This window comes from Ovis aries, chromosome 24 (assembly GCF_016772045.2).
Source record: "Ovis aries strain OAR_USU_Benz2616 breed Rambouillet chromosome 24, ARS-UI_Ramb_v3.0, whole genome shotgun sequence".
Lineage (NCBI taxonomy): Eukaryota > Metazoa > Chordata > Mammalia > Artiodactyla > Bovidae > Ovis > Ovis aries.
The window spans coordinates 42,472,726-42,616,904 of NC_056077.1; the positions used below are offsets into that span (position 1 = coordinate 42,472,726).

At 36.2% G+C, this 144,179-nt stretch overlaps 1 long non-coding RNA gene and 1 pseudogene across 3 annotated transcripts; one reads left to right on the forward strand and one right to left on the reverse strand.

Moving 5' to 3' along the window:
* Positions 1 to 10,427: 10,427 nt before the first annotated feature.
* On the reverse strand, positions 10,428 to 120,171 carry LOC105604038 (uncharacterized). Of its 3 annotated transcripts, XR_009598450.1 has the most exons (5): positions 88,189 to 88,278; positions 84,710 to 84,801; positions 35,311 to 35,452; positions 16,117 to 16,215; positions 10,428 to 15,399 (listed from the first exon to the last, which is right to left on the reverse strand). It is a non-coding gene; the product is annotated as an uncharacterized LOC105604038 (long non-coding RNA). The 3 variants fall into 3 exon arrangements; XR_009598451.1 differs by lacking the exons at positions 35,311 to 35,452; positions 88,189 to 88,278 and adding an exon at positions 120,102 to 120,171; XR_006057873.2 differs by lacking the exon at positions 35,311 to 35,452.
* An 8,599-nt stretch (positions 120,172 to 128,770) lies between these two features.
* LOC114110047 (heterogeneous nuclear ribonucleoprotein K-like) lies at positions 128,771 to 130,750 on the forward strand (annotated as a pseudogene).
* The last annotated feature ends 13,429 nt before the right edge of the window (positions 130,751 to 144,179 follow it).

Sequence of the window (144,179 nt, forward strand, 5' to 3'; positions counted from 1 at the left end):
GATACTTTGGCAAGTTGCCTAGACTGTCTGGCCCTCAGTTTCCTCATTTATAACACATGAATCATGACAGTTATCTCAAAAGTTCTAGTGGAAGTTACACAAATTAATATATGGTGGAAGAACCAAAGTGTTTGAATTACCTATAATTAACACAAGCTCCTATTAACAAATAAAAATAACACACCCATATATGTATAAATAAATCAATTTGCTGTACATCTGAAACTATCACAAAAGTTAATCGTTAAACTCCAATATAAAATAAAAAGTTAAAAACTGAAATATATATTTAAGTTAGAAGAAAATAACACACCCAGGCAATTGCTACTACCATGACTTTATCACTTATTTGACCAAATTCTTGTATTCTACTCCCCAATAAGAATTTTCCAATAGGGATGAAAATTAAATTATTGACTTTTAAGGTGTTTGAGCTAGACAACAATATATTGGTAAGGAAAAGTTACGGCAAACCTAGACAGTGTATTATAAAGCAAAGACATTACTTTGCCAACAAAGGTATGTACAGTCAAAGTTATCGTTTTTCTTGTAGTCATGTATAGATGTGAGAGTTGGACCATAAAGAAAGTTGAGCTGTGGTGTTGGAGAAGACTCTTGAGAGTCCCTTGGACTGCAAGGAGATCCAACCAGTCCATCCTAAAGGAAACCAATCCTGAATATTCATTGGAAGGACTGATGCTGAAGCTGAAGCTCCAAATCTTTGGCCACCTGATGCGAAGAATTGACTCACTGGAAAAGACCCTGATGCTGGGAAAGGTTGAAGGCAGGGGATGGCAAAAGGATGAGATGGTTGGATGGCATCACCGACTCGATGGACATGAGTTTGAGCAAGCTCCAAGAGCTGGTGATGGACAGGGAAGGCTGGTGTGCTGCAGTCCATGGGGTTGCAAAAAGTCAGACACAACAGCAACTGAACTGAACTGATTTCTCTTCTAGTCTTCCACAATGAAGGTTAAGCATACTCCTGATCATCATGGTTAAGGTCGGGAAGTAATGTACCATCTAGTGTGTTGAATGTTACCTCAGCCATCTACAGAGCAAATAAACGGTAGAATTGGAGACTTAGCCCTCATACAATATTGTTTTGCTTTTGTTTAGGAATTGTACATTTGTTTATCTAATCCATTTGTTTGTTACAGATTGCCATGGGGTTTAAGCCTTTAGAAAGTAATCCTATGTGAATACTTCTTCAGCATTTAAGTCTCCCTCAATCCATTATTTTCTTATTTCTATAGTGCGATAAGTCCTCCTTTCCAATCTAGACAATGTAGCTCCTTAAAAGAAATTGAAATATAAGTCTCTGTCATTTCTTGGATATCACAAGTTTCTGCTTCAGTTTCAAGTGGTTGCAAATGGAATCTTCACCTATGCCAGCTTCTTATCCCCTTAACAAGGGAGAGGGAATGACTTCTATTCTTCTTGGACATAGGGACACTGATATCCTTGTTCATACACCACTGCTCTGGCCATATTATTTCTTAAAGTACCTGATGACTATTATAACCATACAATAAATGGCATTTTTTTTTCCAGAGGCTACCTAGATCAGTCTATATGAGGCTGATGGGGAAAATACTTTTCCACCTCTTAACATCACTTTTACACTATTTATGAAATAATAGTTCTGTTCTGAAATGTACCCATATTTTAGCCAGACTCCCACCCAGTTAAACCTAGAGATAATACCTCTGCTTGAACCTTCCCAATAGGAGAACCCAAATCACGTTGTTTCTTGTTGTGAGCCTCTCATTTCCATTCTAATAGCATGCACATGTGCTTCACTTCAGTGGGCCTCACATCCTGTATCTCCAACAGCAACCATACCTTTACAGGTCAACCCTTGATCTTCAACCTTTACTTCTCTACTGGCTCTTTCCCATGAATATTTAACATGTTTAAGCCTCTCTCATCTTAAAAAAAAATCTAACATGTTGCTGATGGATATTAAACACCTGCTCTTTCCTCCTTTTCTGTAGCACAGCTTTTTGAAAGTTTTCTTTGTAGTCTTCTGTCACTCCACACACACTCATCACCTTACTCCTCTCTGGGTGTTGTCCCAGGTTTAACTGTTCACACTGGTCTCCTTGAGTCATCCTGTAAGCTCTGCAGTTTCCCAAGCATGCACTATGTCTGCTGGTTCCAAGTCTTTTTATTCACTATTCCCTTTCTAGAACTCTGTCACTTCTTCATAATAGAAACTGTTTTTCCAAAGATTATCATAGGTCATTCCCATGTTCCTTTTCAGTCTTTTCGGTAGCATTTGATGCTGTTAAAATTCTCTCTTCCTCTAGGCCTGTGAGACTGTCCTCTTGATCCTCATCCTCTCTCTGGCTGAAACTGTTTCTTTCACAGGCCCCTTTATTGCCTCTAATTAAACTTTGGTGTTCTTTCATCTTTGATCCTAATCCAGTTCCATGAACAATGTTATTTTCTTTCACCTTCCACTGTCATCACCACTGTGCTTTCAAATCTCTTCCCTATTTTAGAAGACTCTCCAAAGCTTCAGATTCACATATCCCAATGCTGCTGGATATTTACACTTATAAGTTTCTAGCCACATCATTCTTACCAAATCAAAATCTAAACTCCTTGTTAATCTGAGTGCCTACAACTTCTCTTTGCCACCTAAGTCAATGTCACAATTATTTTCCCAGTTCCCTAAATCAGAGTATAATTCATGACTCATTTTTATCCTTTGCAATAGATAATCAATGACTAAAATCAGCCAATTCTTCATCCATTGTAATATTCTGTTCATTTTTCTCCATTTCCATCATTATACCTTAATCAAGGTTTCTGTCACCTCTTAACTAGATAATACTAGTGTAATTACCAATTGTTCTTTCTGTTTCATTTGGCCCTTGCAATAAGTAATGCTGCCTCAAAGGGATTTCATAAGTACAAACTTAAATCAGCCATTCCCTAAGCCTAATAACTTTCTACACTCCTCCCTGTGATAAGGAAAAGCTCAAACTCCATATCACACTAACATGTTATGGATATGGCCTCAGTTCAGTTCAGTCACTCAGTCATGTCCATCTCTTTGCGACCCCATGAATCGCAGCACGCCAGGCCTCCCTGTCCATCACCAACTCCCAGAGTTCACTCAGACTCATGTCCATCGAGTCAATGATGCCATCCAGCCATCTCATCCTTGGTCGTCCCCTTCTCCTCCTGCCCCCAATCCCTCCCAGCATCAGAGTCTTTTCCAATGAGTCAACCCTTCGCATGAGGTGGCCAAAGTATTGGAGCTTCAGCTTTAGCATCATTCCTTCCAAAGAAATCCCAGGGCTGATCTCCTTCAGAATGGACTGGTTGGATCTCCTTGCAGTCCAAGGGACTCTCAAGAGTCTTCTCCAACACCACACTTCAAAAGCATCAATTCTTCGGTGCTCAGCCTTCTTCACAGTCCAACTCTCACATCCATACATGACCACAGGAAAAACCATAGCCTTGACTAGACGGACCTTAGTCAGCAAAGTAATGTCTCTGCTTTTGAATATACTATCTAGGTTGGTCATAACTTTTCTTCCAAGGAGTAAGCATCTTTTAATTTCATGGCTGCAGTCACCATCTGCAGTCCCTGCTTATTGTTCCTGGCTTACTTCTCACATTGGTCTCCTCCACTCATCTCCTAAGTATCAGCCATACAGAATTTATTTCAGTTCCCTGAGCATGTACTATGCCTGCTTGTCTCCAAGGCTTCTTATGTGCTGTTCCTTCTTTCTAGAAAATTCTTCCCACTGTTTATTCCCATTCATTGGACTAATCCTCATGCAGATTTCAGATCTCTCCTTGTATGTTAATTTTCTGTGGAAATTTTCCATAATCCCCTGAGTGATCTGGGATGTTCAGCCCATGTATTCATAGTACACCTTGAAATTTCCTGCAAAGGTATGTATATTATCTGCCTTTCGTAAAGATGTTTTTTCAGTCACTCTGTCATATCTGACTCTTTGTGACCCTTTGGACTATAGCCCACCAGACTCTTCTGTCCATGAGACTTTTCAGGCAAGAATAATGACGTGGGTTGCCATTTCCTACTTTAGGGATCTTCCCAACACTGGGAAGGATCAAACCCTCTTAATGATAATAAGCAACTTGAATATGGTACCCATATCTTTGTTTGCCATTGTGTCTCCAGTGCCAGACACAATGTATGAAATATTTGTTGAAATATGAATGAATATATGCATTGAAATTCCTTAGCAAAACATTTTTAAGTAGCTTCATATTCTTCATCTTGCCTCTTTCTGACCTTACCTGCATAAAGTCCACTGAGTATACTACCCAAGAATTTACAGTTTTCCAAGTGGATTATATTCTTTGCTATCTCTATGCTTTTGCAGATCCCAATTCCTCTCTCCAGAATGTTCCCACATACTCTCTACTCCTAGATCACTCATCTGAGCCTACACTCTTCCACAAGCCAATTATTCCATAATTCACTGGCACATCATGCTCTACGTTCCCAACACTTGTGGGAGCATTTATGTAATATAGTACTTTTCACTGGTCCACCAATGGGATTTTTCTCCTCAGGGCTAAAGGAAATATTTTTGTATATCTTTTTATCAAACATCTAGCAGAAAAGCTAGCAAATTACTAGTAAAAGAGCCAAGTACTGGTTATTAAATGAAAGAGGGAAAGAAAAGTCAGAGTCCCTCATATGCTATTCTAATAGCCTGATGAGAGCAGATTAATTTGACCATTAACCTAAAGTGCCTGAAAGTCAATTGTCAGGGGCCATACAATCAAATAAAAATTATATATTAGTGTCTCTTACATTCCATGTTCATTAAGGGCAAATTTTGCTGAGCCATTTCTTCATAGTCAATTAAAAAAATATTTATATTTTAGAAATGAGTGGTAAATCATAAACTCTGAGAAATCTTACCTGATTTGAATAAACCAAATGGCTTTGCTAACTTCATTCTCTAAATAGAAATTCTACTGCCAACTATATTCACATTAGATAAAATGGAGGACCAAAGGCTTTGTTTATTCAGCTACTCACCTGTTCTTCAGCATGAACTTGATGTTAGCCAAATTTCTTGGGAAGAAAAAAAGTATCTTATTTTGGTTTTAATTTTTAAGTATTTTAACATTTCTGTTTTTTCATAAAAAATATCTTAACAACAATATTTTAATACCCTAAAAAGAGAAGCAAAATGTACACAACAGTAGATGCAGGAAATAAGATATTTGTGCTCTTAATATAAAAACAAAGGGTTAACAATTCTGATAATTATTACATGAGTTCTTAAAGGAATAGAGAACTAGGGTTGTGATAACATTTAGATTTTCTTTCATGTAAAAGTCATTGATTTGCTGTTTTGTTGAAACTGTTGATGCATCTCTGTTGTGATTAATTTTTCTGAAGAGCTAGATCATGTTTTAAAATGACTACACAATCCAGTTTTAAACTTATAAGGTTACAAAAGTAAAGCAAGAAAAATAATATATGAAGTGCTTATGATATCTTTATGCATAAGTTTAAGAATCGTTAAGTAGCTGTCACTCTTTCCCAGCATCAATTACTCTTCTCTGGGATTTACTTACTCCACTCTGTATAATGAGCCCCTAGAGCACGTTTCATTGCAAGGAAAGCACACATTCTTCACTTGCGGTCAGTGGGATGTGGTTAATTTGAAATCACTTAAACTATTATATCTGTCAAGTGCAGTTATTTTATTTTCAATTCACATCAGTGTTTTAGCATGCATGTCGGTTACCGGGTCAAACTGGCAGATTAATTTAGGGGCATTCTGTTGCCATGTTCTTTCTCACTGCCATTAAATGCAGGCCACTGGTGAAAGTTAATACCTGCCCATTAAAATTGCCAGAGATACCACGCTTAATGTAAACAATAATGTATAGATAAGAAAATGGTACTAAATTAGAGATCATGGTTCACAGTTCTTATGCATGGGGACATTCAGTGATAGAAAATATTTCAGGAAAATCAGACTTTGAAAGCAATAAGATGCTGAAAGAAACCTTCAGAATGCTCTAAGAAACCTGGAAATAGCCTGGAGGGGCTTTTTGTATTATTTTAGCCAGTTATTTTAGCTATAGGTAGGATTTTAAATAGAATGTATGTGTGGTATAAATTTATGTGTGCATGTATATAAATATGGAGAGAGGGAATATGAAGCTATTTCAAGGCATAATGAATCAAAGATGAATATTGCTTTGATATAAACAATCTAGGTTGGACTTGGAAAAAGCAGCAGTAAGAATGTTACAACATTAGCTTAGTCTGTCCCATTAATGAATAGCCAGACGTTAATAAAAAGTAATAGTTTCAAAATGAACAGTTGGGAAATATACTACCACAATACCATACAAACTGAATTAGTAAACAGTATTTTTACCAGATGTAGCCATGCTTTCATCATTTTATAATACTGCTAACAATACTAAGCATTTGAAGGTCTATTTCTTGGAGGTTTTGTAAATAAGCCCTGTTTAATAGTATCTGGGTTGCAAAGATACAAAATTCAAAAAACCATAATAGCAACTGATCAGACACCGGAAAGTTTCATTTCCTCAAAAAGGAAGAACTATATACTCTGGGAAGAGTGCTTTGAAGTTATACTTCTTTTATGGAAGTTGTAGGACAGCAGGAAATAGAGCGTCGCCTTGATTCACAGGCACCCAGAAAACTGTAAGCTTCAAACATCTGTGTGAAAGTAGAAGTCACATACAAAAAAACAAGCACAGCCCAAGAAGACCCAGAGATGTACGTATAGAAGCAACCCACATGAAACCTTCTGACCATGGCAGAAACTTCAAAAGCTCTTGCTTTGAAACTCTACGTAAGACTGCATCAAGGATGAGAGAGGAAGGAGGTACCGCTGGTAGAAAGTAGTGAGATCTTTGCCATCTGGGGAGTGTTAGAATCTAACCCATTTTTATATCATCTTCTTGACACTTTAGAACCACGCGTTATGATCCTTCACAATACATGTCCCTTCAAAAGTCAGGTATTTCTAATCTAGTAAGTAAATCACAATCTCTAGTACAACAGAAATGGTAGTTGTAAATTAAAACTAGCAACAATAACAAAAAAACTTACCCTTCTCATTCATTTCTGAAACCCATGAGTTCTACCTATATGTTCTTTAGGGAAAATGTTTTTTCATCCCCTGAATTCAGTTAGCTAAAAGTTGGGAAAAGCAACTGTAATCTTTCAATCTTTCAATGTCTCGCTAGCCATTTTGACACTGAAGATCACATTTTAGTGCCCAGTGCAAAAGTATATGCTTATGGAAAACAAAAGCACTTAAAATATATTGCAAATTCCTTGACCCTAGAGTTAATGATCAAGTTGCTAGGTGAAAAGTGGTTAATGGAAAATACCTTAATTTGGAAATTATATTTGAGAGCCCCTAACTTGAGTTTATGTTCATCTGTGTTTCTGTGGAAACTAGTTATTAATCAGTAGGATAATAATGGGTATATCACATTACTAAAGGGTTTCATAGTCAGGTTTGAAATGCATAGGATTAAGCTATTAAGCTGCTTTTTATGTTTGATTTGGTTATACTGCGCTAGTATGTATGTCAGAGAAGGCAATGGCAACTCATTCCAGTACCCTTGCCTGACAAATCCCATGGACAGAGGAGCCTGGTAGGCTGCAGTCCCTGGGGTCGCTGAGTCAGACACGACTGAGCAACTTCACTGTCATTTTTCACTTTCTTGCGTTGGAGAAGGAAATGGCAACCCACTCCAGTGTTCTTGCCTGGAGAATCCCAGGGAATGGGGAGCCTAGTGGGCTGCCACCTATGGGTCGCACAGAGTCAGACACGACTGAAGCAACTTAGCAGCAGCAGCAGCAGCAGAATGCATGTATATGACCATAGGATACTCTTTTGCATATACTATATAAAGGATACTTTGGGGCATTATACATACACATTTAGTATTTGTGCTGGATAAAAAGGGTTAACCTAAGTTAATCTGTTATCTCTAGTCCATCTATTCTCAAACAATGTTTTTCATTAGAATCATTGATGAGGCTTTACATAAAGAAGCCTGGAACACATTCCAGATTGATTGAAGAGGAGTTGGGGGTAGCATCTTGAATTGTATGTTTATAAAAAGCTTTTTGCATGGTTCTAAAGTGAATCCCTATTTAAGAAACAGTGCTGTAAACGTTTTTTACTTTTTTGTCCAATTTTTATTTCCATGCATATGTCTGTATCTCATATTTAACCAAGCTGTCTTATATTTTGAAGCTCAATAGTCTTCCCTGTAAAGCCAAATTAACATAGCAATATTCTAGAAAGGCTTTTTTTTTTAAGGGCAGCTGATTATAACAGGACTTCCCAGGTGGCGCTAGTGGTAAAGAAACTGCCTGCCAATACAGGAGACATAAGAGACACGGATTCAATTCCTGTTTGAAAGATGCCATGGAGAAGGAAATGGCAACCCACTCCCATATTCTTGAGGGGAGAATGCCTTGGATCAAGGAGCCAGTTGAGCTAGGGTCACAAAGTAAGACACGACTAAAGCAACCTAGTACACACACATAGTTGATTATAATGAGTTAATTTATATATTGTGTAGCTAAGGGATTTAATGATGCCTATATGGGCTTCTCAGGTGGCGCTAGTGGTAAAGAACCCACTTGCCAATGCAGGAGACATGAGACACAGGTTCAATCCCTGGATCAGGAAGATCCTTGCCTGGAGAATTCCCTAGACAAGAGCCTGGTGGGCTACAGTTCACAGGGACACAAAGAGTCAGACAGGACTAAAGTTACTTATCATGTGCACACACACACACATATATATACACACATTCTTTTTAAATATTCTTTTCCATTGTGGTCTATCATAGGATATTCTATGTAGTTCCCTGTGCTATACAGTATGACCTTGGGCAAAAAGTGCATTTTGTATGTGTGTAACATGGAAAATCCAAACAAACTTTTTGGTGAATTCAACATATATATAATAGCTTACATCTGCTGTTAAAAGAGGTAGAAAAGTCTTTAGAAAGTCTTAAATGGAAGTATATAACAATTATTTAACAATAATATTTGTGATACTAGATATTAAGGTAATATTAATCCATGAAAGTTGATGCTATAATAATTATATATAAAATAAAATAGTATGGAAGAAAAATACAATTTTCTAAAAAGTCAACACCCTCCTTCCAAGTCTAAATGGATGCTTATCATATTTTATACTTGTTTCTGTTTCACAAAGCTCTAATCACTTATCTCATTTAATTTACTTATATATTTTAACATCGTTGCTTTTGTCTACCATTTAGAATAAAAATCACAGACCTTCATATTTAAGAATGGTCACTGTGATCATTTTCTATAGCTTCTAAGCTCCGGTAGAAGTATTCTAAAATACATCTTAGTCTTGACTGTGTGAATCTCCTTGTATACATTTTTTGTTTGTATCTAATCAGCATTATAAAAACTGCTGTTATTTCCTTTCTAGCTTTATCAGATGCAATTAGTGAATGTTGTTAACTGAAAAGCAAATGAATTAATCTCCTATAGCATTCACTGCTTTGCTATTCAGAAAGGGTTTTTTTTCCCATTATCAAAATGTATTCAGGAACTTTAATTTTTGAGTACTTAATTTTAAAATATATAATAAGATGACCAGGAAATAAGTCATGATTTTCTCATCTATCAATACTTCTTAACAGCCAGGATTTTGTTTGCCAGTGACAGCAGCCCACGTCAAAGTATGTAAGTCAGAAAAGGAAGGCACTACTTACTCATTTATTTGTTTAGCTGCCCTGGGGTCTTAGGGGTGGATGTGAAATCTTTTTTAGCCGCAGCATATGGGCTTTTAGTTGTGGAATGCAGGATCTACTCCCCTGTCCAAGGATTGAACCGAGACCCTCTGTGCCTACCTTTGGAGCATGGAGTCTTGACTACTGGACCACCAGGGAAGTCCCTGGCATTGCTTCTTCAATGAAAAAGCAGGGCTAAGGCACCCATTGGTAGGACTGCATCCAAGTGTACAAGAAAGGCATCAGTAATTCTTCTCTCCTTCTCTCAGCCTGCTTTTTCTGGTGGTGTCATTTTTCTCATACTGGCTCTCCCAGTTAGTAACAAAGAAGGCCAACCAGCAGCTCTATGATTTTATTTCTTGGCCGCTACAGATGCAGAAGACCTCACGACTAAAATGTCCAGCAGAAATTTTCTTACTGGCTCAGCTTCCATTACAGACCCATCCCTGAACCAATTATTATAGATGGGATTCATAGAGTATTCTGATTGGACAGATAATTATGGCCAGATCTGACCCCAAATCCCACTGACTGAAGTGATTGACACATCTTTTCTCAGAAGAAATAAGGAGTACTGTTACCAAGAAAAGGAAGGGTGTGAGTAGAAGAAAGTAAGGAAGAGCTTTTCAAACTTCTGGCAGTTTTGACTTTTATTCTGTATGAAATACCTTATCTAATTAATTACATTAGACTTCACTGGTAGCAGTTACTATTTTGAAAAACACAATTATTTTCCCTGCTTTGGAAAATATAAATCAACAATTCTTTGTCAAATAGTTCATTATATTTGAACAATAATTTTAATTCCAAAAGACACTGATACTAACCATTTGATTAATAACATAGCTAAAATTTCATTATAAAGTTAAATGTTTGAACTCACTGATCATAAGTATTTGCTACAAAAAAATGAATTACAATCATTCAAGTATTATAAAACATCATCTTTCTGTCCTCCCCTTTATTTCCCTTTGAGATTTAGTATGTGAACTTCTTGTTTTTCCAAAAATAATCAATTAAGGCAAAAAAATTTAATTCAGTCATGTCAATACTTTTTAAAAGTACTGAAATATTGTATCTATGTGTAATGAATCAAAAACAAAACTGAACAAAATATATTTTCAGAAAGTTAATATCAAGATAAATAATGCCTTTTATCATATGCACCATGACAGGTTTTACTTATTTCATTAACTTTTGCATTATCTTAAAATATTTTGAAATTCCCTTTTGGAAAGAGCCTTCAAGACTAGTTTATAATCCACTTGAGAAAAGCAGTTATATTTTTTTTCAAGTCACATGTTATATCCACAGTTAATTAAAACAATGTAAATCTATACCTTACTCAACAGATTTGACTAGAAATGATTCCCAGTTAATTCCTATAATCATAGATATCTAAAAAGGTTACTTGTCCTAATGGAAGACATTCAATGACTGGACCATATGAAGCCAGAGAGTTTCAAACTAGAAAACATTTTTCTTATTCACAATTATTCAAAAAATGTAATCTTCAGAATAAGTGAATCATTTACAAGAGGATAAAATTGAAGAGAAAGACTTCCAACTGAGGCATGTCTTTATAGTCTCTCTTAATATTTACTGTATATTATGAAAATTGGCAATAAATATAGCTGTATTGGTAAAACATACTTTATTTTTTTAAATTAGAATATCATATTAAAGGTGAAGACTAAAGAGAAGATATGTTATAAGCTCAGGATAGATGTCCTTACTTGTGTGAGATTTTTCAAAATATGTAAATATAATTTTAATTATTTTTCATCAATCTTACATTTTACATTTTTTACATCAAAAGGATATTCATCTTTAGGCATCTCTAACACAGTGTTTCTTTAGCTGAGATGCAGAACAATTTCATCATAACTTTCAGTGAAATCAATCAGCTGATAAAGTGGCAGGTTCGTGCCTCTGCTAAGATTACTGTGCTGATGAAGCCAAGTTCACAGGTTTGATCCCTAAGTGGGCCAATTTACTTTGCTACAGGCAGTCGCTCAAACCCTGGCCTGACATCCTGCAAATGGGAGCCATCAGTCATGAGGGGAAGCTGCAGGGGAAATGCAGGTGAACTCGAGCCAACTTACCCCCACTGTAGGAAAAGAGCTCCAGGTCCAAGTAAGCTGACAGCTATGCTGTGGCATTTCTCTTGTAAATAAGAGAGGGAACGATCTCCCAAATGATAGTGAATTGGCACAGGTCACAGTGTAAACTGATTTCCAAAAATGTACTTTAATATCAAGTTTGTCAATAATGACTAAACTAGCAATGAATTGTTGGTTTGATTAGTGTTGTATCAAGAATGGTAGGAGGTGTTGGAGACCCCAAAATACCATATGAATTTATAATGTGTTCATTAGCAACTTCCAAAAAAAGGTTGGCTCTTGCTCAAACAAAAGAGAAAATGTAGCTACTGGCTGAGAAATTAGGATAATAGATTGGATCAAATAGAGGAAAACCATTGAAGCATTGTGTGTCAAAGTTTTACTTAACTCACTAATGAGAGAGCTAGCAAGATGACAAAATAAAATTTGAGAAATTAGAATTTTTTAGTCAGTAGGGGAGAAAAAAAGCTGAAATGAAGTACCAAATTAGATACAAAATTAGTTAAAGTCCTATAGGGCAATGAAACCATCACAGCTTAGCAGTTTTACAGAACTGTAAAATGGCCCTAATCAGCTGTGTAAGCAAAGTTATATTCCCTTAGAATATATTAGAAACAGCTAGGGAGTTTTAAAAAACACTGATGATAAGGTCTTATCCCCCAATATTCCCATCTACTTGGAAACTGAGTAAGGCCTGAGCAACAGGATTTTTTAAAACCTCTTTGAGCAGTTCTAACATCCAAACGAGTTTGAGAACCACCACCCTAGAAATTGGCGTGGCCTTTTACAAGGGCTTTCATCAATTTGTCCCCAAACATTGCTGTTCAAAATGGGTAGTATCGTCAAGCAGCATTCCAAAATCTGGGTCCCCACTCCAGGTGCATGGAGTCACGATTTGCATTTAAAAAGTATCACCAGTTCATTTAGGTGTGTATTACAACTGGAGAAGCACTTTTGTAACATGATACTGAAAGGACTTGCAATCATTTTTCCCCCCTATTTTCACACTTTAGAAAAATTTTCCCAAGATAACACTGATGAGAAATTGCCAAATATTTCTAAAAAGGCCACAAATTGCACTTTAACAATAGGAATGTTGGTGGAGAGGGGAATGACTCTAAGCTGGAAAACCTGCTCTGGGTTGGGCAAGGGTCCCACATCCCAAGATCTTCAGCCACCAGAAGTACCTGGGGTTATAGGACTAGGAGTATTTCAGATGAATGTATGGGTATTTAAGGAATCTTGAGGATAAACATCATGCTCTATATATCACCTTTACTAGGGGCTGTTGGGAACTGGGCCAGTGAGGGGTGGGGTGCTCACATGTGCCAATCATTTTTAACCACTAGCCAATCACATAACAGGCACAGGTAGTAGCTATGAAGAAAAAAAAAGAAATATTAATATTTGAATGCTAATTATGGCCAAAAAAAGTATTTTCTTTTTTTCATTGAAGTATGGTTGATTGGCACAATGTTGTGCCAATTTCTGCTGTACAGGACAGTTTTACACATATATTCTTCTTTAAATATTCTTTTCCATTGTGGTTTACCCTGGGAGGTTGGATATAATTCCCTAGGTAGGTAGGATCTTTCTCTTTATCCACTCTAAATGCAGTTTAGTTCAGTTCAGTCGCTCAGTCGTGTCCGACTCTTTGTGACCCCATGAATCGCAGCATGCCAAGCCTCCCTGTCCATCACCAACTCCCAGAGTTTACCCAAACTTATGTCCATTGAGTCGGTGATGCCATCCAGCCATCTCATCCTCTGTCATCCCCTTTTCCTCCTGCCCCCAGTCCCTCCCAGCATCAGGGTCTTTTCCAATGAGTCAACTCTCCCTGTGAGGTGGCCAAAGTATTGGAGTTTCAGCTTCGGCATCAGTCCTTCCAATGAACCCTCAGGACTGATCTCCTTTAGGATGGACTGGTTGGATCTCCTTGCAGTCCAAGGGACTCTTAAGAGTCTTCTCCAACACCACAGTTGAAAAGCATAATTCTTCGGCACTCAGCTTTCTTCACAGTCCAACTCTCACATCCATACATGACTACTGGAAAAACCATAGCCTTGGGTAGATGGACCTTTGTTGGCAAAGTAATGTCTCTGCTTCTTAATATGCTATCTAAATGCAGTAGTTTACATCACACAACTCCAAATGCCCAGATCACTCTCCTTCCCCACCTCTCCCTTGACAACCACAAGTCCGAGCTACATCTGAGTCTGTTTCTGTTTTGTAGATATGTTCATTTGTGTCAAATTTTAGATTCTATGCACAAGTGATACCATACGGTATTTGTCTTGACTTATTAGTATAATAATCTCTAGTTGCATCCCTGTTGCTGCAATTGGCATTATTTTGTTCTTTTTATGGCTGAGTAGTATTCCATTGTAGATATATACTACATCTTCCTTATTTATTCACCTGTAAATGGATATTTAGGTTGTCTCCATGTTTTCACTAGTATAAACAGTACCACTATGAACATAGGGTGCATATATGTATCTTTTTGAATTATAGTTTTGTCTAGGTATATGCCCAGGAGTAGGGATGCTAGATCATATGGTAATGCTATTTTTGGTTTTCTGAGTAGCCTCCATGCTGTTTCCAATAGTGGCTGCACCAACTTACATTCCCACTAACGGTGTAGAAGGGTTCCCTTTTCTTCACACCCTTTCCAGCTTTGTTATTTATTGAAAGTATTTTAAACAGCTTACCCAGCACCAAGTTGCTAAAATTTTGAGGTTGAATGTGTCACCCCAGACTTAGCATTAACTGGATTTTCAAAAAGATTGACAGAGAAGTTTACTGCCTTTGAATATGAAAATTTAGGTCATAGTATTCAGGTAACAAGACCTTTGGTATGGCAATTGACACCTCAGGGAATGTAAGCAATGTTCTTGCATAGAACTTTCCAAAAGTATTAAATGAATTTCACTTTGACATGTAAGAATGATAACTATACATCCTGGATTTTCAAAGTGATTACCAATTTTCAATCTTTTAAATTCATAAATTTATTCATCAGCTATTAAGTACTGGATACTTTCCTAGGTTTACAATGATAAACTAAAAAATATGGTTCCTGCATTCCTGGAGCTTACAGTTAAGTAAGGAACAAACAATATTAAACAATGAATAAAAATTACAAATGTTATTGTTGTAATAAAGCTTTGTAAGTACAATAAAAGAGCAGGGTGACTTTGATGAAAATGACTTATTCAATATGTAACTCAATATAGTTTATTATCTACAGTTTTACAAAGCTTTATCAGTTAGTTCCCAAATCATAAAACAATTTCAATTGTATTAATAAAATATATGAATTTCATGAAGGCTTCCACATTCACTTGACTCTACTTAATTCCTTATATGGTAAGAAATATCCAGAAGCTCTGACAATGCTTCTCTTGATATTCTTTCTTCACTGTGGAATGTATGGGTTGTTTCTATTCTGAGCAGGTGAATGTGTGATGTATTTTCCAAAGACCTAAAAATCAAAGAGACTTTAGTTAAAGTGACAGAAATGACACAAAGCTATTGATTCATGTACCTTAAATCCTCTCTGGAATATGATTGGAAATTATAGAATCATACATATATACGCATATCACAGTGATATATATATGGATAATATATGTTGTGATATTGAAGAATGTGTGTGTGTATATGTATTTTTATATATACAAAACAACTCCATACATGTTCACTTCCATATATATATTTAGATAATCTCCAATTTCAAAAATACTGTTTTGTATCATTTTTAAAATTAAACTTCATACTGCTGCTGCTAAGTCGCTTCAGTCGTGTCCGACTCTGTGAGACCCCATAGACAGCAGCCCACCAGGCTCTCCCATCCCTGGGATTCTCTAGGCAAGAATACTGGAGTGGGTTGCCATTTTCTTCTCCAACAAATATCATTACAAATGAAAAAATTTGAAACCTTTGTGTGATAAGATTACCGCAAGTATTTTCTTAATTTTGGGTTGGTTTTGTTGCTTGTTTCTTCATGGCTATACAAATGTGTTTGTACTCTTTAGATAATATACTTGATCTTACCATAATTAAGTTCAGCCTTGATAGTAACTATTATTATTTGCATTTTTTATCCAAAATGCAGCCTCTCTCTTTAACTCATTCATGGCTTTCATTGTTCCACTGATCCCTTATCTCTAAGCATCAGCTCCTGATGCCTATTACTTACACTCTTGACTCTGTGATAGTCAGTTTGAAACATGCTTCCCATGTTGTAATCCTCAGAACCCACAGATCTAAAATTCATATTCTCCTTCTGCCAAAGAGCCTAGGAAGAAATTTGCCATATTATTTAGCAATAAAAGAAATGTGCACATAATTAATAAAGCTCTGAATCAAGCAAAGTGGTCCCTCTATGCTGTTACCTCCTGAATGATGCTCATCTTTTCCCAGTTTTATTATAAAATTGACACATGACATTCTGTGAGTTTTAAGTGAACAATGTGGTCGATACATGTATATATTGAGAAATATATACCACAGTAATTCTAGATGATAGATCATCACACACACATAGTTAATTTTTTTTTTAATTTAACACGTTATTGACCAGGTGATTTTTATAGAAACTAACCCCTGTGGCAGGCAAATTGTTATGAAGTGAATATTGAAACACTGGTCAGTAACATTCAGGTAACAAAAGACACATTAATATGTCTCTGCCCAGTGAATTAAGATACACTCTCTTAGCAACTTCTAAATTATAACATGGTATTATTAACTTTGTGTGCTCAGTCCTGTCTGACTCTTTGTGAGCCTGTGGACTATAGGCCACCAGGCTCCTCTGTCCATGGGATTTTCCAGGCAAGAATACTGGAGTGAGTTGCCATTTTCTATTCCAGGGGATTTTCCCAAGCCAGGGATCAAACAGACATCTCCTACATTGACAGGTGAATTCTTTATTATTTTATTAAATTTATTTATTTGTAACTGAAGAATAATTGCTTTACAGTATTGTATTGGTTTCTACCAAACATCAACATGAACCAGCCATAGGTTTACCCATATCCCCTCTCACGTGAACATCCCTCCCACCTCCCTTTCCATCCCAACCCTCTAGGTTGTTACCAAGCCCCAATTTTAATTCCCTGAGTCATACAGCAAACTCCCATTGGCTATCTACTTTACATATGGTAATAATGGGTGTTTCCATGTTACTCTCTCCATATATCCCACCTTCTCCTCCCCTCCCCACCCATGTCCATAAGTCCGTTCTCTATGTCTATGTCTCCACTGCTGCCCTGCAAATAGGTTCTTCAGTACCATCTTTCTAGACTCCATATATATGTGTTAGTATGCGATATTTGTTTTTCCCTTTCTGACTTATTTCACTCTGTATAACAGGCTTTAGGTTCATCCGCCTCACTAGGACTGACTCAGATGCATTCCTTTTTATGTCTAAGTAATATTCCATTTTGTATATGTACTACAGCCTCTTTATCCATTCATCTGTCAGTGGACATCTAGGTCGCTTCCATATCCTAGCTATTGTAAATAGAGCTGCAATGAACATTTGGGTACATTTGTCTTTTTCAGTTTTGGTTTCCTCAGGGTATATGCCTAGTAGTGGGACTGCTGGGCCATATGGTGGTTTTATTCCTCGTGTTTTAAGGAATTCCATACTGTTTTCTCTAGTGGCTTTATCAATTTACATTCCCACCAAGAGTGCAAGAGAGTTCCCTTTTCTCCATACCCTCTCCAGCATTTATTGTTTGTAGATTTTTGATGATAGCCATTCTGACCAGTGTGAGATGATAGCTCATTGTAGTTTTGATTTGCATTTCTTTAATAATGAGCAATGTTGAGCATCTTTTCATGTGGTTATTAGCCATCTGTATGTCTTCTTTGGAGAAATGTCTGTTTAGGTCTTTTTTCCCACATTTTGATAGGGTTGTTTGTTTTTCTGGTATTGATTTGTATGAGCTGCTTGTATGTTTTTGAAATGAATCCTTTGTCACTTGTTTCATTTGTTATTTATCTTCTCCCATTTTGAGAATTGTCTTTTCACCTTGTTTATAGTTTGCTTTGTAAAAGCTTTCAAGTTTAATTAGCTCCCGATTGTTTTTATTTCCATTATTCAAGGAGGTAGGTCATAGAGGATCTTGCTATGATTTATGTCCTAGAGTGTTTTGCCTTGAGTTTTCCTCTGAGTTTTATAATGTCTGGTCTAACTTACATTTAGGTCTTTAATCCATTTTGAGTTTGTATTTGTGTATGGTATTAGAAAGTATTCTAAATTCATTCTTTTACATGTATCTGTTCAGTTATCCCAGAAGCATTTATTGAAAAACTGTCTTTGCCCCTTTGTATATTCTTGCCTCCTTTGTCAAAAATAAGGTATCCATAAGTGTATGGGTTTATCTTGGGGATTTTATCTTGTTCAGTGTCTTATAGTTTCCTGTATACAGCTCTTTTGTCTCCTTAGGTAGGTTTATTCCTGGGTATTTTATTCTTTTCATTGCAACGGTTAATAGGATTGATTCCTTAATTTCTTTCTGATATTTCATTGTTAATGTATAGGAATGCTGGTGATTTCTGTGTATTGATTTTGTATCCTGCAACTTTGCTAAATTCACTGATTAGCGCTAGTAATTTTCTGTTGATACCTTTAGGGTTTTCTATGTATAGTATCATGTCATCTGCAAACAGTGAGAGTTTTACTTCTTATTTTCCACTCTGGATTCCTTTTTTTTTCCTTCTCTGATTGCCATAACTCGGATTTCCAAAACTATGTTGAATAAGAGTGGTGAGAGTGGGCACCCTTGTCTTGTTCCTGATATTAGAGGGAATGATTTAAGTTTTTCACCATTGAAAATAATGTTTGCTGTGGGTTTACCATGTATGGCCTTTATTATGTTGAGGTAGGTTCCTTCTATGGGCACTTTGTGAAGAGTTTTTTTTTTATCATAAATGGTGTTGAATTTTGTCAAAAGCTTTTTCTGCATCTATTGAGATTATCATATGGTTTTTACCTTTCAGTTTATTAATATGGTGTATCACATTAATTGATTCATGTATATTGAAGAATTCTTGCATCCCTAGTATAAACCCAACTTGACCGTGGTGTATGATCTTTTTAATGTGTTGTTGAATTCTGTTTGCTCGAATTTTGTTGAGGATTCTTGCATCTATGTTCATCAGTGATACTGGCCTGTAATTTTCTTTTTTTTTTTTGGTATCAAGGTGATGGCGGCCTCATAGAATGAGTTCGGAAGTGTTCCTTCCTCTGCAAATTTTTGGAAGAGTTTTAGAAGGATAGGGCTTAGCTATTCCCTAAATGTTTGGTAGAATTCACCTGGGAAGTGATCTGGCTGTGGGCTTTCCTTTTGGAGAGAGTTTTGATCAGTGCTTATATTTGGGTTGTTCATAATTTCTATTTTTTCCTGGTTCAGTCTTGAAACATTGATGCTAAGGATCTGTCCATTTCTTCCAGGTTGTCCATTTTACTGGCATATAGTTCCACATAATAGTCTCTTATGATCCTTTGTATTTCTGAAATAGCTGTTGTAACCTCTCCTTTTTCATTTCTAATTTTGTTGATTTGATTCTTCTCCCTTTCAGGTGTAGTCTTTACTGCTGAGCCCCCTGGGAAGCCCACAATATTAACTTTAGTCATCTTGCTATGCATTACATCCCAGAACTTAAGTAATTTTTTAACTGGGATTTTGTACCTTTTCCACACTTTGACCCATTTTGTCCACATCCTCCATCCTGCAACCACCAATGTATCTGGAGTTTGTGGTTTTTTTAACTCAATATATAAATGGTATAAATGTGAAATAAAAATACATTATTTCTTTCAGTCTTATTTTACCATGTTGTTTCAAAATACAGGATTTTCTTTTTATGACTGAATAATATTTCCTTGAATGTATATGTGTGTTTGTGTATTTTATTTATCCATTAATCATTCAGTGGACACTTAGGTTGTATCTGTCTTTGGCTATTGTAAGCAATGCTGCAATGAACATGCAGATATCTTTCCAAGAAAAGAATTTTGTTTCCTTTATATGTATCCAAAGGTGAAATTGCTGGATCATTGGGTAGTTCTTTTTTCTTTTTTTTATGTTTTGCTGAACCTCTCTACTGTTTCCCATACTATCATCACCAATTTACATTCCCAGGAACAGTATATAGGGTAACTTTCTCTCCAAGCCTAGCCAACATTTGTTATCTCTTGCCTCTGATAACAAATTTTCTAACAGATGTGAGGTGATATCTCAATTGAGGTTTTGATTTGCATTTTCCTGATGATTAGTAAGGTTGAATATCTTTTCATGTGTATGTAGATTGCTTGTATATGTTTAGAAAAAATGTCTATTCAGTTCTTTTGTCCATTTTTTAACAGATTGTTTCAGGGGTTGCAACTGAGCTGTATATGTTCTTCATATATTTTGGTTATTAACCTTTGTCAAAACTAATTTGCGCATACTTTCTCCTATTCTGTCAGTTGCTATTGTTGTTGTTGTTCAGTCATTCAGTTGTGTCTGACTCTTTGCAACCCCATGGAGAGCAGCACACAAGGCATCCATGTCCTTCACTGTCTCCCAGAGTTTGGTCAAACTCATGTCCATTAAGTTGATGATGCCATCCAACCATCTCATCCTCTGTCACCCCCGTCTCCTCCTGCCCTCAATCTTTCCCAGAATCAGGGCCTTTTCCAATGAGTCAACTCTTCGCATCAGATGGCCAAAATATTGGAGTTTCAGCTTCAGTGTCAGTCCTTCCAATGAATATTTAGGGTTGATTTTCTTCAGAATTGACTGGTTTGATCTCCTTGCTTTCCATGGGATTCTCAAGAGTCTTCTCCAGCACCGTAGTTCAGAAGCATCCGTTCTTTGGCACTCAGCCTTCTTTATGGGCCAATTCTCACATCCATGCATGACTACTGGGAAAACTAGGAAAACCCTACCTTTGACTAGATGGACCTTTGTCAGGAAAGTGATACCTCTGTTTTTTAATATACTGTCTAGGTTTGTGATAGCTTTTCTTCCTAGGAGTAAGCGTCTTTTAAATTCATGGCTGCAGTTACCATCTGCAATGATTTTGGAGCCCAAGAAAATAAAGTCTCTCACTTCTTCCATTCTTTCCCCATCTATTTGTCATGAAGTAATGGGGCCAGATGCCATGATCTTAGTTTTTTGAACTTTGAGTTTCAAGCCATCTTCTTCACTCTCCTCTTTCTACTTCATCAAGAGGCTCTTTATTTCCTCTTCACTTTCTGCCATTAGGTGGTGTCATGTGAATATGAGGTTATCGATATTTCTCCTGACAGTCTTGATTCCACCTTGTGCTTCATCCAGCCCAGTATTTTGCATGATGTACTCTGCAAAAAAAGTTAAATAAGCAGAGTGATAGTATACAGACTTGACATAATCCTTTCCCAGTTTCCAACAAGTTGATTGCTCCTTGTCCAGTTCTGTTGCTTCTTGACCTGCATACGGATTTCTCAGGAAGCGGATCAGGTGGTCTGGTATTCCCATCTCTTTAAGAATTTTCCAGTCTGTTGTGATCCACATAGTGAAAGACTTTAGTGTAATCAGTGGAGAAATAGCTGTTTTCTGCACTTCCCTTGCTTTTTCTATGATCAAACAGATGCTGGCATTTGATCTCTGGTTCGTCTGTCTTTTCTAAATCCAGCTTGTACATCTGGAATTTCTCAGTTCATGTACTGTTGAAGCCTAACTTGAAGGATTTTGAGGATTACCTTGCTAGCATGTGAAATGAGTGCAACTGTGCAGTAGTTTGAACATTCTTTGGCATTGCCCTTCTTTGGGATTGGAATGAAAACTGACCTTTTCCAGTTTGTGGTCACTGCTGAGTGCTCAAATTTGATGGCATATTGAGTGCAGCACTTTAATAGCATCATCTTTTAGGATTTGAAATAGGTCAGGTGGAATTTCACACCTCCACTAGCTTTGTTTGTAGTAATGCTTCCTAAGTCCCACTTGACATCACACTTCAAGGTGTCTGGCTCTAGGTGATTGACCATGACATCGTTGTTTTCTGGATCATTAAGACCTTTTCTGTACACTTTTTCTGTATAGTCTTGCCACCTCTTCTTAATATCATCTGCTTCTCTTGAGTCCATACTATTTCTGTCCCTTATTGTGCCTATCTTTGCATGAAATGTTCCCTTGGTATCTCTAATTTTCTTGAAGAAAATGTTCATGGGGTTCTCAAGGCAAGAATGCTGAAGTGGTTTTTCACTCCATTCTTCCATGGACCACATTTTGTTAGAACTTTTCACAATGACATCTCCATATTGGGTGACCCTACAAGACATGGCTCATAGTTTCATTTACCTACATTCTGTAGGTAACCTTTTCATTTTATTGAAGATATCTTTAGTTGCACAGAAGCTTTTAGTTTGACATAGTCTTGTTTTTTTGTTTTTTACTTTTATTTCTTTTTAGGTATCAAATTTTAAAAATTCATATCAAAAATTGATGTAAGGGAGTTTAGTTCCTATGTTCTAGAAGTTTTTATGGTTTCATGTCTTATATTGACATCTTTAATCTATATTGAGTTCATTTTTTATATGGTATAAGATAGTGGAGGGCTTCCCAGGTGGCTCAGATGGTAAGGAATCTGCCTGCAGTGTGGGAGACCCAGGTTCAATCCTTGGTTCAGGATTGAACAACCTAGGATCCCCTAGAGAAGGGAATGGCAACCAACTTCACTATTCTTGCCTGGAGAATTTCATGGACAGAGGAGCCTGGTGGGCTACAGTCCTCAAGTCTCAAAGAGTCAGACATGACAGAGCAACTAACACACACACACATAAGAGAGTGGCCCCAATACCAGTATTATTAGACTATTATTTCCTCATGTATGTTCTTGGCTCCTTTGTCATAAGTTATTGATCATATATGTAGATTAATTTATGGGTTATCCTATTTCATTGATCTGTGTGTCTTATTTTAATGTTGATATCATACTATTTTGATTCCTGTAGTTTTATAATAGGGTTTCAAATCAGGAACCGTGATGCCTCTAACTTTGTTCTTCTTTTTTAAGATTGTTTTGGCTATTCAGATATTTTATGGTTCCATACAAATTTTAGGATTGCTTATTTCTTTGTAACAAAAAAAGTGCCATTGAAATTCTGATGAAGATTGTGTTTGCTCTGCAGATTGCTTTGGGCAGCTTGAATATTTTAATGACAGTCATTTTTCAATCTGTGAGCACAGAAAATCTTTCTGTTCATTTTGTCATCTTCAATTTCTATCATCAATGTCATTGGGCAGGTCTTTGACATCAGTAGTTAAATTTATTCCTAGATATTATTGTGTAAGTGGAAGTGTTTTCTTAATTCCATTATTAGTTTATAGAACTGAAACTAATTTTGTATATGTTTTTATATCATGCAATTTACTGAACTTGCCCATTAACAGGTTTTTGTTGTTGTTCTTGGCAGATTCTTTAGGGTTTTCTACATAAAATATCATGTTATTTACAAATAGAGATAATTTTACTTCTTTTCCAAGTTTGGTAACTTTTATTTCTTGCCTAATTTCTTTAATTAGGGTTTCCAATGCTGTGTTACATAAAAATGACCAGAGTGAGTGTCCTGTACTTCCTCCTGATTTTAGAACACAGGCTTTCGGTTTTTCACATTAAGTATACTGTTGACTGTAGGTTTGTGATATACTGCTTTTATTATTTTGAGGCATGTTCCCTCTACAGCCACTTTATTGAGATTTTTTAAATCATAATTGGTTATTGAATTTTGTCAAATGCTTTTTATGCATCTATTAAAAAGACATATGATTTTTACCCTTCATTTTATTAATGTGATATATCACATTGATGTGCAGATGTTGAACATCCTTGCATCTCTGAAATCCCACTTAATCATGGTAGATGATCTTTGACTGCATACTTAAATTTTGTTTGCTAATATCTTGTGAAGTTTTGTATTTGTGTTCTTCAGAAATACTGACCTTTTTTTTTTTTTTGGTAGTAGCCTTGCTTAGTTTTAGTATCAGAATAAAACTGGGCTAATAAAGTTTATTTAGAAATGTTCCTTCCTCTTCTTGCTTTTGGAAAAGTTTGAAAGGATTGGTAATTTTTTATTTTTTTTAATATAATTCACCAGCAAAACCATCTGATTCTTAGAGGGATTACAAAGCTATAAAGGGATTTTGGATTACTGATTCCATCTCCTTTCAAATACTTAGTCTGTTCAGATTTTCTATTTGTGCATAAATTAGTTCTAGTGTATTGTATCTTTTTAGAATTTTATTTTTCTAGGTTGTCTAGTTTGTTGGCACGTATCAGTCTCTTATGATTCTTACACGTTTCTTTCTGTGGTGTTGTCTCCTCTTATAACATCTCTCTCATTTCTAATTTTACTGAAGTCCTCTTTTTCTCTTGATGACTCTAGCTATGGTTTTTCTATTTTATTGTTTCAAAAGACCAGCTCTTGGTTAATTAATCTCTTCTACTGTCTCTTTATTCTTTTTCATTAATTTACTCTCTAATCTTTGTTGTTTCCTTCATTCTACTAACTTTGAATTTAATTAGCTTTTCTTTTTCTAGCTCCTTGAGGTGTAAATTTAGGTTGTTTGAGACCTTGTTTCTTGACATAGATATTTATCACTGTAAATTTCCCTCTTAGAACTGCTTATGCTGCATCCCATATAAGTTTTGGTATGTTTTATTTCCATTGTCATTTGTCTCAAGATTTTTTCTTTAATTTCTTATTTGACATATTGGTTTTACAGTAGTGAAAATTCAATTTTCTAATATTTTTGAATTTTCCAGATTTTTTTCTTCTTGTAATTGATCTAGTTTTGTAACATTGTAGATCAAAAAGATGCCTGATGTGATTTCAGTGTTTTAAAACTTACCATGGCTGGTTTTGTGGCCACGGTAAATCCTGAAGAATGTTCTAAGTGCACTTAAAAAGAATGTTTATTCTGTGATTTTGGAATGATCTTCTGTAAGTGTTTGAGTGCAGTGTTTCCTTATTGATACTTTGTCTTGATGATCTATGCATTGTTGAAAATGAATTGAAGTCCTTCACTATTTTTGTATTGCTGTCTGTTCTCTGGTCATGTATGTTAACATATGTAGTGCTACTATGTTGGATGAATGAATATTTACAAATGTTATATCCTTTTGTTAGATTGATGCCTTTATAATTGCATAATAATCTCTTTTGTCTCTTACTACGGTCTTTGGATTAAAGCCTCTTTTGTCTGACATAAGTACATTTTCCCTCGTTTTTCTTCAGTTTTGTTTTGCATGGAGTATATTTTTCCATCTCTTCATTTTTAATCTGTGTGTGTTCTTATAACAGAACTAAGTCCCTTATAGCAGCCAATAGTTAGATTTTTATCCATTCAGCACCCTGTCTTTCGATTAAAGAATTCAGCCCATTAATATTTAAAGTGATTATTGGTAAGAGTGGGCTTACTATTCCTATTTAAAATTGTTTTTGGCTATTGTGCAAGTCATTTGTTTCTCTTTCCTCTGTGATTGGATGATTTTGTACAGTGGTATATTTAGTTCCTTTCTCTTAATATTTTGTGTATCAATTAAATTTTTGCTTTGGAGTTACCATAAAACTTGTATAAATCATCTTGTATTTTTATAATAGCCTACTTAAGTTCATAACAACTTATGTTTGAATGCATATTAAAGCTGTAGCCTTTTACTCTTCCCTCTCATATTGCTTTTGTTGTCACAGTTTACATCCTTTGGTCCTTTGTATTCATTAACAAATTATAGTACTTATAGGTAGTTTTACTATTTTTGTCTTTTAACCTTAGTAGATTTATAAGTGATTTACTCACCACCCATTACAACATTCTGATTTAACTATATATTAAATTTCACCATTAAGATTTATACTTTGATACACTTTTCTGTTACTAATTAGTGCCCTTCTGTTTCAACTTGAAGAATTCCCTTTACTGTTTCTTCCAAAGTCAGACTAGTTGTGATGAATTCCTTCACCTTTTGCTTATCCAGAAAACTCTGTATTTCTTCTTCAAATGTGAAAGACTTTTCTGGGTAGAATATTCCTTGCTTGCAGTTTGCTTTCTTTTTCAGCACTTTGAGTATATTGATCACTTCCTTCTGGTCTGCATGTTTCCAAATAAAAATCTGCTGATAGTCTTTTGGGGATTCCTTTATACATAAAAGGTTGTTTTGCTGCTTTAAAGATGCTCTCTTTGTCTTTAAATTTTAGCAGTTTAATTATAATACGTCTTAGTTTGGTCATTTTGAGTTCATCTTGTCTGGATCTTTTTGGTCTTCTTGGATTTGCATGTTTGTTTCCTTCCCCAGCTTGGGGAAATTTTCAGCTATTATTCTTCAAATAATGTTTCTGCCTTTTTCTATTTTCTTCTTCTGAGACCCCTCTAATGGAAATATGTATCCACTTGATGATGTCCCTAAAACTATCTGCATTCTTTTTCCAGAGGGGTCCTGTCTTAAAGTTCACTGATCACTTCTTGCATTTCCCCTAGTCTGCTTTCAAATTCCTCTATTTAATTTTTTAGTTATATTATTGTATTTTTCAGCTCTGTAATTTGGTTGGTACTTATATTTTCGTCTCTTGAAATTTTCATTTTGTTCATGCATTTCTCTATAGACCTCTCTTTATAGACTATAAAGTGAGCATCTTTACAGTGAGTATCTTTATGATAATTACATTGAACTCTTATTAGGATTGTTTCTGGAGTTTTATCTTGGTTTTTTTTTTTTAAGATATTCCTGTTTGTTTCTCTCTGTTGGATTCTGTGCATTGTTTAGCTGGGTCCTAGCCATTGGTTGTTTCTCAAACCTCTGTGATTGTGTGAACAACCTTATTTGTTGTTTGGGCTCCCAGTAGTTACAAGTGTGCCAAGACCTTTCAGTGTACCAAAGGGGATGGATGATCTTACTTTTAGCATCTAGATGCAGACTGATTCGAAGCAGGACCCTTAAGCAGCAGCTCTTGAAGTATTCAAATAGACCTCTTTCGCTAAGAAATTAGTGTCTGTCTGCCTTCTCTGTGCTGAGTCCTGGGGGCAGCCAGCCACAAACTGTCCCTTTTTCTGCCACAATCCAGCTGAACGCAAACACAAGTCCTGCTGGTCATCAGAGCCAGGTGATGTGTCCTCTGGCCTGTAGCAACATGTAAGGTGCCAGACGTGTTCCTAAGCTCCCTTCATGGTTGTTGTTTTTCAGTCTCAGTCATGTCCAACTCTTTGCGACCCCCATGCACTGTGGCACACCAGGCTCTTCTGTCCTTTACTATCTTCCAGAGTTTGCTCGAATTCATGTCCATTGAGTTGATGATGCTGTCTAATCATCTCATCCTCTGCCACCTCTTCTCCTTTTGCCTTCACTCCCTCCCAGCTTCAGGGTCTTTTCCAGTGAGTTAGCTTTGCACATCAGGTGGCCAAAGATGGCTTTTCATATCAGGAGCATCAGCCTCAGCATCAGTGCTTCCAATGAATATTCAGGTTTGACTTTCTTCAGGATTGACTGGTTTGATCTCCTTGCAGTCCAAGAGACTCTCAAGAGTCTTCTCCATCATCAGATAATGTCAATTCATTTTAATGTGGATTTTTTTCTCATTCACTTGATTTTTAAGAGTTAGCTAGCTTTTGGGTTTCTTTTAGAGGGAATTGCTCCATAAGTAGATTCAGAGCATCTGAGGGATTAAGTAGTTCAAAAGTCTCTTATGTAGCCACATTTAACAGGAACCCCTGCTCTAAGCTTATTGAGGACAATAGCTTTACTAGCTGGCATTTGATAGGTACAGTAAGTCATATCCTGCTTTCTTCCCAGCTGTCACTATAGGTAAGTCATCTGTGCTCCTCTCATGCAACACTATTCTTTATTCACAAGAAGGTCATCATCTCTTTCCTACGCAAAAACAATGGGAAGAGCAGTACCTTTGATCAAAAAAAAAAAAAAAAAAAGGCAGGAATTTGAGATGAATTTTTCTTAATATGAAGGAGGAACTATGTTGTGTCATTCAAAACTATATGCCCAATATTTAGCTTAATGTCTGATGTTATATTGGGCATCAATAAATATTCCTGCTTTAATAAAACTTATAATCCAATTTTATAAATAAGTTCATTTGTATCATATTTATAATAGCTTCCACATACAAGTGACATCATATATCTTTCTTTCTTTGACTTACTTCACCTATGTTGCTGTTAATGGCATTCATTCTTTTTTATGACTGAACAATATTCCATTATATGTATGTACCACATCCTCTTTATCCATTCATCTCTCAATGGACATTTAAGTTGTACCATATGTATAGTCATATCTTGGCCATAGTAAATAGAGCTGTGATGAACTCTGGGTTACATATATCTTTTTGAATTATGAAATTTCTCTAGATATATGCTCAGGAGTGGGATTGCTGGATCATATGGTAATTCTATTTTTAGTTTTTTCAAAAGCCTCTTGTAATTTTCTTTTCTTGTGGTATCTTTGTTTTGTTTTGCTATCAGGATGATGATGGTAGCCTCATAGAACGAATTTGAGAGTGTTCCTTTCTCTGTAATTTTTTGGAATAGCTTCAGAAGAAGAGATATTAACTCTTTAAATGTTTGACAAAATTCATCTATGAAGCCATCTGGGCCTGGACTTTTACTTGTGGGGAATTTTATTTTGTGGAGAATTTTAATCACAGATTTGATTTCAATACATGTGATTGGTCTGTTAATATTTTCTAGTTTACAGCCTACCACCATAAATGTGCCCAATCTTGTCCATTAATATTTTTTATTTCTTCCTGGTTCAGTCTTGGGAGAGTGGACCTTTCTAATAATTTATCCATTTCTTCTAAGTTGTTCATTCTATTGGCATTTAGTTACTTGTAGTTGATCACAGTTGTCTCTTAAGATCCTTTGTATTTACGTTGTGTCAGTTGTAACTTATTTTTTCATTTCTAATTTCATTGATATGACTCCTCTCTCTTTTTTCCTTAATGAATCTTGCTAAAGGTTTATCAATTTTATTTTTTAAAAGAACCAGCTGTTAGTTTCATTGATCTTTTCCAGTGTTTTCTTCATCTCTATTTCATTTATTTATGATCTGATCTTTATTTCTTCTACTATAGTTTTTCTTCTTCTTCTTTCTCTAGTTGATTTAAGTGTAAGGTCAGATAGTTTATCTGAAATTTTTGCTGCTTCCTGAAGTAACTAAAACCTTCCCTCTCAGAAATGCTTTTGTTGCATCCCATAGGTTTTGGATCATGATTTTTGTTTGTTTGTTTTCATTTGTCTTTAGATTTTTTTGATTTCCTGTTTGATTACTTCAGTGACCCATTGATGTTTAGTACCATAGAGTTTAGCCCAGTTTAAGTATTTTTCTTATAGTTGATTTCTAATCTCATAGTATTGTGGTCATAAAAGATACTAGATATGATTTTAATTTTGTTAAATTTACCAAGTCTTGCTTTATGGCCCAGTATGTGATCTATCCTAGAGAATAGTCCATGTGCACTTGAAAAGATTACGTATTCTGCTGCCTTTGAATGGAATGCTCTATAAATATCAATTAAGTATATCTAGCTTAATGTTTATTTAAAGCCTGTGTTTACTTATTGATATTCTGTCTAGATGAACTGCCCATTGATGTAAGTGGGGTATTAAAGTACCCCCACTATTATTGGGTTACTATCAATTTTTCCTCCTATAACTGTTAGCATTTGTCTTATATATTGGAGTGATCCTGTATTGGGTACATATATATAATTTAAATTGTTATATCTTCTACTTGGAGTGATCAGTTGATCATCATGTAGTGTCTTTCTTTGTCTCTTGTACGCTATTTTAAAGTCTATTTTGTCTGATATGAGTATTTCTACTCCAGCTTTCTTCTGATTTCCATTTGCAAGGAATACCTTTTTCTATCCTTTCACTTTCAGTTTGTATGTGTCCCTAGATTTGATGGAAACCTATTCCAGTACTCTTGCCTGGAAAAGCCCATGGATGGAGGAGCCTGGTGGGCTGCAGTCCATGTGGTCGCTACAAGTCGGACACGACTGAGCGACTTCACTTTCACTTTTCACTTTCATGCATTGGAGAAGGAAATGGCAACCCACTCCAGTGTTCTTGCCTGGAGAATTCCAGGAACGGTGGAGCCTGGTGGGCTGGTGTCTCTGGGGTTGCACAGAGTTGGACACGACTGAAGTGACTTAGAAGCAGCAGCAGCAGCTAGATGTGAAGTCGGTCTCCTGTAGAGAACATATGTATCTGTCTTGTTTTTGTAACCATTTAGGCAGTCTATGCCTTTTGGTTAGAGCATTTAATCTATTTACAATTAAGGTAACTACTGATACTTTATATTGCCATTTTGTTGATTGTTTTGGGTTTGTTTTTGTAGGTCTTCTTCCCTTCCTCATTTGCTCTCTTGTGATTTGATGACTATCTTTAGTGTTTTGCTTGAATTCCTTTTTTGTGTGTATATCTTTTGCATATTTTTGGTTTGCCTTTACCATGAAGACTTGATATGGCAGTCATATGTATATATGTGCATGTGTGTGTGTATATATATATATATATATATATATACATATATATGTATATAGTTTCAAGTTACTAGTCTCCTAATCTCAAAAGCATTCTCAATATTCTGCATTTATACTCTCCTCATGATTGCTGATTCTGATATTATATTTATGTGTGGGCAACTTTCTACTTTTACTATATGTCTGCCTTTAATGGTGAGCTTTCCCATTCACAATTTTTGTTTCAATTGTGGACTTTTTCTTTATTAAATAGAGGAGTTCCTTTAGAATTTGCTGTAACTCTGGTTTGGTTCTCCTAAATTCCCTTAGCTTATGCTGATCTATAAAGCTTTCAATTCCTCCATCAAATCTCAGTGAGAGCTTCACTGGGTATAGTACTCTTGGTTGTAGGTTTTTCCGTTTCATCACTTTAGATACATTGTGCCACTCCTTTCTGGCCAGCAAAACTTCAGCTGATTTATCAGCTGATAACCTTTTGGGAATTCTGTTATCTGTTGCTTTTGTCTTGGTGCACTTTTCTCTTTGTCATTATTTTGTCAATTTGATTACTGTGTATTTTAGCATGTTCCTACTTGGGTTAAACCTGCATGGTATGTTTTGTGCTCCATGAACTTGGATGACTGCTTTTGCTCTGGTTTCTGGCGTACATGAGACCTTGTGTGTGCCCTGCAAGAGTGGAGTCTCTGTATCCTCCAGCCCCCTCTGGAGCTCCTACACTCAAGCCCCACGTGTCTTCCACCTGGGTGGAAGGAGACTTGATTTTATCACGAGTGCATCTGTCCTAATCCCTCATGGTTTTTTCTACTTTGGATATAGAATATATTTTTTGGTAGATTACAGTCTTTTTTTTTTTTCTTTTTAGTCAATGCTTGTTCACCAATTAGTTGTGATTTTAGTGTTCTCATGAGAGGGTATGGGTTCAAGTTTCTTTTACTCCTCCATCTTGTCTCTAAATGTTGAAACACATTCTGTCTTCCTAATGGACTGATCATTTTTCATTATAAAATGTCCCCCTCTTTAGATGCAATTTTGTTCTGAAAGTCTGTTTTGTCTGATATTGATATAGCGCCCAATGCTTCCTGTTGTTTAGTGTCTTTATGTTATGTTTTCCCATATTTTCTTTCAATCTACTTGGCTTTTGAATCTGTCTTTTGTAAATAATAAATAAGGTAACTTTAAAAATCTATTTTCTAGTCTCTCTCTACCTTTTGACTGCAGTAATTTCTCCATTTAAATCTAATGTAATTATGAATAAAACAAGATTACATTTGTTTCCTATATATCTTGTCTTTTGTTTAGTGAAGTATAGTTAATGTAAAATATATGGTGCAAGTGTACAATATAGTGATTTACAACTTTTAAAGGTTATTTTACTAGTTCCCTTATAATTATGAAATAGTGGCTATATTCCCCACATTGGACATATATCCTTATAGCTTATTTTATTTGATACCCAATAGTTTGTGCCTCTTAATCCCCTACCTCTATACTGCCCCCTCCTTCCTTTTGTCTCCCCTTTGGTAACCACTAGTTTGTTCTCTATATCTGTGAGTCTGAAGTTTTTTTTGCTATAGTCACAAGTTTGTCATTTTTAGATTACACATATACGTGATAGCATTATCACTTATTATCTGACATTTCATTTAGCATTATGACTTCTGAGTCCATCCATGACACTGCAAATGACAAATTTTCATTCTTTTGGGGGGCTGGGTAGTATTCCAGAGTTCATGTGTATGTATGTGTGTATGTACATACACATATTCTTTATTCATTCACCTATTGATGGCTGCCTGTAGAAGTTAGCTTCTATACACTGGTAATTGTAAATAATGCAGCTGTGAACACTACGGTGCATGTATCTTTTCAAGTCAGTGAGGTTTTTTTCAGATATATGTACCCAGGAGTGGAATTGCCATGTCATATGTTAGTTCATTTTCTGAGAATCTTCCATACTATTTTTCACAATGGCTGCCATGATTTACGTTCCCACTCACAGTGTACAAAAGTTTCCTTTTCTCACATCCTCACCAGGATTTTCCTTTTTGATTTTCCTTTTTTAATGACAGTTCTTCTGACAAGTATGAGATGATATTTCATTGTGTTTTTGATTTGCATTTCTCTGATTAGCAACGTTAAGAATATTTTTTGTTCCCCCATTCCCCCATTTCTACTTTCTTTTGGTTAAAATGTTATAATGAAAAATATCTATCATGTTTTTGAGGATTTTTTGTTTTGTTTTGTGGTTGTCCTGGGGATTATAATTTTTATTTAATCCAGTTTAGATTTATACCAACTTAATTTCAATAGCATGTCTTCTTATTTTCTTCCAGTAGAGACCCATTCTCTCTCTCTCCCTTTGTTCTGTAATTAACATAGAAATTGCACTTTATATGTCTATCAACAAAGTTTATAATTATTACTTCGTGTACTTCCTTTGAATAAAATAGTAGGAAAAAGTTACAAAAAGACATTCTTTCATATTTATGTACATAATTATGTTTACTGATGCTCCTTACCTTTTCATGTGGATTCAAGTCAATGTCCAATGTCCTTTTATCCTTATTTCAGTCTGAAGAATTCTCTTTAGTAATTATTGTTGGCTAGAATCACTAAAAGAAGTTTCTCTCAGGCTTCCCATCCCCCAGCTATGTCTTAGTTTACCCTTCATTTCTTGAAGAATTGTTTTACCATATATAAAACTTAAATCTTTGTAGCTTAGGAGGCTATATCAGTAACAGACAAAATAGACTTCAAGACAGATTGATTCCAGAGAGAAAAAGGTACACTTTATAATGATAAAATGATGAACCCATCAGGAAGATACAAGTATTAACATATATGTATGTTACAACAGATCTCCAAAATGCAAACTTTTTTAAAAAGTTTACAGACTTTTTCCAACACTTTGAATATGTCATTGCACTGCTTTTTGACACCATGTTTCTGATAAAATCAGCTTTAAATCTTATTCAGAAGTGCTTGTATAAGTTGCCTTTGTATTTTCAAGATTTTCTCATTTTGACTTTTCCCTGTTGAATTATGATATTTCTATATGTGATTTATTTAAGTTTATTTTACCTGGAGATCACTGAGGTTTTGAATGAATAAACTAGCATTTTTCATGAAATTTGGGACATTCTTGACTGATATTTCTTCAAATATCTTTTCTATTCTTTCTCTCTCTTCACAAAATTTTTAATCTGTGTTTGTCTATTAATTCCTAGTAGTGTATTTATCATCTTAGTTATTGTATTTTCAAATCTATTTATTCTTCTATATTTTTTGGCTCTTTCTTAACACATTATTGACCAGAGGGATTTTGTAGAAACTAACGCCTATGGCCAGCAATTTGTTATATAAGTGAATGGTGAAATGCCTGAGTAAATATCAACCTTCTTTTGCACTTAATGTATATATTTGAAACTTTGTACATGTCTTACTAAAACATTCTAATATTTTGCTAGGTTATGATAGGCAGTATAGGCACCAGAACATACTGTGTTTCACTGTACTTTCCCTTGGAAAAGTAGGCTTACACTTTCTGGTGCCATTTTTTTAAGTCTTGTGGGTATTACTTTCTCTAGAATATGTTATTTTACCTGATAGTTTACAAGGTGGGTCTTTGCAGGGGGCTCTTTTAGAAGTGAGAGATTTCATGATCTGTCATTTTTGAAAATTTTATGTAATAAACTTGCATTTATAATATACACAAAGTTGGAATAAAAACCTAACGGAGCAAAATGTGAATAACAGTCATAATTTGTGTAATGAACCTTTGATCAATTTTAATCTCTAACTTTACCTGATGATGTTAATTGTATCACTCGTAAAAACATATTGATCCATCACCAGTCAATAATGTTCAGGTAATAAAACGTATATTAATATGTCTTTGGTCAATGATGTGCTAAATAATGGAACTTCTTGGTCTATGCCTCATTTTTCCAACATCTTGAATCATCTTTACTAACATTACTCTGAATCATTTTTTGGGTAGGTTCCCTATCTCCACTTCACTTAGTTTTTCTGCAGTTTTATCTTGTTCTTTTGTCTGGAATGTATTCCTCTGCCATCTCATTTATCTTTCTGTTTTAGCAGTCTCAAAGCCTGCAGGATTGTATTTCCTCTGGTTCTGGGTGTCTGTCCCTAGTGGGTAAGGTTGTTCTAAGGGCATTGTGAATGCTTCTTGGTGGAAGGGACCAGTGCCTACCCACTGGTAGATGGAACTGAGTCTTGTCCCTCTGGTAGGCAAGGGTGTGTCTGGAGTTAGCTGTGAGCTCAGGAAGACTTTAGGGAGCTATGTCTGCTGATATGTGGGGCTGTGTTCTTGCCCTATTGGTTGTTTGGCCTAACACAACCCAGCACTGGAGCCTAAGGTCTATTGGGTGGGACCAGGCCTGGCCTCAAAATGGCAACCTCCAGGACAATCTCCAGCTCACTCCAATGAGTACTCCCCCAGTACCTCTACAATCAGTGTGCTTGTCCCTGTAGTGGGCCAAAGGTTCCCCCTGCCTTTTCAGGGGACCTACCAAGAAAAGTGAGAAGGTCTTGCATCAGTTCATATGACAGTGCTTTTCCCCATGGGTTCTAGTGCCCAGAAGACCCTGTGTGCATCCTTCAAGAGTGAAGTCTCTGTTTCCCCCAGTCCAATGGAGCTCCTGCACTCAAGTCCCACTAGCCTTCAAAGTCAAATGCTCTGGGGATTCTTTCTCCTGATGCCAGACCCCAAGACTGGGGAGCTTAACCTAGGGTTCAGAAGTCACTCCTATGAGAAAGCCTCTGAGATACAATTTTCCTGTTTGTGAGTCACCCACCTAGCATGCATGAGACCTGATGTAACATGAATGTGCCCCCTCCTACCATCTCATTATGGCCTCTTCTTTTTAGCGGTAGGTTCCCAGTCTTTTTTGTTGATGATTGTTCAGCTGTTAGTTATGATTTTGGTTTTTTCATGAGAGTAGGTGAGCTCAGGTCCTTCTTCTCTGCCACCTTGCCCTAGAAACTTGAATGCATTTTTATAAATAAGTGTGAATTATTTAGCATTGATCTTTTGGTTTATGTTAACAAATCTTCTGTTTTTCTCCCATTAGAGTAAATGTATTTCATACTCTGATAATATTTGTTTGTTTAAAGTCTTAAATAGACAAATCCATTGATGGAGTCAAACTCAAAAGTGAGTTAGAGGGTTATACCACAATTAAAGAAAAAGTGCATATAGTCTTTCTAAACAAATCTTGGCCTTTTTTCTTTTTCAGTTTAAAAACATACATGACAAAGAGGAAGTTTGCTGAAAAATAATTTTTTTAAAACTGGCAAATATTGCAATATTTGAAGGACACTAGTTTATCATTTGAAGAAAGCATACTATTATGCATTTGTGCAGAATATATGAAGTATTAAGGAAATAATTATTGGGCATCTCTTAAAAGGAAATTGAACATTTTGGTAGTAGGAGGACAGAGACATTATGAGATGATGGTGAGGGAAGCAGGGAAAGATCCCAAATCATTCCTAGCCCTGCCCTAATTTCTCCTGAGTCCCCACCTGCTATATCCCAAACTCATCAAACTTGCTTCAGACACATTTGTCCAATAAGGAACACTATTATTTCATCTATAAAAAGAGTATGAAAATGCTTAATTCTTCTACTTTAGCAATGTTACAGGTAGTTCAGAAATTCAAAATTAATATACATAAAAAAAAAACATAAGTGAAAAAACAAAGAGGGCTAACTTCCAAAATGAAAGCTCAGTATTAGCACATAAAAAAACAATGAGGAATTGTTTAAACTGGTGGTGTGAAAAGATACCCCCAAATGCTTAACCTATATGCCTATATTAGTGAATTGCATCACTGTCTACCATGATGCTCAAGACAGGAGTGGAGGAATCCTAGAATCTATTCTCTCCCTCACTTTCTATTAATGAATTACATTCACCTACACGCTGCTCATCAGTTAGGCATGGTTTAAATCTTTCTGAACCCATCCTTTCTTCAACATTCCCACTGTTATTTCTGAGTGCGTGCAAGTGAAAGTTTCAAGTTCCCACCATGCCTCATCCAACCTAAAACAACAGCCTGCTTCCAGTCTCATTTTCTCATCCCACTCACCCTTCTTGCTGGTATATTGCCAGAGTGAACTTTCTAAAGGACAAATCTGATCTTGTTTCCCTCACACTGAAATTCTTCAGGAGTCCCTCTACCGCTTTGAGATGAAAATAAACACGTTTTTAACTTGCCCTCAAGGTCCTTCACAGTGTTTGTCCTTTCTAGCTCTCCAGCGATTCCCAATTCACTGCTCATTTATAAATATTTATATTGGGGCAGTTTTTATAGAAGTCTCTGAGGAGTATGAGAACAGAACACAGAAGGTGGTCAGGAAGCTTCACAGAAGAAGTTCCCTAGGGTGAGGGGGATTAGATGCTTCCCAAACAGGTGATGGAAAGATGAGCATTCCTAGAGGAGGGAAGGGAAGATGCTCATGAATATGGGCAGGGACAGATGCATGAGTTGCAAGGCCTGGTGAGTACAAGACATGGTTCAGGAGAGTGAAGCTGATGGGTAAAATCCCCAAAATATTTGCAACCCAATTGAATTTGAAATATGAAGAGGTTATCAATAATCTACTAAAAATACTATAGGCTAGTTAAAAAAAGAGGCAGAAAAAAACACAAGAGTTAGCAAAATATTCTCTGAAAATAAATCACTTCATAAATCACTTTATGGTTGATCATAACATTAAGGTTGTTCATTTTAAAAATCATGACATTCACACAATGGAATATTATTCAGTTCTACAAATAAATGAGCTACCAAGCCATGTAGGAATCTTAAAGGCATAATTACTAAGTGAAAAAAAGCCAATCTGGAAAGGCTACATACTGTATGATTCCAACTATGACATTCTTTAAAAGGCAAAACCATGGAGACTGTAAAAACATCAGTGGTCTTTTGTGGCATGAGGGGAAGGAAAAGGCGGAGTACAGAGGATTTTTAGAGCAGTGAAAATTCTATGATATCAAAATGATGGATACATGTCATTATATATTTGTGCAAACCCATAGGATATACAACACCAAGAGTGAGCCTTAAGACAAACTCTGGGCAATTATGATGTCTCAGTGTAGGTTCACCAGTTATAACTAACGTACCACTCTGGTGAGTAACACTGCTAATGGAGGATGCTATGCATGTGTGGGGACAGGGGGTATATGGGAAATCTCTGTACCTCCCTTTCAGTTTTTATGAACATAAAAGTGTATTAAAAATAATATCTTTAAAAATAAAAAATAACAATATGAGAAATTATCACAGGTGCCAAAGCAACATTTCAAAAACATAAGTCAGATCATGCTGCTTCCTTGCTTACAAACCTCCATGGCTTCTCAGGGCATTTGGAAGAAAATTCAGAATTCTTACCCTTACCTTCAGATGCCCTAAATGATCTGGCTTCAGACTTCTGCTTCAGTACTGTGTCCTTCCCTCTCCACCATGCTCATTATGACATGTCAGTCACAGCAACATCTCCTGTTCTCAGCGATGCCCACATTAGTCTTTCTGTAGGGACTCTGCACTTGTTCCTCTCCCCTCCCCATATTTCTCATTATCATGATTTTTGCATCCAGGCTCCTGTTTATCATTTGAATTTTCAGCTCAGTTGGCATCCTCTCATAATTATCTTAATTCTATGTGTGCTTGTTCATTAGCTGTCTCTCACACTAAAATATAAATTCCTTGTGAAGAGAGACCTTTTCAGCTTTGTTGAGAAGGTACTATGTGCCAGAAAGTCCTCTGGGTACCAGCATTAGAATGCCAAACAAATACATGTGGAAGAAATGAAAGACAAGCAGAGGTAACTCTTTACTAAAAAAAAAAAAAAAAGGTATTAAAGTATCTGTTAATTTACATTTAAATGTATTTATATACAACATTATATTTATGTACATATATTTGTGGTGGCCCCCTTTGTAATGAACTAGCCCCAAAATGGGAAAATAATTAACCATAACAGCTACCAAATAAGTAAAACATGAAAAACCCTCAAAAGGAAACAAATGAGATAAATATAGGTAGCCCCACATGTGAAATATTTAACGTATGTAGTTTGCCTTTTTTTTTCCTGCAAGCCAAACAGTCCTAAGGAGAATAAAATGAGGTGCCGGAAGAGCTCATCCTTGATCCCATCTGGAGAGCTAGTACAAAGACAGACTTAGAAGAAAGGGGACGAAAACATGCTGGGGTCACAGAAGGAAACTGAGTTGAAAGGAGGGAAAAAATCTGCATTCCAAGTCATTTGGAACAGAGAAGGAAGGGAGACATTATCTGAAGACTGTGTTCACCAGAGGCAAACAGTCTGAAAAAGAAATCGACATCTGTGAAAGTCTGGTGCGCCCCAGATCTGAGAGGGCAGATGAAGATTGTTTATGTAGCACAAGAAGGTGTTGGAAGAAGGAAGGAACAAGCTCACATGGAAACATATGCTCTCCGAAGCTACTTGAAAAATAAAGCATGCAGCGGAGAGAGAAACATCTGTGTTGCACACGGGCAGACCACCAGTAGTGAAGCGGGCTTGAGGTGGAAGGGAAAGGCATACACAAACAAGATCGGACATTATGTCTTGTCAAAATGACATGTAAAGGCCCTGGGTCTGCATCTCATTCTCCGGTGAGTTAATGGGAACTCAGCCATCGGGGAAATCAAGGATGAGTAAACTAGCTGCTTCGGTGTGTTTTCACAGTTTTGCAGAAAAGACAAAGCATTCACAAGTTTTTCCAGGGCTTTTTTCCCTGCTTGCAGGGAGTGGAAACCTTTAAAATACAGTTTACTTTTTTCTTTGAGAAACATTAGAGCTTTTATTCTAAATCTACTGCAGCAATAGAAGCAGCTGGATTTCTCATTCTTTGACCACAGATTTTCAGCACATAATAGCCTTAAAAGCATTGCTTCACATTAATGATTGTAGGAATTTGTGTGAAACATTAAACAGATATATTTAAGAACATTAAGAATTTTGAAATCTGCAATATTCATCTTAAGAATGTATCAAAAATTTAAAGCTATATACTTAATTATCAAAATGAGTTATAATATTTCATAATTTGCTAAAATATAAAAATAAATTTTAAAATCTTTGCTATCCTCTCCATACTAACTTTTATTGGTATAATGAAAAGTTAAAATTAGAAATCAAAACAATCTAGATCACATAGAACTTAAACTAGAATTTCTTTCATGTTATAGTTTGTTAAATCATATATACCTATCTATGTATAAGTTTATATAAAACATATAGCCATATTCATTTTCATGGATATAAACATGGCATGAGTTTATACACAGATACAGTCTTTAATTATAAACACCAATTTATTTCTAAAAGGTAAGCTTGCAGATGAATGATGATACCAAAACTAGCAAAGGCAAATTAAAAAAATAAAACTTCAAGCCTGTGGTATCTGATATCCACTATGGGGTTCTTGAAACTATATAGAAAACTTGCATTAAATGTGTAGAAAACAGAAATGATTAAGGTAAGAAAACTAGTAAAATTATAGAAACATATTTTGCAGTATTTTGATGCCCTAAGCATATTCAACAATCACAAAAGAGTGTGTGATAAACATAGAAAACATAGAGTAACTTTAGAGTACATGTTGGATAAATATAGAATAAGTGTGATTGCAAAAATGAAACTGAAAAAAGAATTTTAGTCTACAGTTTAGAGATAATATGTCAGGTCCAGGTAGAATCACAAATGTTAAATCAGTGATGTTTCACTTTTGCAAAATCTTGGAATACTTTGTGTTCCTCTCCCTAAACAAATGCCTACCACCCAGTCAAAATGAGGCTGTTCTGCATGTAATTCACATGACTTTTCCTACTCTTCTTTCTCCCACAGTATTATTACCACTGTGTACTATTCCAGTGCTCGTTTATTTCTGCTCTGGAAGGAACTATGACCCAACATTTATTAAGAATTCATTAAGTGCTCACTTTTTAGTGTATTATCTTATTTAATTCTTACAACAACCCTATACTGTTTTATTATTCCTATTTTTAAAGACACGAGAAAACATACTCAAATATAGAAATGGTAAAGATATTACTCAAAACTAAGTTATTTCTCATATTCTATATTAATAATCATATAATGATTTATAATGGCATTATGCCATGACTCTTCATTATCACTGTTAATTGTCAACCATTTTAAAGGGAGAGACTTTTTTCATCTCTCTGATTATCTGAACAATACATAGATAAATTATATAAATTTCTAAAATATACAGTAACATGAAGACAAGCAGTAATTGTCACTTTATAGCTGAATCATTCAGAGAGAAAAACCACCATTAACATTTTGGATTGATATTTTTTTTCTTTGGGTGTCTCTTCTCTCTATCATGTCTATACAAAAAACTAACACATTTGAAAAATTCCATGCAGCACAATAGTCCTTTGAGAAGCATTTTCATTAGATCTTTTCTAAAGTTCCAATGGCTGATTCCATTTAATGAAGAGCCTTCCATCAGCCAGGAACCAAATTCTAATATTCAAGGAAAATCAAAGAATGGCTTCCAGAATGGCAGAGTGAGAACCTCTGTGAACCACTCAGTCTCTTACAAAAATGACAAAATTACTGACACAACAACTAAAAGTAACCATTTCTAGACTCTATTCACCAAAGCTAAGAGCTGTGTTGTAAGGCTTGAAATCCCATGTGCTGCTGTAATATCTTTGAACCTGATGAGTCCTCCAAGGACTAGCCAGGACTTCTTCTGCTCTTAAGAAATAAGCTTCTCACTATCCCAACCAAGAAGGCTCCCTGCCCAGGTAATTGGCTTCACCACTCTGCCAGCCAGCAAAATTATTCAAACAAGTCACAACCTCCTGAGACAACAGCACCCCACTCTCCTGTTATTACAAAACCTATTTCCCACAGTCTTTTGTCTCACTCTTTCCAGGTGCAACCTCTGTGCATGGCATGTGGTGTCCTCTTCCCTCAAGGTGTATGTATATTTGACTAACATACTGCTGATAGTCTCATCTGTTCAATATCAAATACCCTGCATGCAGCCAGTCTCTGCTATTTAGGTTAATGGAATCCTCCATCATCCATGGGATGAATAGGATGATCAGAACAAGAACAAAGTCATCTGTACAAGAGCAATTGTTGAATATCTCTAGATAGTGGGGTCAATTGTATTTTAAGTTGGCACAGTTCCCATCTCTGCTCCCCATACCCACAAAAGGCTAATAGTCTTGCAGCCAATGGACAGGACTGTATTCTTTTGAAGCTCCATAAGAAACACCATCTCCAAAACATAGTCAATAAAATGTCCAAACATGCAGTTTCATGAAAAATCTCTATTACTGACATGATTAAAAAAAAAAAAAAAGCTTTAATAAGATTTCAACCAAAGGTGGAAAATGTCGAAGCCAAAGGTGGCAAAGAGGGGTACTACTCCCCAGGTCATTACTGAAACAACTCCAATCTGCTAGGAACACTGCATCTGGAAAAAGCCTGGCCAGGAATTTAAAAGGAAATCTTAGATAATGAAATGGCTACAGGGAAATTTGAAAAGCTCCAACATATCTCTGGACATCTAAAATACTGCAAAAGCATGCACACAGCTCATGAAAGACTTGGTTAAGAAGAAAGCTACTTTAATTTTTGACTGAACCTGAGGCCTTTAGCAAGCAGGGAATGAACGCTAAGGCTATCTTATAAATGACCTGAAATTTGAAAGCATGTCTTCTTACACAGATCCCCTTGGCAAAGGTAGAATATATATAAACAATGTATTAAAGGATATTTTCTCATCAAAACTTGGACTGGCTGACCACTTAATTATACTGAATCAGAGGTGACTCATAAGATGGCAGGTTTAAAATAGAATTATTTTAAATTTAAAATGTTATTTAAAATTTTTGAGTTGAAAAAATCCCAGAGAATTCAACAGTTACATACTATAGAAATAAAGAATCTATAGAATTAGCCCAAGTAAGTCTTTGAACAAATATACAGCAATAAGAAAAACAATAAAATTCCAACAACCCTGAAATGTGAGCAGTGGGATAAGACTTGAAACCAAAGTTGCTACAATTTATTTTCTAAAATGTCCAATTTTCTTTTTTTTAATTTTTATTTTTACTTTATTTTACTTTACAATACTGTATTGGTTTTGCCATACATTGACATGAATCCACCATGGGTGTACATGCGTTCCCAAACTGGAGCCGATTATACAGAGTGAAGTAAGCTAGAAAGAAAAACACCAATACAGTATACTAACACATATATATGAAATTTAGAAAGATGACAATGATGACCCTGTATGCAAGACAGCAATAAAATGTCCAATTTTCAACAAAAAAGTTGAGATATGGAAAAAGAAAAGAAATGTGTCACATAAAAAGGCAAAAGGAGTTATAAAATAATATCCCTGAGGGTCCTCAGCTTTTAGACTTAGTTCGTAAAAGCTCTAAATCATCTATTAAAAATGTTTAAAGAGCTAAAGGAAATCACATCTAAAGAAATAAAGAGTAATATGACAATGGTGTCTCACCAAAATTTAAAATATAAAATAATCAAATAGAAATAGGTTTGCAACTGAAAGTTACAATAACTGAAAAAAAAATTATTAGAGGGAATCAGAAACAGATTCAAGCTAACAGAAGAAAAACTCATCAAATGTCACAGTTCAAGAGAGATTATCCAGTCTGGGGAACAGAGAATGAAATAAATGAACAGATCCACACAGACTTGTAAATAGGAACAGGAAACCAACATACACAGAATGGGAATTTCATGAAGAGTAGAGAGAAAAAAAGAAAGAAAAGATATTTGAAGAAATGGTCAAGAATGTCCCAAATTTCATGAAAAATACTAATCTGCTCATCCAAGAATGTCAGTGAACTTCAGATTAAATAAATTTAAATATCATCATACCTAGAAATATCATAGGCCAATAGAGAAGAGTCAAAGATGAAGGGAAAATCTTCAAAGCAACAAAACAAAAGCTACTTATATACATACAAATACTTCTGAATAAGATGTAAAAGCTGACTTTTATCAGAAAATGTGGAGTCAAAACGCAGTACAACAAAATATGCAAAGTGTTGAAAAAAAGTCTGCAGACTTCTCAGAAAAGTTCATGTATTTTAGGGCTCTCCTTGATACGTTTGCACTTGTTCTGTCTTCCTGATGGGCTCATCATTTTATCATTATAAAATGTCTCTTTTTCTCTAGAATCAATTTGCCTTAAAGTCTATTTTGTCTGTTATTGATATAGCCTCCTAAGCTACAAACATACAAAACCTATATATGGCAAAACTATCCTTCAAGAAATGAAGGATAAAATTGAGATATTGCTAGGGAGGAACCCCAAGAGAACCCGCCTATAATGATTCTAGCCTACAATAATTACTAAGAGAGTTCTTCCAGCTGAAATGAAAGGACACTAGACAGTGACCTGAATCCACATGAAGAGTTAAACAGCATCAGTAAACATAATTACATAATATAAAAGAATGTCTTTTGTAACATTTTTTCTATTTTATTCAAAGTAAAATGAATAAAGTAATAATTATAATCTTTGATAGACATAAAAAAGGTAATTTGACAATTACAAAACAAAGAAGAATGAGAATAGATCTCTATTAGAAGAAAATATAAATATATGCTATTGAAATTAAGTTGGTATCAATATAAAGTAGATTAGGCATGTATGGATGTGAGAGTTGGACTGTGAAGAAAGCTGAGTGCCGAAGAATTGATGCTTTTGAACTGTGGTGTTGGAGAAGACTCTGGAGAGTCCCTTGGACTACAAGGAGATCCAACCAGTCCATTCTGAAGATCAGCCCTGGGATTTCTTTGGAAGGAATGATGCTAAAGCTGAAACTCCAGTACTTTGGCCACCTCATGCGAAGAGTTGACTCATTGGAAAAGATTCTGGTGCTGGGAGGGATTGGGGGCAGGAGGAGAAGGGGATGACAGAGGATGAGATGGTTGGGTGGCATCACCAACTCAATGGACATGGGTTTGGGTAGACTCCGGGAGATGGTAATGGACAGGGAGACCTGGTGTGCTGCAGTCCATGTGGTCGCAAAGAGTCGGACATGACTGAGCAACTGAACTGAAGTTAAGTAAACCAGAGAGAGATAAATATTATATATCACTAATATGTGCAATTCAAAAAAAAAAGGAAATACCAATAAACTTATTTCTAAAACAGAGACTCACAGACATAGAAAACAAAATTATCAAAGGGTAAAGGGGTAGGAAGAGGGATAAATCAGTGGTTGAGATTAACATATACATACTACTGTACATAAAATAGATAAACAATGAGGACTTACTATATAGTACAGGAAACTGTACTCAATATTTTGTAACAACCTGAAGGGAAGAAAATGTGAAAGATAGATAGATATAGATATATTGATATATATGAATTGCTATGCTGTATACTTGAAACTAAGGGGCTTCCCAGGTGGCATAATGGTAAAGAATAGCAAGGAGAGATGAGAAAGCCTTCCTAAGTGAACAATGTGAAGAAATAGAGGAAAACAGTAGGATGGGAAAGACTAGAGATCTCCTCAAGAAAATTAGAGATACCAAGGGAACATTTCATGCAAAGATAGGCTCAATAAAGGACAGAAACGGTATGGACCTAATAAAAGCAGAAGATATTAAGAAGAGGTGGCTAGAATACATAGAAGAATTATACAAAATGACCTAGATAACCATGATGACGCAGATAACCACGATGGTGTGATCATTCACCTACAGCCAGACATCTTAGAGTGAGAAGTCAAGTGGGTCTTAGGAAGCATAACTATGAACAAAGCTAGTAAAGTTGATGGAATTCCAGCTGAGCTATTTCAGATCCTAAAAGACGATACTGTGAAAGTGCTGCAGTCAATATGCCCTCAAATTTGGAAAATTGTGTAGTGGCCACAAGACTGGAAAAGTTCATATTTTATTCCAATCCCAAAGAAGGGTAATGTCAAAGAATGTTGAATCTCACAACTACATTGATTTCACATGCTACCAAAGAAATGTTCAAAATTCTCTAAGCGATGCTTTAATAGTACATGAATCAAGAAGTTCCAGATGTTCAAGTTGGATTTAGAAAAGGCAGAGGAACAAGAGATCAAATTGACAATGTAAGTTGTATCACAGAAAACACAAGACAATTCCAGAAAAACATTTACTTCTGCTTCATTGACTAGGCTAAAGTCTTCCACTGTGTGGATGACAACAGACTGAAAATTTCTTAAAGAGATGGGAATACCAGACCACCTGACCTGCCTCCTGAGAAATCTGTATGTTGGTCAAGAAGCAACAGTTAAAACTGGACATGGAGCAAAGGGCTGGTCCCAAACTGGGAAAGGAATACATCAGGGCTGTATATTATTACTCTGATAATTTAACTTATATGCAGAGTACATCAAGCAAAATACCAGGCTGGATGAAGCACAAGCTGGAATCAAGATTGCCAAGAGAAATATCAATAACCCCAGATATGCAGATGATACCACCCTTATGGCAGAAAGTGAAGAGGAACCAAAGAGCCTCTAAATGAAAGTGAAAGAGGGAGTAAAAAAAATCTGGCTTAAAACCCAACGTTCCAAAAACTAAGATCTTGGCATCCGGTCCCATCACTTCATGGCAAAAAGATGGGGAAACAATGGAAACAGTGACAGACTTTATTTTCATAGGCTCCAAAATCACTGCACATGGTGACTCCAGCCATGAAATTAAAAAACGCATACTTCTTGGAAGGAAAGTTATGACCAACCTAGACAGCATATTAAAAAGCAGAGACATTACTTTGCTGACAAAGGTCCATATAGTCAAAAGCTATGGTTTTTCCAGCAGTCAAGTATGGATGTGAGAGTTAGACTATAAAGAAAGCTGAGCACTGAAGAACTGATACTTTTGAACTATGGTGTTGGAGAAGACTCTTGAGAGTCCCTTGGACTGCAAGGAGATCAAACTGGTAAATCCTAAAGGAAATCAGTCCTGAATAGTCATTGGAAGGACTGATGTTGAAGCTGAAGCTTCAGTTCTTTGGCCATCTGATGTGAAGAACTGGAAACGACTCTGATCCTGGGAAAGATTGAAGGCAGGAGAAGGGGACAACAGAGGATGAGATGGTGGGATGGGATCACTGACTCAATAGACATGAGTTTGAGGAGGATCCAGGAGTTGTTGATGGACAGGGAAGCCTGGTGTGCTACATTCCATGGGGTCACAAAGAGTCTGACATGACTAAGCAACTGAACTGAACTGAAAATCACTGCAGATGGTGACTGCAGCTATGAAATTAAAAGATCTGCTCCTTGGAAGAAAAGTGATGACAAACCTAGACAGCATATTAAAAAGCAGAGACATTACTTTGCTGACAAAGGTCCGTCTAGTCAAAGATATGGTTTTTCCAGTGGTCATGTATGGATGTGATAGTTGGACCATAAAGAAGCCTGAGCACTGAAGAATTGATGCTTTTGAACTGTGGTGTTGGAAAAGACTCTTGAGTGTCCCTTGGACTGCAAGGAGATCAAACCAGTCAATCCTAAAGAAAATCAATCCTAAATATTCATTGGAAGGACTGATGCTGAAGCTGAAGCTCCGATATTTTGGCCCCCTGATGCCAAATGCCAAACCATTATAGAAGACCCTGATGCTGGGAAAGATTAAAGGTAGGAGGAGAAGGGGATCACAAACGAGATATTTTCATGACATCACTGATTCAATGGATATGAGTTTGAACAAGCTCCCAGAGATGGTGAATAATGGGGAAGCCTGGCATGCTGCAACCCATGGGGTCGCAAAGAGTTGGACATGACTTAATGACTGAAGAACAAAGATTCATGCATTTTTTCACACCAAAAACCAAGCATTTTTGACACATCCTCTTCTTTACCTTTGACATCAAAACATCAGCAAATCTCAACATTTATTGTAAATACATTGATTTCTCTCCATTTCCTCTATCCCCACCTTAGTCAAAGCCACTGCCATCTATTAGTAGACAAATCAAACAGACTTCCATACTAATCTCTCTCATTTCCCTTTTCTTTCAATTCAGTTTTTACATAACTTCAAGTGCCATATATTTTTCAGTGTTTGTTAGATGATGATTTTGCCTTTAAAGCAACATTTATAAGCCTTTCATTATATTTAAAATAAAATTCAGATGCTTGTCCATGGTCTACAAATGTCTGTATTATCTGGGCCTGCCTGATTCTCTAATTTTTCTTTCCTAAAATCTTCATTCTCTTGCCACAATGCTTTTTTTTTTTCTCTTTATCAAGTCCACAAAGCTTTTTTTTTTTTTCAATTTGCTTTAAAGCCTACTACATCTACCTTGAATCTTCCAGGTCTCATCTTAAATATGTTCTTTCCCATAAAGGACTTCCTTGATGACCCAGTCCAAACCAATCTCTTTATCACTGTCTTTCACTGGGCACAATATATTTTTCCCTATAGGGCTCATCACTTTTTGATTGCATGTGCATTCATCAGTTCAGTTCAGTCACTCAGTTGTGTCCAACTCTTTGCAGCCCCATGGGCTGCAGCACACCAGGCTTCCCTGTCCATTACCAACTCCCAGAGTTAACCCAAACCCATGTCCATTGAGTTGGTGATGCTGCCCAATCATCTCATCCTCTGTCATCCCCTTCTCCTCCTGCCTTCAATCTTTCCTAGCATCAGGGTCTTTTCAAATGAGTTAGCTCTTCATAGCAGGTGGCCAAAGTATTGGGGTTTCAGCTTCAACATCAGTCCTTCCAATGAACACCCAGGACTGATCTCCTTTAGGATGGACTGGCTGGATCTCCTTGCAGTCCAAGGGACTCTCAAGAGTCTTCTCCAACACCACAGCTCAAAAGCATCAATTCTTAGGCACTCAGCTTCATAGCATTACTTAAAAGATTCTGTGAAGACTGAAATAAATCTTTGTCAATATTTCTTTGTCTTTTTAAACTAATTTAACCCTTGGGAAAAAATATACTGCAAACTTTAACTTGATAATGAGAATAATTACACAAAAAGTGAAATGTTGCCTGTTACTTCTTCAGACTACAGTTACTTTCTGTGAATGCTTTCTCTTCGTAGATGGACTTGAGGAGAGAAGGAAAGATTTATAAACTCTTTAGTTTGAAGTAGCTGTAAGAGTATGTTTTATGACTAAATTCTGGTTTGATGTCTTCTTCCTTAGGATCAAAAATCCTTTTTATCTCTAGTTATTCCATTTCACTCACTGTCAACATGCATAATCCTTGGTATTCTAACATTTTATAAAGGTCATTCAAATATGCTTTAATCAGGCTTTCGACATAAACTCTTTCATGGTCTTCTTTAATAACAATGTCCAATGGTATTGTGGTTTATGATTATCTCAGACAAACTTTGAGGCATGTTAAGGGATATGGGGTTAAGAAACACTGAGTGGGTACAACTTCTTAGAATTAAAATGTATAAATAAAAAATGGGCTAACATTTTTGATAGTGTTGATAATATTGAGAACATTGTTTTTCAGTTTTCAGAAAAAGAGATTTAAAGCTTTTTGATGTATTTTCTTTCAATAAAATTTTAACAGTCTCCTAAATTCCTGCCATTTGGTTATTAAGGTAACCTCCCTGGGAAGTCCTTTTCTACTAAAAGTAATTTTGATCAAATGGGAAAAGTTTGGCTAAAATGGAAGTATATTACTTTAGTTTCCACTCCTTCAACATTTGGTGGCATTACTGTAATAAATGTTTCTAATGAACTCATAACACTGTGCTCAGAAGTTATCTGTGAGAAATTAATCGTTACTTAAAATTATTTTTGGAAAGATAGATTCTGATTAACTTTCACTGTCAGTATGTAAAAGGGCATACATTTTTACTTACAAAACTATTACCATTTTTATTGTAGAAGAATTTAATTTATATCATATAATTTACCACCATAACACAGTCAGTGATCTCTGCCTTGGACAGAAATTGTCTTTCTATATATCCATATGGGGGATTCCTTGGTAGCTCAGCTGGTAAAAGAATGCACCCGCAGTGCAGGAGACCCCAGTTTGATTTCTAGGTCGAAAAGATCCCCTCAAGAAGGGATGGGCTACCCACTCCAGTATTCTTGGGCTTCCTTGGTGGCTCAGATGGTAAAGAATTCCCCTGCAATTCAGGAGATGAAGGTTCAATCCCTGAGTTGGGAAGATACACTGGAGGAGAGCATAGCAACTCACTCCAGTATTTTTGCCTGGAGAATCATCATAGACAGAGGGGCCTGGCAGGCTACAATCCATGGGGTCAGAAAGAGTTGAATATGACTGAGAGGCTAAGCACAGCACAGCATATACATATAGAGATAAATATTATGTATATACATGTCTTGTGAATTTAAATGATGTTTGGGGAGAAAAGTTTTATTAAAATGAGTAAGTGACTGGAAGCTGAATAATCAGAAATCTATCTTTTAAAGATTCTGTTCCTCTGTTCTGTTATTCTTGAGTCCTATGTTTCAATAGCCTCCTTACTAATAAAAACCAGTTGTTCGGACAAAGTTTAATTCCTAAGTGTACTATTTTCCCAAGAAAAACATTAAAATTGGTCTCAAACATGTGCTCACTCATAATGTAAAGATGTCAAGTTAATCTCAGAAAAAAAGATAAAGACCATCCCAACTGCTTCCGGATATGGCTTGGACTTCAGAATTTTCAGATTCTCCTTTACTGGTAGGAAATGACTCATTCTATTGCATAGTGGTAACTGTAAAATAGATAGCCAATAGGAATTTGCTGTATGGCTCAGGAAATTCAAACAGGGGCTCTGTATCAATCTAGAGGGATGGGATGGATGGGAGATGGGTAGGAGGCTCAAAAGAGAGGAGATATATGTATACCTATGGCTGATTCATACTGAGATTTGACAGAAAACAAAATTCTGCAAAACAATTATCCTTCAATAAAAAACATAATTTTTTTTAAAAAAAGGTTATCTAGACACCCACTTCACTAGTGTAACAAAGAAATGGAGTTAAAAATAAAAATATGGAGGAAGAAAAGTCCCTGAAAACCAGCTTTCAAATTTTGAAGAGTCTTTAGAGTTACATATTTCAAAGTAAGTCTTTTGAGTTACATATTCCAAATAATGCCATACGCTACTCTGAAGATGGTGTCTGAGGCACAGTATTTTGTTATTTTGTGTTACTCTGAGCCTCCATGAGGGCTGATCCTGAGTCACTATTCTTACCCAAATTCTTGTATAGCTGGTATTTCTACATCATTATTTTGAAGCGTTTGAACCAGTCTTGTTGCCCTCTTGAACTTTCCTTTGCTCAGTGAAAAAACAGAACATATATATTTGGCATATATGTACAATATTGAGACATTATGCAAGCAACTGGCAATTAACCTATCAGAAACTGAGAGCAGGTTGGAAGGGACTCCTGGTAAAGTATAAAATTCTTTTTGACAGTGGCAACTCCAGAATTTTATGTAAAGGGGTCTAAGTGGCAGTTGTCTAATTTAAATAGAATAGAGGGACTGTCTAGAAGTAGGGGGAAGCATTCTTTTTATTAGGTTGCATATTTATTTGGGATGGCATAAATCCAATATGCTTAGCAAGCACTACTTTTAATTTGGATTGTATCTTTATTTGATTAATAGAGGAAAAAGATATAATGAAGGACTCTGATCTTTTGTATGTATGTAAAGAATCAAGAAGACCCTGGGCAATTAAGGTAGGCCAAAACTTATGTCCCTTACTTGTTAAATCAGAATAAATATCTATACAGAAACAGTACTAGAACTTGCATGAGATTGAGAACTGGAATCTTAAAGATATTCCTAAGTTTAGCTCTCCCCACCCATAATTATGCTTATGGTGTCACCTATACATCATATGTAATGGTACTACATAGAAATCACTTATACACCAATCATATACTTAACTGTGGTCATTATGCTCATCCTGGTATATTAATATTTTCTTGATCAATAATTCATTCATCTTCATTGCTTGGTATTTAGGACCTGCTATCTGCTTACCTCATCCCCTTTCTTACACATTACATGTTCTCTGAGTTGAAAAGGAAAACTTTAAAAAAGGCTCTGTTGCTTCAAGGGAGATGATTAGTCTAGGCTAGTCTAAAAGGCATTCTGAAAATATTCAAGCTATGCCTTGAACAGAGCATCATGTTGATTTTTCCCATGTGGAATATAGGCCAAGTTCACATCTGGTGACCCTTAAAGTGCTCTTCTCTGTTTCTAGACCTCTTCCAAGTTTCCTTCCTATACTCTACAGTATATTACTTACTTAACAACACAGCCAAGCAGGACTTCTTGATGAGTCCTATAAGCACCTCACCACGTTCTACCTTTGTATACCTATGCTCAAGGAATTTCTTCAATCCAGAATGCTCTTTATATTATTTCTATGGTCCTTACTATATTATTCATATTGTTCCTCTTGAAATTCTACTTTGAAAGAGCTCTCAAATGCCACATTCTTCTGAAGTTTTTTTGCTTTCTCCTCACTGAGAATTAATTGGTACATCACTTCCCATGTTCATGCCTTTCTGTTGATATAACACTATATTTCTACTCTGGTTTATTGTTACTTTTTATCATTGGCATTTATTTATTACAGTTCAGTTCAGTCGCTCAGTCATGTCCGACTCTTTGTGATCCCATGAATCGCAGCACGCCAGGCTTCCCTGTCCATCACCAACTCCCAGATGGCCATCCAGCCATCTCATCCTCTGTTGTTCCCTTCTTCTCCTGCCCCCAATCCCTCCCAGCATCAAAGTCTTTTCCAATGAGTCAACTCTTCGCATGAGGTGGCCAGAGTACTGGAGTTTCAGCTTTAGCATCATTTCTTCCAAAGAAATCCCAGGGCTGATCTCTTTCAGAATGGACTGTTTGGATTTCCTTGCAGTCCAAGGGACTCTCAAGAGTCTTCACCAACACCACAGTTCAAAAGCATCAATTCTTTGGCACTCAGCTTTCTTCACAGTCCAACTCTCACATCCATACATGACTACTAGAAAAACCATAGCCTTGACTAGACGGAACTTTGTTGGCAAAGTAATGTCTCTGCTTTTCAATATGCTATCTAGGTTGGTCATAACTTTTCTTCCAAGGAGTAAGCGTCTTTTAAATTAATGGCTGCAATCACCATCTGCAGTGATTTTGGAGCCCCCCAAAAATAAAGTCTGACACTGTTTCCACTGTTTCCCCATCTATTTCTCATGAAGTGATAGGACCAGATGCCATGATCTTCGTTTTCTGAATATTGAGCTTTAAGCCAACTTTTTCACTCTCCTCTTTCACTTTCATCAAGAGGCTTTTTAGCTTCTCTTCACTTTCTGCCATAAGGGTGGTGTCATCTGCATATCTGAGGTTATTGATATTTCTCCCGGCAATCTTGATTCCAGCTTGTGCTTCTTCCAGCCCAGCGTTTCTCATAATGTACTCTGCAAAGAAGTTAAATAAGCAGGGTGACAATATACAGCCTTGACATACTCCTTTTCCTATTTGGAATCAGTCTGTTGTTCCATGTCCACTTCTAACTGTTGCTTCCCGACCTGCATATAGGTTTCTCAAGAGGCAGGTCAGGTGGTCTGGTATTCCCATCTCTTTCAGAATTTTCCACAGTTTACTGTGATCCACACAGTCAAAGGCTTTGGCATAGTCAATAAAGCAGAAATAGATGTTTTTCTGGAACTCTCTTGCTTTTTCAATGAGCCAGCAGATGTTGGCAATTTGATCTCTGGTTCCTCTGCCTTACCTATTTATAATTTAATCAAGAGGATATAAATAATCTTTTGAGAACAAAGGATAGATACTATTCAACTCTCTACCACTTACTCTTAAATATTTATTGAATGGAAAGTCAGTTTGCCAAAGTAATAGTTCTCTGAGTTTCATATACATAGACAATCATTGATGGTAGTACTCAGGCAACCAGTACCATGATACAGTGCAAAGCAGCATGCCCACCACCTAAAAAACTTGTTAGAAATATAGGCCCTTAAGACTTGTCCCAGACCCACTGAATCAAAATCTTCATTAAAAAATATCTCAGGTGATTTATAGACACCTTAAAGTTTCAGAAATACTGTATAAATTTTATACATTTTAGAATGAAAAAGTTTGTGTATATCTAGACTTCACAGTATACTTGCTAACAAAGAATGCTTGATGGTTACAGCTCAAGATGACTGATAGAAACTAGGGATTCCAGGAGGCAGACAGCAATCAGAAAAAGGAAATTCATTGATGCAAAGATATCAGCATTACCATGAAACAAAAATAATCACTAATATCAGATGCTATATTCTAACTCATGTTCAGAATCTGTCCTTCAAGTGCAAAAAAAAAAAAAAAGAAAGAGAGAAAATGATTGATATCAGGATATTCTACTCCAAATTATACATAGAACTCATGGAAGTCTCTAAGTTGTCTAAAATTGAAAAAGATATTTTTCAGAGAAAGAATAGTAAATTGTATGGAATCATATTATAAAATGAAAGAAGAATGAAAAGACTAATTCAATAGAATGACCATTTATATTGGTCTGAACAAAGAGAAGTATCAGTAGAAGTGGAATAAGGGAATGAATTTGAAATACTTTGACCTACGCACATCAGTGGATTGTGAAGATTGGTTAGATGTAAAAAGAGGAGGGTTGTGAGGAATTTGAAAATGACTGAGCTATGGATTCTTAGAAAGCATTAACTGAGAGAACAAATACAAAAGGAAAATCAGAGAGAGAGAATTGTAGGGAGAGAGAGGCACAACCAGAGAAATAATTCAGGGCATGGATTTCAGCTTCCCAAACTCCACTGCCCATCAATGCCCAGTGCCCTACTGGATAACATTTGGCCATCATCCCAGGAAGAGAAGAGGCTGAAGGTTACTTCCAGGTTCTAGCAAATAAATATCCATTTGATGACCAACAAAAGGAGACAACAACATTATTTATTTCAAAGGCATGATTGTAAATAGGAAAGACAACATAATTAATATTATCATTAACTCATTTCTGTGCATGCAGAAGTGTTAAAATCATCTCAAATTCTGTATACTGGCTATTTGTTATTGTTAAATCTACTGTAATAAAATGTAACTGAAGTATGCAACATGAGAATTTCATTCTTTCTATTTAGCCATTTGGAGCAGGTGTCAGTAAAAAAATTGTAAGGAAGAAAGTCCAGGTTCAGGAGCTATTTATAATGAATTTATAAATGAATTTCTGGCAAAGAAAGCATTCTTATTGGGGAGAATATTATTTTAGGTCCTTATATACATATAAGGTTTTAAAGAATCAAAAGAAAAACATATTGTAAACTAATTTTTTCTACCAATTTCCTCAACATATTCATAATTTTTGTTTTATATTACAATTTTTGTGTTTTATATTATAAACATATTGTAAATTAATTTTTCTACCAATTTCCTCAACATATTCATAATTTTTGTGTTTTATATTATATTTATATTATAACCTTTAAAACATTAAAGGTTTTAAAAATCTGATACCAAAAAGATTTTAAACATAACATTTAAAAACATAATCTAGGTAGCTCATTTACCTCTAAAAAGCAATATTTTCTGTGGTGTCATTTTGTAAAATGAGCTTCATATTCCATTTAAATTTGGTAGGGATAGATGGGGTGGATTTAATTGGAGGGTGAAATAACAGTTTTCAAAAGCCAAATTGTCAAATATGTGAATAATTTCACACATGTTCTTGACTGTCTCATGGAAGCAATTTAAACAAGGCTTTGGGAAAAATGTATTTTAGGAGTTACAGCACTCTTAACTTTCTGCTATAGTTTATCACTCTGAAAATCATTTCTATAATTGTACAGTCTTGCTCACATTACTTGTTAATTAGCTTTAATTATACTTTCATCCAATTACTCAAAATCTGACCTTTTCTAACAAAAGTCAGCCAAGAAGAATGTAGGTGAGGCATAGGAACTAAGCTGTATGAAATAAACACATTGGTGATATAATTTTTTATGTTTTGCTTACCTACTCAAAATTTGGGCAATGCTTTACTTTTTATATTTCTTCTATTTTTATGAAATCTATTACCCTTATCACAGAATTCCCTAAAAAACTAGAGTATAAAAATGTCTTTAACCTTGACATAGTAAGTACCTAAAAGAGACTTTTGATTATCTGGAATGAATTTAGTTGATAGCTGTCATGAAATCACATCTTTATGTATTACCATATATTTGAAAAAAGATATCCTGTAGGTGAAACTTTGAGTTATATTATCAACAATGAAATATATCTTTTATTTAATCTTAATCTGCTAGTGCTATTCCTTTTCAGAAAAAAAAATTACCAGCTTAAATTATTTTCTAAGGTATGTAAATTTAGTTCAAGCCATTAATAGGACATGCAGAACTGACAGTGCCAATATCTTGTCCTTGTCTTTTACTGTGGGTGAATCACCCATATCCGATAGCCACTTGCACCTGAAATTTATCCTCACCAAGACAATTAAAAACTCTGTGACTTTGTAAATTGTTGGGGATATTTTAAAGACATATCATCTCTTAAATGATATATTAGGGAAAATTGAAATGCATATAATACTTGTTAAAAGTAACATTTCTTTTAACTGTTGACAAATAAGTACATAAGAAAAATTTTATTACCAATAATCTCTACAGTATATTTCCCTTCAGAATTTTATATGACTTTTTTACATAGATGTGGTTAAACTCTATTATCAGTTTTATTTCATGGTTTTATACCAAAACTTATACCCATAAGTTTTCAATATTTTCTAAATCCTTCCCCAAATTATTTTAATGGTTATGAGTCTTTTTTAACTATTAACATAACAAGTTAATCATAAGTGATTCTGAGGTTTTTAAGAGATATACTTGTGTCTTCAGAATCCACAGGTTCTATTCACTATAATATTTCTTTATAAAGTCTACTTGCTTCGAGACCAGAGACAAAAAGGAGAGATTCTCAAGCTCTTAATGATATATGGTTGAATAGTTAATTTGCTTTCAATGCTGTGAAAATCCTATTTATAAACAAAATTTTGTCTGCATTTTAGATAATTTTAGTACTTGTTTAGTACCTTAATAGATTTGACTACATTGTTGATACAGTAAATCAACAGCATTGTATAGAACATGGTATACTTTTAATAAAATTTGCATTTTGGCTTTTCTTAGAACACCTGAAAGAATATGGATAAGAATGGGTAAAACTTTGTCTAGCCCTAAATTCTCCCTGATTTTACTCTAGGTTTTTCAGAACTCTGGCTTTGATGTCCTCTCCTCCCAGATAAAATTCAAGTCCATTGAGATTAGAGATCATATCTTAAAATTTTAAGATTGTACAGTTTTTAGCAATGTGTTCTCTACATTAGGATCTTACTAATGGTGATGAAAGTAATAATGATAATAAAAACAAAGGGGAAGAAATTATAAACTTTAGAATGTGAGCAGTCAACACAGATTAATTTTGGATGCATATTTAAGCTCTCTTCAAAGATCTCCTCTCCCTCTGTATAATGTACTTATTGATGCTTCCAGCATACAGAGCACTGAGCTCATAAACAACTCTTCAGTACATGCTACCATGTCTGCTTCATTGACTGAGTTGTATGCTTAATAAAAGTTAGTTATGTTCAAACACGAAATGTTTATTTGAGTTGAGCTTGGAACTAACTTTACATAGTAGAATTAAATATTTCATAACCCAGTGGAATATGAATGCCAAGAAAAAGACAATTCTTTTTTCTGTGAAACTGAAATACTTTAGAAAGACTAGATAAAAGCCAAGGACTGAAAAAAATTGTTGTAGATTTAGACATATGCAAGAAAACCATAAAAGGGTAGAGGAATAAAAAGTTTTAATCCAAAATAATTTAGATTACTTCAAATATGTTTTAAAGTCCTTGCTCTAATTCAAAGACAATAAAACAGAAATTATAAGTACTTCAAATAAGATTTATTCAAGAAAGATGTTAAAGACTTCCAATCAACATATCCATTTTATAAGCAAACATTTTTTTCCACATGTATTTTTCTATGTAAATTTTTTTAATGTCTAGGGTAAAACTTATCTTGTAATGGTCTCATACTGGTAAACTTTTCTTAAAGGAATTAGAGCACCTAAATTTTAGATTTAAAGCAGGATTTAAATTAATATCTCAGTTCTGACACTAACTAGCAGAAGAAATTTGAGCTAGCACTGTTCTCTAAGCTAAATCCTTCTTACCAACAAGACATGATAATTGGAGTAGATTACCTCTAATTTGGCCACCTCATGTGAAGAGTTGACTCATTGGAAAAGACTCTGATGCTGGGAGGGATTGGGGGCAGGAGGAGAAGGGGATGACATAGGATGAGATGGCTGGATGGCATCACCGACTTGATGGACATGAGTTTGGGTAAACTCGGGGAATTGGTGATGGACAGGGAGGCCTGGCGTGCTGCGATTCATGGGGTTGCAGAGTCAGACACGACTGAGCAACTGAACTGACTGACTACTGACTGACCTCTATGGTCACTGCCAGCTTTAAAGGGAGGAAAAAGCTATGATGACACAGGCATTAAAATCACTGGGGAAATGAGGAATCAGTAAGTTTAAACATTTAAGTATTAAATGCTCCCCTCCACTATCCACTTTTTTTCTTGGTTCTTTTTATTAGTGAACAGTATCCATTTCAACTGAGTTTTCACAGGGACCATGGCTGTCCAGAGACTATGTTTCCCAGCCTCCTTTGCAACTAAGCAGCTAAGTTCTTATTTCAGCTCAATTCAGTCACTCCAGTCATGTCCAACTCTTTGCGATCCCATGGAATGCAGCACGCCAGGCCTCCCTGTCCATCACCAACTCCCAGAGTTTATCCAAACTCATGTCCATTGAGTTGGTGATGCCATCCAACCATCTCATCCTCTGTCGTCCCCTTCTCCTCCCACCTTCAATCCTTCCCAGCATCAGGGTCTTTACAAATGAGTCAGCTCTTCACATCAAGTGGCCAAAGTATTGGAGTTTCAGCTTCAACAATAGATCATCCAATAAACACTCAGGACTGATCTCCTTTAGGACAGACTGGTTGGATCTCCCTGCAGTCCAAGTGACTCTCAAGAGCCTTCTCCAACACCACAGTTCAAAAGCATCAATTCTTCAACGCTCAGTTTTCTTTATAGTCCAACTCTCACATCCATACATCACTACTGGAAAAACCGTATCCTTGACTAGACAGACCTTTGTTGGCAAAATAATGTCTTTGCTTTTTAATATGCTGTTTAGGATGGTCATTACTTTCCTTCCAAGATGTAAGAGTCTTTTAATTTCATGGCTGCATTCACCATCTGCAGTGATTTTGGAGCACAAAAAAATAAAGCCTGCCACTGTTTCCCCATCTATTTGCCATGAAGTGATAGGACCAGATGCCATGATCTTAGTTTTCTGAAAAGAGCTTTAAGCCAACTTTTTCACTCTCCTCTTTCACTTTCATCAAGAAGCTCTTTAGTTCAAGCTGTTATTAATGGGTGTGAATAGAAGATATATGCAATTTATGAAGCAAGGGAAGTATACCCTTAAAACAGTCAGGCACAACTTTTCTCCTGGACTAGAAAATACATGTACTGCTTACGAGCCAATATTGACCATACAGGCCACAAAAATGTGCTATGAGCACCAATATGGAAGAAACTTGGTTCTTTGGATACCTTCGTGTGCCAGAGCATCCCCTCTCTCATATTACCCAACTACCTCATAAATGTTGTACAAATATTAAATAAGAAAAGAATTTTTTGAGCCATAATATTTTATAGAGTAGCTTAGCCCATAACTGTGTATTCATCATTGGTTCTTTCATCAAAAGAAGCAATTACTATGTATTTTATAGGAGGATCAATTTGTAGTTCTGATTTGCATTTTAAGCTTTGACCAATATAACAAAAATAGTGCAATTAAATATTTTTTCTGTATTACTCTGCCCAAATGTATTTTAAACTTCTTGAAGTCAGACTCTTATTCCTAGAAGCTCCACTACCAAGCATACATTCCTACTAATGACAACAGCATATATAAACCATGGTGTATAAGAAATATTTTGATACAAGGCTAAAACATGGACTTGGAGTAATTCAAACCTTAGCTTTTGTGTCTATTAGCCAAATTACTTTGGCCCTAATTTTTATATATAGTGCTTACTGTATGCTAACGACTTAATAAATGCTACATTCAAGAGTACTCTAAAAAATTTATAAACAATTGCAAAACAATGTAAGCAATGTTTTATATTTCATCACAACTTGATTTTACCCATGTGCATTTGTTGTTTTTTCATTAATTGAGACCCATTAGGAGCTATTTTGGAAGAATTTTAATGGTATAACAATTTTACCCTTTCATGTTTTCTATGTATCTTTGTCTTAGTTAGGTAAAGTCAACTTGAAGAGACAATTTGGATAAGTAATTAGAGATACACCAGATCAGTTTCTCAGTATCTTTTGTTAACTGACTACTCTTCAAAATAGTTTTTATAATTTTAATATTATATTTCAATTTTAAAAACACAAGATCAATTTCATATTAGATTTCAAAGCTGCAGTCTTCAAAACAGTATGGTACTGGCAAAAATATGGATACTTAAACCAATGGAATGGAAAGCCCAGAGATAAATCTGTGCATATATGGCAAACTGATCTTTGACAAAGATGCCAAGAAAACCCAATGGGGAAAGGATAGCCTTATCCATAAATGATGTTGGGAAAAGTGGATATTTACATACAATAGAATGAAATTGAATCTTTATTTTACACCATACAAAATATCAACTCAAAATAGGTTAAAGACTTAAATGCAACAACTGAAACTGTTTTGTTAAAAAAAAGATATCTAACATTAGTCTTGGCAGTGACTTTTTTGGATCTGACACCAAAAGCACAGGCAACAAAAGCAAAAATGAACCAGTGAATCTACATAAAACTAAAAGTTACTGCATAGCAAAGGAAACAATCAACAAAATGAAATGGTAACTTATGCAAGAAGAGAAAATATTTGCAAACTATATATCAGTTCAAGGGCTAATATTCAGAGGAACACATACAACTCAATAGTAAAAAACAAGCAACAAATAAACTGATTTAAAAGGTCAAATTGGTTGAATGCACATGTCCTCAAAGATGATACATAAATGGCCAACGTCTATATAAAAATTGCTCAACATCACTATCACCAGGGAAAAGCAAATCAAAACTAACATATCACCTCATATCTTTTAGGATAGCTCATTATCAAAAAGACAAAGATAAGCATTGGTAAGGATATAGAGAAGAGAGAACCCTTGTAACACTGTTGGTGGAAATGTAATTTAATACAGCCATTATGAAGAACAGTATAGAGAAGTTCTCCTAAAATTAAAAGTTGAACTATCATATGATCCAGAAATCTCACTTCTGGGTGTGTATCTATAGGAAATCACTATTTCAAAGAGATAAATGCAACCCCATCTTCATTAAAGCATTATACACAGTAAGCCAGATATGGAAATGAGATAAATGAATAAAGAAGTTTTGATATACAAACACAGAGGAATATTATTCAGCCTTAAAAAGTAAAGTCTGCCATTTGTGACAACACAGTTGAACCTAAAGGACATTATGCTAAGTAAAACTAGCCAGATAAAGAAAGATAAAGATGATATCTCACTTGTGAAATCTAAAAAAGTATAGGAGTTGGTGGGTGAAAAATTGAGCTGTGTTCAGAGGGAACAAACTTTCTTATATCTGAATAAGATCTAGAGAGGACATGCTGTGTGGTGACTGTGGTTAATAATAATACTGTACTGCAGGCTTGAAATTTGACAAGAGTAGGTCTCAAATGCTCTTATCACACACAGACACACACAAAAGATAGCTATGTAAGATGATAAGTGAACTAGCTCAATTGTGGTAATCATTTCACAAAGTATATGTGTATCAAAACATCATACTATACAACCTAAATAGTTAACAACCTTTACCTGTCAATCATACTTCCATAAAGTTGGGGGGGGGGGTAAAAAAAGAAAATACCACAATGGCATTGTTTACTTGTTATGTATTTCATATTTTTAAGAAATGTGGATTAATATACAGAAAAGGAAATTGTTTCCATCTCTCTATGCTAGTTAATAATATCCTTTGATGAATTAAAATTTAATACATGATACACAAATGAATACAAACATACTGAATAATTTCCAACTTTAGTAGTATCACTCCTTTATTTGCCATTTTCTTAAAAATGTATTAGGAAACATACTCATATTCACTGCTAGTGAGGATGCACATTATCACTACATTTTTGTAAATAAATTTATCAATAAAAAGCAAAATTTTACTCCAGAATCTAGTAATTCTACTCTTAGAAACCTAGCCTAAAGAAATAATAACAGAAGTGAACAGGATACAAGTCAATAAAACATTTATAGAAGCATTATTTAATTAACAAAATTCAAAATAACTTCCAAAATGATAGATCAATTAAATTCTATACATAAATGAAATAATCAAAATTATATTTTAATGACTTTTAAATTATTTGATAAAGTGCTTATGATACATTAAGTGAGAATTTTAGAGTAAAACATTCTTATAAAATTAAATGTATCTTAATTATACAATTTAATAACTAAGTGAAAATATAATGAATTTTTTTTACCTTTTATTCTTTTCTGTATTTCCTATAATTTTATATTAGGAATTCTTATATTATAATTTAAAGAAAATGTCTTTTTTAAAAAATATGACTATGATATCTACTTTGATCTTAAATTTCACTGTCTGTACAATATTCAGCACTATTATTCTTTAAGAAAAGATCTTCAGTGTGCTATAAAAGATTATACATAATACCCGAAAAGATGGTTGCCATATTTATATCATTGTTTTATTATTCTTTTCCCTTACAGTGGTATTTTCATAGTGGAATTTATCTTCTTTCTTATCCGCTTCTGATTAAGGAAGCTCCTCCTTTCACCTTTCATTTTAAGAGGCGGGTAGCCTCCAGGTTTTTCCCACACTTTCTATTTGCACAAGACTCTGTGCCCTATTGCTCATGTTAAACTAGAGAAAGAAACATCTGGGCTTTGACAAAAGCAAATACTGTAAGAACAAAGGAATGAAAGATGGGTTTTATTTTAGTTCAGACTATTGTTCAATCGTATGACTTTCTTTTGTCACATAAACACACATGGCAAACAAAACATGCTGAGAGAGACTCTTTTTCCCCCTCTCTCCCTCAAATGTATCTTCATCTAATGGCAAAATTTAAAAAGAAACCTGAGATAATTATCTAGAAATTTGTTTCTCTAAATATGCTATAAAGGATAAAATGAGAAGCAGAGCACTAATTATCCAGAATAGTGTCTTTGATGATGATGAAAATGTTCTATATGCATCATTCAATACCATGGCCACTAGCCACATGTGACTATTTAGCACTTGAAATGGGCCTGGTATGACTGAGGAGCTGAATTTTTAATTTTATATAATTCTAATTAATTTAAATTTGATAGTAACTTACATTTTCCGGCTCCCCTCCTGAACAATGCAGACCTATTTAAATTAAGTCTGAATTCAAGATAAACTTGTATGGCTTCAGTATCATTATTTAGTTATAATTTCCTATTATCTATTATTTAAAAGAATTTTATATTAATAAAAAATATAATAAAAAATTTATAATAATAAACATTTCTTTAGGAAAGTTAAGGCATCAAAGCTATTACTGTCAAATTCAGTCATATTTAGAAAATCCAACACTTAATTTTTAAAATATAAGAAAATGAAATGAAGTCATTTTCATTCACTACCAAAATATTTGGCATGATAAAAAATAAATTTAAAATTCTATGTTTGGGAAGATGACCAAAATTAGTTTAAAAAAAAAAAAGAAAAGAAGAATTGTTATGCCCATGTTAAATTTAAGAAATTAAATGGAATTTTACTTTTTTAGAGTAAAAACACAGCTAGTGAACAAATTCCATTTATATAAGTTCAGTACATTATGTATAATGAGATATTTATAGGTTATTTTAAATAATTCTATATTATAAAAGTTATATCATTGTTTTACATGAGTATACTTTAAATATACAGGAAAGTAGAAAAACCCTATATTCCAAATAACCAAAGACAGCCACTAGCATCCTGTGTTTCCTTCATTATTTCCTCTAAGTTTGGTATGATATTTTCCTATGTAATTGGAAAATATTATTAAAGACTCTTCATAACCATTGTAAATGGCTGTGTAGTATTCCACTGACTAACTATGTAACATTTGCTTAACCAATTTCCTTTAGTACATTTAGATTATTTCCAGTGTTTTCCTTCAGATAAGGTTAGGATAAACATTTGGAGAAGGCACTGGCACCCCACTCCTGTACTCTTGCCCGGAAAATCCTATGGATGGAGGAGCCTGGTAGGCTGTAGTCCATGGGGTCGCAAGGAGTTAGACACGACTGAGCGACTTCACTTTCACTCTTCACTTTCATGCATTGGAGAAGGAAATGGCAACCCACTCCAGTGTTCTTGCCTGGAGAATCCCAGCGATGGAGGAGCCTGGTGGGCTGCCGTCTATGGGTCACACAGAGTCAGACACGACTGAAGTGACTTAGTAGCAGCAGCAGGATAAACATTCACTAAATTTTAAAAATTGGTTTATTATTATCAACAATAAAATTATTTTTGCTCTCAGAGAAATTTATTATGGTCATATACTGAGAGAAATTTCCTTAGAATATGCTATAATAACAATTTCTAGATAGAAAGGGAAAAAAGAGAGATCTTCACAAATTGTTCAGGTAACTAGAATTTAGACTTTTCTTATTGCTGATATACCATAATAAAGACCCTATTAGCTATTCTTTCTGTAAATTTAGGTGGAATTATATCACACAAAGAAATGCCTATATTTTCTCTTATCGCTCACAGACAGTAGCAATTTCCCCCTTTCCATTCTATTTAAAAAAAAAAAAAAAAAAAAACCTGCATACACAGAGGCAGGTGCTGTTCTGAGATCCTCAATGATAAATGCTCCTTGTCAACAGGAAAGCATAGAAAGGGATCGATCCTCCATGACTTTTTGGTCTTGCATCATCTGAGACCCATTGGTCCTATAGGTTCACTAGCATCTAACTCCACCTCTATTAAGCTTAACACCTTTGGAGATGTCAAAGTTATCTTCAATTTTGAAAGCCAGTGGATTTACAGTTTCTCAGACTTTGGGTTTCTGATGAGTAAAACAAAGATAAAGGGGTCCATTGTTTGTATTGTCCCCAAAGGACTTGGTAGGTTTCCTCCTGAGGTAAAGTATATAGTTCAAAAACAACAAAGTAATAGTAATTAGCACAAAATGCTTTAATGATGCATCAAACATTTGGAAGGAAAACCTTCATGCCACATTGATTAGATGTCGAAGGAAGAAGATAAAGAAACAAAAGACTGCTTTACATTTCACATATTTTATCCATCAATGTTTATCAGATATTGAGCAAATCTGATTAAATTAATACCAAGAGAACTGCATAGTCTTTGTTCATACCTTTCTTCCAACTGATGATATAAAGAATTCCATGTATTTTTGCGCAACTACAATTTTTTGATCCTTTAGGAGGTGTTGAAATTCAATTTAAAGGCTAAAACAAAAGCTTAACTGGTGTGCTTTCTGTTTTGTGAATCACAGACACTGTTTTACTGATACAACACCCAAGATTTTAAGCTGACATCAAAGCCAAAAAAAAAAAAAAAAATCATCTGAAATGACAGCAGCAGCTGCAGCATCCGCCTCTAAATTAGGCTGTGTTTCAAAGTCTGGACTCAACTGCTAAGCGGTATAAAGACCCAGGAGGAAGGCTGCACAGAAAAGAGTGAGCCTTCCGAGCTAACACATCAAAGTAACACATGCTAGGAAGAGCAATAAACGCATGTGGCCCACATTCACGTGCCGCCTAATTGCATTGGGCTCGTGAAACCAAGACAAACCTTCAGCCGATTCCTGGTTTAAGAGAGGATTTGAGATCTTTTCTATGCAGAAAGCTGACACAAATTGGTTGCAGATTAGAGTCTGACTCCGCAATGAAGCATCCCATAATTTCAAAAGATGGCCATTTCAGTGTCATATGGCATCTTCAAAATGCTGACTTCTTAATGGAGTAACATATAAACTAACCATTAGGTGTAAATAAAAGTTTAAAAATAAGCTTCATAACTGAGGCAAGCCTTAATTTGTACATTCAGGGATTGATGCTTTGAGGAAAGGCTTTTTCATTTGTTTTGCATATAAATTACCGATTTTGAAGCCATTTATCTTCTAAAGCATAAGCTATTTAACGAGAACTCAGAATGCTAATATCTATTAAGAGAGGAGAGAAATAGCTACATGCTTTAGAAGTAATTTTTAGTAGAAATGCCTACCGTCATAAGGTTTGCATTAAGGGATCATTACTATATATAGATGATGTAATGTATTTAGTAGCACAATTTGCAGTTAGATATATGGCAACACACATTTAAAAAGTCTAATAGTGCTCTGAATTCTTTTATTCTGTGTTCTTATCCTTTGTGCTCTTTACTGTATTTTGCAATACAATATCCTATTATTCTACAAAATACTCTTCTGCATGTGTGAATTACCAAAGTTAACTTACACAATTACCTAAGGAGATTTTAATTATAATTAGTGGAAGGCTGATAATTAATCCTATTATGTGAAACACGCATAAGTTATCACTGAACATATGCACTGAAGAAAACCTCAGAAATATACAGAGTGATTATAAATAGATAAGAATGGGAAAACAATATAATACTAAAATTTAAAAAATTTTGGCTATATAATTTTAACTAAATATGATGGTAAGGCTTCAAGAGTCAGAAAACTTCCAAGGATTAATCTCTTTAGTGCTCAAGTGATAACATCATAAAAGAAATTCTGCAAAAATATATTGTATCATATATTAAGATCCTATTCCCATAATTCTGATGAAGGCCCAATTCTACTGATGTTGGTCAATTTTGAATTTATGTCTAGGATATACAACAGATTGAGTCACATTTTTATCTCACCTCTTGGAAAATGTTGGCATTACGTACTTTTCAGAAAGGGGGTCATATAGTAGATTATTCTTCATTATGATGAAATTAAAAAAAAAACAAACATTGCAACCAATTCATGCAGTGGTCTCAGTTATCAACATCCAGTGCTAATGTGGCTCTTAGCAGGAAGGAAAAAGAGTTCTTTACCTTTGTGACAGTTCTGGTCATTGTGCCTCTCCTCTCTAGACATTCTTGCACTCCTTAATATCATAAGACTGTCTATCTTACGATAGACATATCATCTATGAAGTGACATCAGTGTCATCAATGTTTATACCCTTTGTCAGAGTATAAAACTGGCAGTATTGCCAAATCACAAAGAGACCACTACTCATCTCCTAACAAGTTGGAATGAATTTATCCCCTTGGAATATCTCCCTGATCTACATCAACCCTAAGCCACTCAAGACTAGCAAAGGTGGTCTCCTTGAGATCTACCAAGGAGACTGTCAGAAAGAACTCAACCTAATAAGAACCTTGGACTTGCCTGGATGCATGACAGATCCCCTATTTGGTGTATGCCCAATCCCGCCTGCCAATGAAGGAGATGCAAGAGACACAGGTTTGATCCCTGGGTTGGAAAGATCCTCTGGAGAAAGAAAAGGCAACCCACTCCAGTATTCTTGCCTGGGAAATCCCATGGACAGAGGAGCCTGGCGGGCCACAGTCCATAGGGTCACAAAGAGTCAGACATGACTGAGCACACACATACACACACACACACACACACAATCCCAATTCTAAATTGTCTTTTCAAGAGGTGTTGCCTTTCTTGAAATCTTAGCTGAGCAATAACTATAACTATCTAAACAACCATATGTTATTACAAGCCATTTGATGTTATTCCCATAGCCATATATAGCCAAGATTATGGCACCAGAAGGAAGAAGGTGGCAAATAGATTAATGTGCATTGGTCGTACATGTAGAGTCCAAGTTGAAGAAAAGTCCACTGACTTGAGTTTTCACGGATGCACAAGTCAGTGATACTCTCTGTTTGCTTGTATTTCACCCTTTCTGGTAGCAGTTCTGTGCTTAAGGCTAATGATGACTCTGATTACACTTATGAAGTCTCAGTGTCTTCACCATTAGCAGTTTCTTCTGACTAGAAGGAGACCTTTGAGGTAAGGCTGAAAACATTTGCAAAATAATTATTTGCAAAAATGTTTGCAAAATCATTTGCAAAATAATTAGCATTTATATACACTTTACAGCTTACAAAATTTGTTTCGCATGCAATATCTTATTGTCACCAGCAACCCATAGACATTTTATCATGCCCAATTACAGGTGAGGAAGAGAGCTCAGGAAGAGAATATGTCTTAAACCACACAACTAGTGAACTGGTACAGCCAGGACTCTCCCAAGACCTTCTGTATGAAAGTCCTTTGCAGATTCTGCATCACCCACAGCCATCTTCTATCCATTCAGTATCTCAGAGAGACTGTCATTGAGGGTTAAATAAGAAAGCAATAACTTTTCCAATGCTTCAGCCTTAAAGTTATACTGAAAATCATTTTTAAAGTCCTTAGTACATGCTTGTTTCAGATTTTTCATTAATGTATGCCTCAACTGGTTCATAATGGCATCTTGGTACATCAACTCTTAATTATTGTGAAGATGTAACATGTTTGCTTGGCTTAATGTAAAATGAGAAAAGACACAATAGAAAGTTAATAAGGTATAAGAGCTTAAGACTGGCTACGTAAATTCTTTTCATTTTTGATCTATGAAAATATCAATCTATTGTTGATCTTTTTTATAGCATGGGAAATACTGATTCAATGTATTCTTTTGTTTTTAACAGCTTTATTGAGATGTGGCTGAAATACAATAAAACATGTATGCTTAAAAGGCACATTTTTGTTTTGACATGTATACCCCCATGAAACCATTACCATGATCAAGATAATGAAAATATCCATCACCCTGCAAAGTTTCCTCAAGTCCTTTGGCAATCCCTCCTTCCCACTTTTTCCTACCTTTTCCCATCTGCAACACCCTCACCCTCTCATCCCCGGGCAACCACCAGTCTAATTTCCATCACTAAACTGCCATCTTTTTCCTAGAATTTTCATAGAAATGGAATTATATATGGTGTACTTTTGTCTGGATTCTTACACTCAGTATAATTATTCTGAGATTTCATGTAGTCTTAAATTAGCCAATATCAGATACCATTAGTTATTAATGGGGTCTTTTGGTAGTATTACTCTCCACAAAGTGAAATCACATCTACTTTATACAGAGTGACTCTATAATCTGGTTTACCCAGATCAATTGTGCAAGAAGAAAAAAGCCTTAGTTCTTTCATCAATACTTCAATATACTTTTCCTCCTACGCATTTATATAATAAGTATTTACAGCACACCTCCTATGGACACACATGTACTTGTCTATGCATGTGTAGGACTTCTTGAAACAGTCTTTAAGCAAATATAAATTTTGATAAGTGCTGTGAAGTAAAATAGACCTTCCTAAGGAAATGCATTAAGAATTAGTAGGAGTTTCGCAAATGAAAAGTTGGCAGAAGGCTTTTCCATAGTGCGGACTCAGAATCAGTTTGTATACTATTCAAAGAGGATTTTTACTTATTCAACAATTAAAAACAATAATTAAGTACCTATTATATGCCAAGCTCCACTGTAGGTATTGGGGCAATAGAAGAGTTTCTCTCTTCACACTCGAGTAGAGGTAATAGCAAACAAAAGAAAGAAGGGGAGGAAGAGGGGTAGATTGGGATTTTAGGATAGGAACCAGTATTTGTTTGTTTTTTTTTTTTTTTTAAGAAACAATACAGTAACATCACATAGAGAGTAACTGGGATTAGGAGAAGGATGACTTTAGATTTTCTGGCAGAAAAAGCTCCTCTAAAGAGGTGATATTGAAACTGTGTTTTGACTGACAAAAGCAGGCCAGCCAAGTGAAGATCTGAGGGGAGAAGGTTCCAGGCAGACAAAAGAGCAAGTTAATCACCCTAAGGTGAAAATGAGCTTGCTGCATTTAGGCAACAAATAATTGAAAGCCAGTATGGCAGAAATACAGTGAGTGGAGAGAACAACACTAGAAGGGTTTAAGGAAGTGAAGCTTTTAGGCGCAGGGTTTGGTTATTATCACTGGGGGACTCTAGGACCCTCCTAATAGTGAACAAACCTCACTCAAAGAGGTGGGTAAATCATGAGGGTCAGTGTAGATTGGATTAAAGATTTTGAATTTTTGTCAGTGCCACAAGAAATCATTGAATGTTTTCAAGAAAACTGGAGATATTCTCAGGCCCTTATCTTCTCTGATGGAGGATGTCAATAAAAGAAGTGTTGCCTGTCATATATGAGTATAGTAAAAAAAAAAAAGGATGTTGTAACCATTAAGCCGTTACAGCCACCCCAGGCCGTGAGCCCCAAAGGAAGTCAGGTTGGAAACTTGATGCTCGTCATCAAACCATCAGACATAGCAGCCACTCCCAGTGGTACACCCTGAGGAGATGAGAATGAGAAAGCCCAGGAGACTGGCCCCAGGTAGCTGAGGTGCATGTCACAGGAATGATTTCCATCAACTCAGACTCTCATGTCATTTCATACATAGAAACACAGACAAGCACTAAATTCCTTTACTTGAGATGTCTGGTTTTCTTTCATTAAACAGTACTCTTTTGAAGTTCTGACTACCTGGTCTTTGTTGTAAAAATTCCTAAATTTCTTGGCTCCTCTCTTACCTCTTCAGAGCAGTCTCTCAGAGTAATCTGACATGCTATGTCCCGGGCTTACGTCCTCAGTTTTATCTACCAAGTAAAACATAATTCTCAACTTTTAGGGTATGCAGTTTTCTCAGTCAACCAGGGCTTTCTACAGAGAACAAGAATGGAAGAAGGGTGAGCCATCAGAAGACTATTTCAGGAGTTCTAGAGAAAGTGAGTGCTGTAGGCAAAATTATAATGGTTGGAGAAATTATAAAGAGCTAGAGAAAAATGAACTGTGACCGGAGAAAAGTGACTAAAAATCGTATGGTGTTTATGAAAGCCAGTGGTATTTGACCTAAAGATTCTAAAATGAATTCTTTCAAAGAGTATTATATTAAGTGAGCCACACACACACACAAGAATTTTAAATAGTGCACTAAAAATAAATTTTATATGTATTTCCTTTCCCTTAACGTTAACATTTTCTCACAGTAATATGCTAAATTGGTTTGTGTCTTTTTAAAACTTTCTGCCTAAGAAGACTTTATATCATCTTACAGACCCCTGAATGCAGAATTTACATTGAAGAGCTCATATGAATCTCTAACACATCACCTTAATTACATTGAGTTTTTAAAATTTTTTCCCTGCTGTTTTAGTGAGAATATATTCTGCTTTCTGATATATAATAAAAATCATGTGAATACAAATGTATTATGAATCCTCATGTTTCGAAAGGAAACATACACTTTGATATTATTGTTTTCAAAAATAAAACTCCTATGGAAGAGCATGAAACATAGCTATTTACATTCTTATCAGATTAACTTCAAATAAAAATGCTGTTTTCATTACTTCAATAAAGAATAGCAATGGATTCTTTTAGTATATAATTGAAGTACCTACTGCAAGTCAAAATATTCTTTTTCCACATCCTACTAACTGGTAAGTAAAGTACCGAAGTAAAATAAAGAGAAATTTGGCAAAATTCCAATTTTCTTACAGAATTCTTACAGGTTAACATTTACTGATTCTTGTGCACATTTCTTCTGTTTTGCCCTTTGTTACTAAGAGTATTCACCAAAAGCCAAAGACACCTTCCCTCAGTAGAGAAAAGACTGACGTCTTAGGATATTGTCTTGCGACTTCACTTCCACTTTTCACTCTCACGCATTGGAGAAGGAAATGGCAACCCACTACAGTGTTCTTGCCTGGGGAATCCCAGGGACAGAGGAGCCTGGTGGGCTGCTGTCTATGGGGTCTCACAGGGTCGGATACAACTGAAGCGACTCAGCAGCAGCAGCAGCAGCATGCTGCTAGAGGCTATCATGTCATGTGTGCTGTACACAGAAGTATATTATCAACATAATTAGTAGCCATCTGAGTAGTGGTGGAAAGTCGAAAGCAGATATAGATCAGGGACACCTTCATGTTTTGTGTCAGATTCTAGGTTCTGAAGCCAAACTTCTGAAACTTCAGGAACTGCCCACAGATTTAGGTCACAAGGTGATAAATTTAGGGATATGATTCATCTTCTTCCTTGGACAGTCACTCATTTACTCACACACTATTTGTCATACATGCTGCTTTTTGATGGACCTCTTGACATGAAAAGGATATAGTCCCTACCATCTAAAGATATTGGGGCTTTCCTCATGCTCAGTTGGTAAATCATCTGCCTGTAATGCAGGAGACCCAGGTTTGATTCCTGGGCCAAGAAGATCCCCTGGAGAAGGAAATGGCAACCCACTCCAGTATTCTTGCCTGGAGAATCCCATGGACAGAGGAGCCTGGTGGGCTACAGTCTATGGGGTCGCAAGAGTCGGACACAACTTGGCGACTAAACCACCACCATCATCTAAAGATATTACAGACTAGTGAAAGTTTCGGAAAAGTAAAGAATAATCAAAATTCAAGGGATGCGTGTAATACTATGAAGTGGTACACTTCCTACTGCATAGAAAATAGTCCAGGCAGGGGAAAGTAATTGGCAAGAGGGGACTATACTCAGAGAAGTCTCCTAAAGAAAGTCTTGTTTGTACATATTAATAGAAAACAAGCTCATGGTTACTAAAGGGAAAAGGAATATGGGAGGAGTAAATTAAGAATTTGAGATTAACAGATACAAACTGTTATATATATACATAAAATAGATAAACAACAAGGTCCTACTATGTAGCACAGGGAACTATATTCAATATTCTGTAATAAGCCATAATGGAAAAGAATATAAAAAAGAATATATATGTGTCTAGGCACACATGTGTATGTGTAACTGGATCACTTTGCTGTATGCCAGAAGCTAATACAACATTATAAATCAACTATATACTTGAATAAAATTGTTCAAAGTACTGTCTATAGAATACATATGAAGAACATTAAGAGGACACCCCAGGAACTTCCCTGGTGGTCTGGTTGTTAAGACTCTGCACTTCCAAAACAGGGAACACAGCACCATCCGGCTGGTGCGGGAACTAAGATCCCACATGCCATGCAGTGTGGGAAAGGAAAAAAAAAAAGGTTGGTCATAGTAGACACTGTTAGTTACAAATCCAACATTCTTGCCATTATTATTCCTTCTTAGTAGAACTCTTGTTTTGCTGAGACATCCACTTCTCCCATTAACAACTATATTCTTCAGAAGAAGCAAACCCAATCCCCAGATTCCTGAGTGATTCTGATTGTCTAAGGTAGAATTTCTCAACCATGACACTCTTGATATCTTGTCCTGGATAATATTTTGTTTTCTCTCACTTGTGACAGCCAAGATTATCTGCACACATTGCTAAATGCTGGGGGACAAGATCACCCCCTGTTGAGAACCACAGGTCTAAGGATAATTTCAGTGGTTCTAGAATGAGCATGTGACCAAATTCTGACTACTGTTATTTGCCTTTTTGTGCTGTAACTTGGTCCTGAAACTGTTGCAGCCATTTTGTCTCCAGCCTGAACAAAAAGAATAATGACTTAAGATAACAGAGGGGAGGTAGAAAAAAAAACATGAGTCCTTGATGACATTGTCAAGTGAATTCTTTGTTGTAGGGAGTTGTCCTGAATGTCCTGATATGTAAGATAGTATATGTGTTGACTAGGACAGACATTCTAAAGGAGATCAGTCCTGAGTGTTCTTTGGAAGGACTGATGCTAAAGCTGAAACTCCAATACTTTGGCCACCTCATGCGAAGAGTTGACTCATTGGAAAAGACTCTGATGCTGGGAAGGATTGGGGGCAGGAGGTGAAGGGGACAACAGAGGATGAGATGGCTGGATGGCATCACGGACTCGATGAACGTGAGTCTGAGTGAACTCCGGGAGATGGTGATGGACAGGGAGGCCTGGCATGTTGCGATTCATGGGGTCACAAAGAGTTGGACACAACTGAGCAACTGAACTCAACTGAACTGAGGACAGAGTGTATTGAGGTTTCTACAGATTACAGTCCAGTGGTCTTTGGTTCCCAAAGGAAGCAGCACATGCAGTATCCTGAGCAGACGGCACCTTAGGAACTGCTGGTACCCAGAATGGCTGAAATACAGAATTTGAAGTGGTAAAGTGAAGAAAGACGGAGTATATGAAAGTCACTAGAAATGACAATACCATTTTCAATGATGTGTAGTGACTGGGAGAGACTGAAGATAAGCTGGGTCAGAACTGGGTCTTTGAATGCAGGTTGGATGAGGAGAGCAAGAACAAAGACAGAGTTTAGAATGAGGAGAAATCTGCAGTAGCACAGATGGAAGTGGAAGGTGATATCTTTACCTCCACTTTCCAAAAAGAGTTTGCTCTTTAGTTTGTTTTCTGAGCATTGGAAACCAGAAGACCAAGTTTCCACTTTCTAGTCAAATTCTGTGACCTTCCTCACAATGTCTGGCTTCTCATTTGAGAGATATCTTTGCCACAGTTATCTGACACAATTCTATTTAAAGGCATAACCAAAGGCACTTCTACAATTGTACTTTCAAGTAAAACAGTGTTCTACATTCAGAAATCTAACTCACAGTCCTACCGACAATATTGTGTGCTATTGCCTCCTAATCAGATAATAAATACACAGTCAAGACTTTCAGAAAGCTAGAGTGACACATACGGAATTCTCACAAATAGTGACTGAATGTGGTGATGAACTCTCAGAAAAGAGCAGGGTACAAACACTAGTTTTGTTCTAGATGCCAGAGCACGCTGAGATCCACCCACTGTTTAGAGATATCTCGCCCATAGTCTATTTCTGCAGTTAGTTATGGAGTCATATGCATCATCTCTAAATGGTTCACATCAGAATTTCTTGTCATGAAGTTAAATTAGGATTATATGAAAATGTCCATTTTAAGATTGGATTATATTACTTTTAATGGTAAATTATTAAAGGTAAAATTGACCATACTAGTAGGCTATTTGGAATATATTGGTTTATAATTTTCTTTATTTTTTAACCTACTTCTCTCTGATACTGCTTTACATGGCATATTTGTATAGGCACTATTCCCTGCTGAAATTTGCTAACTTAGTTGCTTCTCTCTCATAACACTGATAATACTGAATGTTATACAAACACACACACACACACACACATACACACAAATCTTAGTGCTTCAGGAACTAAATATCACTATAGCAAGAATATATATTTGAAAATGTTAAATACATAGCCTTTATTTCTGTTCTTAATAAGGAATGAAACAGACCAATTTACCATGTTAAAGGGGAAGTACTACAGAATCTATGATCAATATCCTCTTCGAGATTGAAATAGTTTTTGCTTTTAAAACTACTGTTTTCTGTCCTTTCCTAATGGCTTAATTGACTTATAAATTTGATTTTATAGCTTTTTTTAAAAAATTAAGCTGTTGCATTAACTAGTTGTTCATTTTTATTGCCTGCTCAAAGAGGTAACTGGTATGTTCATGCCCAGACCCCATGGGAATGACTAGAAAGAATGTCCATAAAGCTCTGCAGGTAGTTATACCAGAAAGGGATGCTCACATCAGAAACAGTTAATAAGGAATGTATGATGTTCACATACATGTGCATGTTTATAAGGATTTTAATCTTTCATCAATGAACAGGTGATGGGTATGAGTAATATTTCTAAATCCCTATGTACTACAATGGAAAAATGAATTATCATTTTCTTATAGTGTCCCGAAAATAAAGGACTTCTTAGATCATCTGTTACATCCCTTTGCAAAATTAGGATCAGTTCCAAGAGAATGTTTTCCAGGGCTTGTTCAAAGTTTAAGTTTCCTTGGCAGTGAACATTTCTCCATTCTCCATAATGCTGCTGACTTTGGTTAAGTAGCATTTCTAAAAGTCATGTTACATTCTCATTTGATCATTTTATCTTATTAGTTCTAGGTATTCAATAGTTAAACCCCATGTCCTTTAACTCTTTAAAAACTAAAGCTATGTTTTTAATTGGGAGTGCTTATTCACAAGTTAATATAATATAATTCAAACAAATTATTTATACAGAGCCCATGTATAATTAAAATATATTCGTAGCTCAATCTTAAATCTTACCAGCCAAACAGTAGCATAATTTTTATCATTTTGTTTGAGCAAATAGTCATTTTATATCAAAACACTAAAATGTATAACTGTAAATTAAGAGCCCACTTATCCCCCCAAAAAACTGTTCACATCTTTGAGAATCAATTCTATCTTTGGTAATTTATCCTACAGAATTAATATAAAGGAAAGAAGGGAAGAATGAAAGAAGAAAGAGAGGGAGGAAGGAAAAAAGGAAGGAAGGAAAGTAGATATCAGAGAGATTTCCTTATGGAGAAATGCCTAACAACGTGGGAATAGTTAATTACGCTATCTTCCGCTTAATAAAACCTTATTCTGTCTAATAAAACCTAAATTCTGTCTGCTTTATGCAGTACTAATAGGAAACTAGTATATAGTAGGCCCTCAAAATATATCTGTTGAATGAAAGCAACTATGGAACTCATGCTTTGCTATGGTTCCCAAGGAAAAGGATAATTCTGCTACTAGCTTCATTTATGAATACAAGTCCAGAGTGAAATACCATGAAATCAAAATTATTTTTGAAAAGTTAGAAAAACGTTGTAAAGTGATAACTACTTATAGATTGAAACAATGAATACCATAAATTGTGAACATTTTTAAAGGATCAGATGAGGATTAAATTGATCCATGAAATGAACAATAAATTGGGGGCAGAAGCAGGACAAATGGCATTTAATTGTTAGCAAATATTCTTAGAAACAAAGTGCTCCCAATTGTTTTCTCATTCAGGCCACATGAGTATCTCATCAATATATATTTTATTCTAGAAATAGTACATTAAAATTATCCTATTGTCTGGAAGTATATACAATTCAGCAGAAATTTATTTGGAGGGAACATTCTAAGTGAAGAAGGGTTGATGTGAGGCTGGTGGTAAATGAGGATACATTGTGGTGACGTGATCTCAGGGTATATACAACACTGTTGCAGTTTTAACACTTCATGTGGTTATGTGTTTAGAATGGAATCTTTATCCATTATAGGCACCAGTTATTCTCGGCACACAGCATTCCACCTGACATATTCTAAATTTCATCAACTCTAAGACTCCACAAAGAATAAATTAAGTCCCTATTTTATGTAACTGTAAGGAAAAATCCTCTCAAAGGTTGAACTATGGCTTTCCATCACATGTAAAACTAATCCCAATTTCATAAATGTTAAAATGTGTTTCAAAAGATGTCCCTTAGAATGCAATATAGTAGTAGAAATCCCATTCAATGAACCACACAACATAAATATCCTCAGAAACTCTGAACTTCTGTTTTGCTTTGAGTTTCTTGCTTGGTTACAGCAAAGCCAGGATGTACAATGTGCTCTGTGTCCTCAAAGACATTTGGAATTATACAAGTTTATAACTGAGAAGAAACTCACAGGTGAACTAGTCCACACCCTTATTCAATAAAAGTGAAAAATGAGGTTCATGAAGGTGAAGTGATTTGTTCAAAATTCAATTCTGTGACATCATGTGGCAATTTTAAAATGTCTAAGACTAAAGCCTATTTTTAATAATTAATCTATTAGTTCCAGTGATTGAAGTAACCCCAAAAATGATATTTACATCAAATATCACAACTACAACTAAAACCAAATCTCTAATATGCTATTAAACAATAGTACTATCAATCAAAAGAGCAAGAGAGTTCCAGAAAACATCTATTTCTGCTTTATTGACTATGCCAAAGCCTTTGACTGTGTGGGTCACAATGAACTGTAGAAAATTCTGAAAGAGATGGGAATACCAGACCACCTGACCTGTCCCTTGAGAAACCTGTATGCAGGTCAGGAAGCAACAGATAGAACTGGACATGGAACAACAGACTTGTTCCAAATAGGAAAAGGAGTATGTCAAGGCTGTATATTGTCACCCTGCTTATTTAACTTTTACGCAGAGTACATTATGAGAAATACTGGGCTGGAAGAAGCACAAGCTGGAATCAAGATTTCCAGAAGAAATACCAATAACCTGAGATATGCAGATGACACCACCCTTATGGCAAAAAGTGAAGAGGAACTAGAAAGCCTCTTGATGAAAGTGAAAGAGGAGAGTGAAAAAGTTGGCTTAAAGCTCAACATTCAGAAAACGAAGATCATGGCATCTGGACCCATCACTTCATGGGAAATAGATAGGGAAACAGTGAGAACAGTGGCAGGCTTTATTTTGGGGGGCTCCAAAATCATTGCAGCCATGAAATTAAAAGACGCTTACTTCTTGGAAGGAAAGTTATGACCAACCTAGATAGCATATTCAAAAGCAGAGACATTACTTTGCCAACAAAGGTCCATCTAGTCAAGGCTATGGTTTTCCAGTGGTCATGTATGGATGTGAGAGTTGGACTGTGAAGAAAGCTGAGTGCTGAAGAATTGATGCTTTTGAACTGTGGTGTTGGAGAAGACTCTTGAGAGTCCCTTGGACTGCAAGGAGATCCAACCAGTCCATTCTAAAGGAGATCAGTCCCGGGTGTTCATTGGAAGGACTGATGCTGAACCTGAAACTCCAGTACTTTGGCTACCTCATGCGAAGAGTTGACTCACTGGAAAAGACCCTGATGCTGGGAGGGATTGGGGGCAGGAGAGAAGGGGATGACAGAGGATGAGATGGCTGGATGGCCTCACTGACTCAATGGACATGAGTTTGAGTAAACTCCGGCAGTTGATGATGGACAGGGAGGCCTGGCATGTGGAAATTCATGGGGTCTCAAAGAGTCGGACATGACTGAGTGACTGATCTGAACTGATCAATTCTTAAACTCACTGATTTTACTCTAATTCTGTTTAACATTCACTTTATTATCACCCTTCTCTACCAGCACATGCTTTAACAGAAAAGTTTGCTTTTCTATAAACTTTGCATCAGAAACATTTTTGCTATTTAATTTCATAATGTTTCAAATTATAATGCTAAAATTTATAAAATTTTTCTATAAATGAGCCATGATAGGATGATACTGCTGTTATTCTAGTAGTGGCCATAAATAAGGAATCATTTTGTAAAGAATGTACTTTCTCAGTATTCCTCCCTTTAAATATTTGTTAAATGTAGAATCATCCCACATTTATATTCTATCTATGTTTCTAAAATCAGCCTTTAAAATGAATGTTTTGATTTATTATCATATTACAGTGGTATAATAGGTTTATGTTAATTCTTTTCTCTGCTGACAGAGCTGAACATAGTAATAAATTAAGTAGATGTGTTTGCTAAGCTGTCTGCAATGATGTAACTTCCTTGCCATGGGAAGTTTCAGGCACAGCTGTGGGAAACCCAAGTTTCACCTAAATAAGTTTCATGAGTCTAAAACCACAGATTCCATTGAGATGAGACTTCGGTCTTTGGCTTTCATTTGGTATATCATGTTCATACAGTTTCAAAAGAAATAGCAGACTCTGGTGAACTCACCAGTTTAGTAAGCCCCTCTAGGACTTACATGACTCCATCTGTGGTTCATTCTACCTAAGAGGAAGAATTTACCTGTAGGGCCATCTCCGAAATAATATGGATCTGTGAGCAAGTCATTCCGCTCTACCGTGACATTTCCATGCAACTGAAAAGTGTTTGAAGTGAATATCAAGAGCTGTGTGAAAGGGAATATTTCAAATATAGATGGCTAGGAAATTAAGTCATTTGGATGATGGTGGAAGTAAAGTGAGGGGTACCAAGGGTGACACTTGATTCCAAACTCATCTTTCTCTTCCACACACTGGAGATAATACATATATTGAGGTATTTGCACCCCTGCACTAAAGCATGCAGCTCTGAATGGGTTGTCACCCCATATATCATAGCCTGGAGTTAGTTCTTTTGCCCAGTCTAATTCAAACATGGCAGCTGTCTTAGTGGCATACTCTATAAACCTTCCAAAACAAACTTTTCTACAGTCAAGATCTTTGACCTTGAGCTTTCCTTTCCTTCTCCCCTCCCCTTCCTCCCACCCCCTCTTTTCAATTCTCTCTCCCTTCCCCACTTCTTTCCTCCTCTACCATTTAAGCACTTCCCCAGCTCTCAGTGTATGCACTCTCTTGCTCTCTAGTTTATTATACCATTGACTCTTTCCAAAGAAAAATATGCAACTCCTCTAAAAAGGGATGGCAGATTAAATTGGGCTGAAAAAATTACAAGCTCCTCTTTGATGATCTTGTAAAGCTGGGTTGCCTAAACTAAACAGAATCTCAAAGTAATCACATTTGTCTGGCCCTGTTCCATAATCAGACCTATTACTCTTTTACAATATGATTCTCTGTAAAAATAGCCTGTTTGCAAGTGCTTTTCCCACTACAAGATATATTTATTCACTAGTTCTGGTGTTTTAATATCCAAAATATGGTAATCTGCAGTTTTTCTTATGGTGGGAGTTAGGGATCTAATTTTTGTCCTGTATAATTAGCCAGCTGTCACAAAACTATTTTCTGAATGATTTAGCCTAATTTGAAATTCTACAACATAATATTATATGTATTCACACACATTTATTTTAGGATTCTTTCTGTCCTATCTTTATTTTATTTGGTTAATATCATTATATTACTTATTAATGTCTGGTAATACAAGTATCCCTCTTAATTTTTATAAAATTGGTTCCTTCATATATTTATTCTCTCATATACACATTTCAACCATTTTGTCAAATTACAAAGATAACCCCTTGAAATTTTGCTTGGAAATGCCTTAAATTTGTACATTAATTTAGTTACGGCTAGAGTTTTAATTTTATTGAAACTTCTTAAGCAGGAACTTCTTCATCTTTTATAGGCTTTAAAGGTTTATTTTAGATACAAAGTTTATTTGCAGATGTTTTTGCTAATATAAATGGGACTTTTTCATCACTATATCTTATAATTGGTCACTGACCTATAGAAAAGCTATATAAGGAATCTACTATGGTCTTAAGAATTACATTATGCACCAAACGTGGAAGATGGAGAAGGGTGAAAGGAAGGAGGGGAAAGAGGAGGAGGAGGAAGAGCTAATTTAAGTTGCTTGCAGTTTAGATGTGCTAAGCTGTCAAGTAAATCAATGATAACATCACAGTGTGATAAGGTATGAGACCGAGGGCAAAATGGTGAGCTTCATCTGTCACAGTCATCTATCCACCGTCTTTGCTGTCTACACAGATTTTTATTCCCTGAAATAATGCATCTAAATCATCCATATGATAGAATGGACTTACTCTAGCTGGTTGATAAATACCATTTTTCTTGCCATAGAGAGGCTAATTACTGACTCAGTATCACTTCACTGAAGCACTGGTAATCTAATATGTGCCAGACATTTCAGTAGAGAATAAACATTGTGGAAAAGAAAACTGATATAATCCATTCATACAATTCAAGTATTCACATAATTTATAGTATATCTGGTTAGATGTAAAACACTTTTTTTGAAGACATATGCTTGGGCATATGCATGTAAGTCATTACTTATACACATACACACACAACTATAGACAAATACAATATTATATATGAGAAATAAAAATCACCTATTCAAGACCTATCACTACACATCAACTATACTGGTGTGATAGAGTAAATAATATCCTCTCCCAAATATGTCCACATTCTAGTCCCCAGAACCTGCAAATATGTTACTTTAAATGATAAAAGGGACTTTGCAATGTGACTCAGTTACAGATTTGGGGACTGGGAAGTTGTCCTAGATTATCTGTGTGGACCCAATGTAATCACCCAAGAGGGCTGTAACCAGAGAGACAGAAATGTGATGACATAAGCAGAGGCCTCAGTGCCACACAAAAGCATCATGAGTCCAAGAATTCAAGTGGCATCTAGAAGCCTTAAAAGCAAAGAAATGGATTCTCCCCTTGAGCCTCCAGAAGGAAAGCAATCTAGTCAACCTATTTAGACTACAGACCTCCAAAACTAAAATGTATATAAATAGTTTTAAGCTATGAAATTTGTTTCAGCAGTAACAGGAAATTAATACAGGTAGTAAATCCAAACTCTTAAGTATAACAGTCATGGCTATCGTTCAAATGTTCATAATGCAACTCTTTAGCCCTGAGATTCCTGGGTCCGGAAGATCCCCTGGAGGAGGAAATGGCAACCCACTCCAGTATTCTTGCCTGAAGAATCTCATGGACAGAGGATCCTGGAAGGCTACAATCCATGAATTTCAGTAGTCAGACACGACTGAGCATAACATACATACAACACACACACACACACACACACACACACACACACACACACACACTCTCTCTCTCTCTCCTGGCAGCCTAACTTGGTTTCTATTTAAAACAGCAGTATAATCAGCATTATCTTCTTATCCTCTGCATCTTTTCTTCACTCTTCCAAAATTCTGGGTGTGAGGCATCTCCTTCTGTATGCAATTCATGTCCAAGATCTACTTAGAAGCTGAATACCTAATTCATTTCATTCCACTGATTCAAATATTCCCCATTACAATGATATCCAAACAGTACTTTAGCTTTTTAAACTCAATACTGTGCTTTGTAATTGCTCTTGTCATCTGAACCATCTACTATGCTGCTCTGCATGTTAAGTCGCTTCAGCATGTCCAACTCTTTGCGACCCTATGGACTATAGCCCACCAGGCTCCTCTGTCTGTGAGATTTTCTAAGCCAGAATACTGGAGTGGGATCTTCCCAACCCAGGGAACAAACCCGTCCCTTACGTCTCCTGCATTGCCACTGGCAATTAGGTTCTTTACCACTAGCACCACCTGAGAAGTCCCACTATGCTGCTCTATCAGATTATATCCTTCAAAGAAACAAGAGATATATGTTCTTTGATTTTTAATCATCCTGGTAGGGTCTCCCAACATTCCCATAACATAGTATATACAGAAAATTATAGAATGTGTACAGCACACGAGTAATTGTATGTGGTTTCTCAGGTTTCTGGCTACCCTAAGACCTGCCTGAAGGCCAGAGCAAAACATTAAAATTATTCAAAACATGGAAACTGGGAAACTCTCCTGAATATTAACACCATGATACTCATTTAACTGGGTTTGGTACACCTTTCTAAACTCTTGGTAAACATGAATAGTAAAGCTACTTGGATTTCTAAAAATAAGATATATGTATATGGTTATCTGAAAAAAAATAGCAATACTTCATACTTTTATAGAAAAGTGATATGTAAATTGTTTCTAAATACGACTTTGTGAGACCACCATGAGAACCTGTGAGATAAATTATTTGTGCCATTTTATAAATGAAGTTGGGGCTTTCCCTTCTTTCAGATGGCAAAGAATCCACCTGCAATGCTGGAGACCTGGGTTTGATCTCTGGGTCAGGAAGATCCCCTGGAGAAGGCAGTGGCTACCCACTCTAGCATTCTTGCCTTGAGAATTTCATGGATAGAGGAGCCTGGCAGGCCACAGTCTGTGGGGTTGCAAAGAGTCAGACACAGCAGACACTTACACACTTATAAATGAAGCTAAGAGTTGGAGGGGCAAGTAACTTTCCAAAGCTATCAAATGGCAGGACTAGGACTGGAAACTAGCACCTCTTACTCCACATTTATTGTTCTTTGTATTCCACCATGATTAATTAAGCCCCTCCTTATCCCACACCACCAAGCTAATAATGATGTTTCTAAAACCAGGGTTTTAGAATGAGCTCATTTCTTTAAGTTTCCAATAACAGGTAGAATCTTATATTCTAAAATCTGGACTTTTTTAAGACTTATTTTCTACTCTAATCCAAAACCATTAGCGAGTACCAGAAACTAGGAAAATGCCATGTTTTATGATATTCATCACTTAGGAGAAAGACCCAAGTGGCCTCACACCATTAAACATAAAAGTTTTAAGTTTTACAGTTAACTTGCTGAGGCAGCAAACTGCAGTCCCAAAGGAGAAGTGCTACAAGGTATTTGGAGATAAGAGAAAGTCTCAAATGGAGAAACCAGATGCATTATGAAAAATGTGTAGAGGTCTGCATGGCTGGAGGATAAAGAAGACATGTACTTCTCTGCCCTTGAGGACTATGAACAGCTAAATTCCTTTATTCTTAGATCACCTATTGAAGTCAGCAAGTTCCTCCAGGAGGAATCAATAAGACAGCTGCATACTTAGAAGGGATGGCAGTAAGTGATCCACTACTCCTCTTTTCAGATATAAAATGAAGAGAAATGTAATTTATTCAAATTAGGGGAGCAATAATATGATAACATACCATAAAGCAACATGCAACCCTGCTTATAATAATAGCATTATCATTCGGGTACCCCTGGAATCCAGAAAAAAAAAATTCACTATGCAACTTGTTAATTCTCTGTCACACAATGACTGTTAATAAGATAGTTCTTTCAAAGGAATGATTCTTCAGGAAGCTAGTGTGTGGAAAGAAGGTTAGCTGTGTTTTAAATATTAGAAAGTTTCATTTTCGGTATTCTTCCTTGGTTCCTTCCAATGAGCTTTGTTGAAGTAATATTCAGTGTCTTCTCTATGTCAGGCCAGTTGTGAGTTGCTGCTGCTGCTAAGGGGCTTCAGGCATGTCTGACTCTTTGTGACCCCATGGATTGTAGCCTGCCAGGTTCCTCTGTCCATGGGATTCTCCAGGCAAGAATACTGGAGTGAGTTGCATTTTCCAGGGGATCTTCCTGACCCAAGGATCAAACTCACACCTCTCAAGTCTCCTGCACTGTCTGGCGGGTTCTTTACCACTAGTGCCACTTTTAAAATAGAAAAGGCTTCATGGAGCAGTAAGAAGGACATTGGAAGGCCATTTGTGATCGGCTCTGGTAGTAAACATCTAGCTGTGTCTTTTATTAGCTGTGTGATTGATAAGCTATTTAGCTACTGTTACATCTTGGATTCTCATCTACAAAATGGGGTGATTAAAAAACCTTACCTTTCCAACAGGCATTGTTGTTGTTTCTAGTACGATGACACAGTTAAAGTGCTCTGTAATGTACATACCTGGCACTCCTCCAACTTCCTCAGTCAGGATTTCTCTGCCCAATTTCATCAAACACTTCCATTCTTCCCTATGTTCCAAACCAGTAAGAAACCTAGAGTTGTATGTAAAGAAACTTCATTTTAGGCCCAAAGATTCAGTTGCATTAAATAATATCATTAGTTGAGCAGTGGCTTATTGGGATTTTACATTTTGAAAATAATAATACTAAAATAAATGTTGTGAGTCAAAATAAGAACCTTGAACTTTGCTTCTTAACAAAGAACAAAATTTTCTTTTGTATTTTCACTTATCCAAAGGTGAAATAAAATAAAATGTTGCCTAATGGCAATGACTACAGCTCTAAAGAGATACCTAGACAATCATATTCATATAAACTAAGCTTTTATTACCTACTTTTAAAGATTAATAATTCTTAAAATAAGATAGCAGAATTCAAACATATCAATAAAAGTGATAGTTGTCATTTATAAAGAGTTTTATGAGCTTCTTATATCTTATTTAATCCTCACAAAGCTCCTGTTGACATGGCTACTATTATTCTATGTTTTGTTTTGTTTTTTTTTACAACTGAAATGAACAGATCAATGAATCATCACATCTCTTGTATCTGTGACCCAGGTCATCAATTAGCAGCGGCACTCCAGAAGCGAACTGTGGGCCCCTTTCAATAACCACCCTCTTGCTTCTCCCTGGAATTAACTTTCCTGACACTACATGTCTATAGTATAGTGTTGCTACTACCTTTTTCAATAGATGGAAAGGAAAGAAATTACTTAATTCACGGGATGTCTCACATTTAGGAAGCAGCTTAGACCAAATTGAACCTCTGCGAAAGAGCAAAGCACTGATTCATTAAACTCTACTGCAGCACTTGTCTATTATTCCAAATACAAGTACACATTTAAAGGTGAAGATGAAGGTCATTCAAAATTCATGAAGCGCAGTAGAGGGAAAATAAAAAATCAAACTGAAGTCTCTATTCTGGCCCCTTGTACAACCTTTTCACAAAGATACCAATTGAGTCAGAAACCTAGGTCTGCCTCTTGATATCACTGTGACACTGTACAAGTGATTCCAACTCTTTTAGCCTCAATTTTCTCATGAGTCTAAATGAGAACCATGACTTCTTTTTGTAGAACTGAGGTGAAGACTAGAAGTGAGCTATAGAGATCCTAGCACCTTGCAAGGGTTCTATGAACAGAAGCTGTTATAATCAGCATTACAGACCCTGGCTCAAAGAACTTTTACGTATTCAGCCTATTTTATATCTATACATAATTCTAGAGAATACTCTAATATTTGGTAGAATATCATATCATAGAACTTTTAAATTTTATGAGGAGACAAATTTTATGAATATATCATTTTAGAGTATATGCTTAAAATGTCTAGTTATATCAATGTTTATGAGTATTATTCCAAGTTAACACTATAGGCAAGCAAAACTTCTAGCAGAATTTTGAGAATCGAGTGCAATTATTTTGGCACAAGCAACAAAGTGTCATAAAGCAAGACACGCTCAGAGGAAAAGTTCATTTTCCAACCAATTGATGTTTGAGACTCAGGCCTACTCCGTCAGGTATTCTCTAAACATATATGGCTAAAAATGTAAAAAGAGATGGTATTTTGTTACTATAGTCCAGATTTATTCTGTAATGGCATTGAAGGAAATGCCATAAGCCTTCAAAGAAATGTTTGAATTTTCCCATTCCTCATCCCCTGCTGCTGCTGCTGCTAAGTCGCTTCAGTCGTGTCCGACTCTGTGTGACCCCATAGATGGGGGCCCACCGTATCTGGGATTCTCCAGGCAAGAACACTGGAGTGGGTTGCCATTTCCTTCTCCAATGCATGAAAGTGAAAAGTGAAAGTGAAGTTGCTCAGTCATGCCCGACTCTTAGCGACTCCATGGGCTGCAGTCTACCAGGCTCCTCCGTCCATGGGATTTTCCAGGCAAGAGTACTGGAGTGGGGTGCCATTGGCTTCTCCGTCCTCATCCCCATTCCTACCTAATATAAACACAAAGCCAGTTTGTAAAGATAGTGTAGGTATCTATGCATGAATATGCAAACCTATATATTTCCTAATTCCAAAGCAAATAAACACTTTGGGAAAATATCTATTACCTTAATAGACTCACATAAGAATTTTAACTGCAACTGGAAATAGAGTTTTAAAAATAATCATCCAAATAAAGAAATTCCTTAGAAACTCTGGCTAATCAACTAGAAGATCCATTTTCCAAAGTTTCATAAATGAACATATGGTCTTTTTCCCACAGCAAGAATGCCTGGTGTGTGAAAGTTATTTATATTAAAATCTTTGAGTGATCTCTTATTTATTTTTGTAAGTTTATTTTCTTAAAATTGTGTCCAATAGGAGTTTCCTCAGGCTGCCATTAGAGGGCATAAAAGAATAATTGTGGAGAGGAAAACCACATAGCCCCAAAATTAACCCTGAAGGAAAAAGTTACTATTTAATTTTGGTTTCAAAAGAAAAATATACAAAAACTGAATAGTATAAATAATTTATATGTAAAGCAGCCATCTATAAGGAAATCAAGGTATTAATATTTATTTTACGGGTAAAGGACAAAAGCAAATAAAGTTTTAGGAAGTTTAATTTAATAATCTCAAAAGTAGTTTCTATGCATTAGCAGTCACTAGGGTACATGATTAAAATAAATATATAAATAAGCAGAAGAAAGAAGAGGTGGTTGAGAAGGGAAAGAGAAGCAGAGAATGACAGCACTAAAATGTCATCTCAAATTTTGACTCCTGACATGTAAAACAGTATTAAAGAAATAAGTCAAGGATATATCAGTCTTTGAAAAGCATAGGATCAATTTAACGGCTTCAGCACCCTCTCCCCCAGCAACGACTCCCTCTCTGGTTTACCTGCATGACTTCCTTCTTACCTAAAAGCAATGACAACAAAAATTCAGTCAAAAGAAAAACAAAACAGATCCAAAACACAGGAAAATAAACAAAGCTTCCTATTCTTTATATCACTACTATTTTAAAGATTTTAAATGTATACTCCTTCATAAAGGCCATACTTAAGACTTATAAAATAAATGGATTCATATCCAATTAGGAACATAACCCCTCCTCAATAAACATTAATGAAGTTGGCACCAACCTATTCAATCTATTTTTAACCCAGGGGGAAAAAAAACCCAGCCTATATTGCAAAATAATATACAAGCCTCTTTTACACTGTTGTCTCTTCTTTAGCAATCACTCTCACCTTTACTGAATTCTAGGATAAATTTATGATATCAATCCCTTTCTTTAATTTATAAAACAGTAAAATCCCAAGACCGCCTTCAAACAGAAGGAACACAGCCTCAATATGTTTCTATCACACCATAAAGACTGTTAAGACTCCCAATAGAGCACTTTGACTTAAATCCTATAAATTTCCTGCTTAAATTTTCAAACAGGGGAAACCAGGGATACATATGAGGACATAAACCTACCTTTTGGTGATGGTTCTGTACTAGTCTGTATTGCTAAAGGATATAAAAAGGGCCATAAAGGAATTGGAATTATACTGAACAGGATCTCAGATTCCACAATCTATTTGTAAACACAGACCTCTGAAATGTGCACAGGGACAGATGGGGAAAATATTTTTAACTCTCTGGGAAGGAGGGAGGCACTTAGCAATCCATCTACCCCATAAGATCCATTCTGAATGATCCACTAATATATCTGACAGTTATAAATTAAGCAGGTAGCAAAAAGTATCTACATATGTTAGATATGTCTCATTATTTAGTTTGTTTCATTTTCATTTCCTACAACATTTAGTATGCAGACAAAAGTCATAAGAACTAAAAAGAAACTAAATTTGGCAATTTATCCTTCATCTTAAACTCCATCAAAAGAAATTTAAGATTATCTTTGCTGATATTCCCTGTCTTTAAGAGTACAGAAAACAGGAGTATGTAACTAAGAGAAGTTGAAGGTTTCCTTTATCTGGATTGAAAAAAAACAATTGTGACTTTCTTTCTGATTATTCGAGAACAGTTTCACCTTAAGGCCTCAAACCCCTCTGCTTTTTTGTATTCACAGATATTGTCATTAAGTATTACAGCTGTGTTTTTATTAATGTGTCCCCTCTTCCAAAATATGTTATTTAATGGTAGCAACAGTATTTTAAAAACAGAAGCTGGTACAGGAAAGACCTGTGTCACATATCTGGTAATTAATCTGACTGAGGAAAGGTTCAGCATTAAATAAAAATATCTTAATATCTACAATTTATAACTATACTTATTTGTTCTTCTTGACAGAATTCGTTGAGCATCCATTATATGCCAGAGACAATAATAAGCACTGGAATACAGAAATAAATAAAATGACTGAAAAGGTCCCTTGCCTTTATGGAGTTTGCCTTCTTTGAGGGTAGTCCATAAGAAAAAAGCATCTGCAGATAAACAAGAAAATGATAGGAACAGAAGTGCTAGGAATATAAAGGGAGTCTAAGACACATGGAAATAGTCAGGATTTCCTACCTTACACACACACATACACACACACACACACACACACACACACACACACACAAAACATACTTCTTTTTGAGGAATATGAAAAATTTAGAAAGATAAAATGGCTGACAGTCTCATAAAGGTATGATTTAAAAAGCCTTCAATTAATAATAGTATGTTCTGTCTTGACATCCAAAACCAGAAAAGTCTCAAAACAACCTAACTTCAAATTCCTGTCCCCACTCTGTTCTTGTGTATAATGTCTGCTAGCTGAACACCCCTTATCAAATGGACCAAAAACAGTTCCTGCTCATTGCTGAAGAGCAGGTTTCTCTTCTTTGCCAACCTTTGGAATTATTCAGAGTAGCCAATCACAGCTTCCCATGGGACCCAGGGGACACATCGCCTTCTTACTACTAGACAGCCTGTTTCCCAAAGCCCCTGCTTGTTTTGTTCATTCTGTTCCTGAGTGCAAGCCCCTGTGTGGTGTCAAAGTCTTCTCCTGGGCTGAGAGTTTATGTGACTGCTAAACTTCTGTCAATTTCATATGTCTGGTGGTTAGGGTGGTATGCTTGGCCACCCCCAGAACAGTAGGGTGGGAATCCCTCATCACCAGCAGGGTGCCTAGGAGACAATCAAAACAAAGGTAATTACCAGCCCAATTTCACACAAAGGTCCATTCCATGCAAAGAATACTAGCCTTGGACCTGGAACTCCAAGACAAATATTTTCACATCCCTTGAGCCTCACTCAGTTTCCTGAGTCAATAAGATAAGAATTACATTAATACCTTGAAGTTTATTTCAAGCAAAAGAATGTTTGAAAAGTCCCCAGACCTGTAAATGTCTTTCTTATGCCTCTAGTGGTTCATTACGCTCTGGATAAAGAGATGTTTTTCCCATATCCCTGACACCTCAAATGGCTTCCCATGGTTATGCCTTTGAAGGTACCCTCCCCCTTTAAGCCCCAATTTTTCCCCTATCTAAAACCTTCCCAGATTTTGTCAAGATGAAGTATTCTTTCAGTTGTATTAATGCCCATAACATCACGGTACACATATGACATTTCTGATTCAGATATATCTATTGCTGTTTTTTCCTGTTAGTTCTTGTCATCTCCCCAACCAAGTCCATTCTTTAATTTCCTTATCTTACTACTTCACATCTCCAAAGTCTTGTTTGAAGTTAAAAATACCAATAAATTCACTAAACATTTATCATACCTCTCTCTCCCTTTCTGCTTATGCGTGAATAGATGCTATCAATAAAAGCACCGCTGAAACACTGCTTTGAATTTACATTGACACAAAGGTTTATGTTATAATAAGGACATGTCTCATAGTGAAAATAGATTTGAACAAATTCTAAAGCTTTGACATGAAAACTAAACATATTGAGGGTTGGTTTTGATTATAGGACTTTGGACTAAGGTATTCGTATTTGCATAGGAAATTCAGTTTATAAAAATAGCTAACAAAACATGCTGAGCCATTATGTACCTTCTATAGGCAGGTTCTCTATCATTAAAGCTTTATTTTTTATAACACTGAAAAACAGGAGGCTCTCCATCTCTGCCAGGGACCACACAGCCCTACAGCAAAGTGATCAACTCTTGAAATTTCTGATTGACACAGACTAGATAGACCTGATTGACTAGATAAACAGATGTCCTAAATGCCCCCAAAGCTATCAGAGAAAGAAAGAAATCCTGTCAGGGATAGGTATACCATCATCTACTCAGTGCTCTTTTATTTACAATTTATTCCACAGCCAAAAATTATTTCTAACCTCTAATTGAAATTGTATTTCTGTTTATAACTATGTGAACCCACTTTCAATAAGTTACCTAAGCAGCTAAAAAATGAAACCCCCAGAGTATCAAAAAGGCAACTGGCTGGCTTGTAGGCATATTTTAGTTGAACGCCATAATGCCTTAAATATTTGAAATTTAGTGCTTTCAAAGAGGGTAAGGTAAGGTAAAGTATGGTGAAGTCGCTCAGTCGTATCCGACTCTTTGCAACCCCGTGGACTGTAACCTGCTAGGCTTCTCCGTCCATGGGATTCTCCAGGCAAGAATACTGGAGTGGCTTGCCATTTCCTTCTCCAGGGGATCTTCCTGACCCAGGGATCAAACCCGGGTCTCCCGCATTGGAGGCAGATGCTTTAACCTCTGAGCCACCAGGGAAGCCCTCAAAGAGGGTAAAGAGGGTAAAATACTGTTATATTTTCTGAGGGCTTTGCTAATCCCTGTCTTGATTCCTACCTGTGCCTACATCAATCTGTCTTATCCACAGCGTTTTGAGTCTGCAGATGCATCTTTAAAAGGTCATTGAGTCTGAGAAAAATGGCACCAAAAGGGGGAACTCAGATATTCTGGTCGCTAATCATGTCTCTACCTGTGTGACCTTGGGGAAGTCACCTCATTTTCCTGAACCTCATTTATGTCAACTGAGAAATTAGAGGCTCGGCTATTTAATTAAGGACATCATATCCAATGTAAGTCCCCATAACTTTCTTTATACATTGTGATAACTAGAAATTGTTTATCACAAAAACCAAAAAGATGAAAGAAATGAGGCCTTTCCACACTAATCAATCATTGCTTACATTGCATTTTTGTCTTGGATATCTACTCGGCACCAAGCAGTTGTTGGCATAACTCCCATAACTCTTTTTTAATTATATTTTAACCATCTCAAATTCATCACCAAATTTTTTGAAGTCACTCTGGTATTTAAAAATTCCTTTTATCATTCATTTACCAGTATTCCCTTTTAAAATAGTGATACTATGAGGGTTTTCTTTAAAGAGAGAGATTTTAAAAAATTGTGTCATGCTGTCATACTATGGGAGAGCTTATTGAAATTGTCATGTTACTTTGACGCCATCAGTGTACATTTTATGGAATGGTTTGTTTTTAATACAGAAAACCTTTAGATGAGAAGAAACATATTAGACTTGCTTTAAACTTTTAAAAACTTTTTTCAAGTTATTTTTTTAATGTTTTTACATTTTTGAGACCTCAAAGAGCAAGCTGGAGTTCATAAGGTGTCATTCTTAGTGTTCGGGGCTGACTCTCCTGCTGGTGCTCAGTGGCTGCCAGGTCACCATAAAAAAGTACATTGTTGGAAGATGGTATCAATCATTGGGAGGGATAGATTCAGGACACCTCCTCAAAAGGCCCTTGATACACTTTTCTACATTCTTTCTTAGGCACATGTTAGTACTCAAAATAAATTTCTACAGTAATTGCAAGTATAATCCCAGTCCCTCTTTACTTGATGTAACAAAAATATTTAAAATTTTAGGATTAAAAGTCATGTGTGTGTGTGTGTGTGTGTGTGTGTATACACACGTATATAATTAAAATAAAATTGGGGAAAGTTCAACTGAAGAGCTAAACTGTAAAATAGTCATCAGTCCAGAGTTAATCGTTAAAGTGATTTTAATTGGATTTTTATGAAAGAAAGCAATCCTTATGTCAGAAAATGAAAATAACCTCTTGGTCTCTATTGAAGTCAACTGGTTACAACTGTTATGCTGAACTTTTATGATGGGAATGCTTCTGGATGATTGTAATAACAAATGTAAAGATTCTGTTACTTTATTTCTTTCTCTTTGTGAATAATACAACCAAGTCATGTCAGTTAAAATATTAAATAAAATATGTTGAAATGCAAACATTTCAGAAAGCCCAGCATTGCAGGTTGAAAAGAGTATTCCAATAGTGTTTTCCATAATGACAATTCTATTTATCAACTAATAGGAATCTCTCCTTCCTGAGTCAAACAAAAGCACTAATTGTGCTATTATTTCACAATCATTTAATTTTCTACTTGTTTAATTCCTGCTGCTCACAGTGACAGAACTCACTTTTACTTAATTTATTTGACTATCCAATATTCAGTAAGACATAAAACAGGTACCAACCTGATATTTATTTGGGAAACAGATCCTAAGGTGATGATATTCTAAAGGAAATGCTTCTTATAGGATTATAGAAAAACCTCTTGGGCCTAACACATTGAAGAAACTGAAGAGTGAGAAAATCAAAGAAAGTAATATCTGGAAAGATGGCAAAATTTGTCTTTAGCTAAAATATAAAATAACTCAAAGAATAAAATTATAGGAACTTGGTAAAGAAATATAAGACAAATTTAATGCAGTCATTTTCTAGAACATTGATAAGTTGCAACATACCTAAAGAGAGATCATTATGTGTTGGTTGTTCCCAAAAAAATGCATATCAAAGGCAAAAGCCACTACAGGTTATTCTAACAATTCTATCATATCTTGTGTCTTTGCCAAAGAGGATTCTCAGCTTAGAGTAAAAATGCAAAATATAAAGGGGTTATATATTAAAATTCTACATTCCTAAATCTGGAAAAAATCTCAATGTTAATTCATATGCAATACTATAGAATATATATTTATATATTCCATATACATGTGTGTGAGAGAGTGTGAGCATAAAATACACTAGTTTTCTCCACTGAAGAAGGCTAGAAACAGTGACTAAGTTTCCCTAGTGCTGAGACAATGATCTTAAGATATTATTTACTTCTAAGAAAAACTAATACTTCTAGAAAAGGAAGTCACTCCAGATCTGGGGAAGGGGAACCTGGAACATTATTATATTGGATAAAGAAGAAATTATCAAAGACTAAAAGGCCCATGTCGAAGGACTCAGGTGCCAAATTCCAGAGACTTTGAGTGGCCAATGATTCAACAGCTTGAGCTTCACAAAGAATAACTTCAGTTAAAATAAAGATGTTTTAATCTGAGTTTAAAATAATATTTTTAAATATCAATAAGGTCATTTTCTGAGGGTAATAGGGAGTTGACCCATTTTTTTGAAAACTGTCAACTAAAGGGAAAGAATCAAGCATTCATCCTGACTTTCCTGTATGAACTGTTTTACTAGGTAACCAGATAGATCAGGGAAAGTATCTACTGTATGCATCTAATATTTGAAAAAGGAATGATAAGTAGGTCTAGGCACTGAGCATCAACAGCAGCTAACATCAGAAAAAGAGGGAAAAACAGCACTAAGTGTCTCTGATGAAAGGAAACACAAAAATAGTAAACCTGAGTCTGATCAAGCTCTGAATCCAGCTATCAAGCTTTAGGGAATATGCAGAGCAGAAAAATTTACAAAACTGCCATCAGTGTTTCCCCAAGTAACTCAACAAATAAATTGTAAAGAGAAAAAGATGAAAGAAAATGGATTAAACAAGTCTTTATTTAAAACTTATATTTTTTTAAATGTGAAAGATTAAACTATAATGTCAAGGATGAATATTTCAATGATGAAACTACAAGGACATGGTGACTATAAAACTCAAAAGAGTAGTTACTTTGGGAAGGAATTATGACTGGGAGTTGGTTACTGAGGAGCTTCATTGGTGAGTAGTAAAATTATAGTTTTGACCTGGGTAATTGTTAAAATGATATGGGCCTTAAAAGAATCCATTAAGCCATACATTTGTGTGTTTTACTGTATCTGTGCTTTAAAACAAAAGAATTTTAAGAAAGGCTTTTGTGGAATAATTCAAGAGCAAGTCTGTAGTTTAACCACATGATACTAAAAATATTCATTGGAATATCACTTCTCTTAGTAGAAAATCATTCATCCTGATGTAGTAGATAAAATAAGGCACAAATTCTTATTTGCCTTTGAAAGTGCTGCAGACATTGTTTATAAAATAAGTGGTAACCACAAAATCCAACAGCCCTATAAAACTGGTTAGTCAAAGACATTAACAAGAATGTTGTGTTCATCGCCTACTAGGGAACTCTTTGGGGATTCTATGAGACTGTTAATGCTTTTTACTGCTTACTGAAGTAAATAATCAGCCTGCAGATCGAATATGGGCCATTTAAAAAATCTTAATAGTTTTATATGGATTAAGAAGAAGGGAAAAGCACTTTAACAGTTGAAAAGCAAAATACATAGATTAATATAAAAGAAGCTTCTTTTGCTGAAGTTAAATCTATTTGTCAAAATCGTATGCTAGGACATCTTTAAATAGAATAAAGATAAAAATAGCTTCTAAATTAACCATTGAGAATCAGAGATTGACAGGCAATACTTATTGTTTTCTATTGGCACAAATACTGGTCAAATTTTTTTTGCAGTATTTGTTTAACTTAGAACAGTAAAATCCATAGTTTTTTAAATATTTAAAATTGTTTGAAGAATAATAGACCTTGAAAATAAATATACTTTTCAAATGTACAAATCTGTACCTGCAACAAGGTGACATATTTGTACTTCTAGGTTGTTTAAAGAAAATAAATATTAGCTTTCTGAACTTGACTTCATAAGGAGTTTAATTATTCTAAGCTTTCTATTGATATGAGCTAAATAAACAAAGTGTTTAATTTTAAAAGCACATTTGCGGCAGTATTTGATAATCACATATAAAGGAAATAAAGCTTACACCACAGATGAAAACAAACAGGCAACTTCTAGTCCTTCAGCTAGAAGACCCATTAGGGAAAAATTAAAACATAAAAGAAAGAAGCTTGTTTTAAAAAATTACAACCACATAAGTTTTATACAGCTTAAGTATTACTGGTTTTCTTTGCATCGCAATGTTAATTATGATATATATTAAGATACATAGAATTTATGATAGAAAAATAATATGTGTGTATATATAGGTTTACAAATGCATTTATATTATATATATATGTATATAAAATTGGGGATACATACTTCTTTGAGAATATGGCAATTCGATTCTGTAATCTTTTTCTGAGGTCAATTATATAATGCTTTCTAGGGCTTTAATAATTTAAGTTTAAAAGGAATTATTAGTTACTTTGTATATTACCCAACTTACCATTTCAGTTCTTTTTGGCATCATACCTACTACCAAGAAAACCTAGCTATCAGTTTTCTCAACATATCTGCATACTTCCAGATATCCTCATCTTATCTAATCATCTAGTGTTCTTCAGTGATTTTCCTGCCACTTTCCTGCTCAACAACTTAAATTCTGTAATTTGGATTTCAAAATCTTTCACTCGTTCTTTCAATGCATTCAATAAACATCCCTGTGCTCCAGGGACTGATGTCCCAGGAGGAACATAGTGATATAAAGATTAGTTAGACATAGGCCTTATTTAAATGGCAACAACAACAAAAACCAGCTAACGGCAATAACACGTGGTGAGGGCTGTGATGGCCAGAGAGTTATATTGTAGAATCGCAAAATATAAGTACTTGGTCCATATTGGGGGAGGGGCACTGGGAGGAGGGTCACTAAGCATGAAGGCGAATCAAAGGAGGCTTCATAAAGAAAGTACTAGGAATTAGATCAGAGGAGGCCTTGTATATTATACTTATATTACACTAAGAAATCACAATTTTACCCTGAATGGTTGGGGAGATCACTGAAAGGTTTAAACAAGGAGATGATATGATCCAGTATTCCACTTGGAAAAATCACTAACGCTGCAGTGTGGCTAGTGGACTGAAGAAGATCAAGACTGGAGACTGGAAGGCCACTAAGGAGACCAATACCGTAATTTAAAGAAGAAATTATTTTAAAAAAGAAGAAGAAACTGTAAAGGCTCAGACAAAGAAAATAGCTGTGGGATTAAGAAAAAATAGAAAACAGTCCAAAGATAATTTAAGATAGAATTATTAGGACTTGGCTGCAAATTTTGAACAACATGTGACTGTAATGGTTCACTGAGAATTTGAATAGAGGCGGAAACGCATACTCTTGGGATGAGTAGGAGCTCAGTTTTGTACACACTGAATTTGAGGTTCCCATGGAATAGCCAAAGGGTAACGTCCAGTAGAAGACTGAATTTCTTCTTCTCTCCTTCTCTTGTAATAAATTATAGATGTAGATTTGAGAGGCATCCATATATGGTACCTGAAGCCATGAGACTGGAATAAAGTGAGAAAAGTATTATTACTTTTATTAAATTTCCCACTATTATTAAAGTGAGAAAAGTAGAGTTCAAAATGTATACAAACAGTAGTCAGAAAGACCAAGGGAAAAACCAAGAGATTATGGTATAAGTTTGCAGAAATGAGTTTATAATAGTAAAAAGTGACCAACCAAACAAAATGTTTTAGAGTATAAAAGCTGAAAAAAATAAAACAAAACAAAATAAAATAAAAGGTGACTATTGATTATCAGTGATTCTGGCATGAGTTATTTCTAAGTGGTTGTAGACAAACCCAGGTGGCTACAGATTTTTAAATTTATAGAAGATTAGAGTGTGAAACAGCAAATGTCCACATTCCCAATGAAAGAAACAGCAGCAACTGAAAGGGTACTATGTCTAAGGAAGATTTTTTTCTTTTTTTTTTCCTATTTTATTTTTATTTCTTAATTTTTGTTTTTACTTTATTTTACTTTACAATACTGTATTGGTTTTGCCATACATTGACATGAATCCACTGTTTATAATAGCCAGGACATGGAAACAACCTAGATGTCCATCAGCAGATGAATGGATAAGAAAGCTGTGGTACATATACACAATGGATTTTTTTCTTTTTAAAAAAATTTTATTTATTTAATTGGTGGAAAATTGCTTTACAATTTTGTATTGGCTTTGCCCTACAACAACTGAATCAGTCATAATTACATATATATATACACACATATGTATATGTATATATACATATGTGTGTGTATATATATATATATGTGTGTGTGTGTATATATATATATATATCCCTTACCTCCTGAGTCTCCCTCCCCTCTCCCATCCCACCTCCATAGGTCACCACAGAATGCCAGGCTTGGATCCCTGTGTTATTTATCAACTTCCCATTTCACACATGATGGTGTATATATGTCAATGTTACTTTCTCAATTCATCCCACCCTCTCCTTCCTCCACTGTGTTAAGGAAGATGTTTTTATGCAAGTGCTGTATCTGAGCAGGTAGAACAAATGGAGGGACAGAGAGGGAGAGAGAGATTAAGACTATAAGAAAAAAGCAGCAAATAATTAACTAAGGTTTCTGATGACTTAAGAGGAAATGGAATTCATAGCTAATGCTGAGAATGTAGCTTTAGAAAGAATGCATGTTATCTCTTTCACTAAAATTGGAAGTACAGAAGCAAAAAAAGACTATATATTAATATGGTGATGATGAGTTCCTGTCCTAATGCACTCTCATCAGGGAATAAAATAAATTCAAAGACACATAATAAATATTCAGATATGAATTTGGAAGAGGCAAAAAGTCATGTCTATTGGCATCTGTGTGCTTTGAAGTGAGAAAGTTAACCAGAGATATTTGCAGACTTTCCAATAAATTAAATGAAACTATTTATTTAAACAGATAAAAATTATGTGAAAAAGTTTGGTGTTACTTAATTATGGTCTCTCTCAAGTAAGTGAACTCCTTAAAATATTAATTTTAATAGAATAATCTCTTTAAAGAATCAGGTTGTTGCTAAGTTGGTGTATGGGATAGCAGAAGACACAAGTGAAAGTCACTCAGTGGTATCCAAGTCTTTGGGACCCCATGGACTATACAAGCCAGAATACTGGAGTGGGTAGCTTTTCCCCTCTCTAGGGGATCTTCTTAACCCAGGGATCAAACCCAGGTCTCCCACATTGCAGGCAATTCTTTACCAGTTGAGCCACCAGGGAAGTCCAAGAATACCGGAGTGTATTCAGCCAAGAATGCTGAAGGGATAGAAGCCTACCCCTTCTCCAGTGGATTTTTCCAACCCAAAATGGGGTCTCTTACATTGCAGGTGGATTCTTTACCAGCTGAGCTACCAGGGAAGCCCAGAAGACACAAAGCAACACTAATAAAAATCCTCTGAGCAGGACTGCTAGAGGTTAGAGAAATGAACTTAGCACCAAGAGGTAAGAAATGGCTTTGATATCTAATCAAAGTGATTCAGGGAGCCACTATAAGCTCTGAAATAAGAGAGAAACATGACAGCATTCTTGTACAGGAATATAGTACAAGCTTGGAGTCTATCTCAACATCTGTCTCTAACTTTCTTCACATAGTGGTTGAATTCTGGTGCTTGAACAGTGAGACTGTATGATTTTTGAGGCATAATTATATGGCATAATCTCATGGTTATAGCTTCAGACATATATTTTCTATGCCAGGATCAGAGAAGCATTTCTAGCAAGATCTCTGCTTGGGTTCTGATATTAGTCTTAGTTCACTCTTACACTCTAGAGTGATGCCATCTGGAGCTTTCTACCAATAGAAGGCAAGAGGTAGTAGATAAATAGGGAACGGCTACATTTAAGTTTCCTCCTTGAAGTCCTGTGAGACTTGACTTCATACTCTCCAACATACTAAAAGTGAAACATTCAGTGGCCTAAAACTGGTTGACTAAATAGGTTGTGCTCAATTTTAAAATGGCCACAATGCATCTTTTCTTGAAAGAGTATCTTAAATTCTTATCTCAATATTTAATATTAGGACAGTGACTTTCAGTTCTAGTTAGAATAAACACACTTCATTCTCCTTCTCTGAATGAAGCTATAAAACCTAAACAGAATGAATGTCACGTCTATTTCAAGGCTCTGAAAAGTAAGTAGTAACAGGGAGGCCTGGCATGCTGCGATTCATGGGGTCGCAAAGAGTCAGACACGACTGAGTGACTGAACTGAACTGAACTGAACTGAACCAGGAATGTTGGAGAATACCAAATTAGAAGTACCGTCAAACCAACAGTGAATTTACCTTATTTTCCCCAATGGTAGCTACAAGTCTGAGCTCAACATAGTTGGAAACATGAATTGGACACTGGTGTAGACAGGGAAGAAGCTAAAAGAAGCTTTACAATGAAGCTCTCCAGTTCTGGTACAAAAAGCAGAAAAGCAGACTCTTAATTCTCAAAAATGATGAGGAAATTTTTCCATATTTTTATTTTTCCCTCTTGTCCCCATCGTCTGGAACTTAACTGGTGGTGGAGGAACAAGATGGCGGAGGAGTAGGTGGACATGGAATATATCTTTCGCCATGGATACATCAGGAATACACCTTCAGACACAGAATTGCATGCAGAACGCCAGCTGAGAGACGACAGGAGTCCCTGACCAGCAGAAAAGAATATATAGACCCATGCAAAACTCGGTCGGATGAAGGAACTATGGGGGGAAACGGGAGTGTTAGTAGGACTGGTCCTGCCTTCAGTGGGTGGGGGAACTGAAGCAGGGGTCCAATCCCCACGTTGGGGCAATTGTCTGAGTCAGAGGAGAAACAAGGCTGAGAGGGAAACAGCTGATCTGTGGCAGCCTAAATGGAAAGAGAATCAGACAGTCCTTGCTGCAGCCATACATACCCCAGACAGGGACACAGGTCCCCTAGAAGGCACAACAGCTGGGAGCTGGAGTTTAGGGATTGTGGAGAAATCCCAGAGCAAGGGCTGCTGTTGATTGCAAAGACACGGATCGAGGGGATGTGAGGGAGGAGACTGTGGTAGGAAATGCCTATGGAGGAAAGCCGGGCAGCCATGGAAGCAAGGCAATACTGCTGAGTCACATGTGGAGCCACATATGGTAATGGTGGAGCCATTACCATAGCTTCTCTCCCCTCACACGCCAGCATTGGCAGCTGAACAATAGAGAGGCTGGCCCGTCAAACACTCCATGCACTGAACTACAGAGTAGGACCCTAACATGGGTGCTCCTTTAAGTGACTGACATGCTGATCTACAGAGTAGGATCCCAGCCCGGTGTGGGGCAGGGGGTGGCGGGGAGGGTGGCCCTCCTTGTGCATGATGCACCAAACAACAGAGAAGGACCCCAGGCAAGGAAGCCCTCTAAGTGCCAGAATGGGCAGAGCTACAGAGAAAGACTGGCCAAAGAGGCTTCTGATCACCAGCAACAAGAGGCTAGATAAAAGACTCTGAGAGGGCCGTAACTCCTGCGGTGGAGGCAGTCTGTGATCCAGCGCACTTGGTGCTGCCAGGGTCCCCGTTAGCCAAGCAGCTGCACTACCTTCATGCTCAACTCTCACAGGGGCAGAGCTGCCACAGGCAAAAAAAAGTCTTGTGCCTATGCATGCAGGGTCACTTCAGTAGTGTCCAACTCTGCAACCCTGTGTGGCCTGTGGCCTGCCAGGCTTCTCTGTCAGGGAGGGGGTTTCTCCAGGTAAGAATACTGGAGCGTATTGGCCAATACTGGCTGCCATTCCCTTCTAGAGCATCGTATTTCCTGCTGGCCTAGCCACCAACTTCTGGTGCTGCCAGAACCCCTGTGACTTAAGCAGCTGCACAACCTCCACCCCTGGCCCTTACAGGGACAAACCAAAGTCCTCCAGGGCAGCCTCAGGAGCAAACCCCAGTGGGCGACCCATATCCAGAGGTAGAAATAAAATCACAATTGAAACCCAGGGGCAGTGTGATTAAGGAAGTGAAGTGAAGTGAAGTTGCTCAGTCGTGTCCAACTCTTTGCAACCCCATGGACTGTAGCCTACCAGGATCCTGTCCTTGAGATTTTCCAGGCAAGAGTACTGGATTGGGTTGCCATTTCTTTCTCCAGGGGAACTTCCCAAGCCAGGGATCGAACCCAGGTCTCCTGGATTGTAGGCAGACGCTTTACCATCTGGCCACCAGGGAAGAAGACCCAAAATTCTCCCACCAACTATACAACCTGCAGATTAAATCCACATGATCAACTAGGCAGATTCTGTGTCTATGGAATATATAAAAGGTCATTGAGAGCTCCCTCAAAAGAAAAGACACCAGTTCTGATAGCTGTGGACATTAGAGGCAAGAACACAGAGGAGTAGGAGCAGATTAGAATATGAGTGGTCCCCACAGCAGGTCCCGAGATCAGCACAGTGTTAGAGGGCATCCCAGGGAGGTAAAGCAGACTGTGACTCCCAGAGAGAGAAAGGCCTCTGACAGAAATGACTCAAGAAAAATATTTATTATTCTTGTTTTGACTTGCTCTGTAGATTCTTTTGGATTTTTTTTCCTTTTTTTCCTTTTATCCCACCTCAGTTGTAGTTGTGGATTTTCTTGGCACTATGAAATCTAACTAAACCTTTGAACATTTTTTTTCTTTTTTTCTCTCAGTCATGTTTTTTACTGTTGTTATAAACCCCTGCCTCTATGTTCAGCTTTTACAGTTCTGGGGAATTTCATTTTCTCTTTTTTTAATTTTAATTTTTAAACATATTATTATTTTTTTCTACATTTATTTCTTTGTTTGCTTTTCCTACTGTTCTTTTCCCCTTGCAGTTAATCTTTAATATATATAAATCTTCTTTATCTACCTCTATTTTACTTTTTGTATCTATTCTTTCTTTTCTTTAGTCTCAATATATTTGTTAGTTTTTTTTTCATTGCTTTATACCCCAATTGGCACCTTCCTTTAGTTTTGTTTTCCAGTTTGTGTATTAGTTAGTTTTGTCCTGGTAGACATAATTTTTGGTTCCCTTTGTATGCCAGGCCAATCTATTGTACTTTATTTTTGTGGGACTGTTTCGATTTTGCTTAGGTGTGTATATGTGTAAGTGTATATTCAGTCACAATTTTTCTTGTTGTTATAAACTTCTACCTCTAGGTTGGGCTTTTGCAGTTCTGTGGAATTTTCTTTCTTTCTTTTTTTTTTTTTTCCCTTTCTTCTTCCATTTTCTAAAAAATCTTTTCTTTTTTTTATAATTTTAACTTTTAATTTTTTTGAACCTATTATATTTTTCTACATTTATTCCTTTGTTTGCCTTTCCTACTGCTCCTTTTCCTGTGCAGTTAATCTTTAATATATATAAATCTTCTTCCTCTACCTCTATTTAACTTTGCATATCTATTTTTATTTCTTTTCTTTTCTTTTCTCTCAAAATTTTTCTGTTTTGTTTTCATTACTTTATACCCCAATTTGCACCTTCCTTTAGTTTTGTTTTCCAGTTTGTGCTTTAGTTAGTTTTGTTCTTAACTGGTAAATATAATTTTTTATTTTCTTTGTTTACCAGGTCAATCTATTGTACTTTATTTTTGTTGGACTGTTTTGACTTTGCTTATGTCTGTATATGTATAAGTGTATGCTGCTGCAGCTGCTAAGTTGCTTCAGTCATGTCCGACTCTGTGTGACTCCATAGACAGCCTCCTACCAGGCACCCCTGTCCCTGGGATTCTCCAGGCAAGAACACTGGAGTGGGTTGCCATTTCCTTCTCTAATGCATGAAAGTGAAAAGTGAAAGTGAAGTAGCTCAGTCATGTCCAACTCTTTGCAACCCCATGGACTGCAGCCTACCAGGCTCCTCCATCCATGAGATTTTCTAGGCAAGAGTACTGGATTTGGGTGCCATTGCCTTCTCCTTACAGTCACAAGTTTTCTTGTTGTTACAAACCTCTACCTCTAGGTTGGATTTTTGCAGTTCCATGGAATTTCCTTTTTTTTTCTTTCTTTCTTTCTTCTTCCATTTTTTTTAAAAATCTTTTCTCTTTTTTATAATTTTAACTTTTAATTTTTTGAACCTATTATATTTTTTCTACATTTATTCCTTTGTTTGCCTTTCCTACTGCTCCTTTTTCCTTGCAGTTAATCCAATATATATAACTCTTCTTCCTCTACGTCTATTTAACTTTGCATATCTATTTTTATTTCTTTTCTTTTCTTTCCTTTTCTCTCAAAAAATTTCTTAGTTTTGTTTTCATGGCTTTATTTCCCACTTGACACCTTGATTTAGTTTTGTTTTCCAGTTTGTACTTTAGTTTTGTTCTTAACTGGTAAATATAATTTTGATTTCCTTTGTTTGCCAGGTCAAATATTGTACTTTATTTTTATTGGACTGTTTGGACTTTGCTCATGTGTGTATATGTATATGTGTATTTTCCATTATTTTAATTATTATTTGCCTGATTTTATAACTGCTGTTTGTCTGGACTACATCTTTGGTTTCTCATTTTCAGATATTTGTTTTAATCTCACTTAATGCCATAACAAACCACTTGTGGAATCTTTATTCCAGACCAGAGATCAAGCCCTGAGCCTTTGAAGTGGGAGGACTGACTCCAAGACCCTAGACTACCTGAGAGCTAACCCTAGGGAGCATTAAATAGTGAGAACTGACACAAAGGAAACCACCAGAATACAAGATCAGCATCACCCAACCACCAGTAGCAACCTGTGCAAGAGGCTTCATCCAAACAACAAACAAAACAAAACTACAAACCCAGTCATCAGTGGACAGGATTACCACCTCACTCATCCTTGCCCATCAGAGGAAAAACAAACAAACAAAATCTCAGCACAGATCTCACCCCATAAGAGGCTTACACAAATCACTGGACCAACCTTAGGAGGCAGAAACCAAAAGGAAGAAAGAGTTCAACCTTGCAGCCTGGAAAAAGGAGACCTCAAAAACAATAAGTTAAAAAAAAATAATAATGAACAGGCAGAGAAACACCACACAAATGAAGGAACAAACTAAAGACACAGAAGTCCAAATAAATGAAGGCGAAATAGAGAAATTACCTGAAAAAGAATTCAGAATAATGACAGCAGAGATGATTAAAAACCTTGAAGAAAAATGGATAAAATGCAAGAATCAGTTAACAAAGACCTAGAAGAATTAAAGAATAAACACGCAGAGACAAAAAACACAATTACTGAAATTAAAAATACTCTGGAAGGAATCAATAGCAGATATCTGAAGCAGAAGAACAAATCAGTGAGCTGGAAGATAAAATTGTGGAAATAACTTCTGAAGAGCAAGATAAAGTAGAGAGAATGAAAAGAACTGAGGACAGCCTCAGAGATCCCTCGGACAATATCAGACACACCAACTTTTGTATTATAAGAGTCCCAAAAGAAGAGAAAAAGAAAGGGTATGAGAAAATTTTTGAAGAGATTATTGTTGAAAATTTCCCCAACATGGAAAAGGAAATAGTCAAGTCCAAGAGTCCTATACAGGATAAACCCAAGGAGAAACACACCAAGACACATACTAATCAAGCTAAAAAAGACAAAACACAAAGAAAGAATAGTAAAAGCAGCAAGGGAGAAGCAACAAGTGACATACAAGGGAAACCCAATATGCTTAACAGCTGATCTTTTAGCAGAAACTCTGCAAGCCAGAAGGGAATACCATATATATTTAAAGTACTGAAAGGGAAACATCTACAACCAAGATTACTGTACCTCGCAAGGATTTCATTCAAAATTGATGGAAAATTAAAAAGCTTTTCAGACAAGCAAGAGCTGAGAAATTCAGTACCACCAAACCAAATTTACAACAAATGCTAAATGGACTTATATAGTCAAGAAATGCAACAGAAGAAAAAGATCTACAAAATCAACCACAAAAACTAGAAAATGGCAATAGGAACATATATATATCAATAATTACTTTTAAATGTAAATGGATTAAAATACTCCAACCAAAAGACGCAGACTGGCTGAATGGATACAAAAACAAGACCCATTTTTATGCTGTCTATACGCAACCAGCAATACGTGAAACGTCAACTTCCTGATGTTCAAGCTGGTTTTAGAAAAGGCAGAGGAACCAGAGATCAAATTGCCAACATCCGCTAGATCATCGAAAAAGCAAGAGAGTTCCAGAAAAATATCTGTTTCTGCTTTATTGACTATGCCAAAGCCTTTGACTGTGTGGGTCACAATAAACTATGGAAAATTCTGAAAGAGATGGGAATACCAGACCACCTGACCTGCCTCTTGAGAAACCTGTATGCAGGTCAGAAAGCAACAGTTAGAAATGGACATGGAACAACAGACAGGTTCCAAATAGGAAAAGGAGTATGTCAAGGCTGTATATTGTCACCCTGCCTATTTAACTTATATACAGAGCACATCATGAGAAACGCTGGACTGGAAGAAGCACAAGCTGGAATCAAGATTGCAAGGAGAAATATCAATAACCTCAGATACACAGATGAACCACCTTTATGGCAGAAAGTGAAGAGGAACTAAAAAGCCTCTTGATGAAAGTGAAAGAGGAGAGTGAAAAAGTTGGCTTAAAGCTCAACATTCAGAAAACGAAGATCATGGCATCTGGTCCCATCACTTCATGGGAAATAGATGGGGAAACAGTGTCAGACTTTATTTCTGGGGGCTCCAAAATCACTGCAGATGGTGATTGCAGCCATGAAATTAAAAGACGCTTACTCCTTGGAAGGAAAGTTATGACCAACCTAAGTAGTATATTCAAAAGCAAAGACATTATTTTGTCAACAAAGGTCTGTCTAGTCAAGGCTATGGTTTTTCCAGTGGTCATGTATGGATCTGAGATTTGGACTGTGAAGAAAGTTGAGTGCCAAAGAATTGATTCTTTTGAACTATGGTGTTGGAAAAGACTCTTGAGGGTCCCTTGGACTGCAAGGAGATCCAGCCAGTCCATTCTAAAGGAGATCAGTCCCGGGTGTTCATTGGAAGGACTGATGCTGAAGCTGAAACTCCAGTATTTTGGCCACCTCATGCGAAGAGTTGACTCACTGGAAAAGACCCTGATGCTGGGAGGGATTGGGGGCAGGAGAGAAGGGGATGACAGAGCATGAGATGGCTGGATGGCCTCACTGACTCAATGGATATAAGTTTGAGTAAACTCTGGCAGTTGATGATAGACAGGGAGGCCTGGCATGTGGAAATTCATGGGGTCTCAAAGAGTCAGACATGATTGAGTGACTGAACTGAACTGAACTGATAGGCAACCCACTTCAGACCTCAAGACACATATAGACTGAAAGTGAGAGGATGGAAAAAATATATTTCATGCACATGGGAAGCAAAACAAAGCTGGAGTAGCAATCCTCATATCAGACAAAATAGACCTTAAAGAAGATTGCAAGAGATAAGGAGGGACACTACATAGTTATCTAGGGATCAATCCAAGAGGAAGACATAACAATTGTAAATAACTGTGCACCCGACATAGGAGCACCTCAATACATAATGCAAACACTAACAGACATAAAAGGAGAAGTTGACAGCAGCACAATAATAGTAGATTTTAAACACCCCACTCGCTCCAATCGACAAATCATCAAAACAGAAAACTAATAAGGAAACACAAGTCTTCAGTGATACATTAGATGAGATGGATCTCCTTAATATCTTCAGGACATTCCATCCAAATGCAGACGAATACACCTTCTTCTCAAGTGCACAGGGAACATTCTCCTGGAAAGACCACATCCTGGGTCACAAATCAAACCTCAGTAAATTTAAGAAAATTGAAATCATATCAAGCATATTCTCCAACTGCAACCCCATGAGACTAGACATCAATAACAAGGAAAAAAACTAAGAAACACAAACACATGGAGACTAAACAACATGTTTCTGAATAACCAATAGGTAACTGAAGAAATCAAAAGGGAAATTTAAAAAATTTCTACAAAGAAATGTCAATGAAAACACTACAACTCAAAACCTATGGGGAGCAGCAAAAGCAGTCCTAAACTTCCCTAAGAGGGAAGTTTATAGCAATACCCTCCTACCTCAAGAAACAAGATAAACACCAAATAGACAGCTTAACTTTACACCTAAAACAACAGGAAAAAGAGGAAAAAAAAATAATTGAAAGAAAGAAATCATAAAGTTCCAAGCAGAAATAAACGAAAAAGAAAGAAGCAATAGTAAAGGTTAATAAAACTAAAAGCTGGTACTTTGAGAAGATCAGCAAAATTGACAAACCTTTAGCCAGACTTATCAAGAAAAAAAGAGAGAAGACTCAAATCAGAAAAATTAGAAATGAAAAAGGAGAGGTTACAACACACAATGCAGAAATACAAAGGATTATAAGAGACTATTGTGAACAACTATATGGCAATAAAATGAAGAACCTGGAAGAAATGGACAGATTCTTAGAAAAGTTCAATCTTCCAAGACCAAACTAGGAAGAAATACAAATTATGAACCACAGGATTACAAGCACTGAAATTGAAGCTGTGATCAAAAATCTCCCAAAAAACAAAAGCCCAGGACCAGATGGCTTCACAGGAGAATTCTAGCAAACATTTAGATAAGAGCTAATGCCTATCTTTCTAAAACTCTTTCAAAAATTGCAGAGGAAGAACACTTCCAAACGCATTCTATGAGGCCACCATTACCCTGATACCAAAGCCAGACAAAGATGAACTCAAAATTGATTAAAGACCTAAATGTAAGACCAGAAACTATAAAACTCTTATAGGAAAACATAGACAGAACATTCGATTACATAAATCAAACCAAGATCTTCTATGACCCACCTCCTAGAGTAATGGAAGTAAAAACTAATTAAACAAGTGGGACCTGATTAAACTTAAAAGCTTTTGCAAAGCAAAGGAAAATATAAGCAAAGTGAAAAGACAACCCTCAGAATGGGAGAAAATAGTAGCAAATTAAACAACTCACAAAGGATTAATTTCCAAAATATACAAGCAGCTCATACAACTCAATAACGAAAGAACAAACACCCAATCAAAAAGTGGGAAAAAGACCTAAACAGACATTTCTCCAAAGAAGACATGCAGACAAACACATGAAAAGATGCTCAACATCACTATCAGAGAAATGCAAATCAAAACTACAATGGTATATCACCTCACACCAGTCAGAATGGCCATCATCACAAAGTCTACAAACAGTAAATGCTGGAGAGGGTGTGGAGAAAAGGGAACACTCTTGCATTGTTGGTGGGAATGTAAATTGATACTGCCACTATGGAAGACGGTATGGAGATTCCTTAAGAAACTAGGAATAAAATCACCAAATGACTCCGCAATCCCACTCCTTGGCATATACACTGAGGAAACCAGGGTTGGAAAAGATACATGCATCCCACTGTTCACTGCGGCACTATTTACGATAGCTAGAACATGAAGCAATGTAAATGTCCATCGACAGATGAATGGATAAAGAAGTTGTGCCATACTTATGTTCAGCCATGAGAAAACGAACACATTTGAGTCCATTCTGATGAGGTGGATGAACCTAGAACCTATTATATAGAATGAAGTGAGTCAGAAGGAGAAGGATAAATATCATATTCTAACACACATATATGGAATCTAGAAAAATGGTTCTAGAGCAGCAATGGAGAAACAGACATAGTGAATAGACTTTTGGACATGGGGAGAGGGGAGAAGAGAGTGAGCTGCATGAAAAGAGTAACATGGAAACTGACATTACTATATGCAAAATAGATAGCCAACAGGAATTGGCTGTATGGCTCAGGAAACTCAAACAGGGGCTCTGTATCAACCTAGAGGGGTGGGATGAGAAAGAGATGGGATGGAGATTCAAAAGGGAGGGGATATATGTATACATATGGGTGATTCATGTTGAGGTTTGGCAGAAAACAAAATTCTGTAAAGCAATTATCCTTCAATAAAGAAAATAATTTTTTTTAAGTGGTGGCAATGACAGTGGTGTATATGGAGGTTTGTAGTAACCTAAAACTCTGATGGCAAAGAACCTTCCTCTAATATCTGAGAAATGTGAATGGGGAGATCTTCCTTTTTTTTTTTTTTTTGCTTTTGTCTGTCATTTCAAGAAATGAGCATAGTCATGAAAAGTGCAGAGTGGAATAAATCATGCACTACACGTCTAGTGACAGGATGAAAAAGTGAAGTCTACTACAAGGGACTGTGGAAAGGATGGAGCCTAGGAAAAGGGAGCTCCAAAAAGCTCTTTACGAATGTGGCTTATCCCTGAACTTTACACTTCTGGATCTGATGCTATTCAGGATAACAAAAGCTTTGAAAACTGAACATATAGACCACTGCCAAAGTTCCAGACTGGCCAGTGGGTGACACGTACCAAAGACAAATCCAAATAAAACTAAAAACTCTTTTAAGAACAGAACTTATACTGAAACTACCATCTACAGAAGCTGGGTAGAACTTGAAGCTTTAACTGAACTAAGTCAATAGCTTGCCAAAAAAAAAAAAAAAAGTCAACATTTTATGTAGGATTAATAAGACCCAAACTCTAATAGCATATCCAATGTACAATCAAACATACATGAAATATAAAGAGCAAGAAAATCTCAACTGTCTTGAGAAAACCAGTCAATAGATAGCAACACAGGGATGACACAGATGTTGAAATAATGTAAGGTGCTTTACATCACCCATTTAGGCATACTCCAAGAAGTAAGGATGAATTCTTTAAGCAAATGGAAAGATAAAGTCTCAGCAAAGAAATAAAGGGAAATTTAGAACTGAAAAATACAGTAACATAGAAAACACCCATTTGATGAGCTCAATAGCAGATGGATATGACAGAGAAAAGAACCACTAGATTTTGAAAATAGATCAGTAGAAAGTATTAAATCTGAAAAACAAACATAAAAAATGATTAAAAGGAGCAGTCTTAGGAAGCCCGGATTTTTGGACTTTACAAAAAGTAAAACATTTGCATTACTGAAATCTGATGAAGAAACAAGATAGAATATAAGGCAAAAAAAAAAAATGATGAAATAATGTTTCAAAACTTCCTAAATAGAGGAAAAGACATAAAGCTATAGATTCCAGAATCTTAGTGCACCCCAACGATAAAAACAAATCCACAATCATGTATATCATAATTATTTAAGGCAAAGAAAAAAGTCTTGAATGCAGTCAAAAAAATTAACACAATAATGATAGGCAAGTAAAGATTCAAATGGCTTCAGAGTTCACATCAGAAATGGTGATAATCAGAAGGAAGTGAAACAGTGTTTTTAAATTGGTGAAAAAGATGAACTATCAACCCAGTATTCTATATACAACAAAAGTATCCTTCAGAAATGAATGGGACGTACAGGAAACCTAAGGTTTTGGTGCCATATGACCAGCTCTAAAAGACTTGCTAAATAATATATAAGGAGAGATAAGAAAGCCTTCCTCAGTGATCAATGCAAAGAAATGGAGGAAAACAACAGAATGGGAAAGACTAGAGATCTCTTCAAGAAAACTAGAGATACCAAGGGAACATTTCATGCAAAGATGGATTCAATAAAGGACAGATGGTAGGGACGTAAGAGAAGCAGAAGATATTAAGAAGAGGTGGCAAGAATGTACAGAAGAACTGTACAAAAAAGATCTGCACAACCCAGATAATCATGATGGTGTGATCACTCACACTCACATCCTGGAATGTGAAGTCAAGGGGGTGTTAGGAAGAATCACTACGAACAAAGCTAGCGGAGGTGATGGAATTCCAGTGGAGCTATTTCAAATCCTGAAAGCTGATGCTGTGAAAGTGCTGCACTCAACATGTCAGCAAATTTGGAAAACTCAACAGTGGCCACAGGGCTGGAAAAGGTCAGTTTTCATTCCAATCCCAAAGAAAGGCAATGCCAAAGAATGCTCAAACTACCACACAATTGCACTCATCTCACACGCTAGTAAAGTAATGCTCAAAATTCTCCAAGCCAGGCTTCAGGAATACGAGAACCATGAACTCCCTGATGTTCAAGCTGGTTTTAGAAAAGGCAGAGGAACCAGAGATCAAATTGCCAACATCCGCTAGATCATCGAAAAAGCAAGAGAGTTCCAGAAAAAACATCTATTTCTGCTTTATTGACTATGCCAAAGCCTTTGACTGTGCGAATCATAACAAACTGTGGAAAATTCTGAAGGAGATGGAATACCAGACCACCTGACCTGCCTCTTGAGAAACCTGTATGCAGGTCAGGAAGCAACAGTTAGAACTGGACATGGAACAACAGACTGGTTCCAAATAGGAAAAGGAGTACATCACGGCTGTATACTGTCACACCGCTTATATAGAGTACATCATGAGAAATGCTGGGCTGGAAGAAGCACAAGCTGGAATCAAGATTGCCGGGAGAAATATCAGTAACCTCAGATATGCAGATGACACCACCATTATGGCAGAAAGTGAAGAGGAACTAAAAATCTTCTTGATGAAAGTGAAAGAGAAAAGTGAAAAAGTTGGCTTAAAGCTCAACATTCAGAAAACGAAGATCATGGCATCTGGTCCCCTCACTTCATGGAAAATAGATGGGGAAACAGTGGAAACAGTGTCAGACTTTATTTTTGGGGGCTCCAGAATCACTGCAGATGGTGACTGCAGCCATGAAATTAAAAGACACTTATTCCTTGGAAGAAAAGTTATGACCAACCTAGATAGCATATTCAAAAGCAGAGACATTACTTTGCCAACAAAGGTCCATCTAGTCAAGGCTATGGTTTTTCCAGTGGTCATGTATGGATGTGAGGGTTGGACTGTGAACAAACCTGAGCGCTGAAGAATTGATGCATTTGAACTGTGGTGTTGGAGAAGACTCTTGAGAGTCCCTTGGACTGCAAGGAGATCCAACCAGTCCTTCCTAAAGGAGATCAGTCCCAGGTGTTCATTGGAAGGACTGATGCTGAAGCTGAAACTCCAATACTTTGGCCACCTCATGTGAAGGGTTGACTCATTGGAAAAGACCCTGATACTGGGAGGGATTGAGGGGAAGGAGAGAAGGGGACAACAGAGGATGAGATGGCTGGATGGCATCACTGACTCGATGGACATGGGTTTGGGTAGAGTCCAGCAGTTGATGATGGACAGGGAGGCCTGGCATGCTGCGGTTCATGGGGTCACAAAGTGTCAGACATGACTGAGCGACTAAACTGAAGGCCTAAGGGATATGATACCTGAATGGTATTTATAACATAAAAAAAAAAGAAATGAGGATAGATGATATACATTGGGTCAAAGACTTCTTCTATTGAATTCTTTCAAATATGAGTGTAAGTTGAAAGCAAAAAAAAAAAAAAAGCTATGGCTTGAAGAGGCTTTTAATATGTAGCTGTTGCTGCTGCTAAGTGGCCTCAGTCATGTCCAACTCTGTGCAACCCCATAGACAGCAGCCCACTAGGCTCCCCCATCCCTGGGATTCTCCAGGCAAGAACACTGGAGTGGGTTTTCATTTCCTTCTCAGCGCCTGTAAGTGAAAAGTGAAAGTGAAGTCGCTCAGTCATGTCCAACTCTTTGCAACCCCATGGACTGCAGCCTACCAGGCTCCTCTGTCCATGGGATTTTCCAGGCAAGAGTATTGGAGTGGGGTGCCATTGCCTTCTCCCACTAAGTGAAGTCAGACACACATATATTATTATGTGATGTCACTCTTTTGTGGAATCTACTTTTAAAAATGATAGAAATGAACTCATTTACAAAAGAGGAACAGTCTTACAGAAAACTTGTTGTTACAAAAGTGGAAACGTGGCAGTGAGGGATAAATTAAATATATATATATATATATAATGAACATATATACACTACTGTACATAAGATAAATAACCAACAGGACATTCTGTATAGCACAGGGAACTTTACTCAATATTCTGTGATAACCTATAAGAGAAAAGAATCTAAAAAGAATGAATATATGTTTATTTATAACAGAATCACTTTGCTGAACACCTGAAACTAATACAACACTGTAAATCAACTATATGTCAATAAAATTTTTTTTTAAAATAAATGAAACAAAAACTTCCAGAACTATAAGGAGAAATAAATACACAGTTAGAGTTGGAAACTTTAAGACTTCTCTGTCAGTAATTGAGAGCAAGGACATAGAACTAAATGACACCATCCGTCCACTGGATCTAAGTTATATTTATAGAACACTTCGTCCAACAATAGCAGATCATCTGCTTCAACTGCATGTGGACTGTTTACCGAGACAGACAATATCCTGTGTGATAAACTAAATCTTAATAAAAGAACTGGAGCCGATTATACAGAGTGAAGTAAGCCAGAAAGAAAAACACCAATACAGTCTACTAACACATATATATGGAATTTAGGAAGATGGCAATGACGACCCTGTATGCAAGACAGGAAAGGAGACACAGATGTGTACAACGGACTTTTGGACTCAGAGGAGAGGAGAGGTGGGATGATTTGGGAGAATGACATTCTAGGATGACCAGAAAGATGTTATGGGAGGGAGGTGGGAGGGGTTCATGTTTGGGAATGCATGTAAGAATTAAAGATTTTAAAAATTTAAAAAATAAAAAGTAAAAAAAAAAAAAAACCAAAGTATGTTCTCTGAACAGAATGAAATTAAACTTGAGATCAATAACAAAGATAAAGGAAAACATCCGTATACTTGGAAATTAAACAACACACTACTAAATAATCTATGGATCAAAGAGAAGTCTGTAGAGAAATTAGAAAATAATTTGAACTGAACAAGGAGGAAAATGTAACATAAAAATTTGTGAGATGTCACTAAAGTAGGCCTTAGAGGGAAATATACAGCATCAAATGCTTATGTTAGAAAGAAGAAAGGTTTCAAACCAGTAGTATAAGCTTTCATTGAAAAGAGAAAAATATATCCAAAGCAAGAAGAAATAAGGTATTAATAAATATAAGGATGGAAATAATAACACAAGGACAGAAATAAATGAAATTGTAAACAAACTACAATAGAGGATAGCAATGAACCAAAGTGATTCTTTGAAAAGATGAAAAAAAAAAAGGAGAAACTTATAACAAGATTGACAAAGAAAAAAGAAAAGATATGAATTAATATTTAAATAAGGAGATAATGAAAATGTTAACCTCTCAGAGGTTTAGAGTTTGAAGTCTTCTTTTGGATTCCCAAGGAAACAAATATTGCCCTGAGATTCAAGTATAATAGGCCCTTCCTGTTTCCAAGTTTGATGTTCCCCAAGGGCCCTGTGATCATAACCATGGAAGGACTGGATTCAGAAGTCCCAGGACCTAAGGAAGAAAGTATAGGGCATTGAAGGTTAGGTGAGTTGTGCCTTGCATAAGACAACAGCTGGAGAGGTGGTAAAATGGAACTGAAATCCCATACACAGTCACTCAACCTTGCAAGAACCATATACACCCAGAGAAAAGAAAGAGTTCTCCCTAATTTTCACATGGATGTTGCTAATCAATAAGCCAATGAAAAAAATGCCTTTGTAAATGCTCGCTAAGGCACCACATGGGCCAGGGGAGGCTCTGCCAGCCAGAGTCCCCTATCAAGGGACTAAGAGTCAAGGAGAGGCATGGATTAGGCACAGCCTATGACTGATGCTAGAAATTATCCTGCCAGACCCCACTGCATTGTCACAGATGATATGATTTAATAAACTATGACAGAGTGTGCAACTGTGGATTAAGAGTTGGGCATCTTCTGAGTGTAAGCATGATCCCTGCTACAGTAGGCAGTGACTTAGACCTAACATGTTTGAAAAGTGCCCCTCAGAACTTAGAAGGCAATTTTCTAAGAAGATACCCAACTCTTAATCCACAGTTGCACACTCCTTCATAGTTTATGAAATCATATCCCCTGTGGCAATGCAGTGGGGTCTGGCAGGATAACTTCTAGCATCAATCATAGGCTGTGCCCAATCCATGCCTCCCCTTGACTCTTAGTCCCTTGATAGGGGACTCTGTGGCTGGCAGAGCCTCCCCTGGCCCATGTGGTGCCATAGAGTGAAAGCAAGAAACACAGACGTGAACTAACGAGAATCTAGCTCCCTCTGGCACATAAGAAAACTGGCAATCATGCTACCGCAGCTAGCTAACCTCTTGGAATTCTTGGACCATTTAAAAAGTGGAGTAGAAGTATGAAGAGTCAATGTACTTTCTGAGAATAGATTTTTAAAAAACGACATATTTATACACAGACCTTACATGATCTGGCTTTCATTGTCTCTCTGAATGTGTATCCTATTACACCAATAATTGCTCACCCTACTTCAGCCACACTGGCCCCCTTGCTGTTCCTCAAACAAAGGGGACATAGTTCAAACTCGGGACCTTAGAACTTGTAGCTCCTTCTGCCAGGAAAGTTCTTTCCCCAAAATTTTCATGGCTCACCCTCTCATTTCCTTCGGAGCTTTCCTCAAATTAATTTTTTCAGTGCAATTTTACTTGGTAACCCAATCTAAAAACTGAAGTGAAACCTTTCTTCTACTGCAAATGCTACTCATCCCCCATTCTAGACATGCCCTATCTTCCTTCCTTGATTTTTCTCTTTATATTTATCTCTTTACAGCATAACATGTATTTCATTTATATGTGCTTTTTTTATTGCATGCCTCCAACCACTAAAATACAAGCTTCTTGAGAGCAGTGATTTTTATCTGTTTTTTTCACTGTTGTATCCCAAAGTTTACAAAACACTGTCTACCAAACTAAAATTTAATATTCTAAATACATATTTTCCTATCAGAAACATTGGTGACTGTAAAGTGTTGTGGCCATGAAGTTCTGGGTTTTCAAAATCTAAAATATTGTAAAGCTAAGATTGATAATGGTCAAACCACTATACTGTTGACACCACTCATTGTTCAAAACCCAGAGCCTTGCAGGACAGTGCAACCAATTGTTTCCTGTGCACTTGAGTGTATTATGGTAGAAGTTCAAACACAACTGAACTTTGACAGGTCCTAAGGTCCAGAGTGGTGGTTTAGATGGTAAAGCGTCCGTCTACAATGTGGGAGACCTGGGTTCAATCCCTGGGTCGAGAAGATCCCCTGGAGGAGATGGCAATCCACTCCAGTACTATTGCCTGGAAAATCCCATGGACAGAGGAGCCTGGTAGACTACAGTCTATGGGGTCGCAAAGAGCTGGACACGACTGAGCAACTTCACTTCACTCTCAAGGTCCGGAGTGCAGAGAAATACCACTGGGACCAAGGATCTAGGGGAGTGATGACCATCTTGGTGGCATGAAACGAGGATAATAATGCTATTACTGATAGTTAACATCTGCTGAGTATCTGCCGTTTTTCAAGCACACTTCAAAACCCTTTACCTATATTAGGACAGAATTGTCCCATGAGGTAGGTATAACTAGCCCCATTTTACAGATGAAAACTGTAACACAGCAGTTAAATAACTTGCCCCAAAGTCAGACATCTAGTGCACAATAGAAACACATTTGAAAACCAGCAAATCAGAGCCCATGTTCTTAATCAATATGCTGCACGTTTCGAAGATAAGCATAATCCAAAGCAAATACCTTGGAACACCTTTATCTTCCTCTGAAGAATATCTGATTAACTTACGAGGTTGAGAGCCCTAAAATGATATGAGTTGGTGACAACAGACCTGGAAGCAGGGAAGTCACTCAGTTTACAAAGTAAAAGAGTAAGTACAAACTCAATATAATATTTCAAAGTTCACTGGACTATGTGCTTGTTACTCTGGAGGAGTGGCTATTGTGTTCTTGTTTCTTTCCTACAGTGAAATAAAGGCATTGTCAATCAGTTCTTTGAATTTCTTTGTGCCATTCTGATTTTAGACTTGTTATAATGTTTATGGATTCTTAAAAACTATCTCTTAATAATTTGTTGAAAAATTCTATAGGAAGTTTTGTTGATTTACAAAAATTCTAGCTTTACATTAATCCAATTACTTCATCCTTATTATAGATAATACTTTCCCAGGAAAGCATAAAATCTTGTTACTCAAACTTGGTATTTTATTGGTTTCAGGCAAAAAAAAAAAAAAAGTGTTCTATCTCTACTAGCTTTCTGTCAAATAGGACTTAAAAAGAACATCACATAGGTACTTTTACCTTTGAAAATTTCCCTGATATTTCTTATACATTTTTTTCCTTAATCATTTGATCCTAACTGCATTCTCAATTCATCTTACAATTATGTCTCTGTAGACTGAGTTTTTCTCTTGTACTGAAAATAAAAAAGAATAACTTATTGAACATACATTTATGTGAAACTAACTCATTATTAAAATCAATTAATTTGTATATGTATGTTTACTAAACTCAAAAAGTTGGACATTTTAGAAAAAATAATGGGTATAATTTTCTAAGGGTGGCTGATATATTGCTTTTGAATATTTGCAAATGTAAGTTGTTATAAAACAAAAGATGGGACTATGGTGACAATAATTTAAGTAAATTGTATGACCAAGAACAACCTTTATATAAATTTTAGTCACACAGTTTTGAGATTCTGTTTTTAAACAAATTAAGTAGTGAACTGATTTTGACTTAGAGGATGAAAGAAAATATTCTCAAAGTTAAACTGAGTCAGGACTATGAAACAAACTGAGTTGGCTGTTTTTTGTACATGAAAACGTACTGCAGATCCATCATCAGGAAGAACCCTTACATTTTAGCGTATGTTATCTTTAGCAGTGAAGATGAAATTATACTAGCTTGATGTTCATCGTCTACTTTGCTCCCACTTTGTGTCCAAACACATGCTTTCTGGAAATGCTGATTCGAGGTAGAGTACACACTGGGGTTATGAACTAAACCATACATGGCTTGATCTCATGACCCTAGCCTCATTGACACCCTGCACTTAACAAGTGAGCTAATCAGGCAGATACAAGTAATTCATCAGTCAAAGAAATGGGCATGTTATTGAATATAAAACATGTCAAGCACTTAGCCAGAAGCTGTAATGAATATGAAGAAGGATAGATATAGTCTCTGTCCTACAGGTGCTTATAATCGATTTGGTGAAATTAATTATAGATACACAGCAACAGAAACTTAGAAATAATAGCAATAATAAAAACAACTAAGGCAACTCATTAGGGAAGAAACCTGCTGGAGAAAGTCAGAGAAAAAAATATATATGATAGTGAGTCTTTGAATTTAATGAGTAAAAATGTGACATGGTGCCTTGGGGTTTTTCAGAGGACTAATCCTGTGATGGGTCATACGTTGGAGTCAAGTGTGGGCAATAATCTGAAGTGAATGTAGCAACTCAGGAATGAAATTAACTGTATTGAGGAGAAAAATAATGATATATTATAAAGTATTACTAAGAAAAAAGTCAACCACGTGTGAAAACAAATCAATTCTAGGAGGGTGGTGAGAAAGGGTCTGGGTTTTAAAATGTTCCTCGATAGGTATCACCAGCAGAAATAAAGAAATTCATGAGTGATAGCTTTGGGAAAGAAGATACAATGATAACTGGATTTTAAACCTGAGAGTTCGGGGTGCTAACCCTCCACAGATTTAAAAAAAAAAATCTGTTTATAGCTTAAAGTCAGCTCTCCACATATGCAGTTCTCCATATCTACATTTCCTCTGTATCTAAGGTTCCACATAATCAGGTTCAACCAGCCATGGATCATGTACTAGTACAGTATCTACCACTGGATAGAATCCATGTATAAGAGGGCACGCATAATTCAAATGCATGTCGTTCAAGGATCAACTGTATAACCTTAACAATTCTAGGAAATGACAGTAAAAGAAGGAAAATTCACAGACTAATTTCACGTATTATAAATGCAAAAATCTTAACTATTAATAAATCTAGCAATGATTTAAAGCAGATGTACATCATTATGGTAGGAATTCTTGCCCACAGTAGTAGATCCAATGGTCATCTAAATTAAATTCACCCATTCCGGTCCATTTTAGTTCATTGATTCCTAAAATGTCATGTTCACTCTTGCCATCTCCTGTTTGACCACTTCCAATTTACCTTGATTTATGGACCTAAAATTCCAGGTTCCTATGCAATATTGTTCTTTACAGCATCAGACTTTACTTTCACCACCAGACACATCCACAACTGGACATTGTTTCCACTTTGGCTTAGCCTCTTCATTCCTTCTGAAGCTATTTCTCCACTCTTCTCAAGCAGCATTTTGGTCACCTACTGACCTGGGGAGTTCATCTTTCAATGTCATAACTTTTTTGTCTTTTCATACTGTTCATGGGGTTCTCAAATTGATAATGCTGAAGTGATTTGCCATTCCCTTCTCCAGTGGACCACATTTATTCCAGGGAAACAAAGTTTATTTACATTAGAAAACTTGTTTAATGTTATCTACCATATTACAAAATTTCCAAAAACAAAATACATGTATATCACAATATATGCAGAAAAATTTTATCATTCAACATATATTCATAACTAAAATGAGGGGAAAATCACACAACCTAATAAATAATATCCCATAGCAAATGGGCTTTAGTGGTAAAAAATTAGATGCAGTCTTTCACAAACAGAAAAGACAAGAGTGCTTACCGTATCGATTTTGACTTGATATTTGAATGGACATTTCATCCAATACAATAAGGCAAGGAAAGAAATGAGCTTAAGAATTAACAAGAAAAAATAAATTGTCATTATATACACAGAAATTGATATTATGAAGTTCATTAATGTATACCCATGTATGTGACTCATTTAAATATCACCACAACCCTCTATAACCTATTAGCAAGTACTGACTATATTAGAGGAGAGAAGTAGTAACAAGGTAAGCATAATGGAAAGTGTGGCTGAATAAATCAAAGTATACTTTAAACAAAAGCACCCAGTTTACACCCAGGAGATTTCATAATTTATGAGTACTTTGAGTTAAATTTAGCCCAAAGTGAAGTGAAAGTGTATTCGCTCCGTCCCGTCCGGCTTTTTGTGACCCCATGGACTGTAGCCCACCAGGCTCCTCCATCCATGGAATTTTCTAGGCAAGAGTACTGGAGTAGGTTGCCATTTCCTTCTCCAGGAGATCTGCCCAACCCAGGGATCGAACCCAGGTCTCCCACATTGTGGACAGACGCTTTACTGTCTGAGCCACCAGGCAATCCCTAAAATTTAGCCCAAACTTCCCACAGATTTAACTATGGCAAGCAAATCAGGTAAATCATTCATGCAATATTTAAAGTATAGGAGACAGAAATTTAAAATAACTCTTGGCATTACAGAGCAAGTACTGGAAGTGAATGATGAAAGAAGCATTAAAAGTGATAAAAAGTAAGGTTAATCCCTTTTACCTTTTGCATAATTTAACTAGTAAACATTTAACAAAGAGAACTTAAGTTTAAATCTTAAGTTAAACATCCTGAAACCAGGCCAGTTACTAATGAAAAGTTTATTAGAACAAGCTTGACTATGTGACAAAGAAGATTTTAAGTAGAGGCAGAAAACTAATGAGCCTGGTAATAGCTGGGACAAGAAAAGAATCTTAGTTCAACTTTTAAAAATACACAAAAATTATAAATTTTAATGGATTTTTAAATGTTAGTCTAATAAGAACAGCTTTTCAGAAATGAGTACAACCTGACTACCTTAAAAGCAGCCACCAATTAAGAAAATGTTCAACTGCAAAAATATACTTACCTTGTTAGCAACAAGAAATAAATCAACTCCTAGTTTTATACTGGACTAATCTATTAAATCTTTATTTTGGGGGGCTCCAAAATCAGTGCAAATGGTGATTGCAGCCATGAAATTAAGATACTTACTCCTTGGAAGGAAAGTTATGACCAACCTAGATAGCATATTAAAAAGCAGAGACATTACTTCACCAACAAAGATCTGTCTAGTCAAGGCTATGGTTTTTCCAGTGGCCATGTATGGATGTGAGAGTTGGACTGTGAAGAAAGCTGAGCGCCAAAGAATTGATGCTTTTGAACTGTGGTGTTGGAGAAGACTCTTGAGAGTCCCTTGGACTGCAAGGAGATCCAACCAGTCCATCCTAAAGGAAATCAGTCTCGGGTGTTCTTTGGAAAGACTCCAGTACTTTGGCCACCTCATGCAAAGAGTCCACTCATTGGAAAAGACTCTGATGCTGGGAGGGGTTGGGGGCAGGAGGAGAAGGGGACGACTGAGGATGAGATGGCTGGATGGCATCACTGACTCAATAGACGTGAGTTTGAGTGAACTCCAGGAGTTGGTGATGGACAGGGAGGCCTGGCATGCTGCAGTTCATGGGGTTGCAAACAGCCAGACACGACTGAACAACTGAACTGAACTGAACTGAATCTATTAAACAACAGAAGCAGTAATGTCAATGTAAGTAACAAGAAATGTTTCTCCCTGCGTAAGCCTACATCAGTGAAGTGAAGTGTCAGTCGCTCAGTTATGTCCCACTCTTTGTGACCCCAAGAACTGTATGTAGCCCACCAGGAATTCCACTGTCCATGGAATTCTCCAGGCAAGAATATTGAAGTGTCTTGCTGTTTCCTTCTCCAGGGGATTTTCCTGAGCCATGCATTGAACCTGGGTCTCCTGCATTACAAGGAGATTTGTTTTGTCTGAGTCACCAGGGAAGTCCCTAGCTGACAGCAAATAGATCTAAATTAACATTAAATTAGGGCTTCCTTGGTTGCTCAGATGGTAAAGAAACTACTTGCAATGCAGGAGACCTGGCTTCAATCCATGTGTTGGGAAGATCCCCTGGAGAAGGGAACGGCAGTCACTCCAGTATTGTCTGGAGAATTCCATGGACAGAGGAGCCTGGTGAACTACAGTCCATGGGGTTGAAAACAGTCAGACTCGACTGAGCAACTAACACACACAACATTAAACTATTAAGTTTAATGTTAACCTGACACGGGCATGCACCGAAGGAAAGATTTTAAAAAGTAAAGGCAGGTCAGTAAGCATAAATCCTACCTATTTACCAAAAACATCACCTCTAACATAACTAGTATTAGCAGCACTGCCTGTCCAGTGACGTTAAACAGCTGTACTATCCTGACCATGCAAAGGTAGCATAAGCATTTGTTCTCTAAATAAGGACTCATATGAATGGCCACACAAGGGTTTCTCTTTCAACTGGTGAAACTTCCTGTGAAGAGGAAGGAATAACAAAATAAGACAAGAAGGCCCTATGCAGCTTTAATTAATTAAGTGAAAGTGAAAAATGAAAGTGTTAGTCAGTCATGTTCGTCTGACCCCCCTCCCAAAATCAAATTAATAACATTGTATGGAAAACCTGAACGGACATTTTGGCCAACCCAACAGAATTAAAGGAGGAAGAAACTCCAGCTCATGTTAAGGGAAAGCAAGAAGGCATTGTGAAATCACTAGGAACTTTGAAGAAGGGAAGTTACATTATAAAAACTAATGCAACATTAGGCAAGAATGGATTCTTTAAAAAAAAAAAAAAGATACTAGGAAATAAGTTATTTTAAAGAATTCTTACCTTAAGATGCCAGTATAATGTCAGTGGAGAAATATGTCTCAAGCTGTGAGAAATATCATTAGAAGGGCCTTAAAGAATGATGATATCAATTTAGGTAAACACTATGTAAAGACAAGTTGAAATGGTGAATGTAGATCAGACAGTCAAGGAAAAAACGTAAAGAAAAAAAATAAAGGTAAGAATGAAACCTTGAGAAAGTCCTATGCTAAGTGGTAGAAGACAAAAAAGAATCCAAAAGAAAATCATAAAGATTAAAAGCAGGAGAACAGGAAAATGGAAGTTGGAGATACTCTTAACGTGAGCAACAACATCCATTGTCAATGTCGGTCAGGTTAATGGTGAAGCCATTCACTTTGTAGAGGGTACCAGTAACTTCCACTGAAGCAATTTCAGTAAAAGAAGAAAAGCCACCTTCATAAAAGAGAAATAAAAGCTTAGAAAAATCTCACTGAATACAGGGTGATGCCAGAGTCTAAAACAGCACTTTTGACTCCAAATGACTTTCTCGCTTTTGGATCACAGCTACCCCAGGGCATGCGGTTAAAAATATATATATATACATCTGAAAAGCACACACAAGACAATGCAATGTGTTCTAATAAGCCAGAAATTTATCTACTTCATCCAGGGCTCAAAATGGAGACCATAAAACAAGAAAGTTAAATGGTCTCATCCTTAAGTCGAGTTAACACTTTCCACATATTTTACAGGGAGAAAATCTCATTTAGTTTTCTTTAACATTACTTTGACTAGCGTCATCCAAGGTATAAGTGAGTAACTTTCAAGTGTGGAAGGAAAATGGAAATATCAAAGTGAAAGAAACAGAATGACAAATGTGTGAGAGAGAATGCTATAAGCCCAATGCTCCTAGATTAGGAGGAAGAACAAAGGTCTGTGGTCTGTGAAGCTGAGAGGTAGGCAGGCATGGAGAGCAGATGTAAGCTGTGTATCATTTCACATTCCTTTGCAGCTTCAGAGGAAAAGAGGAGGAGATATGAAAGGATTGGTATGTCACGTGACTATACATCCCCCTAAACGCCAATGGTTAAGAGCAGAAAAATCCACATAATGCTTTGGAATAAGAAGAAAGCACTTTAATAGCAGATTCTAGTTCAGAGGATACATATTAATTCTGAGAGATTGTATAAGAAAAAGAACACTTGACAGGACCCGACATTAGTTTTCTGAGTTGAAAATTACCTGGAAGACAAGATACAGAAAAGCTTTGTAAATCAGAACTAGAATTCTTCTGCTCTTGAAATTATAGGTCACGGAAATATTTGATTTAACCAGTCTCTAATGGTGCCAGGCTGTCAGGCTGAAGATTACTTACATGAGTTGCTTACAATGCAAAATAATAACCCTATTAAATTTAAGAAGGTTTAAAATGCATTTCCTTTTGATGGGATTAAGAAAGTCCTAATATTTAGAAAAAGGAAATTAATATTAATTTTCTGAGGGACTGACTTGCTCTAAATGTATTTCAATAACAAAAGAACTACTTTTATCTTTACCTAAGAATTTAGCAAACTGAATAGTTTTTAAATTTTTATTTTTTAATATTTGCAAGCATTTGATAAAATGTTTGTTGTTCCCTGTTCTTTATTAATGTACTCAGAATATAATAGCAGAAGCTACAAAAAAGAGATAAACCGAGAGTGCCTACTACCTTTGCAAGAAATCTAAATGTATTGTCTGTTTCATATATCATTATCATTTCCTTTTAGACATTCCAGTAATTTTTTTGTTGTTTATACTGTACTGTGTACAGTGAAATGGGCTTTCCTGGTAGCTCAGCTGGTAAAGAATCTGCCTGCAATGTAGAAGACCTGGGTTTGATTCCTGGATCAGGAAGACCCCCTGGATAAAGGATGGGCTACCCACTCCAGTATTCTTAGGTTCCCCCAGTGGCTCGGGCAGTAAAGAATCTGCCTGCAGTGAGGGAGACCTGGGTTCCATCCCTGGGTTGGGAAGATCCCCTGGAGGAGGGCATGGCAACTCATTCCAGTATTCTTGCCTGCAGAATCCCCATGGACAGAGGAGCCTGTGGGCTATCGTCCATAGGATCACAGAGTAGACATAACTGAGTGACTAAGCACACACACACATTGAAACAAAATGATACTAGAAAATTATATGTACTATAAGGATTAAAAATGTCAACACTACTTAATGACACCCTTTCTCTTTCCCTGTACTGTCTGTCTGAGTTAGCTGGTAATAAAGACCCTTGGATTTTATATCCTGCAACTTTACTATATTCATTGATTAGCTCTAGTAATTTTCTGGTGGAGTCTTTAGGGTTTTCCATGTAGAGGATCATGTCATCTGCAAACAGTGAGAGTTTTACTTCTTCTTTTCCAATTTGGATACCTTTTATTTCTTTTTCTGCTCTGATTGCTGTGGCCAAAACTTCCAGAACTATGTTGAATAGTAGCGGTGAAAGTGGACACCCTTGTCTTGTTCCTGACTTTAGGGAAATGCTTTCAATTTTTCACCATTGAGGATAATGTTTGCTGTGGGTTTGTCATAGATAGCTTTTATTATGTTGAGATATGTTCCTTCTATTCCTGCTTTCTGGAGAGTTTTTATCATAAATGGATGTTGAATTTTGTCAAAGGCCTTCTCTGCATCTATTGAGATAATCATATGGTTTTTATTTTCAATTTGTTAATGTGGTGAATTACATTGATTGATTTGCGGATATTGAAGAATCCTTGCATCCCTGGGATAAAGCCCACTTGGTCATGGTGTATGATCTTTTTAATGTGTTGTTGGATTCTGATTGCTAGAATTTTGTTGAGGATTTTGCATCTATGTTCATCAGAGATATTGGCCTGTAGTTTTCTTTTTTGTGACATCTTTGTCAGGTTTTGGTATTAGGGTGATGGTGGCCTCATAGAATGAGTTTGGAAGTTTACCTTCCTCTGCAATTTCTGGAAGAGTTTGAGTAGGATAGGTGTTAGCTCAACACACAGAAATCCCTTTCATTCCTATACACGAATAATGAGAAAGTAGAAAAGAAATTAAGGAAACAATTCCATTCACCATTGCAACGAAAAGAATAAAATACTTAGGAATATATCTACCTAAAGAAACTAAAGACCTATATATAGAAAACTATAAAACACTGATGAAAGAAATCAAAGAGGACACTAATAGATGGAGAAATATACCATGTTCATGGATTGGAAGAATCAATATAGTGAAAATGAGTATACTACCCAAAGCAATTTACAAATTCAATGCAATCCCTATCAAGCTACCAGGCACATTTTCACAGAACTAGAACAAATAATTTCAAGATTTGTATGGAAATACAAAAACCTCGAATAGCCAAAGCAATCTTGAGAAAGAAGAATGGAACTGGAGGAATCAACTTGCCTGACTTCAGGCTCTACTACAAAGCCACAGTCATCAAGACAGTATGGTACTGGCACAAAGACAGACATATAGATCAATGGAACAAAATAGAAAGCCCAGAGATAAATCCACACACATATGGACACCTTATCTTTGACAAAGGAGGCAAGAATATACAATGGAGTAAAGACAATCTCTTTAACAAGTGGTGCTGGGAAAACTGGTCAACCACTTGTAAAAGAATGAAACTAGATCACTTTCTAACACCGCACACAAAATAAACTCAAAATGGATTAAAGATCTAAATGTAAGATCAGAAACTATAAAACTCCTAGAGGAGAACATAGGCAAAACACTCTCAGACATAAATCACAGCAGGATCCTCTATGATCCACCTCCCAGAATGCTGGAAATAAAAGCAAAAATAAACAAATGGGATCTAATTAAAATTAAAAGCTTCTGCACAACAAAGGAAAATATAAGCAAGGTGAAAAGACAGCCTTCTGAATGGGAGAAAATAATAGCAAATGAAGCAACTGACAAACAACTAATCTCAAAAATATACAAGCAACTTCTGCAGCTCAACTCAGAAAATAAACGACCCAATCAAAAAATGGGCCAAAGAACTAAATAGACATTTCTCCAAAGAAGACATACGGATGGCTAACAAACACATGAAAAGATGCTCAACATCACTCATTATTAGAGAAATGCAAATCAAAACCACAATGAGGTACCACTTCACACCAGTCAGAATGGATGCGATCCAAAAATCTGCAAGCAATAAATGCTGGAGAGGGTGTGGAGAAAGGAACCCTCCTACACTGTTGGTGGGAATGCAAACTAGTACAGCCACTATGGAGAACAGTGTGAGATTCCTTAAAAATTGCAAATAGAACTACCTTATGACCCAGCAATCCCACTTCTGGGCATACACACTGAGAAACCAGAATTGAAAGAGACACATGTACCCCAATGTTCATCGCAGCACTGTTTATAATAGCCAGGACATGGAAACAACCTAGATGTCCATCAGCAGATGAATGGATAAGAAAGCTGTGGTACATATACACAATGGAGTATTACTCAGCCGTTAAAAGAATTCATTTGAATCAGTTCTGATGAGATGGATGAAACTGGAGCCGATTATACAGAGTGAAGTAAGCCAGAAAGAAAAACACCAATACAGTATACTAACACATATATATGGAATTTAGGAAGATGGCAATGACGACCCTGTATGCAAGACAGGGAAAGAGACACAGATGTGTATAACGGACTTTTGGACTCAGAGGAGAGGAGAGGTGGGATGATTTGGGAGAATGACATTCTAACATGTATACTATCATGTGAATTGAATCGCCAGTCTATGTCTGACGCAGGATGCAGCATGCTTGGGGCTGGTGAATGGGGATGACCAGAAAGATGTTATGGGAGGGAGGTGGGGGGGGTTCATGTTTGGGAATGCATGTAAGAATTAAAGATTTTAAAATTTAAAAATAAAAAAAAAGTAACAAAAAAAAAAAATAAAGACCCTTGGATTTGGATTTGGAGTAATCAATGTGAATAGTGCTGTTAGCTCAAGACCTCTGTGTTATGATAATCTACTACCTTGCCTGGGTTATTTACGTTAGATAAAGCAGGATACTTTAGGGTTTCTAAGTCTACTCATCTGAGTGCTGCTGCTGCTGCTAAGTCGCTTCAGTCGTGTCCAACTCTATGCGACCCCACAGACCGCAGCCCACCAGGCTCCCCCATCCCTGGGATTCTCCAGGCAAGAACACTGGAATGGGTTACCATTTCCTTCTCCAATGTACGAAAATGAAAAGTGAAATTGAAGTCTCTCAGTCACCTCCGACTCTTTGCGACCCCATGGACTGCAGCCCACCAGGCTCCTCCATCCATGGGATTTTCCAGGCAAGAGTACTGGAGTGGGGTGCCATCACTACTCATCTGAGTAGTCAAATGCAAACTTTTTCAATTTGGGAAATGTTTATTTCTATTCAGGATAACTCAGAGTATCAGAGCATAATTTAGTAACCAAGAAGGGGCTCATAACTTATTATTATTAGGCCCTGTAGCTATGCTTATCTTAATTTTTTGTACAAGAATTTCCCAAAACAGAGGAGAGTCAGTGTCTGACTTAATTTTAAAATTTCTTTGAAGTCTCTTATAGTATTTTTAAAATGTAAAATAATTTTTTTACTGTTTCCATAGCAGATTGAAATTCATCTTAATATAATTAATGTTTTAAACTATTTTCCACAAAGTAACATAAATGATCTTTAGAAACATACCACTTTTTTACTACAGTTTTCAGCACCCAGAGCTACTCCAAGGGGTAAAGAAAAAAAGAGTACACACTCCAGTTTGAAAACAGACCTTTGGTCTAGCTGTGACCGGCTGAGGCGGCGCGGCGGCATAGGGACGGTACCCTTGCCGGGCTACTACAGCACTAGGGTGTCAGTTGGTCCCGCCCAGAACACTTCAGTTCTGCCCTGGAAGGATATATTTAATAACTGATTGGTGTGTCCCTTGAATACAAGAAAATGGAAACTGAACAGCCAGAGGAAACCTTTCCCAACACCAAAACCAATGGCGAATTTGGTAAACCCCCTGCTGAAGATATGGAAGAGGAACAAGCTTTTAAAAGATCTAGAAACACTGATGAGATGGTTGAATTACGCATTCTGCTTCAGAGCAAGAATGCTGGGGCAGTGATTGGAAAAGGAGGCAAGAATATTAAGGCTCTCCGGACAGACTACAATGCCAGTGTTTCAGTCCCAGACAGCAGTGGCCCCGAGCGCATATTGAGTATCAGTGCTGATATTGAAACGATTGGAGAAATTCTGAAGAAAATCATCCCTACCTTGGAAGAGGGCCTGCAGTTGCCATCACCCACTGCAACCAGCCAGCTCCCGCTCGAATCTGATGCTGTGGAATGCTTAAATTACCAACACTATAAAGGAAGCGACTTTGACTGCGAGTTGAGACTGTTGATTCATCAGAGTCTGGCAGGAGGAATTATTGGAGTCAAAGGTGCTAAAATCAAAGAACTTCGAGAGAACACTCAGACAACAATCAAGCTTTTCCAGGAATGTTGTCCTCAATCTACTGACAGAGTCGTTCTTATCGGAGGAAAACCTGATAGGGTGGTAGAGTGCATAAAGATCATCCTTGATCTTATATCAGAGTCTCCCATCAAAGGACGCGCTCAGCCTTATGATCCCAATTTTTATGATGAAACCTATGATTATGGTGGTTTTACAATGATGTTTGATGACCGCCGTGGACGTCCTGTGGGATTTCCCATGCGGGGAAGAGGTGGTTTTGACAGAATGCCGCCTGGTCGGGGTGGGCGTCCCATGCCTCCCTCCAGAAGAGATTATGATGATATGAGCCCTCGTCGAGGACCTCCTCCACCCCCTCCCGGACGAGGTGGCCGGGAGGTAGTAGAGCTCGGAATCTTCCTCTTCCACCACCACCACCACCTAGAGGAGGAGATCTAATGGCCTATGACAGAAGAGGAAGACCTGGAGACCGTTATGATGGCATGGTTGGTTTCAGTGCTGATGAAACCTGGGATTCTGCAATAGATACATGGAGCCCATCAGAGTGGCAGATGGCTTATGAACCACAGGGTGGCTCTGGATATGATTATTCCTATGCAGGGGTCGTGGCTCATATGGTGATCTTGGTGGACCTATTATTACTACACAAGTAACTATTCCCAAAGATTTGGCTGGATCTATTATTGGCAAAGGTGGTCAGCGGATTAAACAAATCCGTCATGAGTCAGGAGCTTCGATCAAAATTGATGAGCCTTTAGAAGGATCCGAAGATCGGATCATTACCATTACAGGAACACAGGACCAGATACAGAATGCACAGTATTTGCTGCAGAACAGTGTGAAGCAGTATTCTGGAAAGTTTTTCTAAGACTAGTGAAGAACTGAAGGAGTCCTGCATCTTTTTTTTTATCTGCTTCTGTTTAAAAAGCCAACATTCCTCTGCTTCATAGGTGTTCTGCATTTGAGGTGTAGTGAAATCTTTGCTGTTCACCAGATGTAATGTTTTAGTTCCTTACAAACAGGGTAGGGGTGGGGAGGGTGTGCAAAAACTAACATTGAAATTTTGAAACAGCAGCAGAGTGAGTGAATTTTAATTTTTGTTCATTGTTGGTGGTTTAAAGAAGTCCCCCATGTAATTATTGTGAACACTTTGCTTTGTGGTCACTGTAACATTTGGGGTGGTGGGACAGGGAGGAAAAGTAACAGTAGTCCATATGTCCCTGGCATCTATTCAGAGCAGTGTGCAGAATGTAACGCTCTTTTGTAAGAAACGTTTTATGATTTTTAAAATAAATTTAGTGAACCTATTTTTGGTGGTCATTTTTTTTAAGATGGTCATTTTTCAAATGGCTGAATTCCCTCCAACCTACCCCCGAACGGAACACTAAGTTTAATTTTCAGTCCTCTGTTGGATATAAATAAATGGCATCTCTTCTTGGACTTAGGCAAAATATCTTGACAATACTCAGTTCTGGTGATTCTTAATGATTTGAAGTCCATTGCTTGGGAGGAAATTCCACCACACATTCATGCTTATAATAAGCTGGGGATTTTTGTTTGTTTTTGCAAATGCTTGCCCCTACTTTGCAACAATTTTCTGTTCGTGATTCTGAAGAACCAAGGTGGGGAGCAACACAACCGATGGAATAGTGGTATAAGTTTATACCAGAAGCTTAATGACAAGTTTTATCAATCAGAATAATACTTGGTTATGGAAGTGACTGATGCTAAATAAATTCTGATTATTTTTTATTAGATGATTTCTCACATATAGACTTAAACTGTCAGCTTGGTAGTGTCTATTAGTTAAACTTTGTAAAATATATATATATATATATATATATATACTTGTTTTTCCATTGTATGCAAATTGAAAGAAAAAGATGTACCATTTCTCTGTTGTATGTTGGATTATGTAGGAAATGTTTGTGAACAATTCAAAAAAAAAAAGAAAAAAAAGAAAACAGACCTTTATATGATCTAACTTACTTTTTACATAATTTAAATACTTATAGCACAGTATATCCAAGTATGATATTTATTGAATCTTTATGTACTTTTCTACAGTGAAACATGTTTGAAGATGATTAATTACACGAAGTAAAAGAAACATCCTCTAAGGAGAATCTGCAGGTCAGAGAGAAGGAAGGCAATCTTTAAACAATAAATGACATTTCTATTATGAGATAATGTGCACTAAATCATTAAACTGCTTAACCTAAAAGAAAATAATCACGAACCATTAGCAAATGAGAATAGCATGCTGCAGTCAAATTTGGGTCTAATCTCCGGCAATGAATTGATCACACAGGGCACCCTCGGTTGGCTCCTCTGTGGTCCACACCCATTTATTTCATAATGAAGGCCATGCAAACTTCCAGCATTAAAGATGGGCAAAGTTTCTTCAGCAAAGGTTTTAAATTATTCAAACAGATTTACCTCCCCAAATGATGGCTAATCTCACGAATGCAATGAGGCTTTCCACAAAAGATCTACTAAATAGATATACGTAGAAGTAAACGAGCATTGTTTTTAAGAAGAAAAATAAGCATTCCCAGATTATGAAAACAAGGTGTGTATTGTACACACTAGTCACTTATTTTATCAGAAGAGGGAATTTTTAAGTTATACCATATTAAATTTTAACAAATTTTTTCTTGTTTTGAAATAGTTATAGATCTTATAATTAAAGTTCATTTAAATAAGAGCTTGACAGCACAAGCATGGATCAATTTCTCCACCTCGGCATTCCCACCTCAGTTTCCTTGTCTTTCTCTACCTTGCTTTCCTTCCCCATCACTTCCTATTTCATTAGGAATCCTCCTCTCCCTCCCTGCCTCCTACTGCTACTCAAAGTCACTTCATTTTCACTCTCCTTGTCTTTCACCCTCCTTCATGATCCTACAGGAAAAAGATGTCATTAGCAATATTCATTTCAAATTTTCCTATCAGTTCACAAATCTCCTCTTAAATAGTTCCAGGTTCCTTAATCCTCTAATAGAATATTCAGTTCTCACCTCAGCAGTTACTTATTTTCTTTTCTCTAAAACCTGGAAGAGATTATGGCCCAACACACAGCCTGGCTGATAGTCACTAGTCTACCCCAAGTGCAGTGTGGATATGTAGAAACTCATAGCACCTGGCCTCAGTCATGGAGAGTGACTCTCCAGAGACCTGGAAAAAATTAAAGGACCTAATAAGGGATTGTCATGTGATACCACCCCCCTATTTTAGCTTCCACAGTTGGCTTTACCATTTTAATTAGGCAAAAGTAATGAGCCCTTTGTTCTGCAGAACTGCTCTAAAACCTTCTTTGACAGAAGTCCTTCTGGCAAAGTAGCATATGTTAATTCTATATATTCTGAATCCAACCTGCTATCACTAGAAATGGGGGCACAAGTGGGGCTTTATCTCCTATTAAGTATTCAATGCCTGTTCCCTATCACCTTCAGCAATACATAGGCAATCCTGAAGACCTTCTGTGGTTTAAAAAAAAAAAAAATCCTATGCCGAAGTAATCATGTTGAGAATAGGAAAATGAAATCTAAATCTCTTTATTTCCACATAATCTGTAGTACTGTTTGAGGATTGTGAGCTAAGGAACAGCAGACGTTAACATCCTCCAGAGCTCTATTTTTGTGAACCTCCAGGTTAAATGAACCTCCATCCTAAATTCCAAACTTACATACCAGACTCAGTTAAAACAGATTAGAAATCTTATGTGCTATCCAGTGGCTCAAGATAGAACATTTAAATCTCACTGTCATTTTCTTTTTGGTTCCCCAGTGTTTAGCTCAGGCACATGACGCTTGAAGCCATTTAAAACAGTGAAATCTCACAGCTATTTTATTTTAAATCCTTTTTCCTCCCTTATTCATTTGTAGCCGTAGGATGACAATGGTTTTAATGATGGACTGCTATTCTGATTCATGTCATTGGGTGCTTTGGACTTAAACCATGTGATTCCACACATTTCACTTTGCATTCTTCTGACTGCTGTTATTAAGAAGTAATGTTTTCAGGAAATCTCCCATTGTAGCTCAGAGCCAATCATTACAGTCGAAAGCATCCAAGACTTCAAATGATAATGTCAAAAGTGAATTACAGCTTTCAAAATAAATTATTCTTAGGCTACACTACACTGTGGAAGTAGTATACTTTTCAATCGAGGGTTTAAAGTCACTTCCAATCACATCTTTTTGAAAGATTTTTGAGACATTAACTTTATAGATGTCAGGAATTTCAGAGCTTCTGGACTTTTCAGCATCCCTTTGCAAAATTCAACTGAACCACCTCGAAAACCAATAAAAGTTAGAGTAGCCTAACAACAACACCACTGGTACATGGATTGTGGTTATAACTTTTCATTAGATGTTCATTAGTCCCTACATTATTTTCTCTTCAGCTTTGACTGTTGACTCTTATTGTATTGCTTCTATTTCAATAGTTTTGAACTGGATCATTGAGAGTTCAATGAATGGCAATAGAAGAGCTAGAACAAAAATACTAACTATTCTTCATTTTACCTCAGTGACTGCAGAATCTTTCACCTGTGTTGATTTAGAGAACTAGGATGCCTCAAGATAATCACCAATAAAAGAGAAGCATACATATCTCTGATTAAATATAGAGAGACATATGCAATAGATACCGGGCTTTCAAAAATCTCTTTAAACCTTGGGTTATGATTCCCACCAGGGAATGCTGGTTTCACTTTCAACTCATGACCAGTACCCACAAATCAACACTACATACTGCTAAGCAGTCATACCAGTTTGCTTTTTCCCTCTTCAAACCTACAATTTCACACCTTCACTATTCTGTAATATCCAACTTTGCTTCACCCACATATACTCAACAAGTGATCTTGCAACATTTTTAATCAAGAAGATAAAAGCTACTAGATATAACATGCTTCATCTCTCCACCATAGGATTCCAGCTAAATTTGCACTTTCTAATTACAATGGAGTGTGTGTGTGTAAATGGAACACTTCCCCGTACTGTCTTGGCAGAGTTCTCCTTTTGCCAGTCTTCCCTTTCTGAAGCTCTTCAATTTATACACCTCGACAAAATCTGTGTCCTAGAATTATGTATCCACACATATCTCAGTACACCTCAATAAATTAAAGTTACTGATCACTTTTCAGCCATTTTCCTACCACTCTTCTCATCCCCTTTTGCTCATTATTTTAGGCCCCTCTACTATGGATACTAAGATGGGGCTTCCCTTGTGGCTTAGACAGTAAAGAACCTGCCTGCATTTTGAGAGACCCAGGTTTGATCCCTGGGTTGGGAAGATTCCCTAGAGAAGAGAATGACTATGTACTCCAGTATTCTTGCTTGAAGAATTTCATGGACAGAGGAGCCTACAGTGCATGGGGTCGTAAAGAATTGGACACAACTGAGCAACTAACACAGTATGGATTCCACCCCTGACACCCTATGAAACTGTGCTGTTTTTGATAGAGAAGAAAGATATTTTTCTGTCGTCTAACGCCGAGATCCTCATCTTACTAGACTTCTGTATTAGTTTTTTTAGGGCTTCTGTAACAAATTACCACATACTATATGGTTTAAAAGACAAATGTATTCTTCCACGGTTCAGGTCAATAGATGGAAATCAAGGTGTTGTCACAAGATGGCTTCCTTCTGGAGGCTCTGATGAAGAAACCATTCCATGTCTCCTCCTTAGCTTCTGGTGCCTCCCAGCAATCATCAGCATTCCTTGGTTGGCTACAATCTACATAGATTGATCACTACAATCTATACCCTGTCTTCACATGACTTCTGTGCTCTTTGTTTATCTTATAAGGATTCCACCCAAATCCTATATAATTTCACCTTAATTACATTTATACAAGCCTTGATTCTAATAAAGGTCACATTCTCAGGTACAGGAAAGTTGAGACTTGAACATATCATTTTGGAGAGCACAGTTCAACTCACTACAACAGCATTCAAAAAATTTGAATCACACCAATACAGTATACTGACACATATATACGGAATTTAGAAAGATGGTAATGATGACCCTGGATGCGAGACAGCAAAAGAGACACAGATGTATAGAACGGACTTTTGGACTCTGAGGGAGAGGGAGAGGGTGGGATGATTCGGGAGAATGGCATTGAAACATATATACTATCATGTAAGAAACGAAGTGCCAGTCTATGTTCGATACAGGATTCAGGATGCTTGGGGCTGGTGCATGGGGATGATCCAGAGAGATGATTTGGGGTGGGAGGTGGGAGGGGGATTCAGGATTGAGGGCTTGTATACACCCGTGGTGGATTCATGTCAATGTATGGCAAAACCAACACAGTATTGTAAAGTAAAATAAAGAAAAAATAAAATTAAAAAAAATTTTGAATCACACTTGAATCATACTTCTCTTCATTGGCTTTGGAACACTGAACTCACTTGGTCTCCTTCCATACTATTCTTTAGTCTCATGTAGGGGCTCATTCCTCTCTACTTAACTCCTCCACTGGGCCCTTTTCTCTTTATCCATTTCCTAGAGAATCACATCTATCCCCAGATTTGAAAAGATCTCAAATCTGTACCTCTATCCAGATATCTCTTCTGAGCTTCAGACTAGTCTTTCCGACTGCCTACATGGCATTTCTATTCAGTAAATCATGCTATTTCTAGGACACTGTGTCTAATACTAATCCCTGATTTTTTACCCATTTTTTCTTCAGCATATCTTTGATTTCCCAATAAACTAAACTTTCAATCACTCAAGTTTTTAAATTCCAGATATCTTGAAGAAATTAACTTTTACCTTTAGCAACTTTCCCAATCCATTACAACAAAACTACCAATATATTTTGATTCAACTTTTGAGCATCACCCGGTGGGACTCCTGGGCACAAAAGCCTCTCTGTGTCCTCCATTTCTTGATTATTGGAAATAGGCTTCATTCAGCCTCCATGACCTTTCCTCAGTTCCAATGAGCAAGTTCAAATAGTTGCTAATTAGGGAAGGAAGAGGATACAGAGACAAGGGAGGAACAGTCAAAATAAATTTTAAAAAACCAATACTGCACCATTGGGCCAGGGTTCAGGTCTCCCACAAGGGATGTACATTAACAATATCTTTGAGCTCTTTTGCAGATACCAAACCCTCACCAGGTGAGAGAAGTTAACTGTAAGCTGCCTACAGGCGCTGAGACCCCAGACTAGTTGGAAACAGAAGGTTAGTGATGTTGACTCACTTTTACCTCACCTCAATCACAAGATTGTCCATGAGCTGATCATGCCCTCTTTGTATCATTACTATAAACTCCTCACTACCCCCACTAGGTCAGGACGCACCATTTTGAGGACGTTAGCCTGCTGTGGCCCCCTTCGCCTGGCAAAGCAACAAAGCTGTCCTTTTCTACTTCACCCAAAACTCTGTCTCTGAGATTTAATTTGGTATCAGGGTACAGAGGTCAGATTTGGCTTCATTTTTAATACATATTTTGATTCCATTCACTTCCCTCTATTTTCCCTGGCAACAACTTAGTCCAAATTTCAAGCATTTCTTATTTGAAGGGCTGAAAAGCCCTACTAAATGATTTTCTTTTCTGCATTCCTATGACCTTCCAATCCACTTTTTCCTATAACAGTGAGACTAAACTTTAAAAAATATATCAGAATACTTAAGAAGCCTAGTTCAAATATTTCAATAGTTTCCCACCACTGTATTTAGAATAAAATTCCAGTTATTTTTCAAAATCTTCAATCAGCCCTTTCTAATTTCTCCAACTCATTTCTCATGAATTTCCAAGACTTGTTAATATATTATGAAGTTCATTTCTCAAAAATGCAAGTTATATCAGATCTTTCAACATGGCATTTCCACACATTGGAACGATCTTTTCCCTCATTCTTTATCTGCTGATCTTCTATTACATCTTCATGTTTTGACTTAAATATCACTTCCTTAGTAAGGTTTTTTCTAATCATGAAAGCACTATCCTTATAGAATTAGTCTATTATCTTTTTTCCTCATGTGATCCAATTTTCCTTGGACCATGTATTGTAGTTTGTAATTATAAATTTGTATATATTCAACTTCTAGTTTTGTTCTAAAATTATGGTAGTTAAATATTAAGGGAAAATCTTAGATTGGATTACAAATCAGAATAACTTAATCCTGATCTTGACTCTACCATTAACTTGCAAAAGGATGTTTAACCTATCCTTTTGTACTTACTATTTTACCTGAAAAAAATGACTCATATGAACAACGTGGTTTTGTCCAGATTCTGTTGTGGTTCAAAAATTCTGCAATTCTATGATCGTATAAATACTCTGTAACTTTGATAATGGACCATGCATTTTCTTACTTCCTTTGGGATAATGTAAACTTGAGATACAGACATTTTCAAATCTGATATTTCAGTAGTTTTCCATGACTATGAGAATATATCTGATCTTTATTCATAAGGCTGAACCTAGGAAAAATTGAAATCTGCACCTCACAAAAATTGCTGTATTCTCCCCCATTTTACATCCTCCATTTTAAACCACAAATTCCAGGTCCCCATACCCTCTCCTCATCCTCTAACTACTCAGAATCACTCAGATACTTTACTGAAACCTGGGTTTTTCTGAGAAGTTTATTGTTTTTAGATTTCTTTCACCCCATACGTTCCTCTTAGAATCCTATTCTAAGATCTCATTCCATCATAAATAGGATTTTCTACGTAATCAACACACATATTCATCTGTGCAGGGTTGGCAGGTTCTAAAGATCATGTATTACTCTTTCAAAAGAGTGTTTCTATTAGATGAATATGTTTATCAGCCTATATTCAATTTTAACAATAACCAATGTTAAACTCTAAAAATATGTCATATCATTACTTTGAGATTTTCTTAAGTTAGTCATTTATAAATGCATTATTGTTTCTATTTTATACACAAATATGCAATGTTTATGTTATTTCATAATTCTTGAAAATCATATATTCATAAAGGAAAAAATTAAACTATGAGTGATATGAACTCTAAATTAAATGTTTAGCAATGTCTATGGAAAAACTTTTCTTCCATTTATCTTTTAAAAAACAAAACTTTGGTTTTAGTAATAAGTAAAATCAACACATAACATATCATATATTTCTAGTAGCATAGATTTAAAAATCAGAAAGTTTATTGCCAATTAAAAAGATTCAGTATTATATTATCATCTCTCTCAAGAAGACATTTCTAAAACACTACAATTTAAAATAAGTGCATTGTGTCCTAGAATCTTTCATCTGTGTTTTCTTTTATATTCTAGTTATCATCAACTACACCATACTATTATGCAAACCTTTTCTTTAAAAAAAAACATTTTTCATGTACCATGTCCATGGGTATCAATATGATTAAAATATAAATTACAAAAAATTCCATGTGGTTGCTATATGTTTCTGAACATAGAAACAGATTAGGCATTCCTCTTTATTTAAGAGATATATCAGTACATAGAGCTACAGTCTGCCCTCATTTAGTCTTTTCATTTGTGGTACTCCATATTACATGAGAGCACATCCATTTGAATCTCTTTAATATTCATGATCCTCTCACCAGCCTGAGCAAAAGAGCTAAAGCATTTGATAGCAATCTGAAGAACTTGATTAACAATGTACTAATCATCAGTGCCATTGATCTGATTCAAAAATGTTTTCAATTCATCCATCACTTTTATAACCAAAGATGATTGCATTACTTTACCATTTTTTATTTAAATAAAACCCCATGAGCTGAAAATATAAAGCTATTTCTACTAAATGCACCTTGCAACAATTTAATTTATTTTTAAACTAAGTTCTAAAGTGACCTATAATAACCAATTATTACTTGAACATAGGAAGCCAGGGCACAAGTGGTCTGTGGTAAAATCAATTCACTTTGACTTCACATCACTAAATGTTAAATTGTGCCAAGGAATTAATTTTGCAATAAATTGTTATTGCGGTTACAAAAATCCAACTAAAGGATATTACTGGAAGTAATTAGCCATATATCAAAATGCATTGAATGTAGAGTGTGAAGTATAATTTCCCCCAAAATTGCATATCATTCAAATGTTAATTTTAAAGATTTCATCTTTATAGCTATAGCTTACATTTTTAAGAACTTATTTTAATATACCCTAAAAATATACTACTGGCATAGTAAATTTAATAATAATTTAAAAGTACAAACATACACGAGTGTATTGCTTTTGGACTCAACAGTAGATTATTGGTATTAAGTTAACATAAGATGCTATAGAGATCTAAAAGTAGGACAAATTGCCTTTTGTGTCAAAATGTTTCTGGAACCAAGGTTACTAGCAAGCCTATGCAATATATATATTTTTTAAATAACATTATGAAATTAAATACATCTGAGAAAAAATAGCAATATCAATCTCTAGATAGACGGAAACACATCTCCATATTAAAAGATCCAAAGTGATAAACAATTTGGTTATTTCCTATGTTCAAATTCTCCTACTTTTAAAAATAACACAGATGTATAGAACAGTCTTTTGGACTCCATGGGAGAGGGAGAGGGTGGGATGATTTGGGAGAATGGCATTGAAACATGTATAATATCATATAAGAAACAAATCACCAGTCTAGGTTCGATGCAGGATACAGGATGCTTGGGGCTGATGCACTGGGATGACCCAGAGAGATGGTATGGGGAGGGAGGTGGGAGGGAGGGTTCAGGATTGGGAATACGTGTACACCCGTGGTGGATTCATGTTGATGTATCGCAAAACCAATACAGTATTGTAAGGTAAAATAAAGTAAAATTTAAAAAATAAATAAATAAAAATAAAAATAGCTAACCATATTTAATATCACATGCAGTAGCACAACTGTTGCAAACAAGTGTTTTAAACATGGCTTTGCATTAAATCAACATATTTTATTCTCCATTTTTTTCCTGAAATTTTATCACTAAGGACAGTTCCGACATCGTGTAATATATTTAGGGTGCCATATTTTTAAATCGTTATTTAGGGTGGCAAACCATTGAAAACAGTACTATAATAGAGTCCAATTTGTTTAAATGGTTAATCTAGCTTTCAGTGTCAGAATTTAATATTTCAAATATTATTTCTCCATTGATTATTTGGCAAAGTCTACATGTAATTGCATGAAAGTAAACAGAACCAAGTAATGTCTTCATAATAACAAGGGCCTGACATTTCTGGGAATTATGCCATTTGAGTCTAGGTGCACTGACCTTAAGAAATCAACTAAATCAGATTTAAATAATTACTGTTAAACTTATTTTCTCTCCTACTTCCAATCCAGTTATTTAAATAAAAAATCTCATGAGAATTTTTTTTCTGTTCAATTGATTTTAGCTTACAAATAATAGCATCAGGTATTTTCAATTTTTAATTAGAAGTCATTATTTCTAATGGTGTTTTTAACTATAAAATTTTAATAATTCTGAAATATAGTATTCAATATTTATAAAGCAATATATCTTTTAAATTTCCAGAAGCATAACAAACTCAAGGAAAAGAGTTAACTAATCTATATTACAGTTAATTTTCTGATATAAATGGATCTGTCATATATAACAATTTTAAAATATTCTTATTGAAAAGTATGAGTTCTAATTTGAAGGGAATTTTCCAGACAAAACTGCTCACCTGTAAACAAAAAAAAAAAAAGAAAATAATAAAAGCATCAGGACTATGTGCTTAGTTGATCAGTCCTGTCCAACTCTTTGTGACCCATGGACTGTAGCCCACCAGGCTCCTCTGTCCATGGGGATTTTCTAGGCAAAAATATTGGAGTGGGTTGTCATGCCCTCCCCCAGGGGACCTTCCCAACCCAGAGATTGAACCCAGGTCTCCCACATTGCAGGTGGATTCTTTACTGCCTGAGCCACCAGGGAATATCAGGGCTATATTTAGCACTTTAAATATTACATACAAGTGAGTGACTGGGCATTTCAGATCTGACAGTAGATTATTTTATTATTCCTTTTCCACAGTGTTTTATCTATGCTAATTAAAGAAATATTAAAGAAATACATATAAAACAATACAAATAACTCAAAGTTTTAATATTCCCCTATGATTAGACTACACTATTTTTGCTATGTGTAATTGGTGATGCTGAATAAAATATTTTGATAAAAACTCTTTTCACATGAGTGAATTTGGAAAATGAAGATAAAGAATTTTGTGAAAGATATTTCTAAATAATGAAAATGATTCAGCAGTCTAAACCTTCTTGGTTTGCCCAAAAGTGTTTTTCCACAATAGGTAACTGCCTTTGGATGATAAGTGAAGTATAAATTTGGGATAATTGCATGGTATAAAAAGTACCCAAATGCTATTTGCACAATTCTCTGCAAAAGACTGCAACTGAATAGCCCTCTTGGTCAAACGATTTATTTTATCAAGCATGTGGAATAGAAAACTTAAAATCTAGTTAAATTTTAAAGAGAAAAAATAACCTCCAAATGGTTTTAACAGAATCTTCCATTCTTAATGAAGAAAAGTTGGTTAAAACTAAAATGGACAGTTGGGTTTCCAACAAGTAAACCATTTATTCCTCCTTCAGTTTTTGTGTTTGAAAGCACAAATACATACAAGGTATGTATGTAAATGAGCATTCATGAAAAGACTAGCATTCTTCTATGTAAAAAGATGAAAGCCATATATCTAGTCTAATACTGGACATGACCTGATATCACATGTATATTGATTACACCTTGAAAGTTTCATATGGTTTCATCAGTGAAAAACAGACCAAAATAAAGCCTTTGAGTAAACTAACCCCCCCAAAAAACAGATTCAAAGTGAATTGTGTGGAACTAAGAGCAAATATTGGTATAGAATGATATATATGTTGATCTCCATGGAGAGGGAGGGGGTAGTATATGCAGCAATGTCTTGAAACTTGTTGTAGATAAGTCTCTTAACAATAATTCAAATTATTCTTCTAATGAGGCATATCCTCTTGGAACTCACCAATAAGGTAACCCAGAACCTGTCTAAAACCCAGAAGAACATGTTTCTTACAGGAGGCTGAACATCTTTCTGACTTCCACCTGTATTTGTGTAGGTGTTATCTATATTCCCTAAAAGTTATGACTAAAACCGTCCATTTCTGATAAGGGAAATAACCTTCTATAAATTGAAATTTTTAGTTTTAAACAGCTTTAGGGGCATTCAGGTAAATACAGTCTAAGAGTTTATAATTAGTCTGACATTTCTAGACACAATTAACCTGCAGATTTGAATACTTGATTTACATATATAAATATCATCATGCACTGATACTTCATAATTTTCCTTTGGAAAATGAAACTCCATCAGAAGTTATTCTCTGGTGGGTATTCACTGAATTTTCCTAATGGCTACACACACACACATATTCATAACATTCAGATCTTTTCTGAATTGCTAAAAAAATATTGCTAAGTGATAGGTTTTCTGCCCTAGCATACTGAGAGGTCTTATGTGACTTTCAAATATAAACTCTTCAAATCTCTGATTGAAAAAAAAATTATTGAATTATGTCTCATAGATTTTTACACATTTTCTAATATCTTTTTATTCCTTAATAAAATACATATTGCTTATTAGATCTTTTAAAATGTGAGTGTTAGGAATGAATGTATATAAAGAAGTATATATTTTCATTATGGCACTAAAAAATGAAGATATTGAATCAAGCTCTATGCTTATTATTCAAATCCTCGAATATAAATTTATTTAATGAAGTAACTATTTATCAGAGAAATAGATATGATGCTCTACATGTCATTTTACCAACTGTTTGACATTATTTCCAACTTTATTTGCATGTAACTCTTTTGCAAAGTGTCCAAAGATTATATGGCAATATCCTAAGTGAGAAGTAAATAAGTCAGAGAAAATGAGTAAAGAGAACTATCAAGTAAAATATTAAAATAACACCTCAAATCATATTGGATCCAAAGAAGACATACGGATGGCTAACAAACACATGAAAAGATGCTCAACATCACTCATTATTAGAGAAATGCAAATCAAAACCACAATGAGGTACCACTTCACACCAGTCAGAATGGCTGCGATCCAAAAATCTGCAAGCAATAAATGCTGGCGAGGGTGTGGAGAAAAGGGAACCTCCTACACTGTTGGTGGGAATGCAAACTTGTACAGCCACTATGGAGAACAGTGTGGAGATTCCTTAAAAATTGCAAATAGAACTACCTTATGACCCAGCAATCCCACTTCTGGGCATACACCGAGGAAACCAGAATTGAAAGAGACACATGTACCCCAATGTTCATCGCAGCACTGTTTATAATAGCCAGGACATGGAAACAACCTAGATGTCCATCAGCAGATGAATGGATAAGAAAGCTTTGGTACATATACACAATGGAGTATTACTCAGCAGTTAAAAGAATTCGATTTGAATCAGTTCTGATGAGATGGATGAAACTGGAGCCGATTATACAGAGTGAAGTAAGCCAGAAAAACACCAATACAGTATACTAACACATATATGGAATTTAGGAAGATGGCAATGACGACCCTGTATGCAAGACAGGAAAGAGACACAGATGTGTATAACGGACTTTTGGACTCAGAGGAGAGAGGTGGGATGATTTGGGAGAATGACATTCTAACATGTATACTATCATGTGAATTGAATCGCCAGTCTATGTCTGACGCAGGATGCAGCATGCTTGGGGCTGGTGCATGGGGATGACCCAGAAAGATGTTATGGAGAGGGAGGTGG